This window comes from Coregonus clupeaformis, unplaced genomic scaffold (assembly GCF_020615455.1).
Source record: "Coregonus clupeaformis isolate EN_2021a unplaced genomic scaffold, ASM2061545v1 scaf0041, whole genome shotgun sequence".
NCBI classification, from domain to species: Eukaryota; Metazoa; Chordata; class Actinopteri; order Salmoniformes; family Salmonidae; genus Coregonus; species Coregonus clupeaformis.
The window spans coordinates 852502-996680 of NW_025533496.1; the positions used below are offsets into that span (position 1 = coordinate 852502).

A 144179-nucleotide genomic window follows, 5' to 3' on the forward strand; every position below is an offset into this window, starting at 1 on the left:
ACATATGAGGGAAACCTTTTTTTTTTGTCATGTGCTTCTCAGCATGTTTTTTTTTCCTGTGTAATCTAGTCCACCAGTTGGCTCTCTCTCGCTGTCAACCCTACAGTATATGGTAGCAATTGAGCCTGGGGACAAACAACGTAATAGGAACAATTAAACCACAGTTATTCACCTTTTACATATCACACTTACTATGTCAAGTTCCAAAAAGATCCATCTTTTAATCACATAATATACAAAAACAAACTATCCACATCATCCACATGAACAATTAGCAGGATTGGCTGCTCGGGACTATGATGAGCGTTCCATTCTCTTTTCTCCAGAGCCTCAAGCAAAGGTTTCTTACAATGACCATATTTACCTAACTCACAATCGACTCAAGAAGAAGTAGGTTTAGTTTTCACTGCCCCTCGTAATGAAAATAGAATCAGAACTGTCTGAAGAAGCAGAGTGTAAATACTGTAGTTTTGTCCGTTTCATCTCCAACTCAACATGATCCTAGGTTGATTTTCCTACCTTTCCACCACCTTTTCACCTTTGTCGAACATACCACGTCCATTAGAATCACATAAATAACAAGTACATTAAATGACAAAATGTACCTCTACACAATGAAATACTAGACCATCTCCTCTCACTCACAATTCATGAATAAGGGGTTAGTAGCTACTCTCACAGCATGGAATCACCTGCTAAATGAGTTTAGGTAACTGATTTAAATCATCATTGATACGTTCCCTAATAATCCCTCAGTGATTTCGTTCTCTAACCAACCATTATTTTTCAGATTGTGATTGTGTCAAACCGTTATATAATAACAACACACAATGACATTCAACAGAATAAAACAGAAGTGACATTGAAGTGAGCCAATAACATCACCCAGTAAAAGCAAACAGTCTGGAGTAAGTCCTTGGGTGTCACCCAAATGGCACCCTATTCTCTATATAGTGCACTACTTTGACCAGGGCTCTGGTCAAAAGAAGTGTACTACTTACTGCATGTAAGGAAAGGGGTGTAATTTGGGACATAAACCCTGTTGAGACCATGAATCATCATATTGTTGGGTGTCCAATCAAAAACGCATCTTTTGACCAATGGTTAAAATACACTGAAAAAAATATAAATGCAACATGGAAAGTGTTGGTCCCATGTTTCATGAGCTGAAATAAAATATCCCAGAAATGTTCCATACACACAATAAGCTTATTTCACAAATTTCTTTGCATCCCTGTTAGTCACCATTTCTTCTTTGCCAAGATAATCCATCCACCTGACAGGTGTGGCATATCAAGAAGCTTATTAAAAAGCATGATCGTTACACAGGTGCACCTTGTGCTGGGGACAATAAAAGGCCACTCTAAAATGTGCAGTTTTGTCACACAACACAATGCTACAGATGTCTCAAGTTTTGAGGGAGCGTGCAATTGGCATGCTGACTGCAGGAATGTCCACCAGAGCTGTTGCCGGAGAATGAAATGTTAATTTGTCTACCATAAGCTGCCTTTAACATTGTTTCAGAGAATTTGGCAGTACGTCCAACCGGCCTTACAACCGCAGACCACGTGTAACCACAGGTGAGGAGTATTTCTGTCTGTAATAAAGCCCTTTTGTGGAGAAAAACTCATTCTGATTGGATGGGCTTGGCTCCCCTGTGGGTGGGGCTGGCTCCCAAGTGGGTAGGCCTATGCCCTCCCCTGCAGTCATGTGAAATCCATAGATTAGGGACTAATTTAATTATTTCAATAGACTGATTTCCTTATATGAACAGTAACTCAGAAAAGTCGTTGAAATTGTTGCATGTTGCGTTTATAGTTCTGTTCAGTATAATATGAAATGTGTAAATACTCCTCTAAGAAAACCAATGCTCCAAACCTCATGCCTCTATCATAATCCATTCAAAAGTTATTGTAGGATGGCCAAAATTAGGGTGACTAAATCAATGGAGGCCAGAGAAATGTTTTTATCAAAATACAGAAAAATAGCATTGCGTCAGGCATGCTGGATGCTGTGTGAGAATTAAGGCTAACTGACAGGATAATCGTTGAACTCATCATCTTTCTTCTCGAATCCGGATGACAAAAAACAATATAGAAATAAGATAGATATCAATTTTGAGAGATGACATATTATATTTGAGTATACACCTTTCATATTAATGCAAAATTCCTGTCCTTTTTCGAAGATTTCTTACAAAAACAAGCATATCTCTGTGAAATGTCAACGGAGCACTGAGCGTATACCAAGCTTTTTATTTTCAAAGCCTTTTACATTTAATTCAGCTTGTGTCATGCAAATTTGGCTTTTTACTACCCGTGGAAACAACTTTGAAGACGAGGACCACAAAATGTAAAATCCTCAAAAGTTGTTATGCGAAATCTGCACCGCTATGTCAACAGAGTTCGGTGCTTATTATCGGATGTATTAGGTTACGAAATCTGCCTTTTTGGATATAATGTTAATGATATGTAAGCGAAAGTCCCCACTGAACAATTCAGAACATGAATAATCATATTTGTCTTGGTAAAATGTATTTTATAACATAAGGAAGTGAAATTTTCTCACCAAAGTGTGTTTCTTTTACCCACTTCTGGTCAGAGTGGTTGGACACCCCACATATTTTGTGAAAATACCTCTTGAGGACACTGCTATCTTGTTTTCCTTCTCTTTTAATTCTTGTCTCCTAATTTCCTGTATCTTTGTTTTTTACCAGGACTAAAACACTCCAGGTAATTTGTCACCGTTAACTGAGACCACTCCACTCTCTCCCACCTGATCCTAAAACCTGTTCACCTTGAGTGAGAAACACAGCACACACAATAATATCCAAAGTGAGGAGAATACACAAAAGCTAAAAAAAAAAACTGAGTGGAGAAAGAGACAAAGGTTATAAGGCAAGTTTGCATACTCCCATAATACAGTAACAGTACAATACTGGCATTTCATCATCGATTCGGACCCCTCCATCCCACAGCGCCCCAGCCACTAGTCATCATAATACAGTAGGGGCTGCATTTCCAAATCAAATTTTATTGGCACCCTATTCCCTTTCTAGTGCACTACTTCATAGGGCCCTGGTCAAAAGTAGTGCACTAAATAGGTAAATCCCAAAGCTTTCAGACCATCCATCCCTTCTCCATGGTGTGGCTGCTGCTCAGTCTCACGTGAACTAATGAGAATCGTCATCCCATTCCAAAACACAGCTTGGACAGAGTCTCTCTCTATCTCTCTCTAATAATGTGTTGGACAGTCCCTGCAGTCCTCGGTGCTAGTCTCTGTGTGTGTGCACCGATGCTGGTCTCTGGTTCTGCTTCATGTGGCTTTGGTCTTCTGGTTGCAGTTGCCATCTGTGGAGGTGGAGTCCAGGTGGGAGAGGACGGGAGCCTCCTTCAGGCGCAGGTGTCGGGGTTTGACTGGCAGGGCTACAGCCAGGAGGACACAGCAGACGTGGACACTGAAGTACCAGGACCTGGGGACGGATGAGAGAGAGGATGATTTAGGGATCAATTTCAGAATCAGAAAACCTTATTGCCAAGCAACAAATGTTGCTAGGAACTTCTCTTGGTGTTGTACACATTTTTCATCAACAATCAGGCACATAACAAGTTCATTCAACTTCTTAGAAAAGGAACAAAAAGCCACTGTATAAGTATAATTATTGTCAACATCAAATGTGTTTAATACCCTCGATTATTCTCAAAGATCATAAATTAAATCTCTCTAGAGCTTGCTAGCTCGATTCATATTCTGAATATGAATGTCTGTTTGAGGGACTAACGGTCCTCTACAGTTCAGCAATACATTCTCCTGTTGGTCAGAGGTTCAGACAAAAACACAATTCTTCTTGCACTTCCATCCAAGGTAACAAACTATGAATACTTTTTTTGACTTGAGTGAGGTAATGTACTGTTCTCTGCATGTGTCCTAAATGGCACCCTATTCCCTATATAGTGCACAACTTTTGACCAGATCCATATGGGCCCTGGTCAAAAGTAGCACACCATAAAGGGAATAGGGTGCCATTTGGGACGGAGACATAGTTTCTGGTCACTCACCTGTAGAACTTCATAGAGGGCCCGACAGACAGCAGCACAAAAGGCACCACAGTGTAACAAATGGCAATCTGGGTGCCCGCCCACGTGATCACATCATATACTAGCTTGTGTGAAGGAGAGCCTAGGAAGTATGGTCTCACGTTGTGTCTCATCTGGAGAGAATAAAGAACCAAAGCAATGAATTCAGAGCAAAAGAAGAAGTGAAACAGTGAAAATCTAAATTTACAACAAACGGCCCTTCTAAATCTAAAATATGTTGCACTGCCCTTAACTCTCTCCCCCTTCCTCGTTTACAGTTACCATATCTAAGGTCCCAAATGGCACCCTATTCCCTATATAGTGCATGGGTCCTGGTCAAAAGTAGTGCACTAGGGAATAGAGTGCCATTTGGGATGCAGTTTAAGAGTCAAGTAATACGTTTCCAATTGGACTTTCTCTCTCAGCAGCTCATACACCAGCGGTTGTCTGCCTCAGTGAGTTTCAAAGTGTCTCAGGTGACGCTCCATTAGCCGGAGTCCTGCCCGGTCTCCTCTCCATCTGTGTGTCTGGCCTGTTATCTGTGCAGTCCAGTGGACCCAGGCTGCGTCCCAAATGGCACCCTATTCCCTATATAGTGCACTACTTTTGACCAGAGCCCATAAGGTACCCCCATAGGCCTCTGGTCAAAAGTATTACACTATATAGGGAATAGGGTAACATTTGGGACTCAACTCCAGACTCTAATAAATATGCTTTATTCAGGCTAGGCCTTCATAGCACAGTGAGTCTCTATGGCAGCCTAACTATGACTGATCCTCTAACACTAATGGTACATCAGGATGACCATGGCCCAGACGCTTTGTTCAATCTGTGATGGGAACGACGGGGCCATCAGGATATCTATTGTTATAGCAATAGCAGAAATCGTTGACAATCAGAAAATATGTTATTTGTTTTTAGTGGGTACAGTGCATGACATTTTATCTGTGCCTATGAAAAGTTTAGGGCTTAGTGTGTCTAGACAGAGATGGAGAATTGTGGGGAGAGGTCGGTGTCAGAGTGTCTGCGTGTGTTTTAGAAGAGAGAGAAACGGAGAGATAGACCTCTCTCTCTCTCCGTGTCTCTCTGTTTCTCCCTTTCTTTGTCTGTGTGTGTTTTGGAGAGAGAGAGACAGTACTTACGGCACGTGCACCCAGTGTGACCACGATGCCAGTGAGGAAGGTGAGGTAGTATCCAGGGTAGGCTCCATGCCACATGGCCGACAGGATGAAGGTAGCCGCCGTGGGGTTGTAGGGACAGCGCTCGTAACACACCCTGCACACACACAACCAGCCAGTCAAACACAACAGCACAGCAAGACCTCACAATAACCTCTCACAACAAGACAATTTATTCCACTGATAAATCCACTCCAATTGCCTTGTGTGCAGACTACAGAGGCTATATACACTGAGTGTACAAAACATGACAGACTGACCAGGTGAATCCAGGTGAAGCTATGATCCCTTATTGATGTCACTTGTTAAATCCACTTCAATCAGTGTAGATGAAGGGGAGGAGACAGGTTAAAGAAGGATTTTTAAGCCTCGAGACAATTGAGACATGGATTATGTATGTGTACCATTCAGAGAGTGAATGGGCAAGACAAAATATTTAAGTGCCTTTGAACAGGGTATGGTAGTAGGTGCCAGGCGCACCGGTTTGTGTCAAGAACTGCAACGCTGCTGGGTTTTTCACACTCAACAGTTTCCTGTGTGTATCAAGAATGGTCCACCACCCAAAGGACTTCCAGCTAACTTGACACAACTTTGGGAAGCATTGGAGTCAACATGGGCCAGTATCCCTGTAGAACACTTTCAACACATTGAAGAGTCCATGCCCCGACGAATTGAGGCTGCTCTGAGGGCAAAAGGGGAGGGTGTAACTCAATATTAGGAAGGTATTCCTAATGTTTGGTATACTCAGTATAATGTTAAAGCAGACTGTTAGTGCTAACTGACTCCACTAGGTGGCATACTTTTACAGACAGACAAGACAAGTCCCCAGAGCCTTGGTTCTAGGCGTATCCACAAATGATTTAGGGCACACCCAAGCATGAAGCCTATACTGTAATTACGATGTATTTAAATAGTATGTACAATGTGGCTGCAAGCTAATGTTGATAATTACATAAATAAATTAAGACCAAGTCTCTTTGTCTTTACCAATTACAGGCTATGCCTGGTTTCTGTACCTTTTGAGCCAATGTGCCGTCTGTATATTCCAATTGTCAAGGAACATCTTGAAGCTGGTGGCAAACTGGAACCAAGGAGAGGAGGACAACATCAGTATACATAAAGTAACTGTAGATTGTAATAGAAAGAGTTGTGAGAAACATACTGAGACATGAGTGAAGACACTACTAATGTTATAACATTTCACCTCAATATCCATTATCCTCAGATTTGAGATGAGATCCCAACGTGGTGAGCCGTCACTGTTGTATCCATTGAATCCAAATCCTGCTGCATTGTTGATGGCATCAGCTGTTCATAATTAAAACACATGCTTTTAGAAACACCATCTCCAGGCCGGGATTCAGTCAAAGGCGAATTGTCAACAAGCGCATTGCACTTCACATTTAAAGGTAATTTACGTTCGAGCAGACATCTGCATGGTTTACCATGAATGTATTCTCCGCAAACGTCAGGGAAATTGCCTTTATATGGCGTGTTCTCAGTATTATCGTGCGCAGCTCTGACGCCCCTTTGAATGAGTCCCGGTCTTATTCATGTCCCATCACTGTACTGTACATCCACAAAGTACACCATTTATTAGTGATGATAATATCATCAATAACATTAATTAATGTTATTAACATCACACATCATACTAATAACAGTGTATTATCACAGTGAAGGACAATACAGGAGCTATACATCATGTTTATGACTTCAGGCCGTGCAGCCGTGCTCTCTGTGTGTGTGTGTGTGTGTGTGTGTGTGTGTGTGTGTGTGTGTGTGCAGAGAAGCGCTAATTGAGTCCCACCTCTACCTGTCACCATACTCTCTATGATGCACACCTTGCTGCAAACAAACAAACACACACAACTTTCTGCCTGCAAACACCTGTATGATTAATTTAACACTGCTCTAGGTTACCTCCAGGTTTAACAGATACAACTGGCTCATTAAAAGTCAGGGACAAGAAGCTTCTGATCAAAGTCGGACGGATCTCACCCCCTTACAAAGCTCATCTGTTCTCAGTCTGTGAGGGGTTACTTGTCAACATGGAATAATGGAGGATATTGCAGCTAAGAATTGGTTTCAGGGTCAATCAATGAATACAGGCCTAAAGAGATTTACTATGGAAAACTGACAAAGGCTACATCCAGATTCTCCTTCCTTCTTCCAAAACTATTCTCCTCTCTTCTCCCTTCTCCCTTAATCCCCCGTCATGGATTTGAAAGTGTTGGATTGGTTTAAGCTTTGGCTGAAGGGAGTTTCAACCATTGTTAATGACCATGAGTATGCAAGTGCACCCTTAAAAAAAATAAAAAGGGTTGAGAATCAGACAGCGAGCCAACAGAAAAGAAAGAAGACCCACCCAGCGTCCAGACGAAGTAGTACTTGGGCCGGGTGGTCAGCATGGACAGGTAGAGGTAGACCACCTGGGCATAGAAGGGCGTGTTGGCGATGAAGTCGTCGTCGATGTTCCGTTCCACAGGGAACACTTTACAGACCGAGAGGAAAACCATGAGGGAGAGGAAACAGGTGGCCAGTTTACGGACGACTTCAATCTATAGAAGAGAGGGGGGGGGGGGACGGGGGGGACGACATCAGCCAATTAAAACACTCTGTCCCAAATGGAACCTTATCCACTATATAGTTCACTACTTTTGACCAGAGCCCATGGTCAAAAGTAGTGCACTATGAAGAGAATACAGTGCCATTTAGGAAGCAACCTCAGCGAAGACTCACATCTGCTATGCATAATTGAGAGCTTCACGAGGAAGACAAAAGACAGCCATGTTGCTGTTCCTTTAGTGAACGATGAATAGTGATTAGGGAATACTGTGCATTTACTACACATCACACAGCAATGCTTTCCTGTCTTAGAAAGTTCCAGACAAGCATTGAGAGTAACGTGGCATGAAAATGGCAGAAAACGCTGCCGATTTGGTAACTTTCCAAAATTCATAGTGGCATTTGAGACCAATGCTTACGTTTGGGGAGGGGTCAGTCTGTTTGTGCCTGCCGTTGGTCTTCCCATTGGTCTGGTGGTCTTTATTGCGATGGCAGGGCGTGCCCTCGATGAAGGCGATGTAATCGTTGTAGGAGGAGGTGGGGCCGGCCAGTATGCCCATGAAGTTACAGTTATAGCTGAAGTACTCCAGCAGACTGGGCATTCTCCTGCAGGGGAGGTGGAGGAGGCACACAGACCACCACAACACAGTCAACACAGTGACAGTAAGGGCTGTGACACTAAGAATCTGACTCACACAGACCACCACAACACAGCCAACACAGTGACAGTAAGGGCTGTGACACTAAGAATCTGACTCACACAGACCACCACAACACAGCCAACACAGTGACAGTAAGGGCTGTGACACTAAGAATCTGACTCACACAGACCACCACAACACAGTCAACACAGTGACAGTAAGGGCTGTGACACTAAGAATCTGACTCACACACACCATCACAACACAGTCAACACAGTGACAGTAAGGGCTGTGACACTAAGAATCTGACTCACACAGACCATCACAACACAGTCAACACAGTGACAGTAAGGGCTGTGACACTAAGAATCTGACTCACACAGACCATCACAACACAGTCAACACAGTGACAGTAAGGGCTGTGACACTAAGAATCTGACTCACACAGACCACCACAACACAGTCAACACAGTGACAGTAAGGGCTGTGACACTAAGAATCTGACTCACACAGACCACCACAACACAGTCAACACAGTGACAGTAAGGGCTGTGACACTAAGAATCTGACTCACACAGACCACCACAACACAGTCAACACAGTGACAGTAAGGGCTGTGACACTAAGAATCTGACTCACACACACCACCACAACACAGTCAACACAGTGACAGTAAGGGCTGTGACACTAAGAATCTGACTCACTACAGTCATTACAGTGACAGTACAGACTGTGATACAGGCATAGTTAGAATCCCCAAAGCATATCTCCCCTCTCTCCAAAGAAACAATGATATACATACACTGAACAGAAATATAAACGCAACATGTAAAGTGTTTCATGAGCTGAAATAAAAGATCCCAGTTCCATTTGCACAAAAAACATATTTCTCTCAAATGTTGTGCACAAATGTGTTTATGTCCCTGTTAGTGAGCATTTCTCCTTTGCCAAGATAATCCATCCACCTGGCAGGTGTGGCATATCAAGAAGCTGATAAAACAGCATGATCATTACACAGGTGCACCTTTTGCTGGAGACAATAAACTGCCACTAAAATGTGCAGTTTTGTCAGACAACATAATGCCACAGATGTCTCAAGTTTTTAGGGAGCGTACAATTGGCATGCTGACTGCAGGAATGTCCACCAGAGCTGTTGCCAGAGAACTGAATGTTAATTTCTCTGCCATAAGCCACCTCCAACGTCGTTTTAGAGAATTTGGCAGTACGTCCAACCGGCCTCACAACCGCAGACCACGTGTATGGCGTTGTGTGGGCCAGCGGTTTTCTGATGTCAACATTGTGAGCAGAGTGCCCCATGGTGGCGGTGGGGTTATGATATGCGTAGGCATAAACTACAGAAAAGTTCCTGAGGCCCATTGTCGTGCCATTCATCCGCCGCCATCACCTCGTGTTTCAGCATGATAATGCACAGCCCCATGTCGCAAGGATCTATACATAATTCCTGGAAGCTGAAAATGTCCCTGCATATTCACCAGACATGTCACCCATTGAGCATGTTTGGGATGCTCTGGATTGATGTGTACGACAGCGTGTTCCAGTTCCCGCCAATATCCAGCATCTTCACACAGCCATTGAAGAGGAGTGAGACAACATTCCACAACCAACTGCCTGATCAACTCTATGCGAAGTCGATGTGTCGCGCTGCATGAGGCAAATGGTGGTCACACCAGATACTGACTGGTTTTCTGATCCACGCCCCTACCTTTTTTTTTAAGGTATCTGTGACCAACAGATGCATATCTGTATTCCCAGTCATGTGAACTCCATAGATTAGGGACTAATGCATTTATTTCAATTGACTGATTTCCTTATATGAACTGTAACTCTTTGAAATTGTTGCATTTTGCGTTTATATTTTTGTTCAGTATAATACAGCAACTAAAGACATTTGAAAATAACCTTTTAAAAAGTCTGCATGAAGTGCCTAGGGGTTGATTTGTAATTCAGCAACTACATAGCCAATTAGACCATCCTCACAGGCTCATACAGGAAGCTGCCATTTTCTGCTCTAAAGAACAAAAACATACCTGTAAAACATACCTTATAGCCAGGACCTTCTGATTTGGCGTCAACTGCTCCTCTTTCCGGCACATTCCTGTTGGGAGGGAGGTAGAGAAGAACAGATATGTAATGCTTGCTTTTGATCAGGGTGGTTTGTGTTCAAGTTCATTCAAAGATACTGACTTTGCAATGGAATGGAATGAAAACAACATTTCATAACAGTATACAGTACATGGTTGACAAGGGTGAGGCCACCATTTCCTGCCCATAGGCTTAGTCCCAGAGAGAGGCAGTGGTCTGAGAACTCAGTCCTGTCCTGTCCTCTCCTGTGACTGTCCTGTGTGGTTAATGATATCCATTAGAGCCTTGTGGTCTCTCTCTCTCACTCTCTGCAGGTCCCCGCTGATCTATGGGCTAATTAAAGGACGCTAAATTGACTTCCAGAAAGTGCGTGGCCCTGTTGTCTCACCGAACCCGACTCCACGCTGCAGCACTTTGTCTTGTCCCACGACGCACACCGTGGACGAGGCGACCGGAGTGAAACGGGACGAATAATTCTGTGTTGTTTATGTCGGCCATTACGCTGATAACAAGATTTTAATCAGCTCACATTACAGCCTAATGCCTGCTGGGGATTGGAGGAGAGGAGAGGTGCCAACACCAACACTGGGCGGCACCGTCACCCAAAACCATCTCCATTAACAGGCTCAATAACTAACAACACAGTAGGGCCAAACGCCGCCTCCCTAGACAATGTGAACTGGGTCAGGATGGTTATGTTGGACCTGAGCACAGACTGTTGGGTTTTGTTTGACACAAGGACAGACTACAAGACTGCGTGACTGACTGCTAAAAAAGGGCAGAAAGAACACATTCCAGAATGTTTACACATTCACTCCCCTCTTCTTATCGTAAACAAACTAGGACAAGTTCATTCCCAAACACATGATGTAATTTCATCCACCTTTAGTTTGGATCTCAAACAGACCTTTCTGTGTTGTTAGATCGGACAGGTACCAAGGGAAGTAGCAAACACAGGCCAATCACAATGTCCCATACTGGGGACATAGTAAACATTGACCAATCAGGATGTCCCATACTGGGGACACAGTAAACACTTGTCAATCAGGATGTCCCATACTGGGAACACAGTAAACACTGGCCAATCAGGATGTCCCATAGCCTGGTCCTAGATCTGTTTGTGCTGTCTGCCAACTCTTGCCAGTTGGCAAGACAGCACAAACCGATCTGGGACCAGGCTAGATGTCCCTAGCATCTGCCACAGGCCTTCACCTAGGTGAATGAAGCCTGGGTGCACAGTCTACGTTGTCCCATACACACATTACATACATACAGGTAACTGCCAAAATAATGAAAACCCTTGAGTAAATGAGGGATACAAAGTATATTGAAAGCAGGTGCTTCCACATAGGTGTGGTTCCTGAGTTAATTAAGCAATTAACTTCCCACCATGCTTAGCGTCATGTATAAAAATGCTGAGCAGGCCATTCTTTTGGCTATTCTTTTTTCTACCATGGCTATGCCCCCATAGGATGACAATACCCCCATCCACAGGGCACAATTGGTCACTGAATGGTTTGATGAGCATGAAAACGATGTAAACCATGTGCCATGGCCGTCTCAGTCATCAGATCTCACTCAACCCAATTGAACACTTATGGGAGATTCGGGAGCCATTAACAAAACACTAAATGATGGAATTTCTCATGGAAGAATGTCATCTCATCCCTTCGATAGAGTTCCAGACACTTGTAGAATCTATGCCAAGGTACATTGTTCTGGCTCGTGGTGTCCCAACACCCTATTAAGACACTTTATGTTGGTGTTTCCTTTATTTTGGCAGTTACCTGTAGATAGGAGAATGTAGTACAGGGTTCAAGGCTAATAGGTGTAATGGAATGTAATGTAGGAGGAGGACGGGGAAGGAGGCGGGAGGGAGAGAGAGGTACCACAGGGGATCCAACAGGATGAAGAAATGCAGCTTGGAGTGTCATGTGACACGGTTAGAGCAGTGTTCCCAACTCCAGTCCTCCAGTACCCCCAACAGTATGCATCTTTGTTTTAGCCCCTGCGTGTTTTTTTTTACTGCGTGTGTGTGTGCGTGTGTGTGTGAAGCTATTACTTTTGAGAAACTATTGAATCTTATTCTCTCAAACATATACTTTCTATTCTGCTTTCTTGTTCTCTTTTACTTTCGGTTCGAGAGGCAGTTATCAGAGTACAATAGAAACAGTGTGCTCATAAACAATGCAACTTTATGATCCGACTCCTCCACATTTCTAGGGAGAAACGGATTAAGTATGTGAGATATTCAAGCCATGTGGGCATTGTGATGTGAGGAATTTGAGGAATATCCCATGTTACTAAAGTTTCCTCTCTTTTCATATGTCTGACTTCAGAGGAAAAGACATGTGACTAATACAGAAATACACAGAACAAAAATATAAAGGTAAAATGTAAAGTGTTGGTCCGACGTGTCAAGAGCTTAAATAAAAGATCCCAGAAATGTTCCATGCAAACAAAAAGCTTATTTCTCTCAGATTTAGTGCACAAATTTCTTTACATCCCTGTTAGTGACCATTTCTCCTTTGTCAAGATAATCCATCCACCTGACAGGTGTGGCATTTCAAGAAGCTGATTAAACAGCATGATCATTACACAGGTGCACCTTGTGCTGGGGACAATAAAAGGACACTCTAAAATGTGCAGTTTTGTCACACAACACAATGCCACAGATGTCTCATATTTTGGCATGCTGACTGCAGGAATGTATAATAATAATAATAATAATATGCCATTTAGCAGACGCATGTACACCAGACCTGTTGCCAGAGAATTGAATGTTAATTTCTCTACCATAAGCCGCCTCCAACGTCTTTTTTTGAGAATTTGGCAGTACGTCCAAACGGCCTCACAACCACAGACCAAGTGTATGGCGACATGTGAGCGAGCGGTTTGCTGATGTCAATGTTGTGAACAGAGTGCCCCATGGTGATGGTGGGGTTATGGTTTGGGCAGGCATAAACTACGGACAGCGAACACAATTACATTTTATCCACAGGAGGTCGGTGGCACCTTAATTGGGGAGAACGGGCTTGTGGTAATATATGTAAATTGCCATTCCATTCGATCCGTTCCATACATTATTATGAGCCGTCCTCCACTCAGCAGCCTCCACTGATTTTATCGATGGCAATTTGAATGCACAGAGATACCGATACGAGATCCTGAGGCCCATTGTCGTGCCATTCATCCGCCGCAATCACCTCATGTTTCAGCATGATAATGCACAGCCCCATGTCGCAAGGATCTGTACACAATTCCTGGAAGCTGAAAATGTCCCAGTTCTTCAATGGCCTGCGTACTCACCAGACATGTCACCCAATAAGCATGTTTTGGATATTCTGGATTGACATGTACGATAGCGTATTCCAATTCCCGCCAATACAGTGGCTTTCGAAAGTATTCACCCCACTTGGCATTTTTCCTATTTTGTTGCCTTACAACCTGGAATTAAAATAGATTTTTGGGGGGTTTGTATAATTTGATTTACACAACATGCCTACCACTTTGAAGATGCAAATTTTTTTAGTGTGTGAAACAAACAAGAAATAAGACAAAAAAAAACAGAAAACTTGAGCGTGCATAACTATTCAACCCTCCCCCCACCTTTTGCAGCAATTACAGCTGCAAGTCTCTTGGGGTATGTCTCTATAAGCTTGGCACATCTAGCCACTGGGATTTCTTCAAGGCAAAACTGCTCCAGCTCCATCAAATTGGATGGGTTCCGCTGGTGTACAGCAATCTTTAAGTCATACCACAGATTCTCAATTGGATTGAGGTCTGGGCTTTGACTAGGCCATTCCAAGACATTTAAATGTTTCCCCTTAAACCATTCGAGTGTTGCTTTAGCATTATGCTTAGGGTCATTGTCCTGCTGGAAGGTGAACCTCCGTCCCAGTCTCAAATCTCTGGAAGACTGAAACAGGTTTCCCTCAAGAATTTCCCTGTATTTAGCGCCATCCATCGTTCTTTCTATTCTGACCAGTTTCCCAGTCCATGCCGATGAAAAACATCCCCACAGCATGATGCTGCCACCACCATGCTTCACTGTGGGGATGGTGTTCTCGGGGTGATGAGAGGTGTTCGGTTTACATAGCGTTTTCCTTGATGGCCAAAAAGCTCAATTTTAGTCTCATCTGACCAGAGCACCTTCTTCCATATGTTTGGGGAGTCTCCCACATGCCTTTTGGCGAACACCAAACGTGTTTCTTTAAGCAATGGCTTTTTTCTGGCCACTCTTCCGTAAAGCCCAACTCTGTGGAGTATACGGCTTAAAGTGGTCCTATGGACAGATACTCCAATCTCCGCTGTGGTCTCTTTGTTGCCTCTCTGATTAATGCCCTCCTTGCCTGGTCAGTGAGTTTTGGTGGACGGCCCTCTCTTGGCAGGTTTGTTGTGGTGCCATATTCTTTCCATTTTTTAATAATGGATTTAATTGTGCTCCGTGGGATGTTCAAAGTTTCTGATTTTTTTTTATAACCCAACCCTGATCTGTACTTCTCCACAACTTTGTCCCTGACCTGTTTGGAGAGCTCCTTGGTCTTCATGTTGCTGCTTCGCACAGCCATTGAAGAGGAGTGGGACAACATTCCACAAGCCACAATCAACAGGCTGATCATCTCTATGAAGGAGATGTGTCGCACTGCATGAGGTAAATAGTGGTCACACCAGATACTGACTGGTTTTCTGATCCACGCCCCTACCTTTAAAAAAAAAAAAGGTTTCTATGACCAACAGATGCATATCTGTATTCCCAGTCATGTGAATACATTTTTGCATGTTGCGTTTATATTTTAGTTCAGTATATATTCTCCATGTCTGTTTTGAAGAAAATAAGCTCCTTACCATCGTGGATTTCAAACGCCAAACTGGTAATCTTCTGTGTTATCACCATCATAGGCCTGAGAGAGATGGAGAGAGAGAGAGAAAGATATGGAGAGAGAGAGAGAAAGATAGGGAGAGAGAGGGAGGGAGAGAGAGATGGAGAGTGAGAGAGAGAGAGAGAGAAAGAGAAGGGGAGAGAGAGAGAGAGAGAGAGAGAGAGAGAGAGAGAGAGAGAGAGAGAGAGAGAGAGAGAGAGAGAGAGAGAGAGAGAGAGAGAGTATGAAAGAGAAGGGGGAGAGGGAATAAGAAAGTTATCATTTAAAAAAAGCTATATTCGTTTATAAAGCTGTCCCATGAATTCAGGCATGGTTTCACACAGTGGTTTCACACAGTGTTCCAACACAATGTTAAATGAGGACATCAGGGCATTGTATTACCCCACTCAAGCCCTGACCCAAACCCACAGATGGAGAGAAAAGAGATGTCTTACCCTGTGAAGTCAGCAGAGTACATGCCATAGTCGAAGACGTACACGCGTGTGATCTGACAGAAGCTGAGATAGCCCAGGGCCACCACCAGACAGTACCTGAGGTGAAATACACAGACAGACAAAATCACTATAGCTCACTACTGTAAGCTAGATGAACATCTATGTACAGTTTTGATATTTTTGGTACTTTATTAGGATCCCTATTAGCTGTTGCTAAAGCGGCAGCTACTCTTCCTGGGGTCTACACAAAACATGACATAATACAGAACATTAATAGACAAGAACAGCTCAAGGACAGAACTACATCAATTTAAAAATGGCACACGTAGCCTACATAATACATACACACTAACTATCTAAGTCAAATAGGGGAGAGACTCATCGCAGCCGGCCGCGACCGGGAGACTCATGGGCGGCGCACAATTGGCCCAGCGTCGTCCAGGTTAGGGGAGGGAATGGCCGGCAGAGATGTAGCTCAGTTGATAGAGCATGGCGTTTGCAACGCCAGGGTTGTGGGTTCGATTCCCACGGGGGGCCAGTATAAAAAAATATGTATTCACTAACTGTAAGTCGCTCTGGATAAGAGCGTCTGCTAAATGACTAAAATGTAAAATGTAAATGTAAAAATGTGTTGTGCCATGAGGTGTTGCTTTATCTGTTTTTTGAAACAAGGTTTGCTGTTCATTTGAGGAATATGAGATGGAAGGGAGTTCTATGCAATAATGGCTCTATATAATACTGTACGCTTTGTTGAATTTGTTCTGGATTTAGCAGCAAAGATACAACGCCTTCAAGTTCATTGGTGTCCACATCACCAATGAACTATCATGGTCCAAACACACCAAGACAGTTGTGAAGAGGGCACAACAACACCTTTTCCCCCTCAGGAGACTGAATAGATTTGGCATGGGTCCCCAGATCCTCAAAAAGTTATACAGTTGCACCATCGAGAGCATCCTGACCGGTTGCATCACCGCCTGGTATGGCAACTGCTCGGCATCTGACCGTAAGGCGCTACAGAGGGTAGTGCGTACAGCCCAGTACATCGCTGGGGCCAAGCTCCCCCCCCCCCACCTTTGTTTTTACACTGCTGCTACTCGCTGTTTATTATCTACGCATAGTCACTTTACAAATTACCTCGACTAACCTGTACGCCCGCACATTGACTCGGTACCGGTACCCCCTGTATATAGCCTCGTTATTGTTATGTAATTTTCTTGTGTTACTTTTTGATTTCATTAGATTTTTTTACTTTAGTTAATTTAGTAAATATCTTGAACTGCATTGTTGGTTAAGGGCTTGTAAGTAAGGTCTACCTACACCTGTTGTATTCGGCACATTTGACAAATACATTTTGGGATTTGATAGCCTCAATTTCCAATCTTCCACATCCATTCATGTAATATTTCGTTAACAGTTGTCCGAGTTGTGAGACTAGCAGATAGATACATTGATTTGCTTCTTAATCAATTCATTCAGTGTAGGAAAACAGTGAAGATATTTATGTAGCTGTGATCGTCTTCATGATGATCTGAAGAGGATAATAATTATAGTGTGCTGATGTTGTGGTGATGTGGTGCTGTGGTGCTATGGTGATGTGGTGCTGTGGTGCTGTGGTGCTGTGGTGCTGTGGTGCTGTGGTGATGTGGTGCTGTGGTGCTGTGGTGCTGTGGTGCTGTGGTGATGTGGTGCTGTGGTGATGTGGTGCTGTGGTGCTGTGGTGCTGTGGTGATGTGGTGATGTGGTGATGTGGTGCTGTGGTGCTGTGGTGCTGTGGTGATGTGGTGCTGTGGTGATGTGGTGCTGTGGTGCTGTGGTGCTGTGGTGATGTGGTGCTGTGGTGATGTGGTGCTGTGGTGCTGTGGTGATGTGGTGCTATGGTGATGTGGTGCTGTGGTGCTGCATGGCATTCTCATGACAATTAACATGAATGATGAGCCTCATTAAGTGGTTTGGTAACAGAGCCTAATGAGACTGATACAGGGATATGTTACGCTACACAGCCTCTGCATTAATGACAGTAAAAGAGAGAAGGGGGAAATAAAAACAGAACACATGGATGACAACAGGGATCCGGGTATATCAGTCAAATAATGACGTTCAACTTCCTTGACATGTTTCTCTTTAAGGTGACAAAATCCCATAATCATCCCAGCAGGATATAGAGCAGCTTGTGTCTCAGCCAGTCAGCCAGACAGCCAGTCAGCCAGCCAGTCAGCCAGCCAGTCATTCTGTCAGCCAGTCTGTCAGCCAGTCTGTCAGCCAGTCAGCCAGCCAGCCATTCTGTCAGCCAGTCTGTCAGCCAGCCAGTCTGTCAGCCAGCCTGTCAGCCAGCCAGTCTGTCAGCCAGTCAGCTAGTCAGTCAGCCAGCCAGTCAGCCAGTCATTCAGTCAGGCAGTCAGCCATCCAGTCAACCAGTCAGTCAACCAGTCAGTCAACCAGTCTGCCATCCAGTCAGCCAGCCACACACCTGCTCCTGCTGTCTCATTATTGACCAGAGCGGGGGATTTGGTGGGCTCTGTGTTGATCTGTATGCACTAGCTTAAAGCTTGGCATGTCCTTGACACATCTCTCTCCATCTTTCTTCCTCCCTCTCTATCTCACTCTCTCATCCTCATCTACACCTAGCCTACCCTCTTTCTTTCTTTCTTTCTTTCTTTCTTTCTTTCTTTCTTTCTTTCTTTCTTTCTTTCTTTCTTTCTTTCTCTCTCTCTCTCTCTCTCTCTCTCTCTCTCTCTCTCTCTCTCTCTCTCTCTCTCCCTCCCTCCCTCCCTCCCTCCCTCTCGCTCTCCCTCTCTCTCTCTTCATCTCTCACTCTTCCTACCTCTCCCTCTCTATTGCCCTCTCCATCTCTCTCTTCCCCTCTCCCTCTCTCTCTCTTCCCCTCTCTCCCTCTCTTTCTTTCTTCCTCCCTCTCCCTCCCTCTCTCTTCCCCTCTCCCTCTCCCTCTCTCTCTCTTCCCCTCTCCCTCTCTCTCTCTTCCCCTCTCCCTCTCTCTCTCTTCCTCCCTCTCCATCTCTCACTCTTCCCCTCTCCCTCCTTCTCTCTTCCCCTCTCCCTCTCTCTCTCTTCCCCTCTTCCTCTCTCTCTTCCTACCTCTCCCTCTCTCTCTCTTCCCCTCTTCCTCTCTCTCTTCCCCTCTCCCTCCTTCTCTCTTCCCCTCTCCCTCTCTCTCTTCCTACCTCTCCCTCTCTCTCTCTTCCCCTCTCCCTCTCTCTTTCTCATCCCCTCTCTCTTCCCCTCTCCCTCTCTCTCTTCCCCTCTCCGTCTCTCTCTTCCCCTCTCCCTCTCTCTTTCTCATCCCCTCTCTCTTCCCCTCTCCCTCCCTTCCTCTGCTCTGAACTCAGTAAGGAGGCACAGTGGATATAATGGCCCTGCTACTCACAGACAGCCTCCCAAAATGGCACCCTATTCCCTATTTAGTGTACTACCAGAACCCATAGGGGATGGAAATAGGGTGCTATTTGGGACATAGCCCCAGACAGCCTGCACAGTCAGTACATGTGCACAACACACACACATCCCCATAGGGAGGAAATAAGTGTGTGTGTGGGTGGGGAGTACAGGGAGAGGGAGAGGGGAGGGGGGAGGACAGGGGGGCAGGGGGAGGGGAGGGGGGAGGACGGGGGGGAGGGTGGGGAGTACAGGGAGAGGGAGAGGGAGGGGGGAGGACAGGGGGGGGCAGGGGGAGGGGAGGGGGAGGACGGGGGGAGGGTGGGGAGTACAGGGAGAGGGAGAGGGGAGGGGGAGGACAGGGGGGGCAGGGGGAGGGGAGGGGGGAGGACGGGGAGGGTGGGGAGTACAGGGAGAGGGAGAGGGGAGGGGGGAGGACAGGGGGGCAGGGGAGGGGGAGGGGGAGGGGGAGGACGGGGGAGGGTGGGGAGTACAGGGAGAGGGAGAGGGGAGGGGGGAGGACAGGGGGGGGCAGGGGGAGGGGAGGGGGGGAGGACGGGGGAGGGTGGGGAGTACAGGGAGAGGGAGAGGGGAGGGGGGAGGACAGGGGGCAGGGGGGAGGGGAGGGGGGAGGACGGGGGGAGGGTGGGGAGTACAGGGAGAGGGAGAGGGGAGGGGGGAGGACAGGGGGGGCAGGGGGAGGGGAGGGGTGGAGGACGGGGGGGAGGGGGGGAGCAGGGAGAGGGAGAGGGAGAGGGGAGGGGGGAGGACAGGAGAGGGGAGGGGGGAGGACAGGGAGAGGACAGGGAGGGGGACAGGGGGAGGGGAGGGGGGGAGGGGGGAGGAGAGGGGGGAGGACGGGGGGGAGGGTGGGGAGTACAGGGAGAGGGAGAGGGGAGGGGGGAGGACAGGGAGAGGACAGGGAGGGGGGGGGACAGGGGAGGGGGAGGGGGGAGGAGAGGGGGGAGGACGGGGGGAGGGTGGGGGAGTACAGGGAGAGGGAGAGGGGAGGGGGGAGGACAGGGAGATGGGAGGGTGGGAGGACGGGGGGGGGAGGGAGAGAGGGCGGGAGAGGGAGGGGGGGAGGACAGGGAGAGCCCCAGCTGGGCTAGCAGAGGATAAAGACGGGGTGAGCTGGAGGAGGCTCATATGCTTTGATGCTCATTTGTCAGAAAACAACTGGTGGTGGATGCAGCCAGCAATAAGACACAGGAGATCAAAGGGAAATAAGAATTAGAAGACGTTATTACAGTGATCATGAAGCCAGAGAAAAACAAAACATGTCTGCCAACAGCTGGTAAGCAACAGGATGGAATGATGGCCATGATAGCCTCCTCTCTCAATCATCATTATCTCCAGGTCAGCTTTCAATCCCTCATCAGGGATGGATCCCAAATGGCATCCAATTCCTTATATAGTGCACCACTTTTGACCAGAGCCCTATGTTCAAAAGTAGTGCACTATAAAGGGAATAGGGTGCCATTTGGAACGCAACCCAGAATGCTTACGCCGGAGCCTTACAAGTCACTTCCCCTCTCAGACAGACAGGAACGGATCTTTTCACTTCATTAGCGACAGGAGCTGCTAGCCAAGACGTCTCAGTTAAGTATTCCAGGACATGCTGCTGTATGTATCTATTAGTACACCTGGGGTTAGTGTAACCGGTGTGAAATGGCTAGCTAGTTAGCGGTGCGCGCTAGTAGCTTTTCAATTGGTGACGTCACTCGCTCTGAGACCTTGAAGTAGTTGTTTCCCTTGCTCTGCAAGGGCCGCGGCTTTTGTGGAGCGACGGGTAATTGTGCTTCGAGGGTGACTGTTGTCGATGTGTGCACAGGGTCCCTGGTTCGAGCCCAGGTAGGGGCGAGGAGAGGGACGGAAGCAACACTGTTACATTGATGCTGTTGACCCGGATCACTGGTTGCTGCGGAAAAGGAGGAGGTCAAAAGGGGGGTGAGTGTAACCGGTGTGAAATGGCTAGCTAGTTAGCGGTGCACGCTAGTGGCATTTCAATCGGTGACGCTACGCACACGCACGGCTCTCACATATAAAGAACTTATGATTAATCACACTTTTGCTGCTCCAATTACCTTATTAAATTCAGAGGGAAATTTGTTCCAATGACCTCTGCGTGTAACAGTTAGATATACATTGAAAAATAAAAGCGGGCGGCTGCAGTGGGCTGCTAGTATATACAGGTCGACACACGGAGAGTGATTTCTGAGAAGTGAAGAAGTGGCTGATGGGAAACACAGTGTGTGATGTTGGGATGATGTTGCGAGTCACTGTGTGTGTGTGTGCATGCCTCTCCTGGGTGTTTTGAACATTATTCGTCTAAAAGCAGCATCCACGGCCGCTCTGGAGTCAGTCCAGCATGACATCTGTAGCCAATCTGCACATCATAATTCAGATAGGCCTTCATAGATTACTCATACCCTGGACAACACACAAGCACAGGCACTAGAACACACAGACACAGAACTAGACACAGACACACTGGACTTACTTGTGCATGTGTTCTACTCCAGTGAGGATCATGATGCCATAGGTGAGCCCACTCTGAACCAAGAAGTGGAGAGCATACCTGAATACAGAGAGAGAGGTGATTAACTGTTTATAATCAATCACAGACATAATATCCACTATTTCTCCACCCTCGATGTCTTCCATTCCCTCCACCCTCGATGTCTTCCATTCCCTCCACCCTCGATGTCTTCCATTCCCTTCACCCTCCATGTCTTCCATTTCCTCCACCCTCCCTGTCTCTCCTTCCCTCCATCCTCGCTGTCCCCTGTGCCATATACAGTGCCTTCAGAAAGTATTCATACCCCTTGATTTATTCCACATTTTGTTGTGTTAGAGCCTGAATTCATTTTCTCACCCATATACACAAAACACCCCATCATTACAAAGTGAACACATGTTTTTGGAAATGTTTGCAAATTTATTGAAAATTAAATACATAAATATCTAATTTACATAAGTATTCCAACCCCTGAGTCAATACATGTTAGAATCACATTTGGAAGCGACTACAGCTGTGAGTCTTTCTGGGTTAGTCTCTAAGAGCTTTGCACACCTGGATTGTACAATATTTGCACATTATTATTTTTTTAATTCTTCAAGCTCTGTCAAGTTGGTTGTTGACCATTGCTAGAAAGCCATTTTCAAGTCTTGCCATAGATTTTCAAGCCGATTTAAGACAAAACTGTAACTATGCCACTCAGGAACATACAATGTCGTCTTGGTAAGCAGCTCCAGTGTATATTTGTCCTTGTGTTCTAGGTTATTGTCCTGCTGAAGGGTGAATTTGTCCCATCCTCAGTTCTCTTATCACAGCCATTAAATTCTCTAACTGTTTTAAAGTCAACATTGGCCTCATGGGGAAATCCCTGAGCGGTTTCCTTCCTCTCCGGCAACTGAGTTAGGAAGGACGCCTGTATCTTTGTAGTAACTGGGCATATTGATACACCACCCAAAGTGTAATTAATAACTTTACCATACTCAAAGGGATATTCCATTTATTTTGCCCATCTACCAATAGGTGCCCTTCTTTGCGAGGTATTGGAAAACCTCTCTGGTCTTTGTGGTTGAATCTGTGTTTGAAATTCACTGCTTGACTGAGGGACCTTACAGATATTTTTATGTGTGGGGTACAGAGATGAGACAGTCATTCAGAAATCATGTTAAACACCATTATTGCACACAGAGTGAGTCCATGCAACTTTTTATGTGACTTGTTAAGCACATTTTTACTCCTGAACTTATTTAGGCTTGTCATAACAAAGGGGTTGAATACTTATTGACTCAAGACATTTCAGCTTTTCATTTTTAATGAATATGTAAAAATTTAGAAAAACATAATTCCACTTTGACATTATGGGGTATTGTGTGCAGGTCAGTGACAAAAAAAATCTACATTTAATGAATTTTAAATTCAGGCTGTAACACAACAAAATGTGGAAAAGGTAAAGTGGTGTGAATACTTTCTGAAGGCACTGTATGTGCCTGACAGAGTAATGGGCCAAGATTCATGTGCCCAGTCTGCCTAGAGAGAACCATTTGTCCCTGGCATCAAACGCACATTAACTTCATTTAACACACATTCACAGATTACACACACAAAGATTACACACACATTCACCGATAACACACACTCAACAGCATGACTGGGCCACAGTAGCAAATTAGCAATGCCATAGTGGATAAACAATACATCATCAGCACATCATTTAGTGATACAAATCATTTATCCAGTCCTTGTTTCCATTAAAGACGTTTTGTCTAGTTTTGGCGTCATTTGGCCACGTGTCATTTTGTGGACACAAAGATTGCAATGTTTGCATGCCATTTTGTGGCAGGGAATTCATTTTTCACAACGTACAGCATGCTACAAACGGCGCCCCATAAAAATGTGACCCTGACTCCCTACATAGTGCACTACTTTTGACCAGAGACCTATGGGAATAGGGTGCTGTTTGGGACGCACCCCCTGTAAATATGTGTGTGGGTCTAATTAAATCCTAGAGTTTACAGTGTTACAACTAAACGTCCTGGCACTCAGTCCCTGGCTGCGTCCCCAAATGGCACCCTATTTCCTATTTAGTGCACTACTTTTGACAAGGGCCCATTGGGCTCTGGTCAAAATAAATGCACTATGTAGGGAATAGTGTGCCATTTGGGGACGCAGCCCTCATTTGCATCAGGCCCCATCGGTCCATCGACCTGTTCGTCTTATTAAAGCAGATCTGTTAATGAGAGAACTCTTTTACCAGCGCTAATAAACATGGATTCAGCCCTGAGTGGAGAGCACTGGTCGGTGAAGAGTCCAGCAGCATATTGGCCTGATGATAAATCTATTGGCGTACACATATTGGCATGTCCTCCCTTGGTACCCCATTAATCAGGTTAGAGAGGGGGGAGTCCCATTTAGGTCATTTTATACACAAACACACACAAACACACGGACTCAGTGGCCTACTTTATTTATTTCACTCATTTAACAGTCAAGATAACTTTTTCCAAATGCTAGCTTGTAAAAAAAAAATGCTTGCTTAAAATTCTATGAAATGTTTCAGTAACAGTTACCAAGAGGCAGCATGTCAATACTCTAATTGTCCCACTACCTATCACATCCATCCACAGTCCTACTAAGTCATTCCAGGGAGTACCAGTACCAGATCAAAGTGCAGAGGTATGAGGTACTTGAGATAGATATGTACATGAAGGCATGGTAAAGTGACTAGGCATCAGGATAGATAATAAGGGTAAAATAAAGCAGCAAATGATGAGTGTAAAAGTGTGTGTCTGTGTTGTGTCGGGTTTTGTGTGGGAGTGTCAATGTAGTGTGTGTGTGAGTGAGTGAGTGTGTATATAGTGTGGATATATACAGTGCCTTCAGAAAGTATTAAAACACCTTGACTAATTCCACATGTTGTTGTGTTACAGCCTGAATTCATAATGGGTTATATAGATTTGATTTCTCACCCATCTACACACAATACACCATATGACAAAGTGAGAACATGTTTTTACAGTATTCACTCCCCTGAGTCAATACATGTTTTTACAGTATTCACTCCCCTGAGTCAATACATGTTCGAATCACCTTTGGCAGCGACTACAGCTGTGAGTCTTTCTGGGTAAGTATCTAAGAGCTTTGCACACCTGAATTGTACAATATTTGCACATTATTATTTTTTAAATCCTTCAAGCTCTGTCAACTTGGTTGTTGATCATTGCTAGAAAGCCATTTTCAAGCCTTGCCATAGATTTTCAAGCCGATTTAAGTCAAAATTGTAACTAGGCCACTCAGGAACATTCAATGTCGTCTGGGTAAGCAACTCCACTGTATTTTGTCCTTGTGTTTTAGGTTACTGCTGAAAGGTGAATTTGTCTCCCAGACAGAAGCAGATTTTCCTCTAGGATTTTGCCTGTGCTTAGCTCTATCCCATATGACAAGCTTACCCATAACATGATGCAGCCACCACTATGCTTGAAAATATGAAGAGTGGTACTCAGTGATGTGTTGTGTTGGATTTGTCCCAAGCATAACGCTTTGTATGCAGGACATAAAGATAATTTCTTTGCCAAATATTTTGCAGTTTTACTTTAGTGCCTTACTGCAAACAGGATGCCTGTTTAGGAATATTTTTTATTCTGTACAGGCTTTCTTCTTTTCACTCTGTCAATTAGGTTAGTATTGTGGAGTGACTACAATGTTGTTGATGCATCCTCAGTTTTCTCCTATGACAGCCATTAAACTCTGTAATTGTTTTAAAGTCATCATTGGCCTCATGGTGAAATCCCTGGTTTCCTTCCTCTCCGGCATCTGAGTTAGGAAGGACACCTGTATCTTTGTAGTGACTGGGTGTATTAATACACCATCCAAAAACATTATTCCACTACTTAAGGGTATTGTGTGTAAGCCAGTGACACAAAATCTCAATTTAATCCATTTTAAATTCAGGCTGTAACACAACAAAATGTGGAAAAAGTCAAGTGGTGTGAATAATTTCTGAAGGCACTGTATAGTCTAGTGAGTGTGCGTAGGGTCAGTGTAAAGATAGGGTCAGTGCAGATAGTTTGGGTAACCATTGACTATTTAGCAGTCTTATGGCTATTTAGCAGTCTTATGGCTTGGGGGTAGAAGCTGTCTCGGAGCCTGTTGGTCCGAGAGCCGATGCTCCGCTACCGTTTGCCAGACGGTAGAAGAGTGAACAGTCTATGGCTTGGGTGGCTGGAGTAACTTTTTCAGGCCTTCCTCTGACACCACCTGATATAAATAAAATAAAATTGTATTTGTCACATACACGTGTTTAGCAGATGTTATAGCGGGTGTAGCGAAATGCTTTTGCTTTTAGCTCTGACAGTGCAGTAATATCTAACAAGTAATATCTAACAATTTCACAACATATACCCAATACACACAAAACTAGTAAGGAATGGAATTTAAGAATATATACATATATGGACAAGCAATGACAGAGCGGCATGGACTAAGATACAGTAGAATATTATAGAATAGAATACAGTATATACATATGAGATGAGTAGTGCAAGATATGTAAACATTATTAAAGTGGCTAGTGATTTCAATAGGCAGCAGCAGCCTCTAATGTGCTAGTGATATACAGGTCCTGGATGGCAGGGAGCTCAGCCCCTGTAGCGCTTTGTGGTCAAAGGCGGTGCATTTGCCATACCAAGCCGTGATGCAGCCAGTCAAGATGCTCTTTATTGTGCAGCTGTAGACGTTTTTGAGAATACAAGGGCCCATGCCAAATCTTTTCAGCTTCCTGTGGGGGAAAAGGCGTTGGCGTGCCCTCTTCACGACTGTGTGGGTGTGTGTGGACCATGTTAAGTCCTTAGTGATGTGGACACCAAGGAACTTGAAGCTTTCGACCAGCTCCACTACAGCCCCGTCGATGTGGATGTGCTCACCCGTCTTTCTCCTGTAGTTAACGATCAGCTCCTTGGTCTTACTGACGTTGAGATAGAGGTTGTTGTCCTGGCACCTCACTGCTAAGTCTCTGACCTCCTCCCTGCAGGCTGTCTCATCGCCGTCGGTGATCAGGCCTATCACCGTCGTGTCGTCAGAAAACTTGATGATGGTGTTGGAGTCGTGCGTGGCCACGCAGTCGTGGGTGAAAAGTAAGTACAGGAGGGGACTAAGCACACACTCCTGAGGGGTCCTGTGTTGAGGGTCAGCGCAGCGGAAGTGTTGTTGCCTACCCTCACCACCTGGGGCCGGCTCGTCAGGAAGTCCAGGATCCAATTGCAGATGGAGGTGTTCAGTCCCAGGGCCCTGAGCTTAATGACGAGCTTGGAGGGGACTATGGTATTGAACGCTGAGCTGTAGTCTATGAACAGCATTCTCACATAGTTATTTCCCCTCTTGTCCAGGTCAGAAAGGGCAGTGTGAAGTGCAATTGAGATTGCGTCATCTGTGGATCTGTTGGGGCGACGTGAATTAGAGTGGGTTGATGTGTGTCATGACCAGCCTTTCAAAGCACTTCATAATTACAGATGTGAGTGCTACAGGGCGATAGGTTTCCTTGGAGCTCTTGGGACTGGGACAATGGTGGTCAGCTTGAAACATGTTGGGATTACAGACTGGGAGAAGGAGAGATTGAAAACGTCTGTGAAGATACTTGCCAGCTGGTCTGCACATGCTTTGAGAATGCACCCTGGTATTCTGTTTGGCCCTGCGTCCTCGTGATTGTTAACCTGTTTAAAGATTTTGCTCACATCGGCCACGGAGAGCGAGATCACACAGTAATTCGGAAAAACAGGGTCTTTCACGCAAGACACAGTGTTGTATTCCTCGAAGCGAGCATAAAAGGCATTTAGCTCGTTTGGGAGTTCTGCATCACTGGGCAACTCCCGGATGGATTTCCCTTTGTAATCTGTTATCATCTGCAAGCCCTGCCAAATAATAGGATTCCACCTTCCTCCTATATTGTCCTTTTGCATGTTTGATGTCTCGTCGGAGGTCGTAGCGGGCTTTCTTGTATGCGTCCATGTCCGTGTCCCGTTCATTGTAAGCGGTAGCACTAGCCTTTAGCCCAGCGCGGATATTGCCTGTAATTCATAGTTTTTGATTTGGATACATTCGTAGAGGCACTGTGGGGATGACATCGTCTATGCAATTATTGATGAAGCCTGTGACTGTTTTGGTAAACTCCTCAATGCTATCGGATGTGTCACACCCTGACTTATGGAACTCTTGTATGTTGAGTCAGGATGTGGAGATCTATGTTATTGTGTTTCTATGTTTGGCCGGGTGTGATTCCCAATCAGAGGCAGCTGTCACTCGTTGTCTCTGATTGGGGATCATACTTAAGTAGCCTGTTTGTAATCATTAGTTGTGGGATCTTGTTCCGTGTATAGGCTTGTATGGTGTTTAGCCTGAGGACTTCACGTTACGTTGTTTTGTTGTTTTTGTTTGTGTGTTTATTTTATAAAATAAACATGTATGCATTTCACGCTGCGCCTTGGTCTGACCCGTTCATCAACGACCGTGACAGAAGATCCCACCACCAATGGACCAAGCAGCGTGCCCAGGAGGAGCAGAGAGTATGGACTTGGAGGGAGATAAGAGAGGATCTGGCCAAGCAGATGGAGGCCCTGAAAGGGATCAGGGGGGAGAAGGAGAGACAGCCCCACGAAATGTTTTGGGGGGGCTAAAAGGGTGGTCGGGGATCGACAGAGAGGAGCCCCGACCACTGCACTCGTGGGGGCTCAAGGAGGAGTCCTCACTGGAGGAGGACAGGGCGCGGAGTGTAAAGGACTGGTACAGTCTTAGACCTCCAGCGCCGGTTCCCAGTCCGGTACGCCCCGTACCTGCTCCCCGCACCAAGACAGTGGTGTTTGTCCCCAGTCCGGCCCGGCCCGTTCCTGTTCCTCGCACCAAGCCAGTGGTGCGTGTTCCCAGTCCAGTACGGCCCGTTCCTGCTCCTCGCACCAAACCAGTGGTGCGAGTCGCCAGCCCGGTACGCCCCGTACCTGCTCCCCGCACCAAGCCAGTGGTGTGTTCCCAGTCCGGCCCGGCCCGTTCCTGCTCCTCGCACCAGACCAGTGGTGCGTGTTCCCAGTCCGGCCCGGCCCATTCCTGTTCCTCGCACCAAGCCAGTGGTGCGTGTTCCCAGTCCAGTACGCCCCGTACCTGCTCCCCGCACCAAGCCAGTGGTGTGTGTCCCCAGTCCGGCCCGGCCCGTTCCTGCTCCTCGCACCAGACCAGTGGTGCGTGTTCCCAGTCCGGCCCGGCCCGTTCCTGTTCCTCGCACCAAGCCAGTGGTGCGTGTTCCTAGTCCGGTCCGGCCCGTGCCTGCTCCTCGCACCAGACCAGTGGTGCGTGTGTCCAGTCCGGCACAGCCCGTGCCCGTTCCACCGGTGCCTGATCCAGCTCCGGTCGGTTGCTCCACTCCGGAGCCAGAGCAGTCCGCTCCACCGGTGCCTAGTCCAGCTCCGGTCAGCGGATCCACTCTGGAACCAGAGCAGTCCGCTCCACCGGGGTCCAGTCCAGCTCCGGTCAGCAGCTCCACTCCGGAGCCAGAGCAGTCCGCTCCATCGGTGCCCAGTCCAGCTCCGGTCAGCGGCTCAAGTCCAGACCCAGGCGTCAGCCCCTCTCCAGGTTCGGGGTCTCCCACACCAGGGCCCAGACAGCGCTTGGTGCATTGCGGGAGGATTGCCGATCCAGGCACAGACGTCAGCCCCTCTCCAGGTTCGGGGTCTCCCACACCAGGGTCCAGACAGGGCTTGGTGCATCGTGGGAGGAAGGAGAGGGGAAGCAGCGCGCCGAGGTCCAGACCAGACCAGGGGCACAACGGGGAGGCTGAGAGAATGAGGTCGTCACGCCCGGAGCCGGATCCGCCTCCGAGGCGGAATGCCCACCCGGACCCTACCCTGTTATGTCAGGTTTGTGCGGTCGGAGTCCGCACCTTTGGGGGGGGTACTGTCACGCCCTGACTCATGGGACTCTTGTATGTTGAGTCAGGGTGTGGAGATCTATGTTATTAGTTCTATGTTTACATTCTAGGTATTGTGTTTCTATGTTTGGCCGGGTGTGATTCCCAATCAGAGGCAGCTGTCGCTCGTTGTCTCTGATTGGGGATCATACTTAAGTAGCCTGTTTGTAATCATTAGTTGTGGGATCTTGTTCCGTGTATAGGCTTGTATGGTGTTTAGCCTGAGGACTTCACGTTATGTTGTTTTGTTGTTTTTGTTTGTGTGTCTATTTTATAAAATAAACATGTATGCATTTCACGCTGCGCCTTGGTCTGACCCGTTCATCAACGACCGTGACAGGATGAATCCCGGAACATACAGTGGCTTGCGAATGTATTCACCCTCTTTGGCATTTTTCCTATTTTGTTGCCTTACAACATGGAATTAAAATTGATTTTTTGGGGGTTTGTATCATTTGATTTACACAACATGCCTACCACTTTGAAGATGCAAAATATTTTTTTGTGTGAAAAAAACAAGAAGAACTTGAGCGTGCATAACTAAAGCCACCTTTTGCAGCAATTACAGCTGCAAGTCTCTTTGGGTATGTCTCTATAAGCTTGACACATCTAGCCACTGGGAGTTTTGCCCACTCTTCAAGGCAAAACTGCTCCTTCTCCTTCAAATTATACAGTACCGCATCCTGTTTATGTTTAGCCTCAGCCCAAACTTTGTCGCCATTACCAGCTGTTGTCTTAGCTCTCTCGAATAACACCTGTGATTGCTTTATGCCTCTCTCCCATGTCAATATGCCTTGCTTATTGCTGTTTCAGTTATTTCTTATTGTACTATTTCACTGTAGATCCCCCAGCCCACCTCAACCTGCCTTAGATAGCTCCTTTGTCCCACCCCCCGTACACGCGGAGACCGACTCAATCGGTGCCTCCAGTGATGCTATCTATTTCATCGTTACCCAATGCTTAGGTTTACCTCCACTGTACTCATATCCTTCCATATCCTTGTCTGTACATAATGCTCTGAATCTATTCTACAACGCCTGGAAATCTGCCCCTTTTTTTCTTTGTACCCAACGCACTAGAAGACCAGTACTTAAAGCCTTTAGCCGTATCCTTATTCTACTCCTCCTCTGTTCCTCTGGTGATGTAGAGGTTAACCCAGGCCCTGCAGCCCCCAGTATCACTCCTACTCCCCAGGAGCTATCATTTGTTGACTTCTGTAACCGTAAAAGCATTGGTTTCTTGCATGTTAACATCAGAAGCCTCCTCCCTAAGTTTGAGTTATTCACTGTGTTAGCACACTCCACCAACCCTGATGTTCTAGCAGTGTCTGAATCCTGGCTTAGGAAGGCCACCAACAATTCTGAAATGTCCATCCCCAACTACAACATTTTCCGTCTCGATATAACTGCCAAAGGGGGTGGGGTTGCAATCCACTGTAGAGATAGCCTGCAGGGCTCTATCATACTATCCAGATCTGTGCCCAAACAGTTTGAGCTTCTACTTCTAAAAATCCACCTTTCCAGAAATAAGTCTCTCACTGTTGCCGCTTGCTACAGACCCCCCTCGAGCTGTGCCCTGGACATCATATGTGAACTGATTGCCCCCCATCTATCCTCAGAGTTCGTACTGCTTGGTGAACTAAACTGGGATATGCTTAACACCCCAGCCAACCTACAATCTAAACTAGATGCCCTCAATCTCACACAAATGATCAACGAACCTACCAGGTACAACCCTAAATCTGTAAACATGGGCACCCTCATAGATATCATCCTGACAAATTTACCCTCTAAATACACCTCCGCTGTCTTCAACCAGGATCTCAGCGATCACCGCCTTATTGCCTGCATCCGTAATGGGTCCGCAGTCAAACGACCACCCCTCATCACTGTCAAACGCTCCCTAAAACACTTTAGCGAGCAGGCCTTTCTAATTGACCCGGCCCGGGTATCCTGGATGGATATTGACCTCATTCCGTCAGTAGAGGATGCCTGGTTGTTCTTTAAAAGTGCTTTCCTCTCAATCTTAAATAAGCATGCCCCATTCAAAAAATGCAGAACTAAGAACAGATATAGCCCCAGGTTCTCCTCAGACTTGACTGCCCTTGACCAGCACAAAAACATCCTGTGGCATTCTGCATTAGCATCGAACAGCCCCCGCGATATGCAACTTTTCAGGGAAGTCAGGAACCAATATACACAATCAGTTAGGAAAGCAAAGGCTAGCTTTTTCAAACAGAAATTTGCATCCTGTAGCACTAACTCCAAAAAGGTTTGGGACACTGTAAAGTCCATGGAAAATAAGAGCAACCCCTCCCAACTGCCCACTGCACTGAGGCTAGGAAACACTGTCACCACCAATAAATCTACAATAATCGAGAATTTCAACAAGCATTTTGCTACGGCTGGCCATGTTTTCACCTGGCTACCACTACCCCAGCCAACAGCTCTGCACCCTCCGCTGCAACTTGCCCATGCCCCCCCCCCCCCGCTTCTCCTTCACACAAATTCAGACAGCTGATGTTTTGAAAGAGCTGAACAATCTGGACCCCTACAAATCAGATGGGCTAGACAATCTGGACCCTTTCTTTCTAAAATTAGCCGCCGAAATTGTCGCAACCCCTATTACTAGCCTGTTCAACCTCTCTTTCGTAACGTCTGAGATCCCCAGAGATTGGAAAGCTGCCGCGGTCATCCCCCTCTTCAAAGGGGGTGACACTCTAGATCCAAACTGTTACAGACCTATATCCATCCTGCCCTGCCTTTCAAAAGTATTTGAAAGCCAAGTTCACAAACAGATCACCGACCATTTCGAATCCCACCGTACCTTCTCCGCTATGCAATCCGATTTCCGAGCTGGTCATGGGTGCACCTCAGCCACGCTCAGACAGTACTGTGCAGCCGTCTTCATCGACCTGGCCAAGGCTTTCGACTCTGTCAACCACCGCATTCTTATTGGCAGACTAAATAGCCTTGGTTTCTCTAATGACTGCCTCGCCTGGTTCACCAACTACTTATCAGATAGAGTTCAATGTGTCAAATCGGAGGGCCTGTTGTCTGGACCTCTGGCCATCTCTATGGGGGTGCCACAGGGTTCAATTCTCGGGCCGACTCTATTCTCTGTGTATATCAATGATGTTGCTCTTGCTGCTGGTGACGCTCGGATCCACCTCTATGCGGACGACACCATTTTGTATACATCTGGCCCTTCATTGGACACTGTGTTAACAAACCTCCAAATGATCTTCAACGCCATACAACACTCCTTCCATAGCCTCCTTCTGCTCTTAAACACTAGTAAAACTAAATGCATGCTCTTCAACCGAACGCTGCTTGCACCCGCCCACCCGACTAGAATCACTACTCTCGGCGGGTCTGACCTAGAGTATGTGGACAACTACAAATACCTAGGTGTCTGGTTAGACTGTAAACTCTCCTTCCAGACTCACATTAAGCATCTCCAATCAAAAGTTAGATCTAGAATCGGCTTCCTATTTCGCAACAAAGCCTCCTTCACTCATGCACGATCACTGCACCTGTACACAGCCATTCTGAAATTGGCTGTGTACAGGTGTTCAGCCCACCCAACTACCTCATCCCCATATTGTTATTTATTTTGCTAATTTGCACACCCAGTATCTCTATTTGCACATCATCTTTTCCACATCTATCATTCCAGTGTTAATACGAAATTGTAACTATTTTGCACTAAGGCCTATTTATTGCCTTACCTCCATAACTTGCTACATTCGCACACACTGTATATATATTTTCTGTTGTATTTTTGACTTTATGTTTTGTTTACCCCATATGTAACTCTGTGTTGTTGTTTTTATCGCACTGCTTTGCTTTATCTTGGCCAGGTCGCAGTTGTAAATGAAAACTTGTTCTCAACTGGCTTACCTGGTTAAATAAAGGTGAAATAAAAAAATAAAAAAAAGTTGGATGGGTTCCGCTGGTGTACAGCAATCTTTAAGTCATACCACAGATTCTCAATTGGATTGAGGTCTGGGCTTTGACTAGGCTATTCCAAGACATTTAAATGTTTCCCCTTAAACCACTCAAGTGTTGCTTTAGCAGTATGCTTAGTGTCATTGTCCTGCTGGAAGGTGAACCTCTGTACCAGTCTCAAATCTCTGGAAGACTGAAACAGGTTTCCCTCAAGAATTTCCCTGTATTTAGCGCCATCCATCATTCCTTCAATTCTGACCAGTTTCCCAGTCCCTGCCGATGAAAAACATCCCCACAGCATGATGCTGCCACCACCATGCTTCACTGTGGGGATGGTGTTCTCGGGGTGATGAGAGGTGTTCGGTTTACATAGCGTTTTCCTTGATGGCCAAAAAGCTCAATTTTAGTCTCATCTGATCAGAGCACCTTCTTCCATATGTTTGGGGAGTCTCCCACATGCCTTTTGGCGAACACCAAACGTGTTTGCTTATTTTTTTCTTTAAGCAATGGCTTTTTTCTGGCCACTCTTCCGTAAAGCCCAACTCTGTGGAGTGTACGGCTTAAAGTGGTCCTATGGACAGATACTCCAATCTCCGTTGTGGAGCTTTGCAGCTCCTTCAGGGTTATCTTTGGTCTCTTTGTTGCCTCTCTCATTAATGCCCTCCTTGCCTGGTCCGTGAGTTTTGGTGAGCGGCCCTCTCTTGGCAGGTTTGTTGTGGTGCCATATTCTTTCCATTTTTTAATAATGGATTTAATGGTGCTCCGTGGGATGTTCAAAGTTTCTGATATTTTTTTATAACCCAACCCTGATCTGTACTTCTCCACAACTTTGTCCCTGACCTGTTTGGAGAGCTCCTTGCTCTTCATGATTCCACTTGCTTGGTGGTGCCCCTTGCTTAGTGGTGTTGCAGACTCTGGGGCCTTTCAGAACAGGTGTATATATATACTGAGATCATGTGACAGATCATGTGACACTTAGATTGCACACAGGTGGACTTTATTTAACTAATTATGTGACTTCTGAAGGTAAATGGTTGCACCAGATCTTATTTAGGGGCTTCGTAGCAAAGGGGGTGAATACATATGCACGCACCACTTTTCCGCTATTTATTTTGTAGAATTTTTTGAAACAAGTTATTTTTTTCATTTACTTCACCAATTTGGACTATTTTGTGTATGTCCATTACATGAAATCCAAATAAAAATCAATTTCAATTACAGGTTGTAATGCAACAAAATAGGAAAAACACCAAGGGGGATGAATACTTTTGCAAGGCACTGTATCCCAGACTGTACTAGCAAAACAGTCTTGTAGCCTCGCGTCTATTCATCCGACCACTTCCGTATTGAGCGCATAACTGGTACTTGCTGTTTGAGCTTTTGTTCATAAACAGGAAGCAGGAGAATGGAGTCGTTGTCAGATTTGCAGAAGGGAGGGCGAGGGAGGGCCTTGTATGCATTTAACCTGAGTGGCTACTTAACCTGATAGCATCAGATGTGAACAAACACAACATAACCATCTGGTTGTAGCTCCGCAACAAACTCCTGTCTAAGGTTTCACACAACCAATCTCCCAAACAACCCCTGCTTACAGAAATGACAGTGATCAGATTATGGAGCAGCGGAGCAGAGTGTGTCGAATGGGGGTATTATTTTCCCCTCTAATCGACCTGTTTGGCCATCACAGCATACAGTGCCTTCGGAAAGTATTCAGACCCCTTGCCTTTTTCCACATTTTGTTACGTTACAGCCTTATTCTAAAATGGATTAAATTTGGGTTTTTCCTCATCAATCTACACACAACACCCCATAACGACAAAGCAAAAAAGGTTTTTAGAAATATTACATTTACGTAAGTATTCAGACCCTTCACTCAGTACTTTGTTGAAGCACCTTTGGCAGCGATTACAGCATTGAGTCTTCTTGGGTATGACGCTACAAGCTTGGCACACCTGTATTTGGGGAGTTTTTCCCATTCTTCTCTGCAGATCCTCTCAAGCTCTGTTAGGTTGGAAGGGGAGCGTTGCTGCACAGCTTTTTTCAGGTCTCTCCAGAGATGTTCGATTGGGTTCAAGCTCTGGCTGGGCCACTCAAGGACATTCAGAGACTTGTCCCGAAGCCACTCCTGCGTTATCTTAGGGTCGTTGTCCTGTTGGAAGGGGAATCTTCGCCCCAGTCTGAGGTCCTGAGCGCTCTGGAGCAGGTTTTCATCAAGGATCTCTCTGTACTTTATTCCGTTCATCTTTCCGTCGATCGTGACTAGTCTCCCAGTCCCTGCCGCTGAAAACATCCCCAAAGCATGATGCTGCCACCACCATGCTTCACCTTAGGGATGGTGCCAGGTTTCTTCCAGATGTGACGCTTGGCATTCAGGCCAAAGAGTTCAATCTTGGTTTCATCGGACCAGAGAATCTTGTTACTCATGGTCTGAGAGTCTTTAGGTGACTTTTGGCAAACTCCAAGCAGGCTGTCAGGTGCCTTTAACTGAGGAGTGGCTTCCGTCTGGCCACTCTACCATAAAGGCCTGATTGGTGGAGTGCTGCAGAGATAGTCCACCCATACGTAAAAATGTATGCACACATGACTGTAAGTCGCTTTGGATAAAAGCGTCTGCTAAATGGCATATTATTATTATATTATATAGTTGTCCTTCTGGAAGGTTCTCCCATCTCGACAAAGGAACTCTAGAGCTCTGTCAGAGTGACCATCGGGTTCTTGGTCACCTCCCTGACCAAGGCCCTTCTCCCCCGATTGCTCAGTTTGGCCGGGTGGCTAGCTCTAGGAAGAGTTTTGGTGGTTCCAAACTTCTTCCATTTAAGAATGATGGAGGCCACTGTGTTCTTGGGGACCTTCAACGCTGCAAACCTTCCCCAGATCTGTGCCTCAACACAATCCTGTCTCAGAGCTTTATGGACAATTCCTTTGACCTCATGGCTTGGTTTTTGCTCTGACATGCACTGTCAACTTTGGGACCTTATATAAACATGTGTGAATCATGTCCAATCAATTGAATTTACCACAGGTGGACTCCAATCAAGTTGTAGAAACATCTCAAGGATGATCAATGGAAACAGGATGTACCTGAGCTCAATTTCTAGTCTCATAGCAAAGGGTCTTAATACTTATGTAAATAAGGTATTTCAGTTTTTTATTTTAACAAATTTTCAAAAATGTCTAAAAACCTGTTTTCGCTTTGTCATTATGGGGTATTGTGTGTGGATTGCTGAGGATTATTATTTTTGAAATCCATTTTAGAATAAGGCTGTAACATAACAAAATGTGGAAAGAGTCAAGGGGTCTGAATAGTTTCCGAAGGAACTGTATAGCTGTGAACACGAGTGTGAGTGTAGCTCAACGCACAGTTATAAAAACTAATTTCAAAAGTTTGTTTTAGGAAATCAATCATTTCAAATGTCATGGTATATCATTGTAGGTAAAAATGCCATAAGGATAATTTAATTTAATTTAATTTAGACAGAGGCTTTCATTGTTAAAGGAGCTACACATAGGATGTTTTAGAATAAAATAATACATCTATGCGTAGCACCTTTAAAATAGGCCTACAGCACTCACTCAGGTAATCAAATACTAACGTCCATTCGGATATCCGGATATTCGATTAACTGTGCCCATCCCTAGTCTGTGTGTGTGCGCGTCCATGCATGTGTGTGTGTCCGTGTGTGTGTGTAGCGAGACTCACCAGCCGAAGCAGAAGAGAGCAAAGTAGAATCCCAGTAGCGTGGCCACCACATGTCTGACGAAGGGACTGGTCATACTGGGGTGGAGATAGAGACGGAACCAGAAGGCTGTCAACAGGGCAAACAACTGGCACACCACAAAGTTGACCTGGAGCAGAGTAGAGACGGAGTGGGGGTAGAGTAGAGAAGGGGGGACGGTGGACGGGGAGGGAAAGAGAAGGGAGGGGAGAGGAAGAGAGAGAGAGAGAGAGAGAGAGAGAGAGAGAGAGAGAGAGAGAGAGAGAGAGAGAGAGAGAGAGGGGGGAAGGAAAGGGAGGATGGAAGGAGAGAGAGAGATGCACACATTGTTATTTTGTTGTGGATGGCATGTGTTCATTTTCAGGACCATGATTTTGTTGTGGGCGAGAGATGAGACACACTGTGAATTTGGGATTAATTTAAAATCCCTTCAGATGATGAGATCAGAAATCCAATGTTAACAGAGTGTGGATTTGATTAGACGTGCAGTAACTGACAGTGAAGATAACACATTCACGGAGATGTCTGAACAAGGATAAGCAGCACTAGCAGATTCTAGTTCAAAATGACAGCTTCATCATCTTGCTGTTTACGTTACATGACAGCTAAAATAATATTGCCATGCAACCACACACACACACATACAGTGCCTTCAGAAAGCCATAAGACTGCTAAATAGTCAATGAATGGTTACCCAAACTATTTGCACTGACCCTACGCAGTGGCAACCCATCATTCAGGGCAGGTGGGACAGAGCCCCACATGTTTTGAATGTTATTTTGGCATTAATACGTGTCACATGTCAGTTTGCAAACAATGTAAGCTAAAAGATTCAAGCCCCTTGGGTGCTGCCATAGAGTTACATTAGAAGTGCCCATCCAAGAAGGCTCAAGATCATTGGCCACAGAAAAAATTACGTCAAATTACATTATATCTACAGTAGCTTTGATTGGACTGATCATGTCAACATCATACTTTCAAAATCTTAGCTAGCTAGAAGGATTACTTTTATACTATTCCAGGTATTCCTTAAAGAGGTAGGGTTTCAAGTGTCTCCGGAAGGTGGTCAGTGACTCCGCTGTCCTGGCGTCATGGGGGAGCTTGTTCCACCATTGGGGTGCCAGAGCAGCAAATAGCTTTGACTGGGCTGAGCGGGAACTGTGCTTCCGTAGAGGTAGGGGGGCTAGCAGGCCAGAGGTGGATGAACGTAGTGCCCTCGTTTGGGTGTAGGGTCTGATCAGAGCCTGAAGGTAAGGAGGTGCCGTTCCCCTCACAGCTCCGTAGGCAAGCACCATGGTCTTGTAGTAGATGCGAGCCTCAACTGGAAGCCAGTGGAGTGTGCGGAGGAGCGGGGTGACTGTTAACTCGGAACTGCAAAATCTGACTTCAGTGAGTTCAAGACAACTGGGAACTCTGGGAAAAACAAGCTCCGACTGGGAAAATACGTTTTGAACGGTCAACCAACTCGGAATTGTAAATCCGGAACTTGGGCCTCTTTCTAGAGCTACGACCTGAAGATCACTGACATCATCATGATTCAACCTTGTTTTTTTCCGAGTTCCCAGTTGTCTTGAAAGCAACATAAATCCAGAGAATGCCAGACTTTGATTACAAAGTTTGATGACAAGATTTGCCCACAAAGGACCGCCGCCCCACCTTCCTGTTCATGTGAGCACAGCACAAAAAGGTGAGTCCAAAAATGTATTGTATGCTGCTGCATAAATTATGTAATATGCCAGGGAGATATGTATACTGTAGCTAAGGAAGTAATACTAAGTGTATGTTGTGTAGTAAGCTGTTAGTAGCCCATGTGCCTCACCCTAATAATTTGGTCTATTTTCCCCTCTTAATTTGGTGGTGCACATGTAGCCTATAAACTGTTTTAGAGAAATGTAATCATTGAATATTGTAAGAGCTTTCATTGTCTGCTTATATGCCCCCTTTATTTATCCTACGGTTCTTACTTGGTGTACAGGGAGAACACTGTAAGAACGGCCCATGTTCTGAATTCTGTCACTGTACATTTCAAAAGTGCGGAACAAATAGTTATATTGACTACGTCCATCCTAGCTCGCTCATTAATGTCTTAATCAAAATTACGGATTGCCTCTTATTCGCTTGTCGTCCCCTTATGCCATAGTTTGTACATCTCAATTGTCAGTAGAAACCACATTTGTTTAAGCAAGTCAGCCATATCAGCTATGTTTTTTTAAAAGGCAGTAAATGAGGCTGAGTGAACTGTTTCGCTGCCAGACAAGGCTCCGCTGATAGCCAGCTGTAGCAGTGGTAAGGTGTTGGGACTGCTGTTGGGACTCTGCTGTTGGGACAGCTTTATGTAGGCCCTAACAGTTTGTGGGCACCGTTTGTCACCGTTATAGTGCAATAAATGTATATTTTGTTTGCCCCACCAAGATTTACATGCTAAAATCTCCACTGACCCTACTCACACTCACTAGACTATACAGTGCCTTCAGAAATTATTCACACCACTTGACTTTTACCGCATTTTGTTGTGTTATAGCCTGAATTTTAAATTGATTAAATTAATATTTTTGGTCACTGGCCTACACACAATACCCCATAATTTCAAAGTGGAATTATGTTTTTAGAATTTTTTTACTAATTAATTAAAAATGAAAAGCTGAAATGTCTTGAGTCAATAAGTATTCAACCCCTTTGTTGTGGCAAGACTAAATAAGTTCAGGAGTAAAAATTTGCTTAAGAAGTCACATAATAAGTTGCATGGACTCACTCTATTTTTTAATGACTACCTCCTCTGTACCCCACACATACAATTATCAGTAAGGTCCCTCAATCGAGCAGTGAATTTCGAACACAGATTCAACCACAAAGACCAGGGAGGTTTTCAATTTCCTCGCAAAGGGCACTTATTGGTAGATGGGTAAAAAAACAAAAACAGATTGAATATCCCTTTGAGCATGGTGAAGTTATTAATTAGACTTTGGATGGTGTATTAATACACCCAGTCACTACAAAGATACAGGCGTCCTTCCTAACTCAGTTGCCGGAGAGGAAGGAAACCAGGGATTTCACCATGAGGCCAATGGTGACTTTAAAACAATTACAGAGTTTAATGGCTGTCGTAGGAGAAAACTGAGGATCAACAACAATTTAGTTTTGTAACAACAAAATGTGGAATAAGTCAAGGGGTATGAATACTTTCTGAAGGCACTGTAGACTGTGCTCCAATCCAAAGGCAGCTGCCTGCTGTATACCTGCCTCCAGAGGCACCTACCTTTGTAGGTAGCACTTTTTCCAGTAGGTAACCGACATTTGAGACAGGATTTGAAGGCAGCCTTTTAAGGGACCCTGGGATTGGGACACGCCAATTTTGACATCCTGCTTTGAAATGCTGCCATCCGTGTCAATTGGGACACAGCCATAGCCTGGTTAACCAGACTGAATGCCGTTTCACTTGGTTAGCGCAGCTTTCAGTCTGGTTTAAGCAGGCTCCCGTCACACATGCTAAGGATACTGGGTAAAGATGTAGTCCTAAACGACAGAAAGAAGGATGAGATGTGACTCACATTCTGCGTCCCAAATGGCACACTAATTCTTATATAGTGCACTACTTTTAACCAGAGCCCATGGGGCTTTGACCACCACCTATAGGGCTCTGGTCAAATGTAGTGCACTATTAAATGAAATAGGGTGCCATTTGATACGCATCCAAAGCAGGGGCCTGGGCAGCAACACCTGGCTACCCAGGATGCCCTGTAACCCAGATAAAACCGGCGTTCCATTAGCTAATATGCCAAAATGCTATCAAGAGCATAGTGGAGCCACAGTAACACACCACGTGAGTCTGGACATCACATACATCCACACACACAGGGATGCACACACACACAGGGACGTGCTTCCTTATACACACACACACACACACACACACTGACTAACCAAAGCAGCGTCCTGAGGCCGGTGTGAGCTGAATACCGATGAGCTGGCAGGGATACAAGAGGGGACACCCGTGCTCTCCCTCACTCTCTCTCTTTCACTCTCTCCATCTCTCCCTCTATCTTCCTCTCTCTTCCTCTCTCTCCCTCTCTCTTCCTCTCTCTTCCTCTCTCTTCCTCTCTCTTTCCTCTCGCTTTCCTCTCGCTTTCCTCTCTCTTCCTCTCTCAGGATCAAAAGGTCACCAGACTGGGAGGTTGTCCAGCTCGGGGTCAGACAGTCCATCCCCTCTGATCCAGCTCATCATCGCCCCACTGAAAGCCAATCCCCCTCATCTGAACTGCAGCTCTGCTACCCTGTAATGAACAGCACATAGACAGAGGGGTGTCCCAAATGGCACTATATTTCCCTATATAGTGCACTCCTTTTGACCAGAGCCCATACGGATTATGGTGCAATTTGGGACACAGTGGGAGAGGCTGGCACTGGCCCTGGTTTAAGGACAGAACTTCCATCTGTCAAACTGTTCTTTTAGGAAATGGTAGAAGCTAGTCATTATGGGGGATTCTTGGCAGCGTGTAGTGGTTGCAACGCCCCTATGCCCCGGGTGATTCGATCTGCTGCCTAGCAAAGACTAGGAGAGGCCGTGGCATCCATCTGAACTCTAGCATTTACCAAATAACAGAAAGGTCTGTGCCAAACCAAGGATACTAGTACTAGGATACTAGGACTTAACTCACAGTACAGGCTGTCAAATATACACAAAATGTATACATGAATATCACAGACTCATAGCTCGAGTCATGCTTTCCTTAGTTCACATTCTCACCTTCTCACCATTCTACCAGAAGTAGGGACAGAAGCACAAAAACATGCTGTCAAATATACTTATGCTATATTAGACTCATGGCTGGAGTCATGGTTACCACCTCTCTGCAACTACTTCATCATTCAGACTCAGACACTAGCCTAGATGAGGATCATTTCACACCATCATGTCTCATTTTAGTACGAACCTCTATAGAGCCTGATGAGAGGTTGATTGTCCTATTCATATTCATATTGTAATAAAGTCGACAGTTACAGTGGGGGAGTTCTGGGTTTTGAGCAAGACGTATGTCATCTCAAATGACACATTGTCCCTTTAGTCTTTCAGACCATTTTTGACTTCCAATTGTCTGTTCTGTCTCTGCTATGGCCTGCTCTGGTCTCTATGTGCCTCATACTCTGTCCATCTCTTTCTCTGTTATTTCTCTCTTTTCTGTCTTGTCTTGGGGCTTTCTGTGATGCGTGGGTGCGGCCAGTCGAAGCACCGGCACAACGCGTAATATTTTACCACGAACACTGCAGCAGAAGCGTTCCTCTTTCTTCCGCGTGAGGCTACAATACATTGAGTTTCCCGGGGAAGATGTGAAGAGCTGGGGAAGATGAGAAGCGCTGGGGAAGATGTGAAGCGCTGGGGAAGCTGTGAAGCCAGCTGGGGAAGGTGTGAAGCGCTGGGGAAGCTGTGAGGAACTAGGGAAGCTGTGAAGAACTAGGGAAGCTGTGAAGCCAACTGGGGAAGCTGTGAAGCTCTGGGGAAAATGTGAAGCGCTGGGGAAGCTGTGAAGCCAGATGTAGCCAATTGCATGATTGTGTTTATGAGTTGGTTATTAAAGAATGTAAAACAATGTTGTGTATGTTAACTATTGCATAAATGTGTTCACAAGTATTTTACCTGGATAGATCCTTAGTATAATAGCCTGTACAGTCAACTCAAAATATGGTATTCTGTTCTTTTGAAATAGCCTACATTTTCCATATCATAATGAGACTAAATGAAACGACAACTGGATTTGGTGACATTTTCCTATATTAAATGGACATATTAGACTGTTAACATGTAGGGGGAAAGGCAGACATTTTATATAAACATTGGATTTCTGTGGTCTGAATTTCATAATAATTTCGTTTTCAGGTGGTAGGCCTACCCATGTGTCTCTCCTCACTCGGAAAGCCTGCTCACTGATGTCAATACCAAAGCTGTGACTTGATTGAATTGGAATTATGTGAATAATGATAATGATGGTGAGAGACCCATATGAACACGTTTATTTTAGGCCATATAAAGAAAAGCTATGCATGATTTAATGAAAAGAAGCTAACAGAAACAACACTGTTTCACATTCTTTAATAAAATACTCATAAACAGAAACAGGCAATAGGCTATACAGCTGGCTTCACAGTTTCTCCGCCAAATAGGCCTACAAGGAAACTCGATGTATCTCGACAACGTTGAGTGTGCTCGACAAAAAGACACGTGAGCGCGGCCGGTCATGCCTGTCTAACCAGGCTGGGGAGATATGCATCAACAGTCTGCAGACAGACTTCTGGTCTCTGGACCATGTCGCTGGCTGCCACAAAGACCGTCACTCAAACCTAATCACAGTGATTCACTGTGTCCCAATTGGCACCCTATTCCTTACATTGGGCTCTGGTCAAAAGTAGTGCACTATATATGAAATAGGGTGCCTTTTAGGACGTATGCTTCTATACAGAGAGGGAAAAAGTGGTCACGTGGTGTTTACTTAACAGGAAGCTGACACAATCTGCATTACACTGAGGATATGTCCCAAATGACACCCTATTCCCTATACAGTTTTGTACACTACTTTTGACCAAGTAGTACCAGGATATAGGGGATTGGGTGCTATAAGGGCTGCAGCTTGAGAAGCTAAAGCTCTCACCTCCTTCAGTTCCATCCAAAAAGCATCCTGCCATTATCATCAAGCAACAGCTCCAGTAAAATGGAACTAGAATGTGAAACCACTTGGTCAAGATGAGGTGGATGTGTAGGCCTTATTACAGACTGGAGGGGTGGTTGTGGAAGAGAGACTGAGGGGAAATTGCCAGTCATTCCCCTCCACAACAACATACATCCTGCATTTATTTACTAAATCTATGTTATCACATACAAATGCTACTCACAAAACCAACAGCAAACCATTGACTAAAATAGACACAGAAAAATTCAATAATTGAAGCAAAACATTTACAGCAAAACTTTCACTACCCCCGTGTAGCTCAGTTGGTAGAGCATGGCATTTGCAACGCCAGGGTTGTGGGTTCGATTCCCACGGGGAGCCAGTATGAAAATGTATGCACTCACTAACTGTAAGTCGCTCTGGATAAGAGTGTCTGCTAAATGACAAAACATTTAAAAAATGTAACAGTACACTATTCCCCTCAGAGGTTCCTGTGTAACATCATGCATAAACAAACTCACTTGGAGATTACTCAGGCCTCCTCTATATGTGCATCCCTACAGGCCTGATTTAATGACTGTGTTTTGTTTCTATGTAAACAGTGGGCTGCCTGGCTCCAAGCAACTACTGGGTGTGGAGTTTGCCTGAGGCATCTGTCCGACAACTAAAAATGAGAGCAAGACAGCTATTTATAACTAGCATTGCATTACAACCTGTAATTTAAATTGACTTTTATTTGGATTTCATGTAATGGACATACACAAAATAGTCCAAATTGGTGAAGCGAAATGAAAAAAAGAACTTGTTTCAAATAATTCTAAAAAATAAATATCGGAAAAGTGGTGCGTGCATATGTATTCACCCCCTTTGCTATGAAGCCCCTAAATAAGATCTGGTGCAACCAATTACCTTCAGAAGTCCACCTGTGTGCAATCTAAGTGTCACATGATCTGTCACATGATCTCAGTATATATACACCTGTTCTGAAAGGCCCCAGAGTCTGCAACACCACTAAGCAAGGGGCACCACCAAGCAAGCGGCACCAAGAAGACCAAGGAGCTCTCCAAACAGGTCAGGGCCAAAGTTGTGGAGAAGTACAGATCAGGGTCGTGTTATAAAAAAATATCAGAAACTTTGAACATCCCACGGAGCACCATTAAATCCATTATAAAAAATTGGAAAGAATATGGCACCACAACAAACCTGCCATGAGAGGGCCGCACACCAAAACTCACGGACCAGGCAAGGAGGGCATTAATCAGAGAGGCAACAAAGAGACCAAAGATAACCTTGAAGGAGCTGCAAAGCTCCACAGCGGAGATTGGAGTATCTGACCCAACACCTCTCATCCCCCCGAGAACACCATCCCCACAGTGAAGCATGGTGTTGGCAGCATCCTGCTGTGGGGATGTTTTTCATCGGCAGGGACTGGGAAACTGGTCAGAATTGAAGGAATGATGGATGGCGCTAAATACAGGGAAATTCCAGAGATTTGAGATTGGGACAGAGGTTCACCTTCCAGCAGGACAATGACCCTAAGCATATTGCTAAAGCAACACTTGAGTGGTTTAAGGGGAAACATTTAAATGTCTTGGAATGGCCTAGTCAAAGCCCAGACCTCAATCCAATTGAGAATCTGTGGTATGACTTAAAGATTGCTGTACACCAGCGGAACCCATCCAACTTGAAGGAGCTGGAGCAGTTTTGCCATGAAGAATGGGCAAAAATCCCAGTGGCTAGATGTGCCAAGCTTATAGAGACATTCCCAAAGAGACTTGCAGCTGTAATTGCTGCAAAAGGTGGCTCTACAAAGTATTGACTTTGGGGGGGGGTGAATAGTTATGCACGCTCAAGTTTTCTGTTTTTTTGTCTTATTTCTTGTTTGTTTCACAAGAAAAAATATTTAGCATCTTCAAAGTGGTAGGCATGTTGTGTAAATCAAATGATACAAACCCACCAAAAGATCAATTTTTATTCCAGGTTGTAAGGCAACAAAATAGGAAAGATTCCAAGGGGGGTGAATAATTTCGCAAGCCACTGTAAACATACAGGTTTAGAGACTGGAGAAGACACACATAAGACCTAGTAGGACTAGCATTTTATTAGTTTTCTAGTCTTCAATAATAACCCCACATTATCCGTGAGCAATAGTTGATTTTTTTTATTTATTAGGATCCCCATAAGCCGACGCCAATGGCGACAGCTAGTCTTACCGGGATCCGACACATAATGAAAAATACATTACAGACAAAATACTGTGATGACCTGACTAGATCATAGCGGGTCGCTACAATACATTACAATTTACATACAATACCAGTCAAAAGTTTGGACACACCTACTCATTCAAGGTTTTTTCTTTATTTTTACTATTTTCTACATTGTAGAATAATAGTGAAGACATCAAAACTATGAAATAACACATATGGAATCATGTTGTAACCAAAAAAGTATTAAACAAATCAAAATATATGTTATATTTGAGATTCTTCAAAGTAGCCTCCCTTTGCCTTGATGACAGCTTTGCACACTCTTGGCATTCTCTCAACCAGCTTCATGAGGAATGCTTTTCCAACAGTCTTGAAGGAGTTCCCACATATGCTGAGCACTTGTTGGCTGCTTTTCCTTCACTCTGCGGTCCAATTCATCCCAAACCATCTCAATTGGGTTGAGGTCGGGTGATTGTGGAGGCCAAGTCATCTGATGCAGCACCATCACTCTCCTTCTTGGTCAAATAGCCCTTACACAGCCTGGAGGTGTGTTTTGGGTCATTGTCCTGTATCGCTGCAGAATGCTGTGGTAGCCATGCTGGTTAAGTGTGCCTTGAATTCTAAATAAATCACAGACAGTGTCACCAGCAAAGCACTCCCACACCATCACACCTTCTCTTTCATGCTTCACGGTGGGAACCACACATGCGGAGATCATCCGTTCACCTACTCGGCGTCTCACAAAGACACGGCGGTTGGAACCAAAAATCTCACATTTGGACTCATCAGACCAAAGGACAGATTTCCACCAGTCTAATGTCCATTGCACGTGTTTCTTGGCCCAAGCAGGTCTCTTTTTCTTATTGGTGTCCTTTACTAGTGGATTCTTTGCGGCAATTCAACCATGAAGGCCTGATTCACACAGTCTCCTCTGAACAGTTGATGTTGAGATGTTTCTGTTACTTGAACTCTGTGAAGCATTTATTTGGGCTGCAATCTGAGGTGCAGTTAACTCTAATGAACTTATCCTCTGCAGCAGAGGTAACTCTGGGTCTTCCATTCCTGTGGCAGTCCTCATGAGAGCCAGTTTCATCATAGCGCTTGATGGTTTTTAAGACTGCACTTGAAGAAACTTTCAAAGTTCTTGAAATTATCCGGATTGACTGACCTTCATGTTTTTAAAGTAATGATGGACTGTCGTTTCTCTTTGCTTATTTGAGCTGTTCTTGCCATAATATGGACTTGGTCTTTTACCAAATAGGGCTATCTTCTGTATACCACCCCTACCTTGTCACAACACAACTGATTGGCTCAAACGCATTAAGAAGGAAAGAAATTCCACAAATTAACTTTTAACAAGGCACACCTGTTAATTAAAATGCATTCCAGGTGACTACCTCATGAAGCTGGTTGAGAGAATGCCAAGAGTGTGCAGAGCTGTCATCAAGGCAAAGGGTGGCTACTTTGAAGAATCTCAAATATAACATATATTTTGATTTGTTTAACACTTTTTTGGTTACTACATGATTCCATATGTGTTATTTCATAGTTTTGATGTCTTCACTATTATTCTACAATGTAAAACATAGTAAAAAATAAAGAAAAAACCTTGAATGAGTAGGTGTGTCCAAACTCTTGACTGGTACTGTCTAAAAACATTAACATGTAGTGTGTGTGTGTGTGTGTGTGTGTGTGTGTGTGTGTGTGCGCGCATCTATCAGCTACACATACATATCAGTACATACACACAACAAGTAGGTCACATGGGGGAGAGGCGTTGTGCTCTGAGGTGTTGCTTTATTTGTTTTTTGAAACCAGGTTTTCTGTTCCATGCACTCATGGCTCTGTATAATACTGTACGTTTCCTTGAATTTATTCTGGACCTGGGGACTGTGAAAAGACCCCTGGTGGCATGTCTGGTGGGGTAAGTGTGTGTGTCAGGGCTGTGTGTAAGTTGACTATGCAAACAATTTGGAATTTCCAATTCATTCATGTTTCTTATAAAAACAAGAAGTGACGCAGTCAGTCTTTCCTCAACTCTTAGCCAAGAGAGACTGGCATGCATAGTATTAATATTAGCCCTCAGATTACAATGAAGCGCAAGACGTGCCGCTCTGTTCTGGGCCAGCTGCAGTTTAACTAGGTATTTCTTTGCAGCACTTGACCATATGAATGGACAATAATCAAGATAATATATAACTAGAGCCTGCAGGACTTGCTTTGTGGAGTGTGGTGTCAAAAAAGCAGAGCATCTCTTTATTATGGACAGACCTCTCCCCATCTTTACAACCGTTGAATCTATATGTTTTGACCATGACAGTTTACAATCTAAGGTAACACCAAGTCAGTTAGTCTCCTCAACTTGTTCAACAGCCACACCATTCATTACCAGATTCAGCTGAGTCTAGAACTTAGGGAATGATTTATACTTGATTTCATGAACCTTATTTCTAAGGCTACATACACTACCTGACCAAAGTATGTGGACACCTGCTCGTCGAACATCTCATTCCAAAATCATGGGCATTAATATGGAGTTGATTCCCCCTTTGCTGCTATAACAGCCTCAACTCTTCTGGGAAGGCTTTCCACTAGATGTTGGAACATTGCTGCTGGGACTTTCTTCCATTCAGCCACAAGAGCATTAGTGAGGTCGGGCACTGATGTTGGGCGATTAGGCCTAGATTGTGAAGCGTGATTCAGCACTCCAGAGAACGCGTTCCACTGTTCTAGAGTCCAATGGCGGCAAGCTTTACACCACTCCAGCAGACACTTGGCATTGAGCATGGTGATCTTAGGCTTGTGTGTGGCTGCTCGGCCATGGAAACCCATTTCATAAAGCTCCCAATGAACAGTTATTTGGCTTCCGTTGCATAATATGTAAAAGAGCAAACAAAGCGAGAGAAAAAAATATCCATTCAGCAGTCTATTAATCAGTTGTCCTCAGCCTCCATCCAGGTCTCATGTGGAGATTCTGCATTTCCGTCCACAACCATCGTGTTCCGCCTTGATTGTCCCTCGAGATAATCTGAATTCTCAGTCATTGTTATCATGGATTCACATACAGAACTGATGTCCTCTCTCAATGACTTACATATTTCTGTCATCTTGCCGTTCTCCTGTTTCAACTCATTGAGCTGACCCTGTGAGAACTGCAAACGGTTCTTCAGGTCCTGGACCTCTCTGGTCAGGTCGTCCATTCTTTTATTATACTGAACAAAAATATAAGCGCAACATGCAACAATTTCAAAGTCACCGTTCATATAAGGAAATCAGTCAATTTAAATAAATAAATTAGGCCCTAATCTATGGATTTCACATGAGCCAGGCCCAGCCAATCAGAGTGAGTTTTTCCCCACAAAAGGGCTTTATTACAGATAGAAATACTCCTCAGCACACCCCCCACCCCCACTCAGATGATCCCGCAGGTAAAGCTGGATGTGGAGGTCCTGGCCTGGCGTGGTTACACGTGGTCTGTGGTTGTGAGGCCGGTTGGATGTACTGACAAATTCTCTAAAACGACGTTGGAGGCAGGTTATGGTAGAGAAATGAACATTCATTTCTCTGGCAACAGCTTTGGTGGACATTCCTGCAGTCAGTATACCAATTGCACGCTCCCTCAAAACTTGAGACATCTGTGGCATTGTGTTTTGTGACAAAACTGCACATTTTAAAGTGGCCTTTTATTGTCCCCAGCACAAGGTGCACCTGTGTAATGATCATGCTGTTTAATCAGCTTCTTGATATGCCACACCTGTCAGGTGGGTGGATTGTCTTGGCAAAGAAGAAATGCTCACTAACAGGGATGTAAACAAATTTGTGCACAACATTTGAGAGAAATAAGTTTTTTGTGCATATGGAACATTTCTGGGATCTTTTATTTCAGCTCATGAAACATGGGACCAACACTTTACATGTTGTGTTTATATTTTTGTTCAATATATATATATATATATATATATATAGGGTACAGAAATTGGTTAAGTTATGGCCTAAAATAAATGTGTTCATATGGGCAGAATATTGTATATAAATATGTTATTATGGTTATATAAAAGGCTGAAGGCTAAAAACAGACTATACAAAATGTATGTATTTTCATTTTTAAATAATGTATTTTATATTTTATTTATTTATGTTTTATCTCGTTTTTACACCATCCATTAACATCAACCATTCAATTTGAAACATTCATTTATTAACGAAAAGGCTTATTAGTGGTCCCAGCAACTGATGCCAACCACGTCGCGGGATCCAAACTCAAAAGGTAGCTAGCTAGTAACCAAACTTTTAACACTTTCAAAACAACAAATTTTCCAATACAACAAACCGAGCTCTCCCTCATTCCGCGTTCAACAGGAAGTGTAGTTGCATTCCTTCTTCCTTCTCTTCAGCCTTCTCTGCTGCCATCTTTAACTTATTAAACAATAAGTGAAGTCAGCGATCGTTTGGCAAGACAGGGACGGGAATAAATACGAAATAATAATGAACATTCCTGATCAAACTTCATCCAGCTCGCCTGTTGCTGTCTGGGACACATCAAACGGCTGCTGTATTCTGTTGTGGAGACCTGGGATACGTCCCAAATGGCACCCTATTCCCTATATAGTGACTACTTTCGACCATGAACCATATGGCTCCTGTAAAAAGTAGTGCACTAAATAGAGAATTGGGTGTCATTTTGGACACAGATGGCCTGCATTGGTCTCTGACAGCAGGGAGCCATCAAAGCCCTTATCTCCTTCACTCTGTTTGGACAGCTTGTGTTCAGCATGGCTCAGGCATACACAATGACAATGCAAGAGCTACAGGGCTAGGGACAATAGTGTGGAGAAAGTGTAGTGTGTAAAGTAGGTTTCCACATTAAAGAGTTTGTGATTGTATCCATATACAAGTGTTATATGAGCAGTGAGCTCTCTCTCTCTCTCTCTCTCTCTCTCTCTCTCTCTCTCTCTCTCTCTCTCTCTCTCTCTCTCTCTCTCTCTCTCTCTCTCTCTCTCTCTCTCTCTCTCTCTCTCTCTCTCTCTCTCTCTCTCTCTCTCTCTCTCTCTCTCTCTCTCTCTCTCTCTCTCTCTCTCTCTCTCTCTCTCTCTCTCTCTCTCTCTCTCTCTCTCTCTCTCTCTCTCTCTCTCTCTCTCTCTCTCTCTCTCTCTCTCTCTCTCTCTCTCTCTCTCTCTCTCTCTCTCTCTCTCTCTCTCTCTCTCTCTCTCTCTCTCTCTCTCTCTCTCTCTCTCTCTCTCTCTCTCTCTCTCTCTCTCTCTCTCTCTCTCTCTCTCTCTCTCTCTCTCTCTCTCTCTCTCTCTCTCTCTCTCTCTCTCTCTCTCTCTCTCTCTCTCTCTCTCTCTCTCTCTCTCTCTCTCTCTCTCTCTCTCTCTCTCTCTCTCTCTCTCTCTCTCTCTCTCTCTCTCTCTCTCTCTCTCTCTCTCTCTCTCTCTCTCTCTCTCTCTCTCTCTCTCTCTCTCTCTCTGAAAAGCCATGGGAAATATATGTTAACATTGCCAAAGCAAGTGAAATAGATAATAAACAAAAGTGAAATAAACAACACAAAATCAACAGTAAACATTACTCACAAAAGTTCCAAAAGAATAAAGACATTTCAAATGTCATATTATGTCTATGTACAGTGTTATCATTTTTTTTTTTTATTTTAGTCATTTTGTCAGACGCTCTTATCCAGAGCAATTAGGGTTAAGTGCCTTGCTCAAGGGCACGTCAACAGATTTTTCACCTAGTCGGCTCGGGGATTAGAACCAGCAACCTTTCGGTTACTGGCACAACACTCTTAACAACTAAAATACATGCCGCCAGCAGGTTTTAATGATGTGCAAATAGTTAAAGTTAAAAAAGGAGAATAAATAAACATACAGTTGAAGTCGGAAGTTTACATACACTTAGGTTGGAGTCATTAAAACTCGTTTTTCAACCACTCAACAAATTTCTTGTTAAACGACTATAGTTTTGGCAAGCGGTCCTCTGTAGCTCAGCTGGTAGAGCACGGCGCTTGTAACGCCAAGGTAGTGGGTTCGATCAACGGGACCACCCATACACAAAAAAAAAAATATGTATGCACGCATGACTGTAAGTCGCTTTGCATAAAAGCGTCTGCTAAATGGCATATTATATATTTATTATATAAGTCAGTTAGGGCATCTACTTTGTGCATGACACAAGTAATTTTTCCAACAATTGTTTACAGACAGATTATTTCACTTATAATTCACTGTATCACAATTCCAGTGGGTCAGAAGTTGACAGTGCCTTTAAACAGCTTGGGAAATTCCAGAAAATGATGTATTGGCTTTAGAAGCTTCTGATAGGCTAATTGACATAATTTGAGTCAATTGAAGGTGTACCTGTGGATGTATTTCAAGGCCTACCTTCAAACTCAGTGCCTCTTTGCTTGACATCATGGGAAAATCAAAAGAAATCAGCAAAGACCTCAGAAAGAAAATTGTAGACCTCCACAAATCTGGTTCATCCTTGGGAGCAATTTCCAAACGCTTGAAGGTACCACGTTCACCTGTACAAACAATAGTACGCAAGTATAAACACCATGGGACCACGCAGCCGCCATACCGCTCAGGAAGGAGATGCGTTCTGTCTCCTAGAGATGAACGTACTTTGGTGCGAAAAGTGCAAATGAATCCCAGAACAACACCTTGTGAAGATGCTGGAGGAAACAGGTACAAAAGTATCTATATCCACAGTAAAACGAGTCCTATATCGACATAACCTGAAAGGCCGCTCAGCAAGGAAGAAGCCACTGCTCCAAAACCACCATAAAAAAGCCAGACTATGGTTTGCAACTGCACATGGGGACAAAGATCGTAGTTTTTGGAGAAATGTCCTCTGGTCTGATGAAACAAAAATAGAACTGTTTGGCCATAATGACCATCGTTATGTTTGTAGGAAAAAGGGGGTGCTTGCAAGCCCAAGAACACCATCCCAACCGTGAAGGACAGGGGGTGGCAGCATCATGCTGTGGAGGTGCTTTGCTGCAGGAGGGACTGGTGTACTTTACAAAATAGATGGCATCATGAGGAAGGAAAATTATGTGGATATATTGAAGCAACATCTCAAGACATCAGTCAGGAAGTTAAAGCATGATCGCAAATGGGTCTTCCAAATGGACAATGACCCCAAGCATACTTCCAAAGTTGTGGCAAAATGGCTTAAGGACAACAAAGTCAAGGTATTGGAGTGGCCATCACAAAGTCCTGACCTCAATCCTATAGAAAATGTGTGGGCAGAACTGAAAAACTGTGTGCGAGCAAGGAGGCCTACAAACCTGACTCATTTACACCAGCTCTGTCAGGAGGAATGGGCCAAATTTCACCCAACTTATTGTGGGAAGCTTGAGGAAGGCTACCCGAAACGTTTGACCCAAGTTAAACAATTCAAAGGCAATGCTACCAAATACTCTCACTCTCACTCTCACTCACTTGGCCAAATGGCGACCTATTCCCTATATAGTGCACTACTTTTGACCAGGAACCAGGGGCCAGGGGCTCCCGAGTGGCGCAGCGGTCTAAGGCACTGCATCTCAGTGCTTGAGGCGTCACTACAGACCCCCTGGTTCGATTCCAGGCTGTATCACAACCGGCCGTGATTGGGAGTCCCATAGGGCGGCAAACAATTGGCCCAGCGTCGTCCAGGTTTGGCCGGTGTAGGCCGTCATTGTAAATAAGAATTTGTTCTTAACTGACTTGCCTAGTTAAATAAAGGTAAAATAAAAAATAAAAATAAGGAATGCAATACATAGGAAATAATATGGTGCCATTTGGGAACCAGACATTAACATGTCAGATGAAAATCCAAAGCTATTCTGGCTGTGTGTTTGATGAGCCCATTCCTCCAATCCATTCCTACTGAGGTTAAACTCTGGTCACCCTGCTGAAGTGGAGAAATGAATGCAGAGACTGGAGAAAAGATGACCTCCTTGATGATAAATCAGGGAAGTCCATTACACAAGCAAATAAAAAGACAACCTCTTCAAAGCTGTGCAAAGAGAGATTTGTCTGATCATGGGGAGCCATTCACCTGAAGAAACTATCTGCATGGGAATCCACAGTAGATTTTGTGGTCATTTTCAGAAGTTTTTTTATTAAAGTGATCAATTCTCGCTCGACTGCCTCGCCTATCGTTGAACCTGCATACCCAGTGGGGCCTCTCTGCTGTAAGTTCCTAGGTCCTTTGAGATGGTCCGGTGGCAGTAAAAACTTGGCCCAGTCTCTCTCCACAGAGCTGCAGTCTGGATTGTACTGGCTGGCTGACAGCTTGGGTCGATCCCTGGAAGCCGTTGGAAGTATCTCAGCTCTGAGGCCTGCATCCCAAATGAAACCCTATTCCCTTTAAAGTGCACAAATGTTTACCAGCGCCTATAAAAAGGTGATAAGGTGCCATTTGGGATGCAGTCCTAACATGATTGAGCCCTGGGCCCAGCCAGGGATGTTCTTAGGGCAGCTGACAGCCGTATTGTTTGACCAGGGCTAATTGTCTTCCAGACTTTGTTCACGGCGTCTAGGGTGAAATTGCCCATAGACGCTCATTTTGGGTCAGTTTTGCATTTCCAATTAAGGTTAGGATTGTGGTGGTGAAGCTGATCCTAGATCTGTACCTAGGGGAAAATTCACCACGGAGCATTCATCAACGGTGCTGGGAGGAAGCTGTTTGCATCTTTGTAGATGGAGGGAGGTTTCAAAATATGTAGAGGAAAAAGTAGTGTTTGAGTAACTATGGTTGTGTCCAGGTCACATGTCCAACGGAACAGAACAGGGACGACAGCCTGGCCAAAGTAGAAGGATATCAAACTCTTTCTAACACAGGATACTTTCGGTTGATCTTAAAGTGGACTAACCCTAAAACTTACTGCTACAGTTTTAGACTATGTAAAAGACAGGAACGGTACAGAATGTCACAGCACCAGATTTAGCACTAAATTTGAGGACTTTTTAAGATGCAAAATCCTTTCAGATTGATGCCTTTTAAGATGAGCAATGAAGGGAGAGAGTCAGAAAGAATGTTATGAGGGATGAGTTAGACCTACTTAAAAAATCCTGCCCTGAATTGAGCTACCTCTCATTAATATCTCATGGAGGCCCTACTGCTGTGCAGGCTGCACTCTCCTCTCCTCTGCGCTCCGTCCAGACACCCAAGCCATCGTCTTCTTTAATTCATGCTCCTTGATGTTTCCCATTACTGTCTCTGTGTCTAGGCTAAGGTATTCCTTCCTATTGCTCTCTGCAGCCTGCAGGGACACTTCATGCCAACCCCAACCAGATACCTTGTACAGCGCCAGGTGTTCTGAACTCTGGGCTCGGTTCAGGGCTCGTATTCACAAAGCGTCACAGAGCAGGAGTGCTGATATAGGATCAGCTCATCCCTGTCCATAATACATCCGGATTCATTAGGATCTAAAAGGCTAAACTGATCCTAAATCAGCACATATGGCCAATGAATACAGCCAATGAACTCTGGGCTGGGTTCATATACAGCAGTGGGTTGAGGTAAAGCTGGGGAGGATATGTACTGGATGTGAGCGAGAATGTGCCAGCTAGCCAGCAGGACTGACGGACAGTGATGGAGAGAAGATAAATTGGATGTTCTGCTTGAGAGACCAGGAACTAACTGCCTTTTCTGGGGAGAGAGAGGGACTGCATTCCAAATTGCACCCTATTCCCTATTTAGTGCACTACTTTTGACCAGGGACCATAGGGTTATGGTCAGAAGTAGTGCACTACATAGGGAATAGGGTGCCATTTGGAGCACAATAAGGTATTGGACTGCAGTAATCTCTGATAGATGTTTAAAGAACCTTCCAGAACATTTTGGGGTACACTGGACAGGACAAATGACAAGGAAATGTTACTGTGTATATAGACATTTTCAAGAAGTTTCAGAAAGTTTCAGTTTCCTACTACAATTGGCTGATATAACCCAACCCGTGCAACATAGAGCTCTGGTCAAAAGTAGTGCACTATATAGGGAATACAGTGCCATTTGGGACGCACTCTAGAACAGAAAAACTGAGGGGAGAAAGTCAAGTTTCACTAGAAGATACTGCCTTGCTGTCCATCTTTGACATTCAGATAGAAAATGATGACCTTCCACAAAACAAAGGGCATCATTTTCTCTATTACTTGTCTTTCATTTGCAAACAGTATTGAGGATTGAATGGGTCTCTATCCCAAATCGCAACGTCCATCCAATGACAAGGAGGCAAGAGAAGACACATTCTGCTGAATGAGGAACTGGTTAAGGCTCATTGGAGCCCGTGATGGAAGGAATCCTTCCTGAAAAAGCCTGTTGCTAGGATACAGCCTGCATGCCTTGCCATAGTAAAGAGGAGGTTGATGTGCTGCTGAGAGGATGGCCATGTTTTTACAATCATCTGTCTCATTGAATTGGCTGCAACATGCTATCACTAACTGATTACAGTGAGGGAAAAAAGTATTTGATCCCCTGCTGATTTTGTATGTTTGCCCACTGACAAAGAAATGATCAGTCTATAATTTTAATGGTAGGTTTATTTGAACAGTGAGAGACAGAATAACAACAACAAAATCCAGAAAGACGCATGTAAAAAATGTTATAAATTGATTTGCATTTTAATGAGGGAAATAAGTATTTGACCCCCTCTCAATCAGAGAGATTTCTGGCTCCCAGGTGTCTTTTATACAGGTAACGAGCTGAGATTAGGAGCACACTCCTAATCTCAGCTTGTTACCTGTATAAAAGACACCTGTCCACAGAAGCAATCAATCAATCAGATTCCAAACTCTCCACCATGGCCAAGACCAAAGAGCTCTCCAAGGATGTCCGGAACAAGATTGTAGACCTACACAAGGCTGGAATGGGCTACAAGACCATCGCCAAGCAGCTTGGTGAGAAGGTGACAACAGTTGGTGCGAATATTCGCAAATGGAAGAAACACAAAATAACTGTCAATCTCCCTTGGCCTAGGGCTCCATGCAAGATCTCACCTCGTGGAGTTGCAATGATCATGAGAACGGTGAGGAATCAGCCCAGAACTACGCGGGAGGATCTTGTCAATGATCTCAAGGCAGCTGGGACCATAGTCATCAAGAAAACAATTGGTAACACACTACGCCGTGAAGGACTGAAATCCTGCAGCGCCCGCAAGGTCCCCCTGCTCAAGAAAGCACATATACAGGCCCGTCTGAAGTTTGCCAATGAACATCTGAATGATTCAGAGGAGAACTGGGTGAAAGTGTTGTGGTCAGATGAGACCAAAATCGAGCTCTTTGGCATCAACTCAATTTGCCGTGTTTGGAGGAGGAGGAATGCTGCCTATGACACCAAGAACACCATCCCCACCGTCAAACATGGAGGTGGAAACATTATGCTTTGGGGGTGTTTTTCTTCTAAGGGGACAGGACAACTTCACCACATCAAAGGGACGATGGACGGGGCCATGTACCGTCAAATCTTGGGTGAGAACCTCCTTCCCTCAGCCAGGGCATTGAAAATGGGTCGTGGATGGGTATTCCAGCATGACAATGACCCAAAACACACGGCCAAGGCAACAAAGGAGTGGCTCAAGAAGAAGCACATTAAGGTCCTGGAGTGGCCTAGCCAGTCTCCAGACCTTAATCCCATAGAAATTCTGTGGAGGGAGCTGAAGGTTCGAGTTGCCAAACGTCAGCCTCGAAATCTTAATGACTTGTAGAATATCTGCAAAGAGGAGTGGGACAAAATCCCTCCTGAGATGTGTGCAAACCTGGTGGCCAACTACAAGAAACGTCTGACCTCTGTGATTGCCAACAAGGGTTTTGCCACCAAGTACTAAGTCATGTTTTGCAGAGGGGTCAAATACTTATTTCCCTCATTAAAATGCAAATCAATTTATAACATTTTTGGCATGCGTCTTTCTGGATTTTTTTGTTGTTATTCTGTCTCTCACTGTTCAAATAAACCTATCATTAAAATTATAGACTGATCATGTCTTTGTCAGTGGGCAAACGTACAAAATCAGCAGGGGATCAAATACTTTTTTCTCTCACTGTATATAGCCTATAAAATGAAGTGTCTGCTTGGCCACCATGCAGTCAGCCACATCCACAATGGCTTTTCATCTTACTACCTACGGCCTTTAAGAACTGCCTCTCCGAAGCAAGAGAACCACCGTCTCTACTCTCATTCAAGATGGCAGCCTAGAACAGACACTTTATTTGTTTTACATTTTAGTCATTTAGCAGACGCTCTTATCCAGAGCGACTTACAGTTAGTGAGTGCATACATGTATCAACCTTGAATACATCAAAGACATCTACATAGATTTCAGGACTGCAAATCAATTTCTCGTTGCCAGAGGGCAAAACCATCACAACTCTGAAGGCAACAACATCAGGCTCAAAGGCCCACATTAAATCCAAAATAGGATCAGTGATAGTTGTTGATAAAAAAATGTAAACACTTTTATTGACAACATCTCCCTCTGTCTCTAATTTCTCATTAGCAATAGTAACTTATCCATAGAGCCCTGTTTGAGGACACAGGCTTTAGTTCGCTCAGACAAGAAGAAAAAAAACGGAGGAATGCAACCCCCAGCTGACAGACAAGCTAGGGCTGTCCCATACAAAAACAAATGTTGGTCGACCGAGAGTCGTCTTTTCTTTTGACCAATCGGTTGGTCAAATTTTTCCATATACAGTACATTCGGAAAGTATTCAGACACCTTGACTTCTTCCACATTTTGTTACATTACAACCATTCTAAAATTGATTAAATTGTTTTTTCCCCTCATCAATCTACACACAATACCCCATAATGACAAACCAAAAAGGTTTTTAGATTTTTCTGCAAGTTTAAAAAAAATACAAAACTGAAATATCACATTTACATAAGTATTCAGACCCTTTACTCAGTACTTTGTTGAAGCACCTTTGGCAGCGATTACAGCCTTGAGTTTTCCTGGGTATGACGCTACAAGCTTGGCACACCTGTTCCCGACCCTCCTCCCGCTGCCGTTGGCCTTCACAGATTCTGCCATTACGCTCCTGAAGTTGCCGGTAATAGGCTACACCAGTGGTCAGCAACCTTTTCCATTCAGAGTGCCAATTTATCTTACCATTTCTACCAATCTGCGTGCCAGTTATGATTTTCATATGCACATTTTCGTGTAACAGTTTCATTTAATTTATAATAGCCTTTGTATCCCAAAATCCTTGTCTGTGGCTAATCTACATTCTATCTAAATCTAATTGAAAATTATACAAATCTAAAAGTAACTTTTATTGCCATTGCCAACTATGTAAAAATAGCCTACATAAAGCAAACAAATAAAAACATTGCAGCCTGCAGGTAGAAAATATCCTGATAAAGATAAATATCTTATAAATCACATTGGCTATGCATAGCCTGTCTGCAACAAACTTGAAACATTGTATCAACTTTCAACTGGGTCGGCCCGAAACTCTCGCTAGCAAACTTGCAACATTGTATAAAATATTCTGGGCCCTCAAGAGTTTCCCGCACCAGTGAGCTCTGGACAGACACAGCTGTAGGCTATTTAGGCAAAGGTATTTTATGACGTTTCCACTGGATCAGAGCATTAATTTTTTTCCTTTCATGCCGAGTGGTTATCGAAAGGGAGAGAGCTGGAAATATTGTTCAAATACTTTGAGGAACTATTGTCATTCTCAATTGATTCTAAAACCAGATTTCGTTTATTTGCTGTTTGAGGTGAAGAAAAATATAGTTTGAGAAGCTCCACAGCTCATTAGTGGTGGTGAGTTAAGACAGTCAGAAATACTATCAGACATTCCCAAATGGGCACATTTATAGGCCTACATTTGCGAGCAGGACAGGTAGACCTACTTCTATAGGCATAATCAGGGGCACGTCCTTACTCAACATTGACAGGAGTGTTTTAAACAAAAGACAATGAATAAATTGACAAAACCCGTAAATGGAATGAAATAAACAAAAACTTGTTTCTCAAAAGTGTAGCATAAGTTGTGAGTACTGTAAACAATATGTCCACTCCGACAATAAGAACGACTGTAATAATAATATGAATATGAATATGAATATGAATATGAATAATAATATGAATAATATATTGAAAGCATTAACATAAATTACCGTCACCAAACAAACATTGCAGTTGAGAAATTATGGGAATTAACGGTAAATGTGCGCTACTACTGGTGATATATGTAATGTAGAATTGATAGACACAACAAACCATGCACACAATGTTATGGATCAATGAATATACACAAAATGGCGGGAGAGAGACGTGCCTTGTGCATCTGAGCCACAATCCCCTTATTCTTGGACCGTGGCATCCCCGCAGTGTCACACCCTGGCTCTGGGGACTCTATATGTTGAGCCAGGGTGTGTAGATTCTATGTGTTTAGTTTCTGTGTTCCAGTTGGTTTGTTCCTTTTGGGTTATTCCGTGTTGGTTGTGTTTAACCTTTGGACGTCACGGTATCGTTTATTGTTTTGTTCGAGTGTTTACTCTCTTTAAATAAAGTATGTTCGTTCATCACGCTGCGCCTTGGTCTACTCCGTCTAACGATCGTGACACGCAGCTTCCTCAAGGGATTAGTCCCCTGAGACAGGCGCAAATCAGACAGATGCTGCTTGACTAAAAAAATCTTAGTCGACCAACAGCTTATCGACCAAACAATCGACCAGTCGACTAAATGGGGTCAGCCCTAAGACACACATGCATGCCAAACACACTCCAAATGCACGCACGCGCACACACACACACACACACCTCTATAGTCTCTGCCACTCAGAAAATGTCAACTTTCCTTCAGTGGCTGATTGCACTTTTCACAGTTCTTCCCTTTTCCTGTTGTTTTCACGTACTCTATTTCCCAGGTCTCACTCCAGAGACCCAGCCCCTGGACACAGACTTATCAGATCCAGCCTGCAGTCACAGAAACCTCAGTCCACATAAGAGGGTGCATCTCACTCCCAATAATGTATCCTGTGCACTTGTTCACCACTTCCCACAAATCTAAAAGCATTGGAGATCTGCTAGGCATCTGCTAGGAATAAATAACACAAATTTGGTAGAGTTTGGATGACAGGCTAGTCCAAGTCTGCGTCCCAAATGGCACCCTATTAAAGATCTAATTTAACTTTATTGTATATAAGAATATGAATATGAATATATGAATAGTGTGTAAATAGTATTTTTGTTGTCTCTTGTCTTTTCTAGATATAAAACTCTTATTTGTATTTTTTATTTTTTTGGCACTACATCCTCGAAGGCAATCTTATGTTGTTCTTGTCTATTACTGTTCTGTAACTTGTCATGTATTTGTATGTTTTATGTGGACCCCGGGAAGAGTAGATGCTGCATGTGCAGTAGCTAACTGGGGATCCTAATAAACTAAACCCTATTCCCTACATAGTGCACTACCTGATTAAAAGTAGTGCACTATATAGGTAATATTGGTGCCATTGGGAACGCACACCAAGCCAGTGTTCTTAACCCACTAAATCCCCATTGGCCCAGTGCAGCACAACATCTTCCCTTAGTGTACCATCACCATCTCTATTGCCCAGCAGACAACAGTTGCACTCAGATGATTCAATCTCCCATGAACACTAAGTGCACTCTCAGTGCAATACATTAGTCTTAGACACTCAATTATTTATCTCAAGCGTAAGAGGCCACTATTCACTGCTCGATGTACATATACACTCATCATAAACCCTTCTTCCATAGCTAAAGACAGGCATACACTTACGGAAGGTAATAGGGGTTTAATCAGGAGTGATATGTCGAGAAGTCACAATGACTACTGCCGTTTCCAGAGATGAGATGAGGCCTGCCATCTATAGAGGAAGAATACTTTATTGTCCATTTTATTTTCAGATTACACCTACGCAACTGCCTGAGAAACATAGGCGCACGCACACACACACAAACACACACACACAAACACACACACACAAACACACACACACAAACACACACACACAAACACACACACACATACAAACACACACACGCAAACACACACACACAAACACACACACACACAAACACACACACACAAACACGCCCCAAGGGTCTGGAAGACAGGGTCAGCCCCTGGAGCTGTTTAGGAGTCAAGTGCCTTGCTCAAGGGCAAAATGGCAGCAGATGGCAAACACAGAGCCTTGTTTCTAATGGTTCAATGAACTCCAGAACGATCAGACTGCAGCAGATGAATTATAGCCTACATCCAGAGAAAAAGGGAAATGATGCAATAATACAGTGGCCTACTACACCGGGGGGAGTGGACGTGATGAATAATACCAATGTATCTATTTAACTACTTCAAATCGAGCCCTCAATTATTCCTATTACTCTATGGGTGTGTCCCAAATGGCACCCTATTCCGTATAGTGCCATTTGGGACATAGCCACAGAGAACGAGTCACTCCTGAACGACGGCGTCCGCCTCATAAAGCTACCACCCAGGCAGAGGAGGGTAGCACGGGTACTGATGCCATCAAAACCACTACTGCCATGAGCTACAGTCAGTCCTTGTTATTCTCTTCAACTATCCTGATGGTTATACTAGGATAGGACTTCATCTCACAGCGGTTCAGTAGTCTCTCACCCCCGGCGGTGTCCCAAATGGCACACTATTCCCCATGTAGTGCACTACTTTTGGCAAGAGCCAAATAAAATGTTATTCGTCAATACCTATAGTTGACAGTAGGTATAAAAGCTCCCTCAACATTGCAGTACAATATCCATATCAATAATAAACAAAGGTCAAAGGTCAAATAACAAGTCATTGGAAGGAAGAGGTAGTAGTATAAAACTACTATGTAAACAATAGGATATAGAGTATAAATCATGACCGTGACAAGTATTACTGTGTATACAAATATTAAGTGGACCGTGTCCTGGTCGCGCAGTTGAATAAATAGTATATAATAGAACAGTAGCGTTGACTGAGTATGTGTGAGTATGTGTGTGTGTGTGAGTATGTGTGTGTGGTTGTGTGTTTGTGTGAGTGGTTGTGTGTGTGTGGTTGTGTGTAAGGGTTGGATGTGTGGAGAGTCAGTGCAAATAGTCTCTAAGGTGCAACTAGTCTCTAAGGTGCAAATAGTCTTAGAGGTGCAAATAGTCTCGGAGGTACAAATCGTTTTTAAGGTGCAAATAGTCTCGGAGGTGCAAATAGTCTCTGAGGTGCAAATAGTCTCTACGGTGCAGGTCTGAGCAGGTAGACAGCTAGGGTAAGCTGTTCAGCTGTCTGATGACCTGGTGGTAGAAGCTGTCTCAGAGCCTGTTGGTCGGAGACCCAATGCCAGCTGTAGAACCTCTGAGAGCCCATGCCAGCTGTAGAACCTCTGAGGGCCCATGCCAGCTGTAGAACCTCTGAGGGCCCATGCCAGCTGTAGAACCTCTGAGGGCCCATGCCAGCTGTAGAACCTCTGAGGGCCCATGCCAGCTGTAGAACCTCTGAGGGCCCATGCCAAATGTCTTCAGTCGCCTGAAGTTGAAGAGGCGCTGTTGCGCCCTCTTCACCACGATGTCGGTGTGATTGGTCCACGTCGGGTCCTCTGTGATGTGCAAGCCGAGGAACTTGAAGCTTTTGACCCTCTCCAGTGCAGCCCCCTTTGATATAGATGGGGGCACCCCCCGCCCCGTTTCTTGTAGTCCGCGATCAGCTCCTTGGTTTTGTTGACGTTGAGGGAGAGGCTGTTTTCCTGCCAGGGCTGTCTCGTCGCTGTCAGCAATCAGGCCCATCACCATCGTTTCGTCAGCAAACTTAAGGATGGTGTTGGAGTCTTGCGTAGCCACGCAGTCATTGGTGAAAAGGGAGTACGGGATGGGGCTAAGCAAACACCCCTGGGGGGCACCCGTGTTGAGGGTCAGCATGGCAGAGGCATTGTTGCCTACCCTCACCCCCTGGGGTCGGTCCGTCAGGAAGTCCAGGATCCAGTTGCAGAGGGAAGTGTTCAGTCCCAGGGCCCTGAGCTTAATGACAAACCTGGAGGGGACTGTGGTGTTAAAGGTTAGCTGTAGTCAATGAACAGCATTCTCCAGAGCCATATGCTCTGGTCAAAAGTTGTACACTACATAGCGAATAGGGTGCCAATTTGTACGTAGCCTAACCCTGCAGATAGTGTTCAGGGGCAGAACTCAGCATACAGAGAAGCATGTTAAATGAGGAATCTATTCAGCTCTCTCTGTTAGATAAAAGGCTGTGCATGGTGACGTAGCACACATAAAAATACAATTTGCGGCTAAATTCCCATGTACCGAATAAAAAATACAAGTTAAATGGGTTTCCATCGCATTTTCAACTCTACTGATGGTTTTCTCACCTAAAAAATGGCAGTATATAGCGAGTGTGCCCCCTCTGGTATTGGCACGTGCGCTCTAGCCAACAGCGCGCAGGACGCAGATACAGTCCTATATCTGCCCACTGTTGGCTAGAGCGCACCTGTAGCCTACATGATGAGATTACTATGGACGTGTCATCAGAATAAGACCCTCGATATTTATTGGAAAGGGGCATCAAACTCATCACCCTGCACTTTCACCACACTGTGAAGTTCATCATAACTTATTTCATCTGTAGTTTAATGAACTGCATACTTTCCCGACGAGTTGTAGTGGGAGGACCACACAACTTGTCATCGCGTGACTCCAAGTTTACTTCGATATCATGGTTATTCTATAAATATTTGCGCATAAAAGCATCGCCATCGACATTTCTCGCATAATTCATTTTACAGACACAAAAAGATCCCACCTTGTATAGCGTATTGTTTTGTCGACATTTGGAAAGAAATGTTCTGTTTCCATCAGTCCTGTCATGACATTTGTTATCCGACATACACTTTACTGGCATAAAAAGGTTGGATGGAAACCTGGTTAGTGATACTGAAGTTAGTTCCTGTATTCCATCCCGGAATGATCTACAGGAACTGGGGAAATTCCTGTAATGTTCCAGTATCCTTTCTGGCTCTCCTCCAGGAAAACATCTCGAGGGTGCGTCCCAAATGACACCCTATTTTCTATTTAGTGCACTACTTTTGACCAGGGCCCATAGGGCTATGGTCAAAAGTAGTACACTATATAGGGAATAGGGTGCCATTTGTGACACCGCCTCTGACACAGAGGGAAGGAAGTGCTTTGTAGGTGGAACAGCACAGCAGTTGAGCACGCTGGCAGCCAAGTACAATCAGTGAGCAGACTAAACGCCCATGTAGGCCTGCCACACAGACAGAACCAGTGGTGTAAAGTAATTAAGTAAAAATACTTTAAAGTATACTTCGTTTGTAAATTATGTCTGAGTGTTGGAGTGTGCCCCGGCTATCTGTAAATTTAAAAAACACAACAATTGTGATGTCTGGTTTGCTTAATATAAGCAATGTCAAATGATTTATACTTTTACTTTTCAAATGTAAGTATATTTTAGCAATTACATTTACTTTTGATACTTAAGTATATTTAAAACCAAATACTTTTAGACTTTAACTCAAGTAGTATTGTACTGGGTGACATTCACTTTAACTTGAGTCATTTTCTATTAAGGTATCTTTACTCAAGTATGACAACTGGTTACTCTTTCCCCCACTGGACAGAACATACTGTATGTCGCACACAGAACACAGTAGGCAAAGAAAAATCGTGAAAGTTATCAAACTGAAGAACTGATTTGCAAAAACTAGTACTCAGATTATGTTGGTTATTCAAATTGAGGTTTAACATAGTCCCACATCAATCCATAAGAAATGTGGCAGGTTTTGAACCACTTTTTTAAAAATGATCCAGTGCCATGTAATACATCCTAAGTATTTATAGTCACTCTCTATATCGGTTCTGGTAGACACAAAAAAAACTCTTAGCCACAGAGGCAGACTGTCTGGAATTGGGTAGACTGCCTGTAAATGCAATATCTATTTTCCTCCTTCTCTATGTGAGTGAAAATGCTGAGTAATAATATAGGGATAATGGTTGTCTCTAAACCTCTTTCTACATCATAGAGATTCTCAACCCCAAGAGGTTTGTTAAATTAATTAGCTCCTCCACATAAAATATTTATTCTCAACGCAGAGGCATGCTCTTCTACACTACGTCACGTTTTCATTTTTAGTTTCATTTTTCAGAAAATGGAACAAGAAAATTCCAGAGTAAACGTGAGATTCCCATTTCAGATTAATGTAGCTAGGGCCTATATGTCCAAAGAAAACATACTGTCTGTGCATAAAACAGCATAGCCTAAAGCTGAATCACCAACTGAATTATGTTTTACGATAAACTACCTCATCAATATCATAAATAGGTGCCCTAAAAACAAAAAGACCTGTGCAGCTAGTAGATGAATGGATTTGGTTCAGTCAGTCATCCCGATGAGCCCTTCCTACATAGCGAATTTATGCTGGCTAGCTGGCAAAAACAGCAGCATGGCGCTAGTTAAAACTTGTAAAACAAAGTGATGTTTATTTAGATGGACACCAGGCGTGTCCGTATAGCCTCATCCCGCTCCCATACCGTCAGGCAGCCATCAGCCATAATAACCCCAGAGGATCATGGTCCCTGTAGTCATTGAGACAGCTCCCCTAGAGAGAAACCCCCTGAGGCCCCAGTGTCCTATCAGCACTCCGTCCCCAGCGGCACCCTATTCCCTACATAGTGGCCTATGGGCCTAATTTGTTGCACTAAATAGGGAATAGGGTGCCATTTGGAACACAACCAGATCCATCTGCTCCCAGCCATGCTGAGAGAGGAACACCCAGTCCCATGGTCCCATGTAAACTAACCTCAGCCAGACCCTCAACAGGAGGAACAAATTAGCTGACTCTGGTATTCACTCACCAAACTCATAGGCCTACAACACACTATGAATGTTTTAATGGGAGGGGAATCTGGATTGAATGGAGTTAGTAGAATGAGAAGTCAGCATTATTAGCGCCATGTTTTTCATTCAGTTGGTTACATCCCCATAGTTAACAGCACACACACTGGCTGTGCCCCAAATGGCACCCTATTCCCTATTTAGTGCACCACTTTGGACCAGGGCCCATATATAGGGAATAGGGTTTTGGTGAAAATAGTGCACTATACAGCCAGGGAATAGGGTTTTGGTGAAAAGTAGTGCACTATATCGGGAACAGGGTGCAATTTGGGATGCAATCCCTGTGCCAGATAACCGTACTCTACTCCCTGGGCATTCCTTCTCACTGAGCCCCTAGGGTGTTGGGTAGCAAACTCTTGATGGGGAAGACCACCATTTACAGCTTGGCACAAAATATTATCTCTCACGCACGCGCATTTGCACACATGCACACACACACACACACACACAGCTAATGCAATATGCTTGAGGTCCTCTGTTTGCTAAAATATTCACAGCAAAAGTTTGACAGCAGTGCTTGTGACACATTTCACACTAAGGATGTGTCACTTGGCTGCATGTGTGAAAGTATCGGTAACCAAGTTGGCTTCTATACCACAGTCAAATACTTGCTGTAGGGAAGAACTTCCATAGAGACAGCAGAACCATTAAACCACAGCTTTGGAGCCATATGTATGAAGTGTCTTAGAATGCTGATCTAGGATCAGATTAGTATTTTAGATCACAATGAATAAGATTAAATAGACAGGGGGGGACCTGATCCTAGATGAGCACTCCTACTCTGAAACACTAGATACATAAAGCCCCTGGATGCCAAAGGCTGCCTAGCTGGTGCCATTAAAGTAAAAGCAACAATGTACCGTGTTCTCTTTCAGTGATAGTAATAGCTTAGCGCAATGTCATCAGTATGACTGAACTCTGGTTGAGTATTTGGGAGTCTCAGAGACTCAGAATCATATCACTAACCACAAAGATCACAATATCACAGTGACTGATGGGCCAGAACACACTGTACCATGAGCAGAGCATGGTTGCGTCCCAAATGGCATCCTATTCCCTATGAAGTACACTATATACTGTAGGTAAGTATGCCATTTGGGAAGCTGACCATGGCTCATCCTTGGAGCGGCTACTTTGCACAGGGAGATGGGGGAGGGGGGGGGGTGCTTCCCTGGGGTTAGGCAGGAATATGTGCGTTCGTTCCAAATGGCACCCTATTCCCTATATAATGCACTTATTTTTACCAGGGCCCATAGGGATCTGGTCCAAAGTATTTCACTGTGTACAGGGAATAGGGTGCAATTTGGGATGTAGCCTGTGTGTATTTTGGTATGGCAGGCCCAAGTGTTATTATCCCTTTGATATTATTAAGTCTTCTGCCCTTGGCCGGGGTTTGCATAGTAAGAGCTAGGAGGCCTATCTATAACTTATAGCTGCAGATACCCTTTTCCCCCTGGACAAATCCCTTACACTAAATCAGCTTACTATGACCGTGTGGCTGCATAGAAGGGTATGGCCACGCAGAAACCGAACTGTGGGCTCTGGTCAAAAGTAGTGCACTATAAAGAGAATAGGCTGCCATTTGGGACTCAGCCATTATTACTAGTCTGTGTCTCTTTTCAAAGTAGAAGTCTGAAGTAAATCTGGCTTAGACCACCTAGACCACAGGAAGATCCCTGGAGACACTCCTTTTTTGGTTCTTTCTCTTGTTTCTAGCAAGTCGTTTCCACAGTAACAAACACATACTTAAAACACCATACTGTTACTATGACAACATAAGAAAGGATAGTCAGCTACTTTCTCTGATGGATTGTACCGCAGCCCCTGACTGACTTACTGACTCTCACATTGCTGTGGATTTTCTAAGGCAAATATCATATCCTACTACTAGGCCTACATCTCGAAGTCAAAGAGAATTTTAGTCACAACAGAAATACGGGGCTATCTCATCCTGGAATGTAGCAATGGTGCTAGGCTACAACAACAGATAGGGCCTGATGCATCTTCGCATTCAGTTGTGCAGTGATGAACCACAGATCTGTAGCCTGTAGCTAAGGCAGTGTCTATGGAAGAGGGAGTAATGCTACAGGATCAGTTGTAGACCCAGGGCTCATATTATTGCCTAGAGAACCTGATTACTTATTAGTTTATTAACAACTTGTGTCATCAGAGCTTTCTGTAGAGTATCAGCTCCATTGTAATACTATGAAGGTATAGTATTAAGTAAGTAACCAAGCTGAGCTGTACTAGACTGGCCTGGTTACGCTTCCACCATAGTTTCTGGAACCGTGCTGGGAAGGACAATGTGGATAGAAAATACCCAAGCCAGCACATGATCCGAGTCTACCCTTTAGTGTGAAACTGGCAAGAGAAAACACCTATGGAAATATTTATAGAGCTCGCTCAGTGAAGTCACCAAACAAACACACCTGTTACCTCTGGAGGAGTGTTAAGAGGAACAGACGTTCGTTCAGACGACTCACTGTTGTGGTCACGTTCCCTTCATGAATACTGTAGGAGATGTTATGGGATAATTTACTGCACGCTACAGTACATCTGGTCTCTTGTTTTGACTGAATGGGAAAAACCAGGAGTTCTACAGTACATCCTCTTTGGTTGTGTCGAAATGGCACCCTATTCTCTTTATAGTGTTGACTGACGACTCACCCTGAATTTAATTCCGCTGCTCTATCAGTTGATACATTAATTCGGAAAAACTGCCATCGTAGAAGTAGTTTGTGTAACTTCAAAATGATTTGGGTTGTACAAAACAAATTAATCAGCGATTGGATCGCCTCTAACCAATCAGAGTATCAAAATTGATAACGTTGTCATGTAGGCCAGCTCCGTCCAACCCATCGGTTTCTGGGACCAATCAGAACGGTCAGAATGTGTTCGCATTCTAGAAACTTGGTTGGTTATGAATGTGAGTAGACTTGTGGGATATTATCAGAGACTTTTCCATTGATCTTTGTCAGATGCAAATCTTGTATACAGTAGATTGTAAGTGTGGTTGCTGCAGATTTAATATTTGCATTTGATGGGCTTCACATGTAAAGTAAAGCTGTTGTGGTCAGAGTAGGCTATGTCATCTGAGTGTTCTTCAATGTAGTCTAATGACAAGTGAGACTATAGCATTTACATATACAGGTAATCTGAATGGGCCTATGTGAAAACCATTGCAATGAATAGACAATAGTAATAACTGAAAGCATGCTTAATGATAAATTCAGATTGATTTGGCACTGGCAGCAATAGACATAGGCCTATTCTACAGCTCTTATGTGCGTAAAATAAAACTGGTTGCATTATAGCCAGATCAGTAAGAGGACAATGTCAACTGTAAATCAAAATCTAGGGTTCTTGTAGTCTAGACAGGCTATATCTCCTGAACACAGAAACCTGCGGCACATTTGTTCAAATAAGAGACTATTTAAAAGTATGGCTGATGATTCATTGTCGACTAAACGTTACATTTTTATGTGACATTTAAAGGGGGCCTTTAATTTAATTAAATAATTGCGAGATGTGCGCTTATGCCAATGTGGAATCAACGTGTTGAACGATTGAATCAAAGCAATCCAAATTCATGATTTCCTATGAGGGGAAAATGGCAATACCAATCTCCGTTGTTTGATAGTGAGGAATCAAAGACCATTGGCTGCACAATGTTGTTTTTGCTGTGATTTTGGACATGCGACGAATTATAGAAATACTGAAAAAAAAGCGTATGTAGAACTAACAAGAAATAGCCTATTTACCTGGTCGAGAGGAAGATTGATGATTTCGCTTATGGGTTGCAGCAAACTGGATCCAGTGCATGCGGGAGACACGGTTTCAGTAGCCATGATTCAGTGAACGTTGAAAAAGTCCTCTGCTCTCCTTCCCCTCTGACAGTGAATCCCCGATTCGCCCCGACTCTGATCCTACATCCACCGCTGTAGCTGCTGCTGTTTGCTGCTGGCCACTACTGGCTGTCAGTTGCGCTACAGCACCGTCTAGACTCAAATACTTCCCAAATCAAGCATCATTTGGGCGGGGAATGATTCGACTCATTCGCGCTCTAGGCAACGGTTTGCGACAATATCAGCACCATATTTCAATGTAAAGGCTAGAACAAATAGGCCCAAGTGCCACTGAATTAAAATAAGAAATAGGGTAAGTGGTTATTTTATTCTCCTTTTCCAGTTAAAATTGGCTTTTAATTCATGTAATTTTCATTTCTCTTGTAGTCTAAAATATTAAATTTGTCTTTATAAATAGTGGACTATAAATGTTACATTAAGCTCAGGTGCGCCGTGCTCGTTGCGCAGATGCTCGTCTCCATCCCTCGCGCATAGCCTACTGAACGCAAAATAAGATGCTGCGCTGCTGTCTTCGCTTCTCCTCCCCTAACTGAAACCCTGTTATTCACCCCAGTCCTGCATGTGGCGGCAAAGCAGTATCGTAAACTACACCTATTTCACACAATCATAAGAGGAAGACGTATTCCCGCCTTCCTTTGTTTTTCTAACAATTTCATTGGCTGAAGATCATCACGTGATACCAACTTCCGGCTTTGAAAATCACATTTTCCTGTCCAAGGAAGATAAAAAACGTGAATCTCACGTATGGAAAGTTATAGAAAGGATGATAACGGAAAGGCTGACTTACTTTCTGGAGAGTAGAGGACTAATGTCACCAGATCAAAGTGGGTTTAGGAAAGGCAGGGGAACGATGGATCCTGTACTGTGCCTTGAGTCAGTAATACGGAAGGCACAGGCAAATAAGGAGGGGGTGGTAGCGGTTTTCTATGGTGTAGAGAAGGCTTATGATATGATGTGGAAGGAAGGCTTACTTATCAAGCTGGATAACATGGGGGTTGGAAGAGGGGTTTATAACTGGATAAAGGATTTTCTTTTTGGGCGAATAATACAAGTGAGGGTGGGGAGCTCTATGTCAGAAAGCTATGAGGTGGATAATGGTACCCCCCAGGGAAGTGTCATTAGTCTTTTGTTGTTCTCCATTATGATTGACGATGTATTCTCTCAGGTGAGACCTGATATTGGGAGGTCATTGTTTGCAGATGATGGAGCGCTGTGGAAGAGAGGGAGAAATATTACCCATACAGCCAGAAGAGTTCAAGAAGCGATTAGTGAAGTAGAGCAGTGGTCCCTGAGGTGGGGCTTAAAGTTTTTAGTTGAGAAAACACAGACTGTGTTTTTTTTCTAGAAGGAAGGTTGGGGAGGAAATATACTTGGAAGTTGTATTGAAGGAATCTGGAGAGGGTGGGAGGGTTTAGGTTCCTGGGGGTCTGGTTTGACACTTGTATTACATGGGCGGAGCATATTAACAGAGTAGTTGTCAAAGGAAAGAAAATATTGAAAATGATGCATTGCTTGTCAGGAATGGAGTGGGGGGCAGATAGAATGGCGTTGAAAATGATATATATAGGGCTGTTAAGGTCATCAATGGAGTATGGAAGTATAGCATATGGATCAGCAGCTCAGACATCTTTATAAAAGCTAGATGTTATCCAGGCCCAAGCCCTAAGAATATGTTGTGGAGCACTCAGGACCTCCCGGTGGCAGCGATGCAGGTAGAGTTGGGAGAGATGCTGTTAAAGTTAAGAAGACAACAGCTAGCCATGACATATTGGGTAAATCTACAAGGACAAATGGTTACGCATCCTACATAAAAGGTGCTCCTAGAGTGCTGGGAACATGAACAAAATCTGAATACAAGCTTTGGGTGGATAGGCAACTGCATGGCGAGAGAGATGGGGTTGTTTGGGAGGGAGTTTAGCCCCTCTGTGGTTCTTCCTGCTATCCCACCTTGGTTTCTCCCTCAACCAGTGATAGATATAGGGTTGCTTGAGAGGGTAAGAGATGTTGAGGAAGGAGTAGATTCAGTTGTAAGTGAACATTTAAGAACACAAATATATTCACAGATGGATCTAAGGACCCTAAAACAGGCAGGACAGGAGCAGCTTTTAGTGTTCCTGAGTTTAAGGTGGCAGTGACAAAAAGAGCAACAGATCATTTATCTGTTTACACAATGGAGTGGTTGGCCATACTATTGGCTGCAGAGTGGGTGGAGGAGGTGTGGCCAGACAGGGTAGTCATCTGTTCTGACACCTGGGGCCTGTTGCACAAAAGTAGAATTAAGACATCCGGGATAAATGACTCAGCTGAGCTCAATGAAGCCAAAACATGTGCGTCCAGGCTTAATTGGTTGCACAAAGACCAAGCCAGGATGAGCAGACACGGATTCATTAAGCCAGGTGAAACCAATCCTGGATAGGTGCGCGCTCACGGCTCACTCAAATAGACCCCGCCACAGATCACAGATTAACTGATTTACCATGGCAACTAGAGCCGCGTACTTTTCCCCGTCGGAAGCACAAATCCTCATGGAGGCATACGAGGAGGTAAAAGATATAATTAAGAAGAAAGGCAACACCGCCACAGTGATAAAGCAAAGAGAAAAAGCGTGGCAAAGTATTGCAGACCGCCTGAATGCGTAAGTAGTGCACAATTACACACTCACCGCTCCGCTGAAACATCACAATTACAATTCAAATATTTAATTCACATCTCCAAAAATGCAGTTGTACTGTAATTATGAAACGGTTAAATTTTTAATTGAAATGCACTGCAGATATGAGTGAAATTGTGTAAAGTAACTCCATCACACTGTATAAAGCTATGATAAATTTTTTGATATTTTTACTGAAAACAAGACAAAAATACCAAGTAATTTTTTGCAGTGTGACTCCATTAAAGTGTGTGTGTGTGTGTGTGTGTGTGTGTGTGTGTGTGTAGATTAAACATGAACGGGCCAAAACGGACATGGCAGCAGGTCAAAATCAAATACAAGAACATTCTGCAGAATGGTATGGTCCCTGACTAATATTTAACAAAGCACAAGCATATATTGTACCCAGAAGGTGCCTGCTCACACATTGTCTGTACTGTTTTAGCAGTGAAAAAGAATACCCACAGACAAGGCACGGGTGGTGGGTCACCAAAGGCTGACCTTACCCCAGCAGAGGACATGGCCTTGGAGCTAAATAAAGGCAGGCCCGTCTTAGAGGGGATCCCTGGGGGGAAAGAGACGAGCATAGGTTCCTCCCAAGATGCCACCCGCTTCATTCAAGGTATGTCCTTCCATCTCTACATGGGATACAACCACATTCATATTGAATCAATTTGGACTGTCTGACTTTGGTTTACCTATTGCCTTGCAGTGTCTGGCAGCACTGTGTTCCTGTTAGAGCCACCAGCACAAGCACCAGACGATGCTGATCCAGTGAGTACTCCATCAAAGGCATACTGTAGGCCTGGCATGTCTTGTCTACTAGCTTCAATATGAATCCGATTAAATGTGATAGGGTGAAGGCCCCAGTGCAGCAGCAACAGCACATGATGGAGACGATGATGAGGAGGAGACCATCTCTCTGGATTCCAGAAGGCATGAGGTATCATGTTAAGACTGTGAAAGTACTATTTACTCTACAATGGTGAGGAGTCCTCATCAAAATCAAAAAATCTAATTTCTTTTACAGGACCCAGATGCTATACAGTGGGAAAACCAGCCTGGCAACATAGTGCGTATTAATAAAAGGACACCACATCCTGCCAAATTCCAGCTGCGCTAATTGTATTGTGTTCACAGAGCTCACAAGCTATCAGAAAGTTGTATGGCAACCACCTCCGGCGCCAAATAGAACTGGCAGACATAGACATTCAGTACAAGAAGAAAAAGATGGAAAATCTTGCACTGGAGTCCGAAATAAAAAAGAGGACAATTAGGAAACTGGACCTTGAAATAAAAAAACTTGAGAGGGAGGTGAGATATGCCTTCAATGTACACTGTATGCTAACTGTAACACAAATGTATTAATCATTATTTTTCTTTCCTCCCCCCAGCTCCAAGAAGATGACACAGCTCAAAATAATAATTAGGTATATTCTCGTAAAGTCAAGTGAGCCATGACATATGAGCTCTTATTGTGAGCACACAGGACGGTGGCATCTTTCTAAGGGTTTTTTTATTTTCCCAGCAATCAGTACAACCAAGTCATCGTTATAAGGCATCGCCCTCTTTTGCCCACCCCCCAGCACCAGGTGTGGCCACTAGCCTATATGAAGGCCCAAAATTGTGTGTTCCTTTCTGCTCTGACAATGGCATGCCCATTCGTGCGAGATGTGGTGGATGAAGAAGCACTTGTGCTGAGGGGAGAGCCTTCAGGCGAGAAAGGGTCTTCAGGGACCGGTTGGACCCACTGGCCTTCCCTGATGACCATCTATATGAAAGATACAGGTTTTCTGCAGATGGCATCAGGTATCTATGCAGACTACTGGGTCCCAGGATTAAGCACCGCACTGCACGGAGCCATGCACTGAGTGTGGAGCAAATGGTTTGTGTGGCCTTGCGCTTTTTTGCTAGTGGAGCCTTCCTGTACTCAGTGGGGGATGCAGAACAGCTGAACAAGGCCACAATTTGCCGCACAATAAGGAGTGTGTGTCTGGCTATCAAAGCATTAGCAGATGTCTTCATCTCCTTCCCTGGCCACAGAAGACTCTGTGACATCAAAGAGGAGTTCTATAGGATTGCAGGTAAGAGGATCTACAAATTACAGGACAACTGTTAACACATAGTAGGATACTCATTACTTTGTGTGACAGGTTTCCCCCAATGTCATTGGTGCAGTGGACTGCACACACATAAGGATAAAAGCCCCCTCAGGTGCCCATGAGGCCGATTTTGTGAATAGGAAATCCTTTCACAGCATTAATGTTCAGGTGAACATAACTTTTTGATATTGTCCATTGACGAACACTCTGCATTGCCAGTGATGTGCATTGATTGGTGTAATATTCCTCATCTTATGATTTCAGATGGTCTGCAATGCTGACTGTGTGATCAGCAATGTTGTGGCAAAATGGCCTGGCTCAGTCCATGACTCCAGAATCTTTCGGGCCTCTGAAATCTATCAGTGCCTATCACAAGGTAAGCCACACAACCCCTATTTATAACCATCATGGCTGTGTCAAGAATATCACTGTGTTTATGAGGTAGTAATGATGAGATTTTGTGTTGACAGGTGAATTCTCTGGTGTGTTGCTGGGAGACAGGGGGTATGGCTGCCAGCCTTTTCTCCTGACACCTTTCACAGACCCCCAGGAAGCACAGCAGGCCTACAACCATGCCCATGCCAGGACCAGGGCCAGAGTTGAAATGACCTTTGGCCTCCTGAAGGCACGCTTTCACTGCCTTCACAAATTAAGGGGTCAGCCCTGTTAGGGCATGTGATATTACTGTGGCTTGTGCTGTCCTCCACAATGTGGCCTGCCTGAGGAAGAGAGAGGGCCCCCAGAGTGCCACCAGCCATGGACTGGGACAATCCGGCAATCTTCCCTGATGACGACAGTGGTCGGCTGCTGAGGGACCAATATGTGTTGAATTATTTTAGTTAGTATGTGTGCTTTCAATTTTGGTTAAATATGTCCTGCGGTGGCAGAGGAATTTGGGTTTTTTTGGGTTCGTTTTTTTTACGAATTTGGCCTCTTATGATGTTTGTGCGGTATACTGTGTGTAATACAAGGCTGCAGGGAGGCTACTGCATCCATTCATTTGTCTGTTCAGTTGATGTGTATGGATTTGTCCTGCATTTATTTTAGTGTGCAGACATGCAGGGTGTGTTATATACAGACCTTTGAATGTGTATGTATCATTTTGTATAATATGCTTGGATTCTGTGCTTTCCATCTTGTAGAGTCACTGTGACTTCAGTTTCGGAAAGGAGCTGATGGTTTACCTGCTTTGTTTTGTCCTTATTCAATAAAGGAACATAATGTTACACATTGTGTTTTTATATTCATATGGAATGTGTATTTGTTTATATGACAGAGTACTAGGGCCACACTGAAGAAAAAGGATAAAGTCATAAATTTATGAGGCTGGTTCTTTCTGCAGAAAAGCTACATATTGTTTTTACAGTTTTGATACTTATGACAATGTGATACTTAATATTCTGGCACATCAGCATGTCTTTGTTTATGAAACCATACTGAAGTACAATTTCACGAAATGCCCCACATCTGTCATTTTAACAACTGTCCTCCTTTAAAACAACTGGTTACAATATTATGACTTGTGTTTTTTTCCCCTCTGTGGCCCTAATATTCTATCATTTTATATATAGCCTTATAGTCTATGGGAAACTGTAAATTATCTAATGATAGCAACATCATCTAAAAATCATTTTTTATCCAAAATCATTGAAATTAATGATCACAAACGTTTAAATAATGACAGTGGGTCTAGTTATATGTGATAACAATGTATAGTGAGCAGTGAAATAACTATTGGTTTCCATTTGTGGTGACTGCTGACTGACATTAGGGATGAGATTAAATAGATCCTGGAATTTAGCCTGGTCTGGAGCAGGCTAGCTCCACAGAATAAATCTCCATGGTAATTTATACCATAACATATCCTCCTGCCCCCTATCCATCTTTAGTGCAACCGGATTACGGATCAATTGAGCCAGGATCACCAAGATATCCTGGCTTAATCCCTTATCCTAGTTTTGTGCAACAGGCCCCTGGGCAGCACTGATGAGCTTAAATTAATGTGTGTCTCAGAGCAGACAGGATGTATTGTATGAGGTTTTGCAGTGTTTGTATAGGTTGAAACAGATGGGGGTATTTGTGATGTTCCTCTGGGTACCAGCTCATGTGGGAGTAGAGGGGAATGAGGAAGTGGATATTATTGCCAAGCAGACTCTTAAACATCCTAATGTTGAGATGGAATTGTCAATCAGTAAAGCAGAAGCCAAGGGATTAATAAGAACAGTGGTTAAAAATCAGTGGCAAGAGTTGTGGAACAGGGAGAGAAAGGGAAGACACTTGTATAAGATCCAGGAAAAGGTGGGGGCAGGAAGGTCCTCAGGCCAAGAGAGAAGGGAGGAAAGTGTAGTCACAATGCTGAGACTTGGACACACAAGGCTAAATAGTACATTGAAAGTGGTGGGGAAACATCCGACTGGGAGGTGTGATCAATGTCAGGAGGAGATGGAGACAGTGGAACATGTTATATTTCAGTGCCAGAAATATGTGAGAGAAAGGGAGCGATTGTTATTAGATTTGAGGAGTAATGGGGTTGAAGAACCAGGATTAAGTGCACTGCTGGGGAAATCTTCAGGGGATGTAGTATTTAATTATGTATTTAGTTTCACCCTATACAAACACTGCAATACATCCTTAGGGAGACAAGATTATTGGGTAGGATTTAGACCTTCACTGTCGCTGGTCCACACTCCAGTCCAGTTGGTGGCGGTAATGCACCTTAAAGTTGGTTGCCAACCGCCATATAACATCCACAGATGAAAAAGAAACAAAAGCGATATTTTATTTAGCTACTCAACGTTCGAATGTAGCTGGTGGTCGCCACATACATATGGCTATGGTGAAATACGTGGTCCAGGGGTGTCATTTTACATTTCAGTCATTTAGCAGACGCTCTTATCCAGAGCGACTTACAGTTAGTGAGTGCATACATTTTTCATACTGGCACCCCGTGGGAATCGAACCCACAACCCTGGCGTTGCAAGCGCCATGCTCTACCAACTGAGCTACACGTGTCCTAATCGAAGCGACAATAATAAAGGAGCGTTTCTGAATCGACCTTCCAATAGGTTTTTACATTTTCCTAATGACCACGCTCAAGTCACAGTGTGGCTTGCCGCCCTGCGAGAGACAGAGAATGAGGATTCAACGGAGGAGCACATCATATGTGAAGACCACTTTCTGACAGGCCACATAACATCACGCGGAATAAGCGATGATGCCATTCCTACCATGCCACCATACCTCGACGGACCACCAAGTCTGATCAGCCCATGGGGCGAGGACTCTTCTGAGGAGGAGGAATTCGTGGATGATGATGATGATGATGATGATGCTGTTGGTGTTGCTACGGCTAAGCACGTGAGGATGCTCTCAGGATCACTTTGATTGACAGCTTTCTTATTGCATTCATTGTAGTCGTTGTTTTTAGTTATCCCAGTCTACATGTATTTTATTTACAGAATGACGATGTTGAAGAAGAGTACGACGAGAGTCAGGCCGAGACAGAACCATCTGCATCTAGGTAAGGTAACAGCACTCTAGCCTGTATGAAATATAATGAGCATTAATCCTTTTGTGTTTTGGTCCCTCAATCGAGTAGTGAATTTCAAACACAGATTCAACCACAAAGACAAGGGAGGTTTTTCAATGCCTCACAAAAAAGGGCACCGATTGGTAGATGTGTAAAAAAATAAAATATGTATATATATATGTCTCTTTGATCATGGTAGTTATTCATTAGGCTTTGGATGGTGTATAAATACACCCAGTCACTACAAAGATACAGGCGTCCTTCCAAACTCAGTTACTGGAGAAGGAGGAAACTGCTCAGGGATTTCACTATGAGGCCAATGATGATTAAAACAGTTACAGAGTTTAATGGTTGTGATATGAGAACTGAGGATGGATCAACAACATTGTAGCTACTCCACAATACTAACCTAAATGACAGAGTGAAAAGAAGGAAGCCTGTACAGAATACAAAATATTCAAAGCATACATCCTGTTTGCAACAAAGCACTTAAGTGGTTGTTGTTGTTTTGTTTCCCTCTTCACTCTTGGTCCCGTGAACTAGTTGAAGACAAGGTATGGGTGATCATCATTTCTGAAAATCTATTTATTATTATTCAACATCAACCTGGCATTGAATGACCCTTTGACACTTCTTTGCCTTGGACAATTCCTGCATCCAGGGCTGACTCCAGGCATAAGTGACATAAGCGGTTGCTTAGGGCCCCAGGCCGCTAAGCAACCACTTTAAAACTGGAAACAATTTTTTATTTTTTTTGCTGTGCCCCATGGCAAAATGTGTAGAATTGCAGGAAATGCACTTAATTTTTTTTTATCTCCGCCATCAAGGGGGGGCCACTAAAATGTTTTGTCGCGTGGGTGGGGGCAATAAATCTCGCTTAGGGCCCCCAGATGGCTGGCTGCATCCCTAATGGCATCATATCCACTATTTAGTGCACTACTTTTGACCAGTGCCCATAGGGGAACACCTGTGACCAGGTGAATCCAGGTGAAAGCTATGATCCCTTATTGATGTCACTTGTTAAATCCACTTCAATCAGTGTAGATGAAGGGGAGACAGGTTAAAGAAGGACTTTTAAGCCTCGAGACAGTTGAGACATGGATTGTCTATGTGTGCCATTCAGAGGGTGAATGGCAAGACAAAATATTTAAGTGTCTTTGAACAGGGTATGGTAGTAGGTGTCAAAGTGCACCGGTATGAGTGTGTCAAGAACTGCAACGCTGCTGGGTTTTTCCTGCTCAACAGTTTCCCCTGTATATCAAAATGGTCCACCAACCATGGCTTTGATGAAATATTGTACATTTCTCCTACTGTAGCCAGTGCCACTGAACCCAAGCCAGTGGTACTGGACACCCTTTGTCCGCCAGGATCTGTCCCTGGCTCTGTTGACTAAGAAGTTCTTAAGGCTGTTGCGTGGCATCCCTCATGATGTCATGGACCTTAACCTCGTGGCACAGAACCTCAACACACGCAAACGGAGGGTCTGTGACGTCACCAATTACCTGGAGGGGATCAAGCTCATTCAGAAACAATCTGCCAACAAGATCAATTGGATGTGAGTACTACAGTTTCAACACACAAGCGCTTCGCTAGTCTGTGCTCCCACCTTCTGTGCTTAATTGTCTGTTTTGACACGATGTGTTCATGCAAGGTCGTATTCATTAGGCATCAAATGGAAGAAAACAGACTGAAATAGGGAGGGACTACCACCTGAACAAAATTAAAGACACATTTTTGTGTTCTGTTGCAAAACGTTTATAAACATCTTCCACGGCGTGCCCTAATGAAAATGTGATCCCTGTTGTTGAGCTGCTCTTGTCTATTAATGTTCTGTATTATGTCATGTTATCTGTGGACCCCAGGAAGAGTAGCTGCTGCTTTCGTAACAGCTAATGGGGATACTAATAAAATACCAAGACCAGGTCACCCTGCATGGTTGCAAGGGGTTTGTCTGTATTCTATAACTGAGTGTGGTATCCTCCTCTCCCTCCCCAGAGGTCCGTGTCCAGTCAATGGTTTTGTGGGGCCGAAGCAGAGGCTTCAGCGGGAGGTGCAGAACCTGAAGACGGTGGAAAGTCTGGATGAGCTCATCAAGACCTGTGCACAGCAGCTCTTTGACATGAAGGACAGCCTAGACAACAGAGAATATCCTTTTAGAACACAAACACTGTAAAAAAAAAACTATTGGTCGCTAAATCCGGCTAGAAGGACCATGTAAAAACTATTGGTCGCTAAATCCGGCTAGAAGGACCATGTAAAAACTATTGGTCGCTAATTCCGGTTAGAAGGACCATGTAAAAATGGTTGGCTGGTATGCCCTCACCCGTCTGTTCAGCTGTGAATGCCCTCACCCGCTATATACTTATAACTGAGTGGTTTGGTTCTGTCCACTATAGTGCTGTCCGATCAGAACATGATGTTGAGGCCCATACTGAACACTTGGTCACCACCACACCCACACACACACAGACACTGCTGTTTCTATCTGAGGATGTTTATATGATTGTGGTCATCTGAATTACTTGGAATTTTATTGTTGTTTATTTTGGTGCATGCACAACATTCAGACATTCGTGTTACTGTTGACAATAAAAAGTCCTCAGAAACATGCGTCTTCTCCCTACAGACAACGATAACACTCTGATCTGAGTGGGCGGGTGCAGTGTCCAGATGCGCATTTCCAAACGCTCTGATTGGTTGCGAATGGCAGGGCAGCCAATCTAATGGGATTTAATGGAAATTGAAGGGACCGTGAGGGGAAGTTAGGTAGTAAAACTAATACTCTACCTTTTACATGGTACAAACACTGGTATTTTAAGTAGCTGACAACACTGAGAATAGTAGATGAGGAGACACAATCCAAAAAGTAGCGAAATGCAGACTGATGATAGTAATAAATTACTGTCTAAAAAAATATGAAAGTCACTCTCAGATTTACGCTGTGAATGAACCAACATTTTGGGACATAACGTTAGGTTTGAGGCCGTTACGATTGAGGCCGAACAGCTGTGGAAACCGTCACCAGTCCTAAAGTACAAACAATTTGTGTGTCCTGCTGTTGTATCCTCTTTAACTGCCTCTGGACATTAGCATACGTTACCCACAGTGACATCAGTGGTATCAAGGTGTTCCAGGAGCAGACGGTCGTTGCCATTAAGGCCCCGGAGAAGACCAAGCTGGAGGTGCCCACACCCAAGGAGGTACAGTAAGCCCTGGAGGGCCAATTTCAATCCTGCTTTACAGACCTGGGTCGTGTTCTTTAGGGAACACAGTAGCAAAACGTGGTGCAATGAAAACTGGCGTTTCTTATTGGACAAGCTAATATAGTACATCTCCTGTTTCCACAGTTTTCTTCTGTTTCATGCCTAATGAAGACACTACTCTGTAGCTGTACATGAATGCTTATTCATTCATGACGCACTGACACAAACTAAACAGTTGCAGAATCGGTACAATTCTAAACCACTGAGTCTGATGTTGATTGGCTGAACTTATCACTTTCTTGAATTGTTTCCATTTTAGAACGGCATCCAGATCCACCTGAAGGGAGGCAGGGGACCAATCAAAGTGCTGACCTGTGAGATGGGCGGGCCTCCACGTGACACACAGGGAAGTGGAAAGACAATGGACTTTCTAGCACTGGAGGAGAGTAGGATTAAGGCCATGCTTCTGCAGACAGGTAACAGCTGTGCTTTTCAATCAATCAAATCAATCAATTGTTAAGCTATATTAGGTGCCTTAGACATGAATTTACCTCTATGTAAAGTACATTACTTTCTTGAGATATCCTACTCTGTAAAAAAGGGATTATGACATGATTGGATTGGAACATTGAATGTGCTCCCCACTATGTTCAGCAGAGGGAGCTGTTAACTAGAAAATAGGTTTGTGAAATGCTGTATCAAATGAGGTCAGTTACTTCACAAAAGAAAGGTATAAAGGTTGATGTTTTAGGTGTGGAGTCCAAATCAACTGTTAATTTCTCTCCTTCTGTAGGGACCTCTGCATCACAGAATGCTGTACAGAGTGGACAGTCTGTCGTCACACTGTCCTCATTGGACGTTTTTGTCACACTGTTCGGACTCTCACAGATTCCACATTCTGCCATTGTCATTTCAGGAAGAGACCATTTTTGGTCATTTTTATAATTTCTCTGTGTAAAATCCCAAGGATTATAGCAAAATTATTGAAGTAATGTATGAATGGTTTGTAAAAAAAAAAACATGAAATTGCAAACTTTATTTTTAAATGAGTTAAATAAAGTGAATCATCATTTATGGTTACAATACACTACTACTGTAATACTGTACATTTATGATCTTAAAATATGTGCAAAATGTTTGAAAGTATCAATGTGACCGCTAGTCATTAGAAAGTACATAATGCTCGCGTACAGAAATGTGTGTACTGTGCATGGCCGTGGGTATTTTTCTCCCTGCTCTGCTGGCGAGTATTTTTCGCCGCTCATGCAGGAGTAATAAAGGCCTAGTGCACTCATTTGGTGGAAACGAACAAACAAACAAAAAAAATATATATATATATTATTTGTATTAGTAATATATTTTATTTATTTATTGTGATTTATCAGGGGGTGCTGCAGCACCCTCGGCACACCCAGTTCCCGCGGCTATGGTACTGTGTATTTGATCATTGTCTAAAGCAGTATCACCATGTAACCTAGTGGATTGGAACATAATGTGTATGTTCTTTGCTTTTGTAAAAAGAAAAATCTGGCCATATTTTAAATGTTCTGTTGAAAGTTTTGCTTTTGTCTTTCCTATGTTTGTTTTTTTGGGATCATAGTCTGTTAATACTAATGAAGAAAACACTTCAAATGCATCCTCATATGAATGAACTCACTTGTATATAATATATATAGTTGAAGTCGGAAGTTTACATACACCTTAGCCAAATACATTTAAACTCAGTTTTTCACAATTCCTGACATTTAATCCTAGTAAAAATTCCCTGTCTTAGGTCAGTTAGGATCACCACTTTATTTTAAGAATGTGAAATGTCAGAATAATAGTAGAGAGAATGATTTATTTCAGCTTTTATTTCTTTCATCACATTCCCAGTGGGTCAGAAGTTTACATACACTCAATTCGTATTTGGTAGCATTGCCTTTAAATTGTTTAACTTGGGTCAAACATTTTGGGTAGCCTTCCACAAGCTTCCCACAATAAGTTGGGTGAATGTTGGCCCATTCCTCCTGACAGAGTAACTGAGTCAGGTTTGTAGGCCTCCTTGCTCGCACACGCTTTTTCAGTTCTGCCCACACATTTTCTATAGGATTGAGGTCAGGGCTTTGTGATGGCCACTCCAATACCTTGACTTTGTTGTCCTTAAGCCACAACTTTAAGTATGCTTGGGGTTATTGTCCATTTGGAAGACCCATTTGCGACCAAGCATTAACTTCCTGACTGATGTCTTGAGATGTTGCTTCAATATATCCACATAATTTTCCTTCCTCATGATGCCATCTATTTTGTGAAGTGCACCAGTCCCCCCTGCAGCAAAGCACCCCCACAGCATGATGCTACCACCCCCGTGGGTGTTCTTCGGCTTGCAAGCCTTCCCCTTTTTCCTCCAAACATAACAATGGTCATTATGGCCAAACAGTTCTATTTTTGTTTCATCAGACCAGAGGACATTTCTCCAAAAAGTACGATCTTTGTCCCCATGTGCAGTTGCAAACCATAGTCTGGCTTTTTTATGGCGGTTTTGGAGCAGTGGCTTATTCTTTGCTGAGTGGCCTTTCAGGTTATGTCGATATAGATACTCGTTTTACTGTGGATATAGATACTTTTGTACCTGTTTCCTCCAGCATCTTCACAAGGTCCTTTGCTGTTGTTCTGGGATTGATTTGCACTTTTCGCACCAAAGTATGTTAATCTCTGGGAGACAGAACGCGTCTCCTTCCTGAGCGGTATGACGGCTCCGTGGTCCCATGGTGTTTATACTTGCGTACTATTGTTTGTACAGATGAACGTGGTACCTTCAGGTGTTTGGAAATTGCTCCCAAGGATGAACCAGACTTGTGGAGGTCAACTTTTTTTTCTGAGGTCTTGGCTGATTTCTTTTGATTTTCCCATGATGTCAAGCAAAGAGGCACTGAGTTTGAAGGTAGGCCTTGAAATACATCCACAGGTACACCTCCAATTGACTCAAATGATGTCATTTAGCCTATCAGAAGCTTCTAAAGCCATGACATCATTTTCTGGAATTTTCCAAGCTGTTTAAAGGCACAGTCAACTTAGTGTATGTAAACCTCTGATCCACTGGAATTGTGATACAGTGAATTATAAGTGAAATAATCTGTCTGTAAACAATTGTTGGAAAAATTACTTGTGTCATGCACAAAGTAGATGTCCTAACCGACTTGCCAAAACTATAGTTTGTTAACAAGAAATTTGTGGAGTGGTTGAAAAATGATTTTTAATGACTCCAACCTAAGTGTATGTAAACTTCCGACCTCAACTGTACACATACATACATATAAATACATATATATACATATCCTTTAAAAAATATATATTTCCATTTATTAATTTCCAACCCCACCACCCCTTTCCTAATTGGATTAAACAGCAATGCTTAGGCCTCTACTTCCAGCTTATACATACTATATACATTTTATGGACACAGTCAATTTTACAATAATTCTATTTTGTTTGTTTTTACTCATGAACTTCCTCTACCCTCAACCTCTCCAATCATTTTCATGATGTCCATCCGGTTTGCTTCTATATGCCATATCTTTCTAACTGTGCTATTTCACAAAAGCTCTCAACCTATAGCCTATATACTTATTATGGACACAGTATGCTTTACATTAGTTATCGTGTTGTTATTAGTTGTTGTTAGTTGTTATTAGTCCCATCCTTCAACTCCATTCAACACCACCCATCTATCTCTTAACACCATCCATATTGGATTTCTATTTGCCATATATTTTTCAACTGTACTGTGATGTTTTACAAAAGTTCTGAACCCTTCTATTCTCATTGTTTCTACAGATTGTAAATTGAAAATAAATATTTTTGCTAAAAGTATTATTATATTATTGATCGATTGACTATGACTTTTCAGATCACCCAGTAGTGCTATCTGCAGGGTTAGCTCCAGGTAAATATTGCAATCCTTTAGCCATTCCTGGACCTGTGTCCAAAAACAAGCTACAAATGGACAGTACCAAAACAAATGATCTAATGATTCTGTCTCTTCACAGGAAAATCTGCAGAGCTGGGAAGATTGGATCCCCCATATAAATAACATTCTATTGGTAGCAAGAATTTTATATAATAATTTAAATTGAAAAATTCTAAGTTTTGAATCCAGCGTTGTTTTGCGCATCAGTTCATAAACACTATGCCATGGAATCGGTACGTCAAAAATCTCTTCCCAACTATTTTGCAATCTATTTGGGACGGCTGTCAATCCTTTGGTCCTTAAATGAAACTAGTATACTTTTTTATTTATCACAATTTTCTTTAACCAATTATGTTCTTTAATGCAGGGCCGACAGACAAGTTCCTTACTTTTTCCCCCTTCCACTTTCCTCTCCCATTTTTGCGGTAATGCTGCAATTATTTGGTTGTAATTTTGGGTAGAGCAGACATTTCCATATGTTTTTGTTAGCTGCATGTGCGACATAACTCCACCAGTCCTACCTATGATATCATTTACAAAGATTATACCTTTTTTAAACTTCTTTTCGAAAAATAATGTTTTTTTATCAATTAGTATATTTGAGTTTAACCACAATATTTGTTGCATTATTTTTTCTGTTGTTTCTGGAGGATTAAATTGAAATTGCAACCTATTTTCTATGGTTGTTTTAGAAATAGTGATATTTGGGTGATGATTTCCTTTTCAAATAACTGAAAGTGAGAGGTTGTAATCTGAATAAAGGGAAAAAGGCCATTCTTGAACATTGGGTGAGACAATCTTACTAATTTGTTAGAGAACCAGTTCAGATTTAAGTATAACTTTTGTATGAGACTGAAGCTTTTAGTGATTGGTCTAATGCTTTAATATTTAATAATTTCTGTCCTCCGAATTCATATTCATTATATAAATAGGCCCGTTTAATTTTGTCTGGCTTGCCGTTCCAAATAAAATGGAATATTTTTTTCTCATATAATTTAAAAAACTGTTCGCATGGGCAATACCATAAGCAAATAGATAAACTGGGATAATACTAAAGAGTTAATCAGGGTGATTTTTTTCCCAAATTGACAGGTATTTGCTAACTTTCTATTAACATTTATTGGAGTGAGATCATTTATTTCATTTGGGATATGTATTCCGAGTATATCTACATCACCATCAGACCATTTTATTGGTAAACTACATGGCAATGTAAAAATTGTATTTTTTAGTGATCCAATACGTAATATAGTACATTTATCATAATTTGGTTGTAATCCAGAGAGGTTAGAAAATGTATCTAGATCCTCTATGAGGCTGTGGAGGGATTCAAGTTGTGGATTTAAAAGAAAACATGAATCATCAGCATACAATGACACTTTTGTTTTTAAGCCCTGGATTTCTAATCCCTTGATATTATTATTGGATCTGATTTTAATAGCTAACATTTCGATGGCCATAATAAATAGATATGCCGATAGTGGACAACCTTGTTTCACTCCTCTTGACAGTTTAAAACTTTAGGGGAAATAGCCATTATTTACTATTTTACACCTAGGGTTACTATACATGATTTTAACCCATTACATAAGAGAGTCTCCAAAATAGAAATGCTCCAGGCATTTACAGTGAGGGAAAAAAGTATTTGATCCCCTGCTGATTTTGTACGTTTGCCCACTGACAAAGACATGATCAGTCTATAATTTTAATGGTATGTTTATTTGAACAGTGAGAGACAGAATAACAACAAAAAAATCAAAAATGTTATAAATTAATTTGCATTTTAATGAGGGAAATAAGTATTTAACCCCACTGCAAAACATGACTTAGTACTTGGTGGCAAAACCCTTTGCACACATCTCAGGAGGGATTTTGTTCCACACCTCTTTGCAGATCTTCTCCAAGTCATTAAGGTTTCGGGGCTGACGTTTGGCAACTCGAACCTTCAGCTCCCTCCACAGATTTTCTATGAGATTAAGGTCTGGAGAATGGCTAGGCCACTCCAGGACCTTAATGTGCCTCTTCTTGAGCCACTCCTTTGTTGCCTTGGCCGTGTGTTTTGGGTCATTGTCATGCTGGAATACCCATCCACGATCCATTTCCAATGCCCTGGCTGAGGGAAGGAGGTTCTCACCCAAGATTTGATGGTACACGGCCCTGTCCATCGTCCCTTTGATGCGGTAAAGTTGTCCTGTCCCCTTAGCAGAAAAACATCCCCAAAGCATAATGTTTCCACCTCCATGTTTTATGGATTTTTTGTTGTTATTCTGTCTCTCACTGTTCAAATAAACCTACCATTAAAATTATAGACTGATAATTTCTTTGTCAGTGGGCAAACGTACAAAATCAGCAGGGGATCAAATACTTTTTTCCCTCACTGTATATATAAACCCCAATCGTACTTTATCAAATGCCTTTTTAAAGTCTGCTATGAATAGCAGGCCTGGTTTCCCAGATTTTTCATAGTGTTCTATTGTTTCCAGTACTTGCCTTATATTATCTCCAATATATTGTCCATGTAAAAAACCTGTCTGATTATAATTAATAATGTCCGACTATACCTTTTTAATTCTATGATGTCCTCTGTAGCTCAGCTGGTAGAGCACGGCGCTTGTAACGCCAAGGTAGTGGGTTCAATCCCCGGGACCACACATACACAAAAATGTATGCACGCATGACTGTAAGTCGCTTTGGATAAAAGCGTCTGCTAAATGGCATATTATTATTATTATTATTATGCGCTATACATTTTGCTAGAATTTTTGCATCACAACACTGAAGTGTAAGGGGCCTCCAATTTGGATCTTTTTATTGGATCTTTATATTTTCCACTTGTATCCTGTTTCAGTAACAATGAAATCAGACCTTCTTCTTGAGTGTCTGATCATCTACCATTTACATAGGAGTGGTTAAAACATGCTAATAACAGTCCTCTGAGTATATCAAAAAAGGTTTGGTATACCTCGACTGGTATGCCATCCAACCCTGGAGTTTTCCTGGACTTAAAGTCTTTAATTGCATCCAGAAGTTCCTTCTCCTTCTTGGTAAAATAGCCCTTACTCAGCATGGAGGTGTGTTGGGTCTTTGTCCTGTTGAAAAACAAATGATACTCCCACTAAGCCCAAACCAGATGGGATGGCGTATTGCTGCAGAATGCTGTGGTAGCCATGCTGGTTAAGTGTGCCTTGAATTCTAAATAAATCACAGACAGTGTCACCAGCAAAGCACCCCCACAGCATAACACCTCTTCCTCCATGCTTTACGGTGGGAACTACACATGTGGAGATCATCCGTTCACCCACACCGCGTCTCACAAAGACACGGCGGTTTAAATTCCACAAATTAACTTTTAAGAAGGCACACCTGTTAATTGAAATGCATTCCAGGTGACTATCTCATGAAGCTGGTTGAGAGAATGCCAAGAGTGTGCAAAGCTGTCATCAAGGCAAAGGGTGGCTATTTAAAGAATCTCAAATATAAAATATATTTTGATTTGTTAACACTTTTTTGGTTACTACATGATTCCATATGTGTTATTTCATAGTTTTGATGTCTTCACTATTATTCTACAATGTAAAAATAAAGAAAAACCCTTGAATGAGTAGGTGTGTCCAAACTTTTGACTGGTACTGTACATGCTGTATATCTTAACCCTTAACCTTTTTTATTTATATCAATCTGCAACATCTTGGCCATGTACCTATTTATGAGGTACACCATTTTGAAAAGTAATTAGTAACTAATCATTCATAAATAAAGTTATCATTCCTATGGCGCATACCTATTGCCGGAGCCACCTTATCCTCAACTTTTGACATAGCTGTCATTGCTAGTGAGTGTTGAACGCCAACTGAGCAAAGGTAAATCCATCTTTGCTCCTATTCGCCCAAACATGCAAATTCACGCGTTCGTCCCGCCCCTTTCTATGTTGAGGTTGACGCTCCAATGTATGCTCTCAGTCACAGTAAGTCCAGGTTGTTGTTTAAACTGGGGCTGGTGGGATAGACCACAGTGAGAAAGTGAAGCGATTTAACTTTGTTTTTAATTATTTTATTGCGTGGGCAAACTGGAATAATGGAATATTGGACTATTTTTTTATTCGAAGTGGATACAACGATAACCCACAAATAAAGGGACATTTTACTACTGTAGTTTTTACTGTATGTGGATCGACGCAGAAACCGGAATGGCAAACTTGGGAGTAGCTTAACAAATCCTATGGCACACTTTGAATTATAAATCTTACATAACCTTTGGGTGTTTTTTTGTGAAACTGACTATTGCTTCCTCAATTAAAGATTGGGAAATAAAGTATTTTATAGACGTAAACGCATTTACAGTGAGCTAAAATGCCGCCGCCGGAGTTAATCACGGTCACGGAATTTGTGGCTGAAACTAACGAGGACTACAAAGCGCCCACGACCTCAAACTTCACCACTCGGATGTCCCATTGTCGGAACGCCGTGGCAGCATTAGAAGAGGTGGGTGCAGGCCAGTGTGAAAACTAATATAATTGACTCGAAATGTGAAAAGGTGTTCTTAGATTTACATGTGCGCCTTTACGCACCTGTAGCCTTTACGCACATAGTAGGCCTAGGCCTAACCGCATTCTTACACAATTATTTGTCGAGTTTGTTCAGTTTCCCTGAAAGTGATACGGTTACAACTTCTGAACCCAAAATAGGAACGAAAAAAATACTTTCTCTTTGCGAAATCAAAGCATATTTTCTTATCCTAGTTGTGTTGATCCTCGCCCATGCCATTCCCCACAAGTGTCCACCAACAAGTGCCCACACCATAGTTTACATTTACATTTACGTCATTTAGCAAACGCTCTTATCCAGAGCGACTTACAAATTGAGTTTATAGGTATTCCATTCTAAACCAATGCCATTCAGCAATCTATAGACAAAAACATTTAGTTGACACATTGTGCTACAAAGGTCTCTGTGACTTATGCAAAAATATCTTACCCCTTTGTGAGGAAGCTATCTTATCTGTTTGCCTACAAGGCAGTTTCACTTTGAAAACAGTGCCACATGTTAAAGAGGCTTGAGCATATTTTAAAGATGTCATTATTGTAAGCTACAAACATCTCTGTGACTTATGCAAAAATGCCTTACCCCATTGTGAGGAAGCTATCATATCTGTTTGCCTAAGAGGCAGTTTCACTTTACATTTTTAGTCATTTAGCAGACGCTCTTATCCAGAGCGACTTACAGTTAGTGAATACATATTTTTTTATACTGGCCCCCCGTGGGAATCGAACCCACAACCCTGGCGTTGCAAACGCCATGCTCTATCAACTGAGCTACATCCCTGCCGGCCATTCCCTCCCCTACCCTGGACGACGCTTGGCCAATTGTGCGCCGCCCATGAGTCTCCCGGTCGCGGCCGGCTGCGACAGAGCCTGGATTCGAACCAGGATCTCTAGTGGCACAGTTAGCACTGCGATGCAGTGCCTTAGACCACTGCGCCACTTACTCACTTCTACATGTTAAAGAGTCTTGAGCCCTTTACAAACTTGAATAGTAGTACCACACCTTTAATACACAGTGGGTCCCTCACACATCCATATCAGTTGAATTGGTTTTCCTTACTAGGTCCCTAATGGCATTCATATGGCTGGACTATTTGGGACATAACCCTTGTGTTGTTGGCATAAGGCCTACTGTAGTGCGCGGTAGATCACAATGGGTGTTTCTATGGCATCCCTGGCATTAAAAAAAAAGTATTTCACCAGGCAAGCCAGTTAAGAACACATTCTTATGTACAATGACGGCCAAACCCGGCCACCGCTGGGCCAATTGTGCACCACCCTATGGGACTCCCAATCACGGCCGGATTGTGATACAGCCTGGAATCAAACCATGGTCTTTAGTGACGCCTCTAGTACTGAGATACAGTGCATTAGACCGCTGCGCCACTCGTCATCTGTTGCCATTCAGATCTGCTCTTGATTGGTCTCTGGAGATGTGCTGTTGTCCCAGGCCAGGCTGGTAATAGGCTGGTAATAAGGAAGTGGTCTCTCTATGCCACTGATACACTACTGGCCTTACAGCAGGCTGTATGAATCACTGGATTGTTGTCTCAGTGAAGGGCCTATCCATATTACGGCATACTGTGTTTGCACAATGGAGGAAGACACACACACACACACACACACACACACACACACACACACACACATCCCTATGAGAGGATCTGCTGATGTGTGTACAGTGTTGCAGAATATAACACATGAGGAGATGTGTTACATTAAGTTGAATCTGTCTAAACAAGGAAGTGTTGTATTGCAATGGCTTTCTCTGTTTCACAACTGAAAGTCAAACAGATCTTTCCCCTCTCTCCCTTTTTGATTTCACAGTTAATAGTGAACACATAGTGAATATCAAGTTGGACATAAACACACATACAAGCACATACACTTCACTCATGTTGAAAGAACAACACTGCAGGCAGGCAGCAGTAATGGCGGTTTTTACATCAGGTCAACTGACAGGCAGCACTCTCCTTCCCAGTTCCTCTTATCTGCCTTACAGTGCCTGTAGCAGCCTACTGTGGCTGCCTGCCTGTTGATGACAGTATCACTGTGGACTGGAGTGTCGTGCTGTTTGGTTGCCTGTGTTGCATGGTGGGTAGCTCTGGTCCAGGAAGCCTCAGTGTCAGCAAGCTGCACGTAATGCCCTGGACCAGAGCTACAGTGGGGAGAACAAGTATTTAATACACTGCCGATTTTGCAGGTTTTCCTACTTACAAAGCATGTAGAGGTCTGTAATTTTTATCATAGGTACATTTCAACTGTGAGAGACGGAATCTAAAACAAAAATCCAGAAAATCACATTGTATGTTTTTTAAGTAATTAATTTGCATTTTATTGCATGACATAAGTATTTGATCACCTACCAACCATTAAGAATTCCGGCTCTCACAGACCTGTTAATTTTTCTTTAAGAAGCCCTCCTGTTCTCCACTCATTACCTGTATTAACTGCACCTGTTTGAACTCGTTACCTGTATAAAAGACACTTGTCCACACACTCAATCAAACAGACTCCAACCTCTCCACAACGGCCAAGACCAGAGAGCTGTGTAAGGACATCAGGGATAAAATTGAAGACCTGCACAAGGCTGGGATGGGCTACAGGACAATAGGCAAGCAGCTTGGTGAGAGGGCAACAACTGTTGGCGCAATTATTAGAAAATGGAAGAAGTTCAAGATGACGGTCAATCACCCTCAGTCTGGGGCTCCATGCAAGATCTCACCTCGTGGGGCATCAATGATCATGAGGAAGGTGAGGGATCAGCCCAGAACTACACGGCAGGACCTGGTCAATGACCTGAAGAGAGCTGGGACCACAGTCTCAAAGAAAACCATTAGTAACACACTACGCCGTCATGGATTAAAAACCTGCAGCGCACGCAAGGTCCCCCTGCTCAAGCCAGCGCATGTCCAGGCCCGTCTGAAGTTTGCCAATGACCATCTGGATGATCCAGAGGAGGAATGGGAGAAGGTCATGTGGTTTGATGAGACAAAAATAGAGCTTTTTGGTCTAAACTCCACTCACCGTGTTTGGAGGAAGAAGAAGGATGAGTACAACCCCAAGAACACCATCCCAACCGTGAAGCATGGAGGTGGAAACATCATTCTTGCTTTTCTGCAAAGGGGACAGGACAACTGCACCGTATTGAGGGGAGGATGGATGGGGCCATGTATCGCGAGATCTTGGCCAACAACCTCCTTCCCTCAGTAAGAGCATTGAAGATGGGTCGTGGCTGGGTCTTCCAGCATGACAACGACCCGAAACACACAGCCAGGGCAACTAAGGAGTGGCTCCGTAAGAAGCATCTCAAGGTCCTGAAGTGGCCTAGCCAGTCTCCAGACCTGAACCCAATAGAACATCTTTGGAGGGAGCTGAAAGTCCGTATTGCCCAGCGACAGCCCCGAAACCTGAAGGATCTGGAGAAGGTCTGTATGGAGGAGTGAGCCAAAATCCCTGCTGCAGTGTGTGCAAACCTGGTCAAGACCTACAGGAAACGTATGATCTCTGTAATTGCAAACAAAGGTTTCTGTACCAAATATTAAGTTCTGCTTTTGTGATTTATCAAATACTTATGTCATGCAATAAAATGCAAATTAATTACTTAAAAATCATACAATGTGATTTTCTGGATTTTTGTTTTAGATTCCGTCTCTTACAGTTGAAGTGTACCTATGATAAAAATTAAAGACCTCTACATGCTTTGTAAATAGGAAAACCTGCAAAATCGGCAGTGTATCAAATACTTGTTCTCCCCACTGTATGTGGTGGGGAACACTACCACAGAGTCTCAGAGGAGGATCACTCTCTAGTCTAGTGTAGTCTAGCTCAGAACAAAGCTCTAGCTGCCTGGCTACATGTAACGTAGATCACTGCTGCATCCTGGGAGAGTCCCTGGGGCCTGGGCTGGGCTGATGCACTCCTGTCCTAGCATGCTATCTCTCTTTCTCTCTTTCTTTTCATCTTCCTCTCTCTCTGACTGCCCAGCCTGTCCCAGCCTGTCCGCTGGGCACACACTGGTTGAATCAACGTTGTTTCCACATCATTTTAATGAAATTACGTTGCACCAACGTGGTCCTGTGTAGCTCAGTTTGTAGAGCATGGCTCTTGCAACGCCAGGGTTGTGGGTTCGATTCCCACGGGGGACCAGTATGAAAATGTATGCACTCACTAACTGTAAGTCGCTCTGGATAAGAGCGTCTGCTAAATGATTAGAATGTAAATGAATTGATGTGGGCTGCCTGGTGTCCGCTGGGCTCCCTGGGCTGGGTGAGTGTCCACTGGGCTGCCTGGGCTGGGTGAGTGTCCACTGAGCGGACAATGTGGAGTAAAACAAAACAATTTGGTTTGGGTCTGCACGATAGTCTGAAAGAGAATGGCTGACACATCAACCAAGGACACAGCATTGTCATCTGCTCACCCAAGAAACTTAGTAATTACTGTACATATAAATTCACACGGGAATGGCTAAATGTGTCAGTTGAATGAGCTCATCTAATGTATTTCTCTACATTTTTTAGTAGGCCATTACAGGACCATACCATCCAAGTGTGGTTTTCCCACAAACCATTTCCTTGTTCTTACAGCCTCTCTCTATGGTTTCTGAGCTTCCATATCAGAGATTGTATCCTAGAAGTGCAGTACTTTTAATCAGAGCCCTATGGGAATATGGTGCCATTTGGGATGCACACAGAGTGGCTGGCTATCGCTATAGCATTATGGTTGTGCAGGCATAGCGTGGGCTTGGCTGGCATGTTGCCATGTTTGTGTTGTTACTGTGTAAACAGTAGGGCTTGGGGGGGAGAGATTTCTGTATACTTCCTGACTCATAGATGTGTTCCCTCTCCCTACAGGCGCTAGATGTAGACAGAGGAGTACTTCACAAGATCAAGAAGTCTGTCAAGGCCATAAACAACTCTGGCCTGGGTGAGTACAGTACAACACATTACAGTACATTAGTGAGTGACTCAGTCCTGGTGTAGTTTCCATACACTCATAATGTAAATAGCATCTACACCCACTAACCTCTGTACTCCAGTTGTGCAGCATGTTGGTATATCTCAATATATTACACAATAATATGAGTGTGTCTGACTCTGAACAGGAATATTTAGTGTATCTTGGTGCACACACACAATCTCCACACAGTCATGTAACTGCATTATGTGTTGACCTCTTTATGCACCTTTTACAGTTTTATTGCAGCAGATCAGGGTCTGAAAACAGTCCTGGTGGTGACACAGATTGGTGTTACAGCAGTGTTTACCTTACCATTGACAATTTTGAGGGCGTGGATTTACTTTTGGGGCCTTCGTGCCCCACCTGGAAATTAAACTATGGGAAAGAGACTGTTACAGGAATTGGATGAGTTCTGTGTTGAGACAGTGGAAGTGTAACCTCAGAGAGAGAGAGAGAGCGAAGTATAGTGTATAGCACCTCACCACATTCCTCTCATTCCACACACCTGTCCCAGCAGGCCTAAGGAGCATAGGTGTGTCTTTAGTAACTCCAGTCCTTCCTATAATACGGTATATTAAAGGTCCCTACTCAGTTAGACCCAGGCCCTTTTCTTCTGTGACTGTCCCTCTCCACCCTCCACCCAGCCCACAGACCTTCCAGTGACATCCCAGGCCCAGGGTCATAATCCTGGGGTGTTTTTGATACGGATCAGGGGCTGATAATCATGGCTCTAACCATAGTTGGATCTGCACATGCTGGAAATACCTTAAAGCTAGAATCCTTAATTGAAACATTAACAAGGCATTTTCCCTGCCCCTGTTTCGCTAAAAAGCCGTCTCAAATTGAGACAGAGCTATGGATGCAATAACTGACCATCCATTATATTAAATGTATAGTTTTAACCATGTTTTGTGGGTAAACAGTGTTTGTTTACATTTATGTTGTTTGCAAACATTGGGGAAAACAAGCTTATGTTTTGGGTTCTGATCAGGTAAGACAGTTGAACTAAGCTCATGAGGCATTTCTAAGTTATATTCTTCAAGAATCAATGGGTACATATCATTCATTCACGTTGCTTTTGTTTGGAGCTGCTGTGTAAACTAAACTCTGAGTTTTTACACACACTTTACAGGCCTTACACGCTGTTCACTGTTATAAAACGGCTGTGTAAGAATGGCATCGTTAGTCTGGTCCCAGATCTGTTTGTGCTGGTCTTGAGTTGACAACTCATATAGTTATTGAGTTGGCAAGACATCACAGACAGACTGGGTTAGGTGTTTTTAGCTAGGATTTAGCTAGAATTTATGTAATGTATTTAAGGCAGCTAAAAGAGTTGGGACTGGTGGGGAGTCAGTCAGGAAAGTAGTAGAACGATTTTCATCCTGTTTCTTGTACATGCACTCTGTTCTAGTGAAGCTCCTGCATGGTCCTGTATGTGCTTCTACATCTGCAATGCTTGCTGTTTGGGGTTTTAGGCTGGGTTTCTGTATAGCACTTTGTGACATCTGCTGATGTAAAAAGGGCTTTATAAACACATTTGATTGATTGATTGAACAGCACATCCAAGCCAGCTTCCTGTTTTACAGAGATAATTCCTCTATAGTGTTGCCTCATGAAGCCATCTGACTGTCAGCACTCTGAGACACTTTATTTATGCCCCTGAGGGGATAAAGTTGTATTTAATTGAATGTATTTGCCTTCCTCAAGCTTAGAAGTGATTTTTCATAGACCTAACTTGTCATTTTTCAGGTCAGGTCAATTTAGAAAATGGACAGTATAACAGGGATATATGAAATGTCCACTAAAAGTCTCACTAACTCCCATGGGATTGCATAGGGGATAATATTAATAGAAGAGTCTGTGTAAAGCCTCTTTGATTAGTTTTTAATGATGTAAAGTGTGTTTGTGACCCATGCAAAATCACCTTTACACAAACTCTGATTTGACTTGATTTGACTTCTGACTGTAAGTGACCCCTGTGTGTGTTTTTCTCAGCCCACGTTGACAATGACGAGCAATACATTCAGTCTATGGAGAAGTTTGGGGACAGCTGTGTCTCTAGAGAGGATCCGGAGGTGGGCTCAGCCTTCCTCAAGTTCGCCATCTTTACCAAAGAGCTCACAGCCCTCTTCAAGAACCTGGTGAGACCCCATCACACAGACACACACACAGACACACACACAGACACAGCCTAACCAGGCATTCTTTCTCTCTCTGTCTCTACATCACTCTGTCTCTACATCACTCTGTCTCTACATCACTCTGTCTGTCTGTCTGTCTCTACCTGTCTGTCTCTACCTGTCTGTCTCTACATCACTCTGTCTCTACATCACTCTGTCTGTCTGTCTCTCTACCTGTCTGTCTCTACATCACTCTGTCTCTACATCACTCTGTCTCTACATCACTCTGTCTCTACATCACTCTGTCTGTCTGTCTGTCTCTACCTGTCTGTCTCTACCTGTCTGTCTCTACATCACTCTGTCTCTACATCACTCTGTCTCTACATCACTCCGTCTCTACAACACTCTGTCTGTCTGTCTCTCTACCTGTCTGTCTCTACCTGTCTGTCTCTACCTGTCTGTCTCTACATCACTCTGTCTCTACATCACTCTGTCTCTACATCACTCCGTCTCTACATCACTCTGTCTGTCTGTCTCTCTACCTGTCTGTCTCTACATCACTCTGTCTCTACATCACTCTGTCTCTACATCACTCTGTCTCTACATCACTCTGTCTCTACATCACTCCGTCTCTACATTTACATTTACATTTACGTCATTTAGCAGACGCTCTTATCCAGAGCGACTTACATCACTCCGTCTCTACATCACTCTCTGTCTGTCTCTCTACCTGTCTGTTTCTACATCACTCTGTCTGTCTGTCTCTACATCACTCTGTCTCTACATCACTCTGTCTGTCTCTCTACCTGTCTGTTTCTACATCACTCTGTCTGTCTGTCTCTACATCACTCTGTCTCTACATCACTCTGTCTGTCTCTCTACCTGTCTGTCTCTACATCTCTCTGTCTCTATATCACTCTGTCTGTCTCTCTACATCACTCTGTCTATATCTCTACCTGTCTGTCTCTACATCACTCTGGCTCTCTCTCTACCTGTCTGTCTCTACATCACTCTGGCTCTCTCTAACTGTCTGTCTCTACATCACTCTGTCTGTCTGTCTCTCTACATCACTCTGTCTATATCTCTACCTGTCTGTCTCTACATCACTCTGGCTCTCTCTCTACCTGTCTGTCTCTACATCACTCTGTCTATATCTCTACCTGTCTGTCTCTACATCACTCTGTCTATATCTCTACCTGTCTGTCTCTACATCACTCTGTCTATATCTCTACCTGTCTGTCTCTACATCACTCTGTCTATATCTCTACCTGTCTGTCTCTACATCACTCTGTCTATATCTCTACCTGTCTGTCTCTACATCACTCTGTCTCTACATCACTCTGTCTCTACATCACTCTGTCTCTACATCACTCCGTCTCTACATCACTCTGTCTGTCTGTCTCTCTACCTGTCTGTCTCTACCTGTCTGTCTCTACCTGTCTGTCTCTACATCACTCTGTCTCTACATCACTCTGTCTCTACATCACTCTGTCTCTACATCACTCCGTCTCTACATCACTCTGTCTGTCTGTCTCTCTACCTGTCTGTCTCTACCTGTCTGTCTCTACCTGTCTGTCTCTACATCACTCTGTCTCTACATCACTCTGTCTCTACATCACTCTGTCTCTACATCACTCTGTCTCTACATCACTCTGTCTGTCTGTCTCTCTACCTGTCTGTTTCTACATCACTCTGTCTCTATATCACCCTGTCTGACCGTCTCTACATCTCTCTGTCTCTCTGTCTCTATATCACTCTGTCTGTCTCTCTACATCACTCTGTCTATATCTCTACCTGTCTGTCTCTACATCACTCTGGCTCTCTCTCTAACTGTCTGTCTCTACATCACTCTGTCTGTCTGTCTCTCTACATCACTCTGTCTATATCTCTACCTGTCTGTCTCTACATCACTCTGTCTATATATCTACCTGTCTGTCTCTACATCACTCTGGCTCTCTCTCTACCTGTCTGTCTCTACATCACTCTGTCTATATCTCTACCTGTCTGTCTCTACATCACTCTGTCTATATCTCTACCTGTCTGTCTCTACATCACTCTGTCTATATCTCTACCTGTCTGTCTCTACATCACTCTGTCTATATCTCTACCTGTCTGTCTCTACATCACTCTGTCTCTCTCTCTACCTGTCTGTCTCTACATCACTCTGTCTCTCTCTCTACCTGTCTGTCTCTACATCACTCTGGCTCTCTCTCTGTCTGTCTGTCTGTCTCTACATCACTCTTTCTCTCTCTCTCTACCTGTCTGTCTCTACATCACTCTTTCTCTCTCTCTAACTGTCTGTGTCTTGTTTTCAGTTGCAGAACATGAACAACATCATTACCTTCCCCTTAGACAGTCTACTGAAAGGAGACCTGAAAGGGGTCAAAGGGGTAGGTGTACTATATGTGTTATAAAATACAGTGTTTGACCATACCAGTCAGATCATCTGTTTGACCATACCAGTCAGATCATCTGTTTGACCATACCAGTCAGATCATCTGTTTGACCATACCAGTCAGATCATCTGTTTGACCATACCAGTCAGATCATCTGTTTACCATACCAGTCAGATCATCTGTTTGACCATACCAGTCAGATCATCTGTTTGACCATACCAGTCAGATCATCTGTTTGACCATACCAGTCAGATCATCTGTTTGACCATACCAGTCAGATCATCTGTTTGACCATACCAGTCAGATCATCTGTTTGACCATACCAGTCAGATCATCTGTTTGACCATACCAGTCAGATCATCTGTTTGACCATACCAGTCAGATCATCTGTTTGACCATACCAGTCAGATCATGTGTTTTACCATACCAGTCAGAACATGTGTTTTACCATACCAGTCAAAACCACGGTGACACAAGAGGGAGTAGGCTTGTCCCATACTAGTAATCTTGAACACATATAGATAGTCACTGGTTAGTCCTCCTGACTCCTATCCAGTCATTCAAATAATGCATTGTAAAGGTCTTTCTGAGCATGTGACTGACCTTTAACCTTTAATATCACAGTTTTGAGCCAGTTTGATAGTCATGACTTGAGCTCATATCATTTGTATCCCTTGTATTAATACTGTTATGTTCCTGTTTTATTTCCACAGGATCTGAAAAAGCCTTTTGATAAAGCCTGGAAGGATTATGAAACTAAAGTGTGAGTTAGAGCCATGTTATTATTATTACAACTCCCACTGTTTCACCACCACCACCACCGTTTGAGTTTCACCACCTCATACTGTATGTGGGTTAAGCATAAGTTAGTGATTATAGCTTACGAGCACAAGGAAAACGTGGTCGGTGGTGGGGTAGTTTAGTTGAATAGCCTGAGTACCTGTTAGAATAAGAGTAAGCTGCACCATGAAGTTGCATGTGTGGGTTCAGCTTTACAACAACTAGAAAGGGGGAAACAATGGAAGCTAGTAAAAGGTCAACTGCTACTATTCATGAAACAGCTGATAAGGCAGACAGACCTTCGGAGAGAGAGAATGAGACTAGGCCTGCTATAGCTGCACCTGCTGCCTGTTTGTATGTGAATACAAAACTCCTCACATTTATGTGAACACTGATTCTGTCTGTCTGTGATTCCTTTAGTGCTGAATGAACTACGGTATGGACAGACAAGGGGTTTACTTTACTGAAATTGTACGGTACATGTTGGACGTCCCAACAGTATCTTTTCATTTTCACCATGACAGGCATGAAATACATGAATAAGCTCTTTTATACGTTTATTTGATAAATTACTTAACATAAAGATCATTATAGTTCACTGTATGAGGGCTGGGCAAGTCATTTAAGAGTTACTAGTTTACTAAAGACCGATGCCTTGTACCAAACACCTGTGGCGTAGAGTCATAGAGCCTTTTGGTTGATGTGATTGACTGGTGGTTTGATGACTCACTGTAAGGGAATGATAACAATTTAATAACTCTTAACATAAACTGAGGAGAGTAAATATTGATATCATGTTAATTAGTGAATGATTTTCCTGCTTCATCCATTCATCCTGTGCTTCATCATCATCACTGAGACCTCTGTGTTCCCTGCAGCACTAAGATAGAGAAGGAGAAGAAGGAGCATGCTAAGCAGCATGGGATGATACGGACAGAGTTCAGTGGAGGAGAGATCGCTGAGGAGATGGAGAAGGAGAGACGCATCTTTCAGCTCCAGATGTGTGAGGTGAGAAGGTGGACCATGAGTGATGGAGAGGACAGGACAGGACTGTTTGTTGTGCCATGACAATGATCATGGTAGTTGTCTATAGAGAACAAACAGATCTGTGATCAGACTGGTGCACCAGGCTAGTGAAACCGGCTATCTAAGTATTTCACCTATCAGAGGCTATGCAGGATAGAAGACACAACAGGGTCCACTGAGGAGTATTTACACATGTCCATTGATATTGTTACTCTGTGTGTCTTATTCTGTCTACAGTATCTTCTCAAAGTGAATGAAATTAAAACGAAGAAGGGGGTTGACTTTCTCCAGAACCTCATCAAATATTTTCACGCCCAATGCAAGTATGTTGTTTTCATTTATCCAGTGATTTCAGATTAGCAGTGTTTAGTCAGTGCATTTGTCTTTTGTAGGAGGCTAAATGCTTGACCCATCTTGACTCCTGGTGATCTCTGTTTCCTCTCTCCTCACAGCTTCTTCCAGGATGGTCTGAACACAGTAAATAGCCTCAAACCTTCCATAGAGAAACTGGCTACAGACTTGACTACAGTGAGCCACTCTCTCCACACATCCATATTTTATAATATTCTCTTTGGATGTTGCCATGGTTTTACTGCCTGTCTGTCAATAATGTGTCACTTGGGCCTCCCGAGTGGCGCAGCGGTCAAGGCACTGCATCGCAGAGCAAGCTGCATTACTACAGATTCTGGTTCGATACCAGGCTGTGTCGCAGCCGGCTGCGACTGGGAGAACCATGAGCTGACACACAATTGGCCCAGCGCTGTCTGGGTTAGGGGAGTGTTTGGCCGGCCGGGATGTCCTTGACCCATCGCACTGTAGCGACTCCTGTGGCGGGCTGGGCGCATGCACGCTGACACGGTCGCCAGGTGTACGGTGTTTCCTCCGACACATTGGTGCGGCTGGCTTCCTGGTTAAGCGTGCATTGTGTCAAGAAGCAGTGCGGCTTGGCGGGGTTGTGTTTCGGAGGACGCACAGCTCTTGACCTTCGCCTCTCCCGAGTCCGTACAGCAGTTGCAACGATGGGACAAGACTGTAATTGGGGAGTAAAAAATGTATACAGTTGAAGTCGGAAGTTTACATACACTTAGGTTGGAGTCATTAAAACTCGCTTTTCAACCATGTTTTTCAACCACTTTTTCAACCAAATTTCTTGTTAACAAACTATAGCTTTGGCAAGTCGGTTAGGACATCTACTTTGTGCATGACACAAGTCATTTTTCCAACAATTGTTTACAGACAAATTATTTCACTTATAATTCACTGTATCACAATTCCAGTGGGTCAGAAGTTTACATACACTAAGTTGACTGTGCCTTTAAACAGCTTGGAAAATTCCAGAAAATGATGTCATTGCTTTAGAAGCTTCTGATAGGCTAATTGACATCATTTGAGTCAATTGGAGGTGTACCTGTGGATGTATTTCAAGGCCTACCTTCAAATTCAGTGCCTCTTTGCTTGACATCATGGGAAAATCAAAAGAAATCAACCAAGACCTCAGAAAAAAAATTGTAGACCTCCACAAGTCTGGTTCATCCTTGGGAGCAATTTCCAAACGCCTGAAGGTACCACGTTCATCTGTACAAACAATAGTACGCAAGTAGAAACACCATGGGACCATACAGCCGTCATACCGCTCAGGAAGGAGACGCGTTCTGTCTCCTAGAGATGAACGTACTTTGGTGCGAAAAGTGCAAATCAATCCCAGAACAACAGCAAAGGACCTTGTGAAGATGCTGGATGAAACGGGTACAAAAGTATCTACAGTGCTATGAAAAAGTATTTGCCCCCTTTCTAATTTTCTCTACTTTTGCATATTTGTGATACTGAATGTTATCAGATCTTCAACCAAAACCTAATATTAGATAAAGGGAACATAAGTGAACAAATAACACAACAATTACACATTTATTTCATTTATTTCATAAACAAAGTCATGCAACACCCAATTCCCCTGTGTGAAAAAGTAATTGCCCCCTTACACTCAATAACTGGTTGTGCCACCTTTAGCTGCAATGACTCCAACCAAATGCTTCCTGTAGTTGTTGATCAGTTTCTCATGTCGCTGTGGAGGAATTTTGGCCCACTCTTCCATGCAGAACTGCTTTAACTCAGTGACGTGAGGGTTTTCAAGCATGAACTGCTTGTTTCAAGTCCTGCCACAACATCTCAATTGGGATTAGGTCTGGACTTTGACTAGGTCATTCCAAAACTTCCAATTTGTTGCTTTTTAGCCATTTTCATGTAGACTTGATTGTGTGTTGTGGCAGCATCATGCTGTGGGGGGGGCTTTGCTGCAGGAGGGACTGGTGCACTTCACAAAATAGATGGCATCATGAGGAAGGAAAATGATGTGGATATATTGAAGCAACATCTCAAGACAACAGTCAGGAAGTTAAAGCTTGGTCGCAAATGGGTCTTCCAAATGGACAATGACCCCAAGCATACTTCCAAAGTTGTGGCAAAATGGCTTAAGGACAACAAAGTCAAGGTATTGGACTGGCCATCACAAAGACCTGACCTCAATCATATAGAAGATTTGTGAGCAGAACTGAAAAAGCATGTGCAATCAAGGAGGCCTACAAACCTGACTCAGTTACACCAACTCTGTCAGGAGGAATGGGGACTTATTGTGGGAAGCTTGTGGAAGGCTACCCGAAACGTTTGACCCAAGTTAAACAATTTAAAGGCAATGCTACCAAATACTAATTGAGTGTATGTAAACTTCTGACCCACTGGGAATGTGATGAAATAAATAAAAGCTGAAATAAATCATTCTCTCTACTATTATTCTGACATTTCACATTCTTAAAATAAAGCGGTGATCCTGACCTAAGACAGGGAATTTTTACTAGGATTAAATGTCAGGAATGGTGAAAAACTGAGTTTAAATGTATTTGGCTAAGGTGTATGTAAACTTCTGACTTCAACTGTATAAAAAAAAAAAGTGTCACTCTCCCACTTCCTGTTTCTCAGATCAAACAGACCCAAGATGGAGAGAGGAAACAGCTGAGTGAGCTTAGAGATGTTCTCAAGTCCTCCCTACAGTCCGAACAGAAAGAGGTGAGCTCTCAATCACTGGAGTAAGTAGCGGAGGTGATTTAGATTCACACTCCTGCGACTTAAAACTAGTGTCACCTTAAGCCGTTGGTTTCCTGAGTAGGAGACCAGTGTTCAGATCCCACCAGTTACATTAGCCTGGTAGCAGAGAGGATGAATGGTCTTATGTGTTGTGTCATGTGGCTCCTGACTTAAAGTTACAATGCATTAGGCCAGGGGTGTCAAACTCATTTTAGCTCAGGGGCCACATGGAGGAAAATCTATTCCCAAGTGGGCCGGACCGGAACAATCATGGTATATATAACTTAAAAACAACAACTTCAGATTGTTTTCTTTGTTTTAATACGATCAACATACAACATAAAGCTGGAGCCTGAGGACAGTGTGTCCAAAATAGTACAAGCACAACATCACTATTAATCATAAAACACGTCAAGTTTATTTGAAAATTCTAAAGAAAAAGAACACACAAACACACAACGCCTCAGTGATTAACAGAACTGTTTCACAGATCACAGAACTATATCAGGTGTCATTTCTCAGGCAGAAATGTAGATAAAAATAATGAAATCCTGTTCCCCAAACAAGTGCAAGAACCACAGAGTCAAGAATAGGTTAAATATACAAATAAAATAAAATCAATTAAAAACAATAGCACATCAACATAAAAACATATAAACATAAATCTGAAAGCGTTGCTCAAACTCCCGTAACAGTCCCGTTATTTTATCTTTGAACCGCTTCATGTCTGCCACATGTTGGGTCGCGCACACATTTTTCAGACAGGGGAAGTGAGCTGCATCACCACCGGCAAGTTCGTCTCCCACAATGACAGCTTCAACTTGAAAGAACGTATGCTGTCATAATACTGCGTGACAACTTTGTTGCGCCCTTGCAGCTGTTTGTTCAAGTTATTCAGGTGCTCTGTAACATCCACCATAAATGCAAGGTCCTGCATCCATTCTGCGGAATGAAATTCTAACACTGGTTTGCCCTTTTCTTCCATGAACTGTTCAATTTCTTCTCATAAATCAAAGAAACGCCTCAGCACAGCACCTCGGCTTAACCATCTTACCTCAGTGTGGTATGGCAGGCCATAGATGTGGTCTTTCTCTCTGAGAAGGCTGTCAAACTGACGGTGATTCAGGCTTCTGGATCGGATGAAATTAACAGTTTGGATGACCACCTTCATGACGTTATCCATCTTTAATGACTTGGTGCAAAATACAGTGAAAAGTCAAAAAATCACGTCCTCCATTTGCAGATTGCACTTTCTCTCTGAACTTTGTCACAACGCCTGCTTTTTTCCCGATCATTGAGGGCGCACCATCTGTAGCCAGGCTGACAGCGCGGGACCAGTCCACTCCGTCCCTGTCCAGCGCGCCGACGAGTGCAGTAAAAATATCAGCTGCTGTCGTTGTATCTGTCATCGGCACCAACTCCACAAACTCCTCGGTGACGGTCAATGTGTCATCAACTCCGCGGATGAAAAAATGGCCAGTTGTGCAACATCTGTAATGTCCGTGCTTTCATCAATTGCAACCGAAAACGTAATAAATGACTTTACTTTTTGCTTCAACTGGCTGTCCAAATCCACTGAAAGATCGGAAATCCTGTCTGCAACTGTGTTTCTTGTCAGGCTGATATTTGCAAAAGCCTGCCGCTTTTCAGGGCACACAATCTCCGCTGCCTTCATCATGCATGTTTTTACAAATTCACCCTCACTAAAATGGTTTTGAAGCCACTGCGATTTCATTAGCAATGAGGTAGCTAGCTTTCACTGCAGCGTCACTGATGTCTCGGCTGTGAGTAAACACAGACTGCTGTTTCTTCAGACCCGCCAACAGTTCATTCACCTTCTCTCATCTCCGCTGTCCTTGAAAGTTGTCATATTTGTTGGCATGAAGACTCACATAGTGGCGACGAAGGTTATATTCTTTCAGCACTGCAACATGCTCTGAACACACCAAACATACAGCTTTCCCATTCAATTCCGTGATTAAATAGGATGACAATTTTTCTTGGAACACTCTGCACTCTGTGTCCACTTTTCTCTTTTTTGACAGAGACATATTGGGGCAATGAGGGTGCCAAAGCACATAATGTTAAAAGTAGAAGCCGTAATAAATATCGCGGGCAAAACAAAGTAGCTCATTGGCTGCACGTGCTTGACCTACTTGCTCTGCCCCGGTATAAACAGTTTGCTTGCTTAACACAATTGCTATTGCGCCATCCAGTGGACGCAATTGGAACAGCAGTTTATTTTATTGAAAAATTGTAGCGCATTTTTATACTTAAAAAAATTATTTAAAAAAAGTATTTAATTTTTTATTTTATTTTTTTCAAAATCATCTCGCGGGCCGGATTAAACCCGTTTGCGGGCCTGATCCGGCCCGCGGGCCGTACGTTTGACACCCCTGCATTAGGCGATATGCACAGGCGAGCATGACATATTTCCGGTTAAATCTCAGGATGGATGTAAACTTCCGGTTATCGTAGAATGCTGTGCTACCGTATGCTAGCATTGAATGCTTGTCGTCAAAAACATCCGAAACGGTTAATTTTCGTCGTTGTTGTTTATCTTAATGTTTATGTTAAAGCTTTTACTTGTAATACTTCGTCTTGACGAAAGTGTCCTTTCAAAAACGGGATGACAGCTCTTCCAGCCATCACTGCTGTGTGCCGCAATGTACAGTGTCTGCCAGATGCAATTCTTCTGTTAGTTTTTTTACTTTTCCCAAAGACAGTGAATTACATAAACGGTGGGTGATTAACATTCGACGAGTCAACTTTCTTACAACAAACACACGAGTCTGCAGCCGACACTTTCTAAGTGAAGATGTGATAGAGCCTCCGACTCCAGCTGGGCGCAGACGTCTGAAGAAGGGAGCTGTTCCATGCCTGTGATGAGTAACTGTCCCTGGACTTGCCAATAATAACAATGGCTTTCCTTCAATTTTGTAGGCCGTGGTCAAATCTCAGGAACTTGCAGTCTATGTAGCTGGCTACATTTGGGCATTTCATTTCAACTAGACCAAATGATGGTAGCTCAAGTGGGTCTTATACCAGCCCATCAGGCGACGCACCCAGCCAAGGTGCGTCCGGATGCACGACTAGCCCACACTTTGTCAGATTTTTTAGAACTGCATAGACCTTCAATGCACCTGCTTCCATTTCCAGCCCCCTTTTCATTAGTGGTGTTTGTCTTGTCCCTCTGATAATTCTTTCTGCCAGTTTTTCTGCTGTGCTTGTACCTTTAACATGGCTTACCTCCCGGAAATGTGAAGCAGTCACTCTCTCCTTCCTCAGTGAATTCCACTCGGGTGTATCACTTTGGCATCTGGTTGCTTCCTCAATCAGGTGTGACTGTGACAAAGTCACAGACAGAGAACTGAGGTGAAGCTTTTCTTGATCCGTCATGATCTCGTATGAACAGTCTGTTGGTTGTAAATGGTAACCGTCCAGTGGCACTTTTGGGAACGGTGGTGCATCCTCATGGATGACAACACTGTCAGGTGGAGGTGGTGGGTGTTGATATGACAGGATACTGCCAGTTTGTACCTTGCCAAAAATAGGAAATACACCAGAATCTAACAGCGATTAATAACATTTATTTCGCAACACATTGTAGTCTGCCTGTTTAATTGGACTCTGCATACCTAATTCCGCTTGCCGGAGTAGCATCTGGTTTGGGCTTCACTACAACCATGGCATCCACAGGTCCTGGCTTCACTCCCTATTTATTTATGAGATGGTATTAGGAGAGATGCTAGTATGCATGTGACACAACTGTCTGGTATTGAAATGATACAAACCATTGTTTGTGGTTTATGCCACTTCTGCTCTGTTTCAGTGCACGAAAGTACAGGAGGGACGACAGACATGCCACATTCAGAGTAATGGGCAGTCTAATATAGTAATGCAACCAAATGATTGCATATCCCACACACAGGAACAGTAGCTTTTAACAAGCACAACTGGCTGTGAATCACGCAATGTCATCTGAAATACACAGAAGCATAATTTAATGGGTTTTGAAAGACGAGGGTCTACAGCAGCAGGAGTAGGAGCAAAACGTGTTCTTTCTACTTTTTACTGGTGTAAGCAACTTATCTACTGTCTCGTGTCACTTTTGTGCTTTCTGCATCACTTTCCTACTGTCGTGCACCACTTGGCTATACTGTCTCCCACCACTTACCTATTGTCTTGTGCCATTTACCTACCTTCAAACAGTATTGGCAGAGCAGTAGGAGAGTGGTGCAACATTGTAGCCTAGTACCAATAACAACAGTAGAGTGAAGGTTTTGCTCCTAATTCCTCTTGAGAAGTAGAAACATCAAGTACAAAAGCAAGGAAGTTGGGCCATATGTTTATAAAGAAAGAAGTAAAGATGACAGGACAGTTTTGAGTAGACCATCAGCAGTTTGAAGAATAGCTGAGTGGAATATGTTACTGTCATCAAGTCAGGAAAAAGTAGTAATCTCATTATTGTTTACATTTCAAACCAAACTCCAATTTGTTTACAACAGACCCAACAACAAAGCATGGCAATTCCCACTCAGCTACCCTGGTCTGTATTAGGCTACCACTGTTCAGCTATCGTGAAAACCACTAAAGTTCTAAAGTGTTCTCTTAGCAATGGCAATCAAAGCTGTTGTAACATTAAACGGGTAAAACATGTGTTGAACGGAACCTTGAACAAGTTCAACAGAACTTTGAACGTGTCACTTAATCTAGTGCTACTCTCAGCTGGTGTGGTGGCATTAGTTTCTTCATTGAGCGGTAGCAGTGGGCTCACAGAGATCTCATTTGTAGCCCTGTTTTTACCTGATACTTTCATAAAAGTACAAACACATGAAGTGAGAGGTATATACACATGATTAAACTTTATTTAAACCATGATTAACCTGAAACAGGACGGAGTCATGATTTAAAACACCAAAGCAAGGCTTCTAGCTCAGGCTAGCTAGATTTAGCATATTACCTTCAAAGTTGCAAAGAAAATAAGAAACTTAAAATTTGAAGCCTTTATCCAGTTTGCTACGTGGTGTCGTACTGGATGTCCGGACGACCCTCCGTATATCATTAACAGATACTTTAGGCAACTCCAGCAAACACCTTGTAAACTTCATCTCTGCCATCATAACGGTCTACTGTCACTGTCTAATGGTTTTTTCCGGTAACCGGAAATGCCCAAGCATCCTTAGGGCAATGCGGAAGTGATGCGTGCATAGAGCCTATTGGCTGATCTCCCAGTGGCTAGGAGAGTGAATGTGTGCTTTCTTGGTGAACTTTAGCTCTTTCCCCAATCAAGCCTTTTTCTCTCTTTGAACCTCCAAAGCACCCTATTCCCTATATAGTGCACTACCTTTTACCAGGGCCCATAGGGTGCTATTTGGGACACAGCCATCATCAATGTTATTAACCAATGTTCTTAAAAACAGCTTCCAAACATCCTGACCACTGGTGACATTGATATCTGTAATCTTTTCAGATTGCAAGGCTCTGCTCAAGCCCTCCATGCAAATCTCTATTGCTTCCAGATTCCAGAGTCACTCACTCTATTTGAATATATCGAAATAAGGCTGCAAGGTGTTCACCTACACTGCTAGAAGAAATGGTGCTATGTAGAACCAAAAAGTAATCAATGGCTCGCTTCATACAGGGCTATATAGAATTGCAAAGCACCATCATCTTTAAGCAGTGTAGAGTAGAATAGGCCTTCAGGAGAGGACGTTGAAGAAACTTGATTCAGATGAACACCTGAGCTATGAGAGATGGGAGAAGTGTTATGTCCTCATGACTGAGTGTGTCTCTGATGCATTAGGATACCCAGGCCAAGCAGACAGGATACAGCCTTCACCAGCTCCAGGGGAATAAGGCCCATGGCACAGAACGCTGTGGAATGCTGTACAAGAAGAGTGAGGGGTGAGTTGACAGAGCCTCAATCACCAATTTGGCCTCTGATCTCTTACACAGAGCCAAGAAGAGCTGTTTGTTTCCCCGCCAAAGGCAGGGAAATGTGGTTTTAATCGTGGCGATGGGGTGATATGATGGCCTCTGCACATACATGATTTCATTTGCTGCTCATGAAATGGTTTGGTTTGGTATTTTATTAGGATCCCCATTAGCTGTTGTGAAAGCAGCAGCTACTCTTCCTGGGGTCCACACAAAACATGAAACATGACATAATACAGAACATTAATAGACAACAACCGCTCAAGGACAGAACTACATAAATTAAAAAATGGCACACACAGCCTACATATCAATACATACACACAAACTATCAAATAGGGGAGAGGCGTTGTGCCGTGAGGTGTTGCTTTATCTGTTTTTTTAAACCAGGTTTGTGTTTCATTTTAGCAATATGAGATGGAAGGGAGTTCCATGCAATAATGGCTCCAAATAATACTGTACACTTTCTGGAATTTGTTGTGGATTTGGTTGTGATTTGGTGATTATAGAAGCTGTACTGTAGAGGAATAGAGAAGTGTTGTAGTGAAATAATGAATGTTTACTCTTCTTCAGTCTCAGGAAAGTGTGGCAAAAGAGGAAGTGTTCAGTGAAGAACGGGTTCCTGACTATCTCCCATGGAACGGTAAGAGACTTGCTGTTTTTGTCTTCTCCTATTGGTCACTCACTTTCCTTCATGCATGCTGTCATGCATGCTTCTCTCCTTACGGTCTGAATATACATACATGTCAGTCAGTGGGATTCTATAAGGTATTTATTTTGGACACATTTCTTCCATAAATTGGAAAAAAGATGTGGACGACGAAGTACAATTATTATTATTATACATTTTTTTTGATGAAGAGCCAGACAACATGTTAGGAGGGCGCGTGAAGAAGAGGAAGAGGATGAAGAAGAGGATGAAGAAGAGGATGAAGAAGAGGATGAGGAAGAGGAAGAGCGTGAAGAAGAGGAAGAGCGTGAAGAAGAGGAAGAGCGTGAAGAAGAGGAAGTGGATGATAGACAGAATAGTGGGAAGAGGAAGACGTTTTGAATTTCAATCTTTCATTTTTTGGTCGGCAGGAAAGGTGATTTCATTACTAACCAGTACAGTACTGACCTCTTCTAGGAATCCAATCACAAACCGCTACAAGCTCTTTTGAGCATGACTTTCCTCTTGACAACATTACCCTAAGCTCTAACGTCATAACGTTATTATCTAACGGCATAGCGTTCTCAGTTGTGATCACAGAATGTCGTGACGGATATCATTTCACAAAACCTGTGTCAGGTCCTAAAACCTCTAACATTATAGCAGCCTCTTGCCAGACACAGTACTGAGATATTGTTTGAATGATAAAATTGCCCCTGAGCATGGCTTCCACAGTGAATTGCCCCTGAGCATGGCTTCCACAGTGAATTGCCCCTGAGCATGGCTTCCACAGTGAATTGCCCCTGAGCATGGCTTCCACAGTGAATTGCCCCTGAGCATGGCTTCCACAGTGAATTGCCCCTGAGCATGGCTTCCACAGTGAATTTGTCCAGTGATAATGGAAGAAAAGGGTCATATTTGTTCTGTTTCCCTGCATTTCATATTGTTACTATCCTTACACTAAATAACTGGACAGTAATTGTGCAACAACACTGCTGTTCTTTGGGCCTTTAGAGAGATGTGGTTGTAAGCATACTGTTTCATTCAACAGGACAGAGATGAAAAGTACAATGATACATTTCTAGGTTGCTGCTGCATTTGACATTCTCTTTTTATTTGTAAAATAATGTTTTTTATTAAGTTGTTTTACTGTTTGGCATTACACAACTGGGAAAGTTCCATGAATACTGTATGATCAACTTCAGCATTAAAAAGTGTCTTATTGTCTGTCCCCTCTGTTCTCTTACTCTTCTCTGCTCCTCTCTCATAGGCTAACACACCACCAGCTAAACTCAACCTGCTAACCTGTCAAGTGAAGCGTAATCCAGATGAGAAGAAAAGTTTTGATCTCTTCTCACGTAATTTAAGCAGCACTTTGATGCTCCTTCTCCATCTCAAACCTCTGAATATCTAGCTAACATAGCAAAAGCAAGATAGAAAACATACTTTATTTCACATATTTTATTCCCTAGACTCTATAATATGATATTTATTAAATGACAGACATCTTCCATCTAGTCTCTTAGCATCTCTTACTGCAAGTGCCAGTTGCATGTTGCTCAATCAGCCTATTATTTGTCTAAACAGATGACAGAACCTATCACTTTCAAGCTGAGGATGAGGCAGAGTGTCAGATGTAAGTACCATAGGGGTTCACTGAACCAATGTAAGCTGTCTGTGCCTTTTGCACTGTGCATGTTTTTGTGTGAACATGGTGTATACATCATTGTGTGTACATGATACAGGTAGTACATGTAATTGGTCTCTCAGATTCTCTTTGACGTTGGTCGCGTCACAAATGGAACCCTATTCCCAATAGTGTGCTGGTCAAAGGTAGTGCACTACATAGGGAATAGGGTGCCATTTGGGACACAGACCTTTGCCCTCAGAGCTCACTGGTTCTCTCGGCTGCCTGTGTTTTCAGATGGATCTCAGTCCTGCAGAACAGTAAGGAGGAAGCCCTGAACGATGCCTTCAAAGGAGACCAGGACGAGGGAGGAGAGAACAACATAGTCCAGGAGCTGACCAAGGCCATCGTCAGTGAGGTCAAGAGGATGACCGGTAACGATGTGTGCTGTGACTGCGGAGCGCCCAGTGAGTGACACACAGAGCATGCTGGGAAAAGGCAGCATGAAAATGTTGTGGTCTTCCTCCCAGAGGGTTATTATATCAAAGTGAAGAAAAACACAGTGTATATATGTGAGTGTGTGAGGGGCTGACATGGGTTTCATAATTCACAAGGCTGAATGTACAACCTTGCTTGGTTTGACGATTGACATGGACTATGTGCTGCACGCACCTTCTTAGGAGTCTCTGATAGGTCAGTCAGACTAGTTCTTCAAAGACAGAAGAAAGAGTGTTGGCTGTTGCGGCCGTCGGATGTTACTGAAATCTTACTAGGCCTATACACTGAGTCAATAAATCATTATGAACACCTGCTCTTTCCATGACATAGACTGACCAGGTGAATCAAGGTGAAAGCTATGATCCCTAATTGATGTCACTTGTTAAATCCACTTCAATCGGTGTAGATTAAGGGGAGGAGACAGGTTAACGAAGGATGTTCAAGCCTTGAGACAATTGAGACATGGATAGTGTATGTGTGCCATTCAGAGGGTGAATTGGCAAGACAAAATATTTAAGTGCCTTTGAAAGGGGTATGGTAGTAGGTGCCAGGCGCACCGGTTTGAGTGTGTCAAGAACTGCAGCGCTGCTGGGTTTTTCACGCTCAACAGTTTCCCGTGTGTATCAAGAATGGTCCACCACCCAAAGGACATCCAGCCAACTTGACACAACTGTGGTAAGCATTGGAGTCAACATGGGCCAGCATCCCTGTGGAACGCTTTCGACACATTCTAGAGTCCATGCCCTGACGAATTGAGGTTGCTGTGAGGGAAAAAGGGGGTGCAACTCAATATTAGGAAGGTGTTCTTAATGTTTTGTACACTCAATATATATCTCATGTGTTTAATTTATAATCATAAGACACTGAAAATAGTGCATCAATATACTACTGCACCCTCTTAGGAGTGGAGCTTTATTTAACGGTAAAACTATTTCAGGTGAGAACTTATAGTGGAAGCCCAGTAGTCTTTTTTTATATCATTTTTTTTAGGGATTTTTCAAGTTTATTGGACTGAGACCGTGAAGAAAGACAGGAAAGTAAAGAGGAGAAATTGTGTGCCTCTCTGCCAGCACTGGCATACAGATGTAGGATCTTAATTTGATCAATCTTTTGTTGCTGAGAATTTTCTGTACAGCAGGAAATGCAAACTTGTAGTGTATTCGAGGTTTAAAAATACTTCTAAAGTTTGTAATTTACTCTTTAAAATGTCAGACTTGAAAAATATATTAACTCCTACAAAAAATTTCCATTTAATTATAATCCCCATAATAATTCACTGTTGCTGCAGGATTATTTTCCTGCTTTAGCAAACTGGCTCAAATTAAGAATCTACATCTCTACACGTGTGCCCCGAAGGCAATGGTAGCTACTGCCATACCACCCCGGGCTACAGCACACTAGTCTTAACACTGATAATATCCTCTATCTCTGTCTTCAGATCCCACCTGGCTCTCCACTAACCTAGGAGTGCTCATCTGCATCGAGTGTTCTGGAATCCACAGGGAGATGGGTGTCCACTACTCTAGAATACAGTCTCTCACACTGGACGTCCTGGGAACCTCAGAGCTCCTGGTAGATACTACAGGCTTTTAGGATTGTATTTGACATACTTTTGTACTATAGTTAGTAAGATTAATAGTAGTGTGATCCCCAGATCTGTTCATGGTGTCTTGACAACTCCTATGGTCATTGTCCATGTTCGTCACAAACAAATCTGGGACCAGGCTAGATTAATAAAGGCAGAGCGGATACCAAATTGACATGTGCTCTACCTGGTCTTCCCCAGCTGGCTAAGAATGTAGGGAACGCAGGTTTCAATGAGATCATGGAGGCGGACCTGTCTGAACAGAGCGTGACTAAACCCAACCCCTCCAGTGACATGTGAGTGACAGACAGCAGGGCAAGCCACACCCCTCAGCTCCCTCCTTCACCCTCCACCAACACCAAAACAGGAACAACACTGAATAGATTTAATTTCACATTAAGTTGAATACATTTCACTTCTTTTTATACTGTTTATAGTCCTGAATGTCTTAGGGTGCATCCCAAATGGCACCCAATTCCCTGGGCCCTGGTCAAAAGTAGTGCACTAATACAGTGCTGCTGAGGGGAGGACGGCTCATAATAATGGCTGGAACGGAGTAAATGGAATGGCAACAAACCATGTGTTTGATGTATTTGATACCATTCCACTTCTTCCGCTCTAGCAATTACCACAAGCCCGTCCTCCCCAATTAAGGTGCCACCAACCTCCTGTGCACTAATATATAAGGGATAGGGGGGCATTTTTTATGCAGGCTTGCACTCGTTTCCTGTCTCTTTCCTGGTATTTGATCATCCATCTGTCTGGGCTCTTGTCTCCCTCAGGCAGACGCGGAAGGACTACATCACAGCCAAGTACACGGAGAAGCGTTTTGCTCAGAGGAAGTGTGCGGACTTGGCGTCCAGGCTGCACGTCCTGTGTGAGGCAGTGAAGACCCGAGATATCCTCTCTCTCATCCAGGTCTACGCTGAAGGAGTGGACCTGATGGAGACCATCCCAATGGCCAATGAGCATGTGAGATGATTGACACTGGCCGCATCCCAAATGTCACCCTATTCCATACATAGTCCACTGATTTTGACCATAGCACTATGGGCCCTGGTCAAAAGTAGTGCACTATATTGGGAATAAGGTGCCATTGGGACATAGACATTGCCTTCTAACAATGACATGGAGAAACAAGCTTGACTGGTTTTGCTGGTTTTATAATGATGTTTTTGTGTGATTTGTCACATTTGAATGCCTCTGATTGGTAGGTATATTGGCTATACATTTCTAACACGGATGTTTTCGAACTGTTGTCTTGAGTTGTCATTGTTTCATGCCCTCAGGAACCGGGTGAGACAGCACTACACCTAGCAGTACGAATGGTGGACCGCAACTCCCTCCATATTGTGGACTTCCTGGCCCAAAATAGGTACTAAAGGACTGGGTGAAAAGATACTGCTTTTATAGCTTATAGTAGCAGAAGCAAACAAGCTCTCAGATATCAAATGTGAAGAGGGGAAGTTATCTAACAGCATATAATAAAATATTTAGATAGGAGCAGAAGTTGTTCTCCCAATAATTGTCAATATCAATGAAGGGCAGTGTTGCCCCCTTGTGGTGACAGTTCTCGACCGTTTGTCTAACTGTACTATCCTTTTGGGTTCCAAAGATCCTCACAAGGACAGTAAAACATGGAAAATGGGGGCATTTCGCCAGTCCCCAAAGGAAAAATGCTCTTTTAGCCTTAGGGGTTAGTTTAGGGTTAGGCTTAGAATTAGGGTACAGGGTTAGGATTAGGGTTAGGGTTAGGAGTTGGGTTAGGGGTTTGGGGTTAAGGTTATGTTAAGAGTAAGGGTTAGGGGTTAGGGAAAATACGTTTTTTAATGGGAATACATTTTTTGGTCCCCACTTGGATATTAAAACCAAGTGTGTGTGTGTGTGTGTGTCTCTATCTGTCTGTAATTCTGTCTCTCGGTGTGCGTAACAGTGGGAACCTGGAGAAGCAGACAGCCAAAGGGAGCACGGCGCTGCACTACTGCTGCCTGACCGACAACAGCGAGTGTCTCAAACTGCTGCTGCGGGGCAGGGCCTCAGTCAGTATTGGTATGTACCCTCATAGGATCATTTCTGCATTCGAAATGGCACCCTATTCCCTATATAGTGCACTACTTTTAACCAGGGCTCATAGGGCTCTGGTCAAAAGTAGTGCACTATATACGGAATAGGGTGCCATTTGGGATACAGCCCATGAACACATGATAAAGGGCTGGTCAAGTCCCATAGAAACACATGAATTAAGCTCTGGTTGGTTTGTCTGTCTGTGTGTGCAGCCAACGAGGCAGGAGAAACACCAATGGACATCGCCAAGCGCCTCAGACATACGCAGTGTGAGGAGCTGGTGAGTGCAGTCTTTGAATGGAATCTGAAGGCCATTGAGATTTTAACACAATGACTGCATCACAATTCTCCACACTTTTCCCAATGTGTGAACTTGCACACTTCTCGTCATGGATTTAACAATAGTGAAAACTCCCACCAGACAATACTTACTGTCACGGTTCCCTAAGACAGAACCCAGAAGCAGACCAGGACAAGGAGAGTTGAACGAAGGTGAGTGTTTATTACAGATTCAAAAGGTGCAGAATAATCCAGGAGACGGAGCGGGTGGCGGAGATGAGTAGGTGGAGGTGAAGTGGCAGATTAACTGATGGCACGGCAGGGGTTGGGTGAAGGTTCCGGGAGAATGACTGTAGACAGAAAAAAACTGAGGTGAGTACAAGGCAGGTCAACAAGGTGCAAAACAACAAAACTAACGCTAGTACTAAGAGGCTGATACGCTGACAAAACATACTGTTAATGGCTAACGATCCGGCAGGAACTGGATGTTAGGCCAGAGCCTAAGAAGGGTGATGATCAGGACCAGGTGTGCAGATTGCTGATGGGATGCAGGTGCGGAAATCAAGAGAGCTCCCCGGAGCGTTCCCGAACCCTCGGGAAACTGGAGATCACGAACAGAAAAACTAGTCACCAGACAGGACCCGACTCAGACTGCCGGGATCGTTACACTTACACCATTCCTATGCTTTTAAATCCATGACAGGGAGTGTGCAAAGGCACACTTCTGGAAAAGGGTGGAGGATTAAGACGCAGCCTATAACAATATGATGATCCTCTTTATTAGAGGAGGGCCCATGGTTCCATATGATCAACATGGGTAACAGCAGATCGAGGTTGACTGTATGTTTGTTGTCTTTGTGGTGTTCAGCTGACCCAGGCCGAGACGGGGAAGTTCAACGTCCATGTACACGTGGAGTATGAGTGGCGGCTCAGCAACGACGACAACCTGGACGAGAGCGAAGATGAGATGGAGGAAAAGGTGAGTTAGTTCACCTTTATTTTGATTTGATTTATAAGGATCCCCATGGCAACAGCTAGTCTTACTGGGGTCCGACACATAACGAAAAAGACATTACAGACAAAAAAAAAAGACTTTAAAAATGTACATACATTTAAAAACATAAACATGTAGTGTGTGTGTGTGTGCATCTATCAGTTACACATACAGGTCAGTACATACACACAACAAGTAGGTCACATGGGGGAGAGGTGTTGTGCCATGAGGTGTTGCTTTATTTGTTTTTTTAAACCAGGTTTGCTGTTCACTTGCGCTATATTAGATGGAAGGGAGTTCCCTGCACTCATGGCTCTGTATAATACTGTATGTTTCCTTGAATTTGTTCTGGACCTGGGGACTGTGAAAAGACCCATGGTGGCATGTCTGGTGGGTTGTGTGTGTGTGTGTGTGTCAGAGCTGTGTGTAAGTTGACTATGCAAACTATTTGGAATTTCCAACACATTAATGTTTCTTATAAAAACAAGAAGTCTTTCCCCAACTCTCAGCCAAGAGAGACTGGCATGCATAGTATTAATATTAGCCCTCTGATTACAATGAAGAGCAAGACCTGCCGCTCTGTTCTGGGCCAGCTGCAGCTTAACTACGTCTTTCTTTGAAGCGCTTGACCATATGACTGGACAATAATCAAGATAAGATCAAACTAGAGCCTGCAGGACTTGCTTTGTGGAGTGTGTTGAAAATTGTTAATGCTTGTAAAATAGAAAAGAGTAGAGGGCCTAGAGAGCTGCCCTGCGGTACACCACACTTTACATGTTTGACATTAGAGAAGCTTCCATTTAAAGAAAACCCTCTGAATTCTATTAGATACAGTAGATAGCTCTGAATCCACGATATGGCAGAGGTTGAAAAGTCATAACACATACGTTTTCTCAACAACAGGTTATGGTCAATAATATCAAAGGCTACACTGAAATCTAACAGTGGAGGCTGTTATAGCAGCAAAGGGGCGACCAAATCAATATTAATGCCCATGATTTTGGAATGAGATGTTTGACGAGCAGGTGTCCACATACTTTTGGTCATGTAGTGTATATGTTTGACATCCCAGGGGAATCTGTGCTGCTTACTGTATACCAGACTCACTTGCTGTGCATATAAGCTGTTCTATGCTGTGCATGTAGGCTGTGCTATGCTGTGCATGTAGCATATCACCATCTGTTTCCAATTGCTAGAAGAGATGGCATCGATAGCATACTAGCCTGCTAATGAGCTCTACCTGTGTGTCCTATCCCTATCCCCCATAACCAGCCCATCCCCCACAGACGGTCAGAGCAGGAACGTCCTGTCAGCTGTTTCATCCCGGGCAGCGGTCTCATGGGTCCCATGCCAGGTGGTCCCAACATGGCCTCCTTGGCTCGCGACGCGGCCAGCCTGGCCAGAGACAAGCAGAGAGCCCATGTCCCCAGCATGATGATGAGCAACGAGACCTATGGCACCATCCTGGAACCCAGCCCCCCTCCCCCCGCCATGCCACCGTTACCGGTGGTACCCATCCCATATCTTCCCCCCAGGAACGCCACCAAAGGTCAGTCGGATGACAATGAGCATAGGTCATAGGTCATAGGTCATGCTCTAGGTCAGGGGTGTCAAACTCAATTCCTGGAGGGTGTCTTCTGGTTTTTGTTATTTCCTTTCAATTCGTGACCAATTAAGACCAGGTGAGAGGAGTTCCTAACATATCAATGGAGGGGGGAGTGAAAACCCACAGCTACTTGGCCCTCCGGGAATTGAGTTTGTCACCCCTGCTCGGGACCATCGTTTCTTGAAAGTGTTGCTGAAATAGTGACAAATGGTTGACCCTATGTGACAAATGGTTGACCCTAAATGGTTGACCCTATTATTGTAACCTTGCAGGTCCAGGGTGGAAGCAGGCTCCTATGGAGGTGGTGGGTAGACAGAGGTCCTCCTCAGACCCCCCAAACCCTAACACCCCAGACCCCAACAGCTCCATGTATGGTAAGTGCACTACATCGTACTACACAATAAATAACAACATATAAGCACTGTATTACAAAATATAAGTACATTTTTGATGACTGCTGATGTAAAAAGGCCTTTATAACTACATGTGAAAGATAGATAGATATATAGATGGATTGATATCACTCCCCTCTCTCCATGTAGTGCTTCCTCCGACTGCTCCCCCTCCCCCTGTGAACAAGAGGACCAATCCGATGGAGCATAGAGGCCATAAGACTGCTCCTCTACCTCCTTTACCTACCGTATTACCTGGGCCTCCAGTGCCCCCGGTCATCCCAGTAGCACCAGTCCTACCAACAGCACCCCCTGCACCCCCCTTCAAACCCACACAGCCCCCTCCTGTCCCCGCATACCATCCCAGCAGGAGAGCCCCAGGGCCCAAGTCACCTAAATCACCGACTAGGTAAGAACTGGGGCATTTATCAAGCATCTCAGTGTAAGAGTGCTGATTTAGGATAAGTTTAGTCTTTTAGATCACAATGAATATGATTACGTGGATAGGGGGGACCTGATCCTAAATCAGCACTTCTACTCTGAGACGCTTGGTACATATGGCCGCTGACCATGGAAGGATGATGTTTTGAATTCTTAAACTGCATACTCATGTGTTCTCATTCAAGAGTATTGCATCTTGTGTGTAGATAGAAAGAGGGCGAAAGACCTGTGTAGCTCAGTTGGTAGAGCATGGCGCTTGCAACGCCAGGGTTGTGGGTTCGATTCCCACGGGGGGCCAGTATGAAAAAATGTATGCACTCACTAACTGTAAGTTGCTCTGGATAAGAGCGTCTGCTAAATGAGTAAAATGTAAAATGATAGATAGATACAGTAGATGGATGGATGGATGGATGGATGGACTGGTTTCACTCCCCGTGATTATCAGTTAACTAAGACCCTTCATGTGATGTGTGGTTTCAGTTCAGATAAACCCACTCCTAAAGGACCTCCCATCAAGACTGCTGGACCAACTGATAGACCAGGTAAACAGACAAATACAATTATTATTAAATAACTGGTCTGATTCAAAGAGCTTTAAATTATGTGCTTTGACAAAGGAGCTTGCTCCGAAACGCATCAGCAATAAACATAATTGAAGGGAATTAACCTGCCGTCCTGAACCTTCTTTTACAATTGAGGCTTTATTCTATGTGTTACGTCAATGAATTGACGTTTACTGTCCCTGTGTGTCTTTTTGTTTGTGTGAGCAGTAAAGACCGCACCTGTACCTGGATCCCCTCAGAGCTCTGGTCCCACCCCACCTCCAACACCGAAGCCTCGCGCCAACCACCCTGTGAGCGCCTAATATTATAATAATAATAATAATATATGCCATTTAGCAGACGCTTTTATCCAAAGCAACTTACAGTAGTGTGTGCATACATTTTGGTATGGGTGGAAATGAACACACAATCTCGACGTTGCTAACACCATGCTCGACCAACTGAGCCACACAGGACCTGACCTCAGCCAATCATTAGCTCCTGACATCAGCCAATCAGAGCTGTGCAATCACTACCTCACACACAGATTATTATAGCAAAACAGTAATAGCACATTTACACTGATTATGAACAGATCTTATTTACAGTCTTGTGATTTACCATCGACACTGATTGAACACTTGCAAAATCTTGAACTAACATCTTCTAACTTTGTATTATTTGGCCTTTATCTCACTCAGAAACAGAAACCCAGGAGGGTGAAAGCCATCTACAACTGTTTAGCTGATAACCCAGATGAGTTAACGTTCACAGAGGGAGAGGTGATCGTAGTGGACGGAGAGGAGGACCCGGAGTGGTGGGTAAGTAGTGTACACACACACACACACACACTTAATCAAGTGCTGTTATATCTGTACCACTGACGGTATCCTGTCCTGTGTATGTTGCAGCTGGGACATATGGAGGGGGAGCCGACCAGGAGAGGGGCTTTCCCTGTGAAATTTGTACACTTCATCACTGACTGATGCATCTGATGGTGTGACCGAAGCTGTCACTGTCTTTATCTATGGCTGTATCAGAGGAGGCTGGTGGGAGGAGCTATAGGAGGGCAGACTCATTCTAATGGCTGGAATGGAATTGATGGAACAGAGTCAAACATGTGATTTCCATATGTTTGATACTGTTCCATTTATTCCATTCCAGCCATTATAATAAATCCATCCTCCTATAGCTCCTCCTACCAGCCTCCACTGGCCTTTATTATGTATGTGAGACTGTGAGTGAAAAAGATGTGGAATGTGCACTGTGTGTGTGTGTATGATGTTATTCTCATGCATCCAAACAGCAAAAGAAGATGGCTGTTTCCCGAATGGCACCCTGTTCCCTACATAGTGCACTACTTTTGACCAGAGCCCTATGGGTCCTGGTCAAAGGTAGTGCACTGAATAGGGGATGCATACTATATGACCTGCCAACAGAATGTTCTACAATGCTGGAAAATGTGTGACAAACTATTTAACGACATTCACCAAATAAGAGGCAAATGGAGGAAACTGTTCAGCCCGCACCCCAAGTGTTGAGAAACTAAACTTCCACAGTTTGTTGAGACAACTGAAAATAACTGGAGCACGATTCTGGTTAGACTATGGCTAGGATTCAATCCAATCGCGCTTCGTCCACAATGCGCATTTTAAAGGCAATGTTCCCACGTTCGCAGAGACCATATTCATGGTATACGCTGCATATGTCAGCTTAATCAAAGATGACCTTTAAATGGTGCATTGTCCAAATCTGCGTTCGGATTGAATCCCGGCCTGTGTCTTTATTGAAAGCTCACATATGCTGCTCATATACAGAACATCCTAAGGCTAAAATCCAGTATTTGTATTGTGTTATCGACTCAGATGGGTATTGAAAGAGTACATTTTTAATAAAAAACATATTGTACAGACGTTCAACGTTTTCTACATATTACATAGTAAATACATTGCTGTGTATCACAAACACTTGCCACAGAGCATGACCATCCCTAACCACTTCTGCTGATGGGAAACTGATACGTTTGAACCTAACATAGAAAGAAATCTCATTTATCAAGAGCATTTGTGAATATATGATGCTGTCAAAAGGGTTACAGGGTAACTCTGTATGTACATTGTTGTAACTGTAAAATCATCTTCCCTCGTGTTCTTTACAAGGTACAAGGTCATTAAAACTTGAAATGGCTCATTGTGTGTTTTGTGTTACATTATGTTATGACAGATCTGAATAGTGGTCACTTTACTTACATGTACTGTAATGACAGTCCAGATGACGATGATTAGAGGACAGATCATAGCAATTTAATGACTGTGCTCTTGCTGCTGTGCCCTAAAATGTTGTTACAACACTGGAACCATTGTCGCAAAGACCATTCCAAGTCCGAACGTATTTCGAGCTCTGGAACGGAAGTGTTTTAATGGGCGTGCGGATGCAAGAATAATGAATTAATAAACGTATTTATTGAATAAAATCTGTTTCGTGAAGACAAATATGGCTGCAAAACGTGAAGCTGATGTATCGGTGCCTGCAGAGGAAAGTGATCAGCACCTCATTAGACCTCTGAGTTTAACCTGTTCAACACTTTGTTCGCTCGCTAACAGCACGATGATTGACAGCTAAATAATGAGTTTGTTGAATGTTGTTCAAAGTTATTGTCCAAAGATGCCCCAGTGTCTTTAGCTGGCTAAATATGTAGCTAGCTTGCTAGTTGGTATTTCCAAGTAATTAGCCAACTAACTTACTATGCATTCTTACAATGAGTTCTCAAGATGCATTTTTTTGGGGGGCTGTCAAAATATTGCCATAATGTGAGCTGTTTCTGAATCTGTCAGAACGTCACTTTATGTCAAATGTCATCAGACAGTCGACTCCTCTTTCCCTCCCACAGTGGAGCTGGTCAGGTCACGCATCATTCTGGAGTTGCAGGGGACCAAAACATCATGGTAATGTAACACACGCAGTCATATTTGTCATACATTAAAATGTGTGAGTCAAACTTAAATAGAAGTAACCTGATAAGCACAATCTATTTTTCCTTTGCATCTGGACTGTGGAATTCACCCAGGACTGGAGGGAATGCATGCCCTCTCCCTATATCAGTTTGATCGACCTGGCTGAGATAGACCTGCTTCTCATCAGCAAGTGAGTCTTCCTTCCCTCTCATATGTTATGTAGAAAACACAATACACAATAGAAAACAAGTGTTTCTTATTGGATAAATCCAGGTAGTCCCTCCCTGTTTCAGAATGGGGGATACCTAGTCAGTTGCACAACTGAATGCATTCAACCAAAATGTGTCTTCCGCATTTAACCCAACCTTTCTGAATCAGAGAGGTGCGGGGGGCTGCCTTAATCGACATCTACGTCATCGGCGCCGGGGAGCAGTTGTTGTTGGGGGTTAATTGCCTTGCTCAAGGGCAGAACGACAGATTTTTACCTTGTTGGCTTGGGGATTCGATCTACACAGCCATGTCTTCAGGGCAAAAAAATACAGGATGCTGCAATGTAGAGTCGTTATAGAGATGCCATCATCCATTATGGACGATTGGGGTTCACATGGTGTCCCTGACTGTCTCTGTTTTCCCTCCAGGTAACATCTCTGCAGACGACATACTGTACACAGAGCCCGACTTGGAGGAGAGCATGCTTCTTGATATGCCACACCTGTCAGGTGGATGGATAATTTTGGCAAAGGAGAAATGCTCACTAACAGGGATGTAAATAAATTTGTGCACAAAATTTGAGAGAAATAAGCTTTTTGTGCGTATGGAACATTTCTGGGATCTTTTATTTCAGCTCATGAAACATGGGACCAACACTTTACATGCTGCGTTTATATTTTTGTTCAGTATATATTTATGTTGGACAAGTTTGCTTAACACCAACAGAAAACAACTTCCATCTCACAACATAATCAACTTAAATGCGTCGCTAATTAAATGCATCGCCTTCTCCAATGTAAACATGGCGTCTACTGGCTGTCAACAATTAAATATAAGACAAAAACACCCACTTTGTTTTGTGTGAATATATACAGTACCAGTCAAAAGTTTGGACACACCTACTCATTCAAGGGTTTTTCTTTATTTACATTTACGTCATTTAGCAGACGCTCTTATCCAGAGCGGCTTACAAATTGGTGCATTCACCTTATGATAGCCAGTGGGACAACCACTTTACGATATATAGGGGGTAGTAGAAGGATTACTTTATCCTATCCCAGGTATTCCTTAAAGAGGTGGGGTTTCAAGTGTCTCCGGAAGGTGGTGAGTGACTCCGCTGTCCTGGCGTCGTGAGGGAGCTTGTTCCACCATTGGGGTGCCAGAGCAGCGAACAGTTTTGACTGGGCTGAGCGGGAACTGTGCTTCCGCAGAGGTAGGGGGGCCAGCAGGCCAGAGGTGGATGAAGGCAATGCCCTCGTTTGGGTGTAGGGACTGATCAGAGCCTGAAGGTACGGAGGCAAGCACCATGGTCTTGTAGCAGATGCGAGCTTCAACTGGAAGCCAGTGGAGTGTGCGGAGGAGCGGGGTGACGTGAGAGAACTTGGGAAGGTTGAACACCAGACGGGCTGCGGCGTTCTGGATGAGTTGTAGGGGTTTAATGGCACAGGCAGGGAGCCCAGCCAACAGCGAGTTGCAGTAATCCAGACGGGAGATGACAAGTGCCTGGATTAGGACCTGTGCTGCTTCCTGTGTTAGGCAGGGTCAACTCTGCGAATGTTGTAGAGCATGAACCTACAGGATCGGGTCACCGCCTTGATGTTAGCGGAGAACGACAGGGTGTTGTCCAGGGTCACGCCAAGGCTCTTTGCACTCTGGAAGGAGGACACAACGGAGTTGTCAACCGTGATGGCGAGATCATGGAACGGGCAGTCCTTCCCCGGGAGGAAGAGCAGCTCCGTCTTGCCGAGGTTCAGCTTGAGGTGGTGATCCGTCATCCATACTGATATGTCTGCCAGACATGCAGAGATGCGATTCGCCACCTGGTTATCAGAAGGGGGAAAGGAGAAGATTAATTGTGTGTCGTCTGCGTAGCAATGATAGGAGAGGCCATGTGAGGATATGACAGAGCCAAGTGACTTGGTGTATAGCGAGAATAGGAGAGGGCCTAGAACTGAGCCCTGGGGGAGGGGGGGATTCAGCAGGGAGGAGAAGTTGGCAAAGAGCTTCCTAGGGTTAGAGGCAGATGCTTGGAATTTAGAGTGGTAGAAAGTGGCTTTAGCAGCAGAAACAGAGGAAGAAAATGTAGAGAGGAGGGAGTGAAAAGATGCCAGGTCCGCAGGGAGTCTAGTTTTCCTCCATTTCCGCTCGGCTGCCCGGAGCCCTGTTCTGTGAGCTCGCAATGAGTCGTCAAGCAACGGAGCAGGAGGGGAGGACCGAGCCGGCCGGGGGGATAGGGGACATAGAGAGTCAAAGGATGCAGAAAGGGAGGAGAGGAGGGTTGAGGAGGCAGAATCAGGAGATTGGAGGGAGAAGGATTGAGCAGAGGGAAGAGATGATAGGATGGCAGAGGAGAGAGTAGTGGGAGAGAGAGAGCGAAGGTTGCGACGGTGCATTACCATCTGAGTAGGGGCAGAGTGAGTAGTGTTGGAGGAGAGCGAGAGAGAAAAGGATACAAAGTAGTGGTCGGAGACTTGGAGGGGAGTTGCAGTGAGATTAGTAGAAGAACAGCATCTAGTAAAGATGAGGTAAAGCGTATTGCCTGCCTTGTGAGTAGGGGGGGACGGTGAGAGGGTGAGGTCAAAAGAGGAGAGGAGTGGAAAGAAGGAGGCAGAAAGAAATTAGTCAAAGGTATACGTAGGGAGGTTAAAGTCACCCAAAACTGTGAGGGGTGAGCCATCCTCAGGAAAGGAACTTATCAAGGCATCAAGCTCATTGATGAACTCTCCAAGGGAACCTGGAGGGCGATAAATGATAAGGATGTTAAGCTTCAATGGGCTAGTGACTGTGACAGCATGGAATTCAAATGAGGAGATAGATGGGTCAGGGGAGAAAGAGAGAATGTCCACTTGGGAGAGATGAGGATTCCTGTGCCACCACCACGCTGACCAGATGCTCTCGGGGTATGTGATAACACATGGTCAGACGAGGAGAGAGCAGTAGGAGTAGCAGTGTTTTCTGTGGTAATCCATGGTTCCGTCAGCGCCAAGAAGTCGAGGGACTGGAGGGTAGCATAGGCTGAGATGAACTCTGCCTTGTTGGCCGCAGAACGGCAGTTCCAGAGGCTGCCGGAGACCTGGAACTCCACGTGGGTCGTGCATGCAGGGACCACCAGGTTAGAGTGGCAGCAGCCACGCGGTGTGTGGCGTTTGTATAGCCTGTGCGGAGAGGAGAGAACAGGGATAGACAGACACATAGTTGACAGGCTACAGAAAATGGCTACAATAATGCAAAGGAGATCGGAATGAAATGAACTAAACATCTGGGAAAGTGAGAGAGCGGGGCCTCCCTCACTTACGTTTCACTGAAACACTCAAATAAAATAAATACTCTCCCAACTTCCACTTTAGAAATTATAATTGTTGTAAACTACAGTGGTTCAATGTTTTCTAGGAATAGACTAACTTAGTTTATTCAGCTAGCTAACTTACAGTATTCTTCCGTGAAAATCGACCAGGGCACCGAATCCTATGACGCCATAGCCAACTAGCATGCCAGCCTCCAATAACACGGTTTAGCACCAATACTCGGTTACAACAAACCACCAGTGTGTTAACACGCAAAGCAGATCATTCGTGTCCGTGTCTAACGTTGTGTAAAGTTTTGGGTTAGTTTTGACCGTTTGAGTGAGTCCGTCGTCAACTTATTCAGCCAGTTAGTTAGCTAGAATAGTAAGCATACTAGCTAGCCATTGCTCTCTGCCAACGAAAAAAACCCTCCTCCCACGGCACGAACACACAAAGAGAGCCAAGCTAACGTTAACTAGTCACCCATGTCCCGAATTCCCTTGAACGACTCTGGTTATTAGTATGTAAAAACAAAACACAAATGTAGGTTATAACTTACCCTTAGTAGCTTCTGTTAGCCAGTTAAGTGCAAAACTAGCCACTGAATCGATTCAGCCAGTTCGCATCTGTTCGCTAGGTCGTTCCAGCTATTGTCTAGTTAGCTATCCAGGTAGCAACAAGCTAGCTACATTTCGAGTACAGTAGCTACTAACTACCTAACGTTAACGCTTCAGATAATGAGGTTAGAAAAACAGCTGAATGGTAGGCAGCTAGCTGGCATAATTACAGGTACTATTAAGCGTGAAATAACATTGGAAACAACTATCCACAGTTGCTAATAGTTACCAGTAGCTACCCGCTAGCTAGTCCAGGTAGTGGGTTAGCTAGCCTCGTGCTTCACCGGGCTCAGACGAATACAATACTTCCCTACAATAACCTACGATAACCTACGATAACTACCTAGATAAACTACCTACAATACCTAACTACAATCTAAATACATGGTTTAAGCTTTACTCGACACCATATAAGCCAAGCTTACCTCCCGCCAGAGAGAGACACAACCGCATCCGACGACAACCGCACCAACCAGTGTACTATTTTGTGTGTACTATTTTCTACATTGTAGAATAATAGTGAAGACATCAAAACTATTAAATAACACATATGTAATCATGTACAGTCGTGGTCAAAAGTTTTGAGAATGACACAAATATTAATTTTCACAAAGTCTGCTGCCTCAGTTTTTATGATGGCAATTTGCATATACTCCAGAATGTTATGAAGAGTGATCAGATGAATTGCAGTTAATTGCAAAGTCCCTCTTTGCCATGAAAATGAACTTAATCCCAAAAAACATTTCCACTGCATTTCAGCACTGCCACAAAAGGACCAGCTGACATCATGTCAGTGATTCTCTCATTAACACAGGTGAGAGTGTTGACGAGGACAAGGCTGGAGATCACTCTGTCATGCTGATTGAGTTAGAATAACAGACTGGAAGTTTTAAAAGGAGGGTGGTGCTTGAAATCATTGTTCTTCCTCTGTTAACCATGGTTACCTGCAAGGAAACACGTGCCGTCATCATTGCTTTGCACAAAAAGGGCTTCACAGGCAAGGATATTGCTGCTAGTACGATTGCACCTAAATCAACCATTTATCGGATCATCAAGAACTTCAAGGAGAGAGGTTCAATTGTTGTGAAGAAGGCTTCAGGGCGCCCAAGAAAGTCCAGTAAACGCCAGGACCGTCTCCTAAAGTTGATTCAGCTGCAGGATCGGGGCACCACCAGTGCAGAGCTTGCTCAGGAATGGCAGCAGGCAGGTGTGAGTGCATCTGCACGCACAGTGAGGCGAATACTTTTGGAGGATGGCCTGGTGTCAAGAAGGGCAGCGAGGAAGCCACTTCTCTCCAGGAAAAACATCAGGGACATACTGATATTGTGCAAAAGGTACAATTTGGACTGCTGAGGACTGGGGTAAAGTCATTTTCTCTTATGAATCCCCTTTCCGGTTGTTTGGGGCATCCGGAAAAAAGCTTGTCCGGAGAAGACAAGGTGAGCGCTACCATCAGTCCTGTGTCATGCCAACAGTAAAGCATCCTGAGACCATTCATGTGTGGGGTTGCTTCTCAGCCAAGGGAGTAGGCTCACTCACAATTTTGCCTTTGACACTTATGGAATGCTTGTAATTATACTTCAGTATACCATAGTAACATCTGACAAAAATATCTAAAAACACTGAAGCAGCAAACTTTGTGAAGACCAATACTTGTGTCATTCTCAACACTTTTGACCACGACTGTAGTATCCAAAAAAGTGTTAAACAAATCAAAATATTTTTTATATTTGAGATTCTTCAAATAGCCGCCGTTTGCCTTGATGACAGCTTTGTAGACTCTTGGCGTTATCTCAACCAGCTTCACCTGGAATGCTTTTCCAACAGTCTTGAAGGAGTTCCCACATATGCTGAGCACTTGTTGGCTGCTTTTCCTTCACTCTGCCATCCGACTTATCCCAAACCATCTCAATTGGGTTGAGGTCGGGGGATTGTGGATGCCAGGTCATCTGATGCAGCACTCCATCATGCTCCTTCTTGGTAAAATAGCCCTTACACAGCCTGGAGGTGTGTTGGGTCATTGTCCTGTTGAAAAAAAATGATAGTCCCACTAAGCCCAAATCAGATGGGATGGCGTATCGCTGCAGAATGCTGTGGTAGCCGTGCTGGTTAAGTGTGCCTTGAATTCAAAATAAATCACAGACAGTGTCACCAGCAAAGCACTGCCACACCATAACACCACCTCCTCCATGCTTTACGGTGGGAACTACACATGCAGAGATCATCCGTTCACCCACACCGCGTCTCACAAAGACACGGTGGTTGGAACCAAAAATCTCAAATTTGGACTCAAATTTGGAAATTTCCACTGGTCTAATGTCCATTGCTCGTGTTTCTTGGCCCAAGCAGGTCTCTTCTTATTGGTGTCCTTTAGTAGTGGTTTCTTTGTACCAATTCGACCATGAAGGCCTGATTCACACAGTCCCCTCTGAACAGTTGATGTTGAGATGTGTCTGTGACTTGAACTCTGTGAAGCATTTATTTGGGCTGCAATTTCTGAGGCTGGTAACTCTAATGAACTTATCCTCTGCAGCCGAGGTAACTCTGGGTCGTCCATTCCTGTGGCGGTCCTCATGAGAGCCAGTTTCATCATAGCGCTTGGTTTTTGCAACTGCACTTGAAGAAACTTTTAAAGTTCTTGACATTTTCTGGATTGACTGACCTTCATGTCTTAAGGTGTTGATGGACTGTACTTTCTCTTTGCTTATTTGAGCTGTTCTTGCCATAATATGGACTTGGTCTTTTACCAAAAAGGGCTATCTTCTGTATACCCCCCTACCTTGTCACAACACAACTGATTGGCTCAAATGCATTAAGAAGGAAATAAATTCCACAAATTAACTTTTAAGAAGGCACACCTGTTAATTGAAATGCATTCCAGGTGACTACCTCATAAAGCTGGTTGAGAGAATGCCAAGAGTGTGCAACGCTGTCATCAAGGCAATGGTGGCTATTTGAAGAACCATGTATTGGTCACATCGAAAGTGCGGTCTCTGGCCTTTCGATTGTACCAAACTTTCATTTTTGTTTGCGCCCTCTCCAGATTCTCACTGGCAAACTCACAGGCGCAGTGCAATCTGTATCGAAAAGGGCTAACGTGCTCCCAACAGATTTTGTTTTTGTGTTTAAGGTGTTGCCCTGCAACAACCTCTCTCTCAGTAAGCTCAAATGACCTCTGACATGATGTCAAAACACGAGTTCATTCGGACTAAAACCGAGAGATTCCTGAACAAGCTCAATCGCTGCAAACAGCACAAGATGCCTTCATCCCAGTCTGTCTCAAACTCAAAGCAGTAAGCTCTCAACATAGACTTCAAAGTCTGATCAAATCTCTCAAGAGCACCTTGAAACTCTGGGTGGTAGGCACTAGAGGGGCAGTGGGGAACACCCAACTTTTGTAGCACTTGCTGGAAAACCTTTGACATGAAATTCTAACCTTGGTCCGACTGCACTACCTGCGGATGTCCAAATGTTGAAAATAATTTCACAAGGGCCTTAACAATACTGGGAGCTGTGATTTTCCTCAGTGGAATGGCCTCAGGGAAACGAGTGACAGCACACATAATGGTCAAGAGAAACTGATTACCACTCTTGGCTTTGGGCAAAGGAACAACACAATCCACCAGAACCCTGCTGAAAGGTTTGTCAAAAGCAGGAATCAGCTGCAAAGGTGCAACCGGTACAGCTTGGTTCTGTTTGCCCGTCCGCTGGCAAACGTGACAGGATTTACAGTAAGACACAACATCCTGTTTCAGACCAGAAGAAGTTATGCATTATACGGTTATACGTCTTGATGACCCCAAGAAGGCCTGCCATACTACCATCGTGAGCCAACTTCAGTATCTCTTGTCGAAGCGTAACTGGAATGACAATTTGAGATACACTGGGCCAATCCTCTTACCCAGAAGTGGCGCGAGAACACCATTTCCTCATTAGAACACCATCTCTGTCAAAGTAACCCACACAAACTTCATTTAACTCCTCCTCTGGATGTATCTCAGCAAAAAGAGGGGAGAGGGAAACAGCATTACTCTATTATGCAATCATCTGCTTCCTAGACATCGAAGTGTTAACTGTAGGGACACTCCCTTCAGTGGTCCTACAAACTCGCTCACCTTTGGGGTTTTCAAAGGAGAGGTCAACTCAGGAGGTTTAGCGAAATCAGGATCACCCATAATCACTGACATCCTCCTCAACACTTGCTGCCGGCAACTTTCTTAGACATAGCACGTGTAACGGCACACGCTGGGAACACGCTAGGGTACTTTTCTGATAACCCATCAGGTTCCTCTACTCTGGGTTCCTTACAAACTACAGGATTTGGCACGACCTTCCCTCCAGCCAAATCGTTTCCCAAAATATATGAGACCCCCTTCATCGGTAGGCTAGGCCTCACTCTAACGACAACGGAACCAGAAATAAGATCAGACTCGAGTTCCACATTATACAAAGGAACTTCCATGCAACCCATCTCCACGCCTTGTACTAACACACTGTAACCAGTGTCAGACAAAGGCAAAACACCCTCCAAAATGAAGGACTGGTCTGCCCCAATGCCTCGCAGTATCTTCACCGGCTGCTTAACAGTGTCACCACTCTGCAGAGACACGAACCCATCTGAAACAAAGGGTTCGTACACATCTGATCCAAAATCTTGTTTAGCAGATACTCTTTTTTATTTGAGTCATTTAGCAGATGCTCTTATCCAGAGCGATTTACAGGAGCAATTGGGTTAAGTGCCTTGCTCAGGGGCACATCGACAGATTTTTCACCTAGTCAGCTCGGGATTCAAACCAGCAACCTTTCGGTTACCGGCCCAACGCGCTTAACCGCTAGGCTACCTGCCGCCCTACACCAATCTTAATGGGCTGCAGTGCTCCCACAAGAAGAAACAGCTTTTTCTCTCATTCCATGTGTCCTTTCTCACGGCAGTAATGACAAACTGGCGGATACGAAAAACCAGTTTATCACTTTATCTTTAACCTTGCAGTAGGAGGTGACTTCTCTGGATTGCTTTTTGCGTAGGGATAACTACTGGGTGCTTTGTTTATGAAGGTAGCATTATGTGTTAACACAAACTCATCTGCAAGAATTGCAGCTTTCTCAATATTGAGATCCTTATGCTCATAAATGTAGGTCGCAACCCTTTTTTGAAGGCAATTCTTGAACTGCTCGAGAAGTATGAATGTCTTTAAATCCTTGACCTCTTCAGAACCACACCACCGATCAAAAAGACATGCTTGCGAACTTAACATGGCTTTGTGATTCTGTCTTTCGTAATTTACACAACTGTTGTCTGTATGCCTCTGGGACCAACTCGTAAGCACGAAGGATAGCAGCTTTAATAGTGTCATAATCTGAACTCTGGTCAAGAGATACTTTCTGAGCTTTTCCCACAAGAACAATTTGGAGGAGCAGTGACCAAATATCTTGTGGCCATTTTAGGGATGTGGCAATCCACTTAAACAGAGTAAAATATACATCCACCTCCTTTTCATTGAAAGGCGGTACAAGTCGGCTGTTCCAACCAAGAGCAAACTCTGTTGAGGGTACAGGATGGCCTGACTGGATTCAGAGTGCTTCCAGATCTATCTTTCAATCGAATGGCATGCTCCAGTTCCTGTTCCCTTTCCTTGTGCTCAAGCTCTAATTTATGTTGCTCCAATCTATACTCATGTTCTCTTTCCTTTTCCTTGTGCTCAAATTTCTGTTGTTCCCATTTTGCCTTTAGTTCTAACTCTCACAGTTGCATGTCTACAGGACTCACCCTACTACCCATAGGATCCTTTTCATCAAACTCCCTCTCCGGAAGGATTTCTTCCTCCACCAAAGCAGTACTGATCAACTCTTTGACTACTGCTTTTGGATCGCCAGATGCCACCTTGATGTCATAATGCTTTGCAAGGACAAGCAGATTCGCCTTTGTACATTTATTTAGCATCTCCCACGTAGGGTTTAACACAAATGCTTCCAACTTAAGTCCATGGCTTTATTCTATTAGCCTGTGTGTTTCTGCAACTTTCCAATCGTATAACCCCTCAGTGTCTTCTGGACACTCAAATATCCGGACAAAGCAGAGCTTAAGAGTAGGTGAATCGAGCGACTACCATACTCATGGGAAACAAGATCCCGGACGAGCCCCCATTTTGTTATGTTCCCCATCAAGAAAACAAAAAATGTCGCTCAAACAGAAGAGAGAACTAACAAAGAGTCACTGACAACAACCAAAACAAAACAGGTGGGGTTTTAGGAGGGGTTCTGAAAGACACGGGGGTGTCCACTGAAAGTTGACTAGCATAGCAACAACATCAGCAACCTAAAAGACACCCACCATGAGCACCCACTAAATTTGCCCAAGAAGAGGCAAACAAAAGGAAAAACCCACACCAAACTTAAAGACAGGAAGCAAACCAAAAAGTTGGAGCAAAACAAAATCAGACTAAGCAATGTTTTTCTAGAAATCAAATGGGGAGATCCAACTAAAAGTGTTGACCATGCACATCTCTCAAGACAACTGGAGCACTGGGCCTGCACAGGTGAAACACCTTCCCACTAATGAGATTGCAACCAGCACAGGTGTAACACACACTGACTAACGAGGTGACACCAATTGATGCGCCCTACATGCTAACAAGCTATACATGCTCAAATTCAACCTCAAAACATAAATGAAAAAACCAACGCCTGTAACAGCAGCCACGTAGTTGTGGGAGTACAGGGGGGCCCCTGTGTTGAGGGTCAGTGTGGCAGATGTGTTGTTGCCTACCCTCACCACCTGGTGGCGGCCCGTCAGGATGTCCAGGATCCAGTTGCAGAGTGTTCAGTCCCAGGGTCCTTAGCTTAGTGATGAGCTTGTAGGGCACTATGGTGTTGAATGCTGAGCTATAGTCAATGAACAGCATTCTCACGTAGGTGTTCCTTTTGTCCAGGTGGGAAAGGGCAGTGTGGAGTGCAATATAGATTGTGTCATCTGTGGATCTGTTGGGGCGGTATGTGAATAGGAGTGGTCCAGGGTTTCTGGGATGATGGTGTTGATGTGAGCCATTACCAGACTTTCAAAGCACTTCATGGTTACAGTGAGTGCTACGTGACGGTAGGCATTTAGGCAGGTTACCTTGGCGTTCTTGAGCACAGGGACTATGGTGGTCTGCTTGAAACATGTACAGTTGAAGTCGGAAGTTTACATACACTTAGGTCGGAGTCATTAAAACTCGTTTTTCAACCACTCCACAAATTTCAAAAACTATAGTTTTGGCAAGTTGGTTAGGACATCTACTTTGTGCATGACACAAGTAATTTTTCCAACAGACAGATTATTTCACTTATAATTAACTGTATCACAATTCCAACCGTGAAGCACGGGGGTGGCAGCATCATGCTGTGGAGGTGCTTTGCTGCAGGAGGGACTGGTGCACTTCACAAAATAGATGGCATCATAAGGAAGGAAAATTATGTGGATATATTGAAGAAACATCTCAAGACATCAGTCAGGAAGTTAAAGCTTGGTCGCTGTAGTGTCTAAACAATTTATGACTTTGCTGACGTTTGCAAATGGTGTGTTAGAGGATGTTGACTCAGCTTGAGGAAGCATCTGGAGAGCATTTCTATAGGGGCACCCTAAAACAGAGGAAGTCTGTTATGTGGCGTCCTGGGATTGGTCTGTAGGGGAAACCACCCATATCATGTCACAGATTATAAATACTATGGTTGGGACATAGGAGGGTAGTAACAACATATTAAAAGATTGGGCCGGTTGTTCTCCAGATGTCTGCAGAAGTCTGTAAATTGGCGCTGAAATCTTCAATGTAATAAAACTATTATAATTGAGGACAGTGTCAGCGGATTCCTTGTTCTCACAGCATAATCAGCATCATTATTTAGTTACCACATCGCAAATGAGTCTTCCAAATGGACAATGACCCCAATCATACTTACAAAGTTGTGGTAAAATGGCTTAAGGACAACAAAGTCAAGGTATTGGAGTGGCCATCACAAAGCCCTGACCTCAATCCTATAGAAAATGTGTGCAGAACGGGGGGCGCTGTTGGAAGCCAAGGATGTAGCACGAGTCTCCCTATCGCTCCTGGGTTAGTGACCAAATTTATATATTTAACTTTGCAAAACTGCATACATTTCTGTTTGCCCAGGCGTCTGAAGAGACCCATAAACAACTCAGTTCAAGTTTAATAAATTTAAATTCGTAATGACATCAACCCGACCAAAAACAGAGTCTGCAAGAGCAGGCCGCAACAAGCCTGCAACTTCTCCCGACTCACCCCCGCCACCGAACGCTGCCAATGCCGGCCCCACGGAAACACTGACTGTGGAGATGCTGCAATCCGTGATAGGCACCCTCAAAGCCGACATTTTCGGAAAAATTGACTGTCTCTCTACCAATCTCAGGTCAGAGATATCAACGATCAAAGACGAGCTTAAAAAATCTATCGAGAGTATACAGAATAAGCTCGACGCACATGGGGTGACTTTATCGGATTTGGAGCGAGGTGCTACAGACCACAGCACTCGCATTAGCGAGCTAGAGGCTAACGTCGGCTCATTGACAACTAGGGTGGCATTCCTCGATAATAGATGCGAAGATATGGAAAGTAGAATGCGGAGGAACAACATTCGTCTACTGGGAATACCGGAGGGAGTGGAGGGCCCAAGGCCCACGGAGTACATGGCCCAGCTACTTCAGGAGCTGCTCGGGCTAGAGGAGAAGCCATTGCTAGACCGGGCTCACCGCACTCTGCGTAGCCGACCCAGGGATGGAGAACCCCACGACCATTTGTCATCAGGGTGCATTTCTTTCACGTCCGCATACGACATACTGAGAAGATCGGGAGAAGCATCCCCTCTTCTACATAAGGGTAAAAGAGTCTCGATATTTGCGGACTACACAACAGCTGTGGCTAAGAGGCGGGCTAGCTTTGGAGCTGTGAACGCCAACTACACGCCTGCCCGGGCGTGAAGTTCGGCCTCATCTACCCTGCGGTTTTGAGACTGACTTTACCGGACGGCTCCATGCACAGATTCGAGGACCCGGCTATAGCGGCAGATTTCATCAACAAGAACGTGAAAGCGGCTGTTGTACCACATGGTGTGTAACAAACGGTTGGCTAGCTGGTCTTCCTAGCAGGCTAGTTAGCAGGCCGAATGGGTGACTAACGAAGCCATCTTTGCTGGGTTCATCGACATATGAATGTCATTCTCTTTTTTATCTCTTTATTTCCAGCCCAGGTTTGCCGCCTCTAATGCCAATATCTGGGGGTCTGCATGGCTGTTTCAGTTTGATCATTTACCATCTGCGTCGAGGTTAAACCTCTCTTAATCGAGGATAGTTTTCCTTAGACTCTATTGGGGACCATTCTATCCATGTTTGGCTTACTCTAGTTAAATGGTCACTAATCTTAGGTAGCACAGAGTAAGAGTTATCATGCTTAGCTCTAAACTTTCTTCGTATTTAGGGTTTTGCTTGCATCTCATTTGGGGAGATGCTTCGGCAAGGGCGGGTGTGAGGGAAGGGTTTGTTCACTCTCTATTTGTATATAGTTGGTATATGTTTTTTGTGCCTCTTCGTTTGTCTTTGTTTTTTACATTTGCGTTTTTAGGTTCAACTAAGATCTTCAGTTTACATTGTACCTTGTCCTTTACACATCCTCTCTCTCTCTTAAGATATGACTCAGCCTAGTGTAGCCCATACTGCTGGAGGGAATGGCTTTAATTTTCTTACTTGGAACTGCAGGGGCATAAATAACCCAGTTAAACGTAGTAAGGTGCTACACCATCTTCATCATTTGAAAGCTCACATCATCTTTCTCCAAGAAACTCATCTGAAGGTATCACAACACTCAAGTCTTAGGTGCAGATGGGTGGGTCAGGTGTTCCATTCCTCATTTCAGAGTAAGGCGAGAGGGGTGGCTATTTTACTTCACAGATCGGTACCTTTTACATGTTCTAAGGTGATCGCAGATCCCCATGGTAGATATATAATTGTCAGTGGTAGGCTGCTCAATACAAAGGTTCTTCTTGTTAATATCTATGCTCCTAATTGGGACAATGGTGATTTTTTTCAAATCGGTTTTCTCTACACTCCCAGATATGTCCACCCATATGTTGATTTTAGGAGGTGACTTTAACTGTTGGTTAGACCCACAATTGGATCGATCCTCCACTAAACCTACCACCTTATCAACCTCAGCTAGAGTTGTTCGAACCTTTATGTCTGAATTCGCAGTCTCAGATCCTTGGAGAATGGTTAATCCAGCTGGGAAAGCATACTCTTTTTTCTCATCGGTTCACCACACTTTTACGCGCATAGACTACTTCCTTGTTGATGACCGGCTCCTCCACTCCATAACTTCATGTTCATATAACCCAATTGTTGTATCTGACCACGCCCCTGTTACTATGGAAGTAGCTTTTCAAAATGTTGACAATCAGCGACCGCCTTGGCGACTAAAAACTCAACTGCTCAGCAATGAACACTTTGTCAATTTTGTTTTGAGTCAAATCGACTTTTTCATGATTACAAATAGAACCCCAAACATCTCTGCGTCTACTCTCTGGGAAACTTTGAAAGCTTATATCAGAGGTGAAATTATCTCCTACACCGCACATGAGAACAAATTGAAAAGGAATAGGTTATCTATGCTAACACGCTGTATTGCCCAATTAGATGACATTTATGCCGTTTCACCATCCCCCGGATATTTATAAGGAACGTTTAACTCTGCAAGCAGAATTTGACACACTATTAACAGACCAGGTTACTGAAATGCTTGTCAAGTCTAGGAGCACTTACTATGAACAAGGAGATAAAGCCAGTAAATTATTAGCTCACAAGTTACGTCAACAATCATCATCATCTCAGATTACAAAAATTCGTACATCATCTGGGATATCATTAGATCCTGGGGGATCAATGAGGAGTTCAAGAGATTTTACCAGTCTCTATATACCTCTGAAAGTAAAGCGGATACACTGGAATTGGATAATTTCTTCCACTCACTATCTGTGCCTTCGGTCGGCCGGGATTTGGTTAAAAAATTAGAGCAGCCGATCACTGTTGAAGAACTGTCTAACGCTGTTAAATCCCTTCAATCTGGGAGAAGCCCAGGGCCTGATGGCTACCCGACAGAGTTTTATAAAAAGTTTATCACCAAAATAGCCCCTATTCTAATTGAAATGTACAATGATGCATTTGTAAATGGTGCTCTCCCCACATACTCTCACTCAAGCAACCATTTGTGTTATTCTTAAAAAAAACAAAGACCCTCTTGACTGTGCATCATACCGTCCAATTAGCCTGCTAAATGTGGACTATAAAATTCTAGCCAAAATTCTGGCAACACGGCTAGAAACAGTCCTCCCATCAATTATCTCTCCGGATCAAACAGGATTTATAAAAAATAGACACTCATTCTTCAATCTCCGAAGATTATTTAATATTATATACAATCCTTCTGTCGACAATACCTCTGAAGCCATTATATCCCTGGACGCGGAGAAAGCGTTTGATCGGGTGGAATGGAAATACCTTTTTTACACTCTAAATAAATTTGGCTTTGGCTCCAAATTCATGACCTGGATAAAACTTCTGTACTCATCCCCCAAGCCTCTGTCAGGACTAATAACACTCAATCAGATCGCTTCCCTTTGCAAAGATCGACACGTCAGGGTTGCCCTTTAAGTCCCTTACTGTTTGCCCTCGCCATAGAGCCACTTGCAATAGCACTTCGCTCCAACCCCTCATCAAAGGCATAGTCAGATACGGGCACGAACACAAACTGTCTTTATATGCAGATGATTTATTAATATACACATCCAATCTTTCTGTCTCTGTCCCTGCTGCCCTTGCCACTTTCGCATCCTTCGGTCACTTATCAGGGTATAAACTAAATCTCAGTAAAAGTGAATTGATGCCACTTAACATGGCTGCAAAAAAAATCCCCTTTACATAACTTGCCATTTAAAATAGCTCACAGTAGTTTTATTTATCTCGGGGTACATGTCACAATTAGGTTTGAAAACCTTTTTCAAGCCAACTTTGCTCCTCTCTTAACCCGTACTAAGGACGATTTGGAACGGTGGTCTTTGCTACACCTCTCCTTAGTTGCTAGAATTAACTCTATTAAAATGAATACTCTCCCCTAAATTCTTATACCTCTATCAGTGCCTTCCAATATTTCTACCCAATACATTTTTCAAAAAGATCGACGGCCTAATTCTACCCTTTATATGGGACAAAAAGCCTCCTAGGATGCGAAAACAGCTCTTGCAGAGGCCCAAACCAGACGGCGGTCTAGCTCTACCAGATTTCAGATTCTATTATTGGGCCGCTAACCTTAGGATCATTCAGTACTGGTTGCAGAGCAGAGTGATATTCCCACCCCCAACTTGGCTGGAGATGGAGGCTGCCTCGTCTACACCGGCATCACTGTCTTCCCTCGCTCACTCCTCTATTACAGGCCCTTACTCCTCCTTCACCAATAATACATGTGTCAAAACAACATTGAAGATCTGGAATCAATTTAGGGCGCCACTTTGGGTTTCAAACAACCTCTTCCTTGGCTCCGGTAGCCTCAAACCCAGCTTTTCCCCCATCTATGATTGATGGTGCTTTCTCAACATGGTCTAATCTCGGTATTAAAAGATTCAGAGATCTGTATACTAACAATACATTTAGTACGTTTCAACAATTATCAGCTAAATTTGGTCTCCCCAGACATCATTTTTTTAGGTTCTTACAAGTCCGGAGTTACGTCCGCAGCATAGATCCAGGATTCCCCAACCTTTCTGGTGGAACACAGTTCGACACATTTCTCACCCCACTTCCTAATCAGAAAGGCACATTGTCAATAATCTATAGTCAAATTTGCTCACTACAAGCCATCTCATTAAACAATATCAAATCCTCTTGGGAATATCTGATGAACTATGGGAAGGGGCACTCAAAAGGGTACATAGCTCTTCTATTTGCGCTCGACACGGCCTCATCCAATGCAAACTCATTCATAGGGCCCACTGGACCAAAGCAAGACTATCAAAAATTTACAAGGATGTGAACCCTAATTGTGTTCGATGTAACCAGTCCCCTGCTAATCATGTGCACATGTTTTGGTGCTGCCCATCTCTTGTTGGTTTCTGGAAAGACATCTTTAACACACTCTCAGAATTAAGCGGCACACAGATCGAGCCAGACCCTCTCATTGCATTATTTGGAGTTTCCTTACCCACAATACAATTGACCAAAATGAATAAGGATGTAATTGCCTTTGTCACGTTGTTAGCGAGACGATTAATTTTACTTAGATGGAAATCCTCTGCAGCCCCTTCTCATGCTCTTTGGATTAAATCTATTTTGAATTGCATAAAGTTGGAGAAAATAAAACAGACACTCAATGGGTCTGTAGACAAATTCTATGCAAAGTGGGCTCCCTTCTTTTCTTATGTTAAAAGAATACATTTCCCTGCAGTTCCAGAGTGATGTATATTTATATATTGGTGATGTAAGAAGCCTGGTATGTGCATATACGACATCTCGGATGTTAAGGACGGTAATAACTGTGCTAGCTGACCTATAACAACTGGATCAAAACAGATATTTTTCCTTATTTTTTTTTTATTTTTTTTTGTGTTTTATCTTATTTATGTATTTAATGTCTATTTTTTCTTTCAGGTCTGTCTCTCTATGTTTTGCTGTATCGTTGTCTTCAAATTGTTGTTCCATATTCATACCATATAACTTTCAAGTGCAATTATTTACTAAATGCTGGTACTGAAAATTCAATAAACAAAGTATATAAAAAAAAAAAAAAAAAATGTGTGCAGAACTGAAAAAGCGTATGCGAGCAAGGAGGCCTACAAACCTGACTCAGTTACACCAGCTCTGTCAGGAGGAATGGGCCAAAATTCACCCAACTTATGGTGGGAAGCTTGTGGAAGGCTACCCGAAACGTTTGACCCAAGTTGAACAATTTAAAGGCAATCCTACCAAATACTAATTGAGTGTATGTAAACTTCTGACCCACTGGGAATGTGATGAAAGAAATAAAAGCTGAAATAAATCATTCTCTCTACTATTATTCTGACATTTCACATTCTTAAAATAAAGTGGTCATCCTAACTGACCTAAGAAAGGGAATTCTTACTAGGATTAAATGTCAGGAATTGTGAAAAACTGAGTTTAAATGTATTTGTCTAAGGTGTATGTAAACTTCTGACTTCAACTGTAGGTATTACTGATTGGGTCAGGGATAGGTTGAAAATGTCATTGAAGACACGTACCAGCTGGTCAGCGCATGCTCTGGAAATCGCGTCTTGGTAATCCATCTAGCCCTGCAGCCTTGTGAATGTTAACCTGTTTTACTCATATTGGCTACGGAGAGCGTGATCACACAGTCGTCCGGAACAGCTGTGTTACTTGCCTCGAAGCGAGCATAGAAGGAATTTAGCTCGTTTGGTTGGCTCGCATCACTGGGCAGCTCGCGACTGGGTTTCCCTTTGTAATCCGTGATAGTTTACAAGCCCTGCTACATCCGACGAGCATCAGAGTCGGTGTAGTAGGATTCGATCTTAGTCCTGTATTGACGCTTTGCCTGTTTGATGGTTCGTCGGAGGGTGTAGTGGGATTTCTTATAAGCGTCCGGATTAGTGTCCCGCTCCTTGAAAGCGGCAGCTCTAGCCTTTAGCTCAATGCAGATGTTGCCTGTGCGGCTGGACTTCTAGTTGGGATATGTACGTACGTACGGTCACTGTGGGGACGACGTCGTCGATGCACTTATTAATGAAGTCGGTGGCTGATGTGGTAAACTCCTCAATGCCATTGGATGAATCTCAGAACATATGCCTGTGTGTGTGTGTTCCAATCTGTGCTAGTAAAACAGTCCTGTAGCTTAGCAGCCGCTTCATTTGACCACTTCAGTATTGAGCGTGTCACTGTTACTTCCTGTTTGAGTTTTTGCTTGTAAGCAGCAATCAGGTGGATACAGTTATGGTCAGATTTGCCAAATGGAGCATTGTATGAGTCTCTGTGTAAAGGTGATCTAGAGTTTTCTTTCCTCTAGTTGCACACTGGTAGAAATGAAATCAAACGGATTTCAGTTTTCCTGCATTCAAGTCCTCAGCCACTAGGAGCATTTACTGTTTTGCTTATGGCTTTATACAGCT

The 144179-nt window shown here is 43.8% G+C and overlaps 2 protein-coding genes and 1 pseudogene across 2 annotated transcripts; 2 read left to right on the forward strand and 1 right to left on the reverse strand.

Moving 5' to 3' along the window:
- Positions 1-1794: 1794 nt before the first annotated feature.
- On the reverse strand, positions 1795-71455 carry LOC121552437 (lysophospholipid acyltransferase 2-like). Its single transcript, XM_041865370.2, has 13 exons — positions 70893-71455; positions 37390-37535; positions 21780-21857; positions 15884-15979; positions 15415-15470; positions 10525-10579; positions 8242-8428; positions 7623-7815; positions 6459-6562; positions 6271-6335; positions 5219-5351; positions 4059-4210; positions 1795-3472 (listed from the first exon to the last, which is right to left on the reverse strand). The coding sequence occupies exons 1-13, from the start codon at positions 70977-70979 to the stop codon at positions 3316-3318; spliced, it is 1509 nt and encodes a 502-aa protein (XP_041721304.1). The 5' UTR covers positions 70980-71455; the 3' UTR covers positions 1795-3315.
- Positions 71456-78582: 7127 nt separating this feature from the next.
- LOC121552175 lies at positions 78583-83001 on the forward strand (annotated as a pseudogene).
- A 7405-nt stretch (positions 83002-90406) lies between these two features.
- On the forward strand, positions 90407-123049 carry LOC121552348 (arf-GAP with SH3 domain, ANK repeat and PH domain-containing protein 2-like). Its single transcript, XM_041865199.2, has 28 exons — positions 90407-90911; positions 95824-95896; positions 97925-98070; positions 100365-100439; positions 101159-101208; positions 102104-102233; positions 102489-102574; positions 102704-102779; positions 105225-105311; positions 111136-111236; positions 111840-111909; positions 113186-113273; positions 113503-113551; positions 113840-114009; positions 115479-115612; positions 115827-115921; positions 116408-116597; positions 116915-117000; positions 117559-117674; positions 117902-117969; positions 118837-118947; positions 120235-120511; positions 120841-120942; positions 121111-121369; positions 121882-121943; positions 122172-122254; positions 122645-122764; positions 122855-123049. Exons 1-28 carry the CDS (start codon positions 90780-90782, stop codon positions 122927-122929), a joined length of 3111 nt encoding a protein of 1036 aa, XP_041721133.1. The 5' UTR covers positions 90407-90779; the 3' UTR covers positions 122930-123049.
- Positions 123050-144179: the final 21130 nt, after the last annotated feature.

Excerpts from the sequence above, each read along its gene's own strand:
- LOC121552348 (XM_041865199.2), top strand. The coding sequence starts at position 90,780 with ATGCCGCCGCCGGAGTTAATCACGGTCACGGAATTTGTGGCTGAAACT. Across the intron at positions 102,575-102,703 it reads TATTTTCACGCCCAATGCAA|CTTCTTCCAGGATGGTCTGA; the intron begins GTATGTTGTTTT and ends CTCTCCTCACAG. Across the intron at positions 102,780-105,224 it reads TGGCTACAGACTTGACTACA|ATCAAACAGACCCAAGATGG; the intron begins GTGAGCCACTCT and ends CCTGTTTCTCAG.
- LOC121552437 (XM_041865370.2), bottom strand. The coding sequence starts at position 70,979 with ATGGCTACTGAAACCGTGTCTCCCGCATGCACTGGATCCAGTTTGCTG. Across the intron at positions 37,536-70,892 it reads TCAATCTTCCTCTCGACCAG|GTCAACTTTGTGGTGTGCCA; the intron begins GTAAATAGGCTA and ends ACTCTGCTCCAG. Across the intron at positions 15,471-15,883 it reads TACTCTGCTGACTTCACAGG|GCCTATGATGGTGATAACAC; the intron begins GTAAGACATCTC and ends CATCTCTCTCAG.